Source organism: Lissotriton helveticus, chromosome 5_2 (genome assembly GCF_964261635.1).
Source record: "Lissotriton helveticus chromosome 5_2, aLisHel1.1, whole genome shotgun sequence".
Classification (NCBI taxonomy): Eukaryota; Metazoa; Chordata; class Amphibia; order Caudata; family Salamandridae; genus Lissotriton; species Lissotriton helveticus.
Window position 1 is genome coordinate 13,979,000 of NC_136066.1, and position 144,179 is coordinate 14,123,178.

General features: G+C 50.0%; 1 protein-coding gene across 1 annotated transcript; it reads left to right on the forward strand.

Annotated features, from left to right (window-relative positions):
- Nucleotides 1-2,546: 2,546 nt before the first annotated feature.
- On the forward strand, nt 2,547-97,687 carry DPM2 (dolichyl-phosphate mannosyltransferase subunit 2, regulatory). The gene is made up of 4 exons (XM_078646673.1): nt 2,547-2,656; nt 68,857-68,946; nt 77,844-77,946; nt 97,081-97,687. The coding sequence occupies exons 1-4, from the start codon at nt 2,552-2,554 to the stop codon at nt 97,137-97,139; spliced, it is 357 nt and encodes a 118-aa protein (XP_078502799.1). The 5' UTR covers nt 2,547-2,551; the 3' UTR covers nt 97,140-97,687.
- Nucleotides 97,688-144,179: the final 46,492 nt, after the last annotated feature.

The window sequence follows — 144,179 nt, forward strand, 5'->3', positions numbered from 1 at the left end:
CCCCTCACTGGCATCACCAGTGAGGAGGCCTCTCTCCTGCACCCCTCACAGGCATCACCAGTGAGCAGGCCTCTCTCCTGCACCCCTCACAGGCATCACCAGTGAGCAGGCCTCTCTCCTGCACCCCTCACATGCAGCAGCCTCTCTCCTGCACCCCTCACAGGCATCACCAGTGAGCAGGCCTCTCTCCTGCACCCCTCACAGGCATCACCAGTGAGGAGGCCTCTCTCCTGCACCCCTCACAGGCATCACCAGTGAGCAGGCCTCTCTCCTGCACCCCTCACTGGCATCACCAGTGAGCAGGCCTCTCTCCTGCACCCCTCATAGGCATCACCAGTGAGCAGGCCTCTCTCCTGCACCCCTCACAGGCAGCAGCCTCTCTCCTGCACCCCTCACAGGCATCACCAGTGAGCAGGCCTCTCTCCTGCACCCCTCACTGGCATCACCAGTGAGCAGGCCTCTCCTGCACCCCTCACTGGCATCACCAGTGAGCAGGCCTCTCTCCTGCACCCCTCACAGGCATCACCAGTAAGCAGGCCTCTCTCCTGCACCCCTCACTGGCATCACCAGTGAGCAGGCCTCTCTCCTGCACCCCTCACTGGCATCACCAGTGAGCAGGCCTCCTCCTGCACCCCTCACAGGCATCACCAGTGAGCAGGCCTCTCTCCTGCACCCCTCACAGGCATCACCAGTGAGCAGGCCTCTCTCCTGCACCCCTCACAGGCATCACCAGTGAGCAGGCCTCTCTCTCCTGCACCCCTCACTGGCATCACCAGTGAGCAGGCCTCTCTCCTGCACCCCTCACAGGCATCACCAGTGAGCAAGCCTCTCTCCTGCACCCCTCACTGGCATCACCAGTGAGCAGGCCTCTCTCCTGCACCCCTCACAGGCATCACCAGTGAGCAGGCCTCTCTCCTGCACCCCTCACAGGCATCACCAGTGAGCAGGCCTCTCTCCTGCACCCCTCACAGGCATCACCAGTGAGGAGGCCTCTCTCCTGCACCCCTCACAGGCATCACCAGTGAGCAGGCCTCTCTCCTGCACCCCTCACAGGCATCACCAGTGAGCAGGCCTCTCTCCTGCACCCCTCACAGGCATCACCAGTGAGCAGGCCTCTCTCCTGCACCCCTCACTGGCATCACCAGTGAGCAGGCCTCTCTCTCCTGCACCCCTCACAGGCATCACCAGTGAGCAGGCCTCTCTCCTGCACCCCTCACTGCCATCACCAGTGAGGAGGCCTCTCTCCTGCACCCCTCACAGGCATCACCAGTGAGCAGGCCTCTCTCCTGCACCCCTCACTGGCATCACCAGTGAGCAGGCCTCCTCCTGCACCCCTCACTGGCATCACCAGTGAGCAGGCCTCTCTCCTGCACCCCTCACAGGCATCCCCGGTCAGCATTCCAGAATGCTCTTTCTTTGATGTCTGCTCGGATGTTGATGCCTTCGTGACATCATTCGCTGGAGGCCCCTTCATGAATGGTCCTGTGCAGCACACGGTAGGATTCACACCGCCTCATAATGTCAGATATTTATACTTTCCTCAGCTTCGTTCCTCGGGTTTTCTCGCCAGAAAGTGTCACTCACAGCCGTTGAAATGTCACTCATCGCCGTTGAAATGTCACTCATCGTCGTTGAAATGTCACTCGCAGCCATTGAAATGTCACTCGCAGCCGTTGAAATGTCACCCGTAGCCGTTGAAATGTCACTCGCAGCCATTGAAATGTCACTCGCAGCCGTTGAAATGTCACTCGCAGCCGTTATGTCACTCGCAGCCATTGAAATGTCACTTGCAGCCGTTGAAATGTCACTCGTAGCCATTGAAATGTCACTCGCAGCCGCTCGCAGCCATTGAAATGTCACTCATAGCCATTGAAATGTCACTCGCAGCCGCTCGCAGCCATTGAAATGTCACTCGCAGCCGTTGAAATGTCACTCGCAGCCGTTGAAATGTCACTCGTAGCCGTTGAAATGTCACTCGTCGCCGTTGAAATGTCACTCGCAAGCCGTTGAAATGTCACTCGTCGCCGTTATGTCACTCGCAGCTATTGAAATGTCACTCGCAGCCGTTGAAATGTCACTCGCAGCCGTTGAAATGTCACTCATATTTGCACTGAAATGATGACGTCACTCATTGAATCTGCAGCCTTGGCAGCTGTGGTGCAGTTTTCTGTTTTAATATATGAATCTTTTATGTCCAGGAAGGTGACAGCACTGCGCATGCGCAGCCGCACGCGCCGTCCGAGGGCAGAGGGAGCGTGAGGAGGGGGCGTGGTCTACAGAGGGGCGTGGCCTAAAGAGGGGCGTGGTCTTGAAAGCGAGTTTTGTCTGGAGAGGGTGTGGTTTGCGAGGGGTGTGGTCTTGAAAGAGGGTGTCCTCTCTAAGGCACCCCGGGGGCGCTTCCGAGTTGTGACCTCGGTTGCCCGGTGGACGGCATCACTCGTCCGTCGTTTGTGTTTACGGTCGAAGCGGCGCTTCTCTTCCCCTGTCGGCAGAAGACGCCAGCGAGTCCTTCCTCTCTTTCCACTCCTCCAATGAACAACTCACGCGCCGAATGGTTCCCCGGCTCGCGCCTCTCTCCTCTCGCACTCTGATTGGCTCCTGCGCTCGAGTCCGGAAGTGGAGCCGGCGCCATCAGCAGAGCTGTGGAGGAGACATGGTGAGTGGGGGTGAGGGGTGAGGGGCAGGAGAGGGAGGGAGGGGGGGGTAAGGGGCAGGAGAGGGAGGGAGGGGGGCGTGAGGGGCAGGAGAGGGAGGGAGGGGGGGCGTGGGGCAGGAGAGGGAGGGAGGGGGGGGCGTGGGGCAGGAAGAGGGAGGGAGGGGGGGCGTGGGGCAGGAGAGGGAGGGGGGGGGCGTGGGGCAGGAGAGGGAGGGAGGGGGGGCGTGGGGCAGGAGAGGGAGGGAGGGGGGGCGTGGGGCAGGAGAGGGAGGGAGGGAGGGAGGGAGGGGGGCAGGAGAGGGAGGGAGGGAGGGAGGGGGGGCGTGGGGCAGGAGAGGGAGGGGGGGGGCGTGGGGCAGGAGAGGGAGGGGGGGGGGGGAGGGGGGGCGTGGGGCAGGAGAGGGGGGGAGGGGGGGAGGGAGGGGGGGAGGGGGGGAGGGAGGGGGGGCGTGGGGCAGGAGAGGGAGGGAGGGGGGAGGGGGGGCGTGGGGCGGGGGAGGGGGGGCGTGGGGCAGGAGAGGGAGGGGGGGGGGCGTGGGGCAGGAGAGGGAGGGGGGGGGGCGTGGGGCAGGAGAGGGGAGGGGGGGGGGCGTGGGGCAGGAGAGGGAGGGGGGGGGGCGTGGGGCAGGAGAGGGAGGGAGGGGGGCGTGGGGCAGGAGAGGGAGGGAGGGGGGGGCGTGGGGCAGGAGAGGGAGGGAGGGGGGCGTGGGGCAGGAGAGGGAGGGGGGGGGGCGTGGGGCAGGAGAGGGAGGGAGGGTGGGGCAGGAGAGGGAGGGAGGGAGGGAGGGAGGGGGGGGCGTGGGGCAGGAGAGGGAGGGAGGGAGGGGGGGGCGTGGGGCAGGAGAGGGAGGGAGGGAGGGGGGGCGTGGGGCAGGAGAGGGAGGGAGGGGGCGTGGGGCAGGAGAGGGAGGGAGGGTGGGGCAGGAGAGGGAGGGAGGGGGGGAGGGGGGGCGTGGGGCAGGAGAGGGAGGGGGGGGGGCGTGGGGCAGGAGAGGGAGGGGGGGGGGCGTGGGGCAGGAGAGGGAGGGGGGGGGGCGTGGGGCAGGAGAGGGGGGGGGGGGCGTGGGGCAGGAGAGGGAGGGGGGGGGGCGTGGGCAGGAGAGGGAGGGGGGGGGGCGTGGGGCAGGAGAGGGAGGGGGGGGGGCGTGGGGCAGGAGAGGGAGGGGGGGGCGTGGGGCAGGAGAGGGAGGGAGGGGGGGGCGTGGGGCAGGAGAGGGAGGGAGGGGGGCGTGGGGCAGGAGAGGGAGGGAGGGGGGGCGTGGGGCAGGAGAGGGAGGGGGGGGGCGTGGGGCAGGAGAGGGAGGGGGGGGCGTGGGGCAGGAGAGGGAGGGGGGGGGCGTGGGGCAGGAGAGGGGGGGGGGGGCGTGGGGCAGGAGAGGGAGGGGGGGGGCGTGGGGCAGGAGAGGGAGGGGGGGGGCGTGGGGCAGGAAGAGGGAGGGGGGGGGGCGTGGGGCAGGAGAGGGAGGGGGGGGCGTGGGCAGGAGAGGGAGGGAGGGGGGGGCGTGGGGCAGGAGAGGGAGGGAGGGGGGGCGTGGGCAGGAGAGGGAGGGAGGGGGGCGTGGGGCAGGAGAGGGAGGGAGGGGGGCGTGGGGCAGGAGAGGGAGGGAGGGGGGCGTGGGGCAGGAGAGGGAGGGAGGGTGGGGCAGGAGAGGGAGGGAGGGGGGGAGGGGGGGCGTGGGGCAGGGGAGGGGGGGGGGCGTGGGGCAGGAGAGGAGGGAGGGGGGCGTGGGGCAGGAGAGGGAGGGGGGGGGCGTGGGGCAGGAGAGGGAGGGAGGGTGGGGCAGGAGAGGGAGGGAGGGGGGGCGTGGGGCAGGAGAGGGAGGGAGGGGGGGAGGGGGGGGCGTGGGGCAGGAGAGGGAGGGAGGGTGGGGCAGGAGAGGGAGGGGGGGGCGTGGGGCAGGAGAGGGAGGGGGGGGCGTGGGGCAGGAGAGGGGAGGAGGGGGGCGTGGGGCAGGAGAGGGAGGGAGGGGGGCGTGGGGCAGGAGAGGGAGGGAGGGGGGGCGTGGGGCAGGAGAGGGAGGGGGGGGGCGTGTGGGGCAGGAGAGGGAGGGGGGGGCGTGGGGCAGGAGAGGGAGGGGGGGCGTGGGGCAGGAGAGGGAGGGGGCGTGGGGCAGGAGAGGGAGGGGGGCGTGGGGCAGGAGAGGGAGGGAGGGGGGGGCGTGGGGCAGGAGAGGGAGGGGGGGGCGTGGGGCAGGAGAGGGAGGGAGGGGGCGTGGGGCAGGAGAGGGAGGGAGGGAGGGGGGGCGTGGGGCAGGAGAGGGAGGGAGGGGGCGTGGGGCAGGAGAGGGAGGGGGGGGGCGTGGGGCAGGAGAGGGAGGGAGGGGGGCGTGGGGCAGGAGAGGGAGGGAGGGGGGCGTGGGGCAGGAGAGGGAGGGAGGGTGGGGCAGGAGAGGGAGGGGGGGAGGGGGGGCGTGGGGCAGGAGAGGGAGGGGGGGGGCGTGGGGCAGGAGAGGGAGGGAGGGTGGGGCAGGAGAGGGAGGGAGGGAGGGGGGCGTGGGGCAGGAGAGGGAGGGAGGGGGGGCGTGGGGCAGGAGAGGGAGGGAGGGGGGCGTGGGGCAGGAGAGGGAGGGAGGGTGGGGCAGGAGAGGGGGGGAGGGGGGCGTGGGGCAGGAGAGGGAAGGGGGGGGGCGTGGGGCAGGAGAGGGAGGGGGGGGCGTGGGGCAGGAGAGGGAGGGAGGGTGGGGCAGGAGAGGGAGGAGGGGGGGCGTGGGGCAGGAGAGGGAGGGGGGGAGGGGGGGCGTGGGGCAGGAGAGGGAGGGAGGGTGGGGCAGGAGAGGGAGGGGGGGGGCGTGGGGCAGGAGAGGGAGGGGGGGGGCGTGGGGCAGGAGAGGGAGGGAGGGGGGCGTGGGGCAGGAGAGGGAGGGGGGGGCGTGGGGCAGGAGAGGGAGGGGGGGGGCGTGGGGCAGGAGAGGGAGGGGGGCGTGGGGCAGGAGAGGGAGGGGGGGGCGTGGGGCAGGAGAGGGAGGGGGGGGCGTGGGGCAGGAGAGGGAGGGAGGGGGGCGTGGGCAGGAGAGGGAGGGGGGCGTGGGGCAGGAGAGGGAGGGAGGGTGGGGCAGGAGAGGGAGGGAGGGGGGGCGTGGGGCAGGAGAGGGAGGGAGGGGGGGCGTGGGGCAGGAGAGGGAGGGGGGGCGTGGGGCAGGAGAGGGAGGGAGGGGGGGCGTGGGGCAGGAGAGGGAGGGAGGGGGGGCGTGGGGCAGGAGAGGGAGGGAGGGGGCGTGGGGCAGGAGCGGGAGGGAGGGGGGGCGTGGGGCAGGAGCGGGAGGGAGGGGGGGCATGGGGCAGGAGCGGGAGGGGGGGCGTGGGGCAGGAGAGGGAGGGAGGGGGGCGTGGGGCAGGAGCGGGAGGGAGGGGGGGCGTGGGGCAAGGGAGGGAGGGGGGCGTGGGGCAGGAGAGGGAGGGAGGGGGGGCGTGGGGCAGGAGAGGGAGGAGGGGGGGCGTGGGGCAGGAGAGGGAGGGAGGGGGGGCGTGGGGCAGGAGCGGGAGGGAGGGGGGGCGTGGGGCAGGAGAGGGAGGGAGGGGGGCGTGGGGCAGGAGAGGGAGGGAGGGGGGGCGTGGGGCAGGAGAGGGAGGGAGGGGGGGCGTGGGGCAGGAGCGGGAGGGAGGGGGGCGTGGGGCAGGAGAGGGAGGGGGGGCATGGGGCAGGAGAGGGAGGGGGCAGGAGAGGGAGGGAGGGGGGGCGTGGGGCAGAGAGAGGGGGGCATGGGGGAGGAGGGGGTATCGTGAGGTGCAGATTAGAAAGGGACAGCAGTGAGGGGGCAGGAGAGAGGGGGGCAGGAGAGAGGGGACAGCAGTGAGGGGGCAGGAGAGAGAGGGGCAGGGGAGAGGGGGCAGGAGTGAGGGGGCAGGAGAGAGGGGGCAGGAGAGAGGGGGGCAGGAGAGAGGGGACAGCAGTGAGGGGGCAGGAGAGAGGGCAGGAGAGAGAGGGGCAGGAGAGAGGGGGCAGGAGAGAGGGGGCAGGAGAGAGGGGGCAGGAGGGAGGGGGCAGGAGAGAGGGGGCAGGAGAGAGGGGGCAGGAGGGAGGGGGCATGGTTTTATTTATGTGTCGGATGCTTCACAATAGGAACAGAACGGATACATGAGAACAAAATACAAAAGCAAACGTTACATTGAATGAAGCAATAATGACAATCGTGAGCAAACAAAATACAAGAGGAGCAAACGGTGCATTACAGGAGGAGAAAGTGACAAGTGTGCAGGTTACAAAAGAAAACAAAGTACAAGTAGAGGTAAAATACTGCAATATATGGAGGACACTCAGGTACAAGAACAAACGTTACGTAGGCAGTGGTGGCACTTGTGCAAGTATCGAAAATAAACAAATGTAAGAGGTAGAAAACAGTGTGTTACAAGAGAAAGTGACGGATGCAAGTTACACATGAGTACCAAACACAGGAAGAAAGATAATACCGCAATAAATGACAGACTCTCAAACCACAAGAACACACTGGAAAGACACTTCCATAGTCATGTAAAGTGGATTATTCTATAATGGGTGGTCTTCCTTCAGATAATAGAGAGGGCGTGAATTAACTTTGGAAGTGTCTTTGAAGGAGGAGAACTTTGAGGTCCCTTTTGAAGGCCTGGGGGGAGGTGGTGGTCCGGAGCTTTGAGGTCAGTTTTGAAGGCCTGTGGGGAGGTGGTGGTCCGGAGCTTTGAGGTCAGTTTTGAAGGTCTGGGAGGAGGCGGTGGTCCGGAGCTTTGAGGTCCGTTTTGAAGGCCTGGGAGGAGGTGGTGGTCCGGAGCTTTGAGGTCAGTTTTGAAGGTCTGGGAGGAGGTGGTGGTCCGGAGCTTTGAGGTCAGTTTTGAAGGCCTGGGAGGAGGCGGTGGTCCGGAGCTTTGAGGTCAGTTTTGAAGGCCTGGGAGGAGGCGGTGGTCCGGAGCTTTGAGGTCAGTTTTGAAGGCCTGGGGGGAGGCGGTGGTCCGGAGCTGTGAGGTCAGTTTTGAAGGCCTGGGGGGAGGAGGTGGTCCGGAGCTTTGAGGTCAGTTTTGAAGGCCTGGGAGGAGGCGGTGGTCCGGAGCTTTGAGGTCAGTTTTGAAGGCCTGGGGGGAGGAGGTGGTCCGGAGCTTTGAGGTCAGTTTTGAAGGCCTGGGGGGAGGAGGTGGTCCGGAGCTTTGAGGTCAGTTTTGAAGGCCTGGGAGGAGGCGGTGGTCCGGAGCTCTGAGGTCAGTTTTGAAGGCCTGGGAGGAGGTGGTGGTCTGGAGCTTTGAGGTCAGTTTTGAAGGCCTGGGGGGAGGAGGTGGTCCGGAGCTTTGAGGTCCGTTTTGAAGGCCTGGGAGGAGGTGGTGGTCCGGAGCTTTGAGGTCCGCTTTGAAGGCCTGGGAGGAGGTGGTGGTCCGGAGCTTTGAGGTCAGTTTTGAAGGCCTGGGGGGGAGGAGGTGGTCCGGAGCTTTGAGGTCCGTTTTGAAGGCCTGGGAGGAGGTGGTGGTCCAGAGCTTTGAGGTCAGTTTTGAAGGCCCGGGAGGAGGTGGTGGTCCGGAGCTTTGAGGTCTGTTTTGAAGGCCTGGAAGGAGGTGGTGGTCCGGAGCTTTGAGGTCCGTTTTGAAGGCCTGGGAGGAGGTGGTGGTCCGGAGCTGAGGCGGAAGTGAGTTCCAGATTCTCACCGCGTTGCCTGAAAAGGATCGGGCCATCGTTCTTTCCTTCTTGAAAGTGGGAGTTCGAAGCAGAAGATTTTCCGCATTACGTGATGGTCTAGAGCCTCCAAAGAGTTTCAGTTTATTTGCCAGGTAGCGAGGAGAGGAGGAGTGCAAGGCTTTGTGGTTGATACAGGCAGTCTTGTAGATAGCTCTAGCCCCGATTGGAAGCCAGCGGAGTGTGGATAACATCGGTGTGATGTGGTCGCTTCTTTTGGCCCCATAAATGAAACGAGCTGCTGAATGGAAAACAGATTTAAGGGGGGACAGGTGGGATTTGGGGAGGCCAGTAAGAAGAGAATTGCCGTAGTCAAGTCTGGAGAGGACCAGCGATTGCACCAGGGTTATAAGGTCCTGCTCTGGGAAGAAGCGACGGATCCCCCAAAGAAGGCGCAGATGGTATCGAGCAGACTTTGCAATGGAATGGTAGAGGGAGGAGAGAGCAGGTGAGGAGGAGGGGGAGGGAGAGTGGCATGGTAAGATGAGGACGAGAGGAGGGGGTCAGGAGAGAGAGGATGAGACCTGGTGAGGTTCGGAGTAGATGAGAGGAGGGAGTGAGCAGGCGAGAGGGGTCAGGAGAGGGGTAGGAGGTGGAGGGGTTCAGGATAGGCAGGAGGGGGCATGGTGTAGTGTGGTACAGGAGAGGGAGGAGGGGGAAGGAAAGAGGCATGGTAAGGGGTGGGTGAGGGAGAAGGGTGATCAGGAGAGAGGAGAAGAGGGGCAGGTGGGAGGAGGGTGGGTAGGAGCACGAGGAGGGAGGCACAGTAAGGGGCAGGAGAGGGAGGAGGGACTCGGGAGATGGAGGAGTGGGGCAGGAGAGAGAGGAGGATTATTTATTTATTTATGCATTTTTATATAGCGCTGACTTTACCCGAAGGTGTCAGAGCGCTTCACAATAGGAACAGAAAATTACAAGTGAACAAATTACAAAAGCAAACGTTACATTACATGAGGCAAAAGTGACAAAGTGACAATCGTGAGCCAACAAAATACAAGAGGTAGCAAACGGTGCATTACAGGAGAAAAAGTGACATGTGTGCAGGTTAAAAAAGCGTCAATAAATGGAGGACACTCAAACACAAAAACAAACATTACGTAGGCAATGGTGGCAAGAGAAAAGTGACGTGTGCATGTTATAAACGAGTGCCAAACATAGGGCGAAGGATAATACTGCAATAAATGGCAGACTCTCACACCACAAGAACACACTGGGAAGGCACTTCCATAGTCCTGGAAAGAAGAATTTTCTATAATGGAAGGTCTTCCTTCAGGTAAAAGAGAGGGCATGAATTAAGTTTGGAGGTGTCTTTCAAGGAGGAGAACTTTGAGGTCCGTTTTGAAGGCCTGGGAGGAGGTGGTGGTCCGGAGCTGGGGCGGAAGTGAGTTCCAGATTCTCACTGCGCTGCCTGAAAAGGATTGGGCCATCGATCTTTCCTTCTTGAAAGTGGGCGGTTCAAGAAGTAGATTTTCCGCATTTCGTGATGGTCTAGAGCCTCCCGAGAGTTTCAGTTTATTCGCCAGGTAGCGAGGAGAGGAGGAGTGCAAGGCTTTGTGGGTAATGCAGGCAGTCTTGTAGATAGATCTCGCCTCGATGGGAAGCCAGCGGAGGGTGGATAACATGGGTGTGATGTGGTCGCTTCTTTTGGCCCTATAAATAAAACAAGCTGCTGAATGGAGAACAGACTTGATGGGGGACAGGTGGGATTTGGGGAGGTCAGTAAGAAGAGAAAATCAATAGTCCAGCCTGGAGAGGACCAGCGATTGGACCAGAGTTTTAAGGTCATGTTCCGGGAAGAAGCGACGAATCCCCCAAAGAAGGCGCAGTTGGTATCAAGCAGACTTTGCAATTGAATTAATGTGGGAGAGTAGATTGAGTTTTGTGTCGAGGATGACACCAAGGGATTTTGCGCTGTCGACTATGATGGGTTTATTGTTCAGTAGATTCATCTGGTCCATCCATGATTGAACCAGGGGAGGAGAAAGTGAGGAGGAGAGGAGGAGGAATTCAGTTTTGGAGGGATTTAGAATCAGTTGATGTATAGACATCCAGTTTTGAATGGAGTCCAAAGTAGAGCTTAGGACGGAGAGATCATGAGAGGAGGCAACCTTGAGGTAGATTGGAGTGTCGTCTGCGTAGAGATGATAGTGTACCCTAGATTTACTTAGAAGATTTCCCAGTGGTTCCAAATAAAGATTGAACAATGTGGGTGCAAGTATAGAGCCTTGAGGAACACCTTGACCCACCGCCAAAGGAGATGAAGGACTGTCCGCTATTTTGATTATTTGGGATCTATCAGAGAGGAAGGAAGCAAACCATTTGAGCACAGTGCCCTCCATTCCCATTCTCTGTTGAAGAGTGTTGAGGAGGGTGTTGTGATTGACAGTGTCAGAGGCTGCAGAGAGGTCAAGGAGAATTAGAAGACAAGACCCCTCCCCCCGCGAATCGAGTATCCGCAGCGCGTCATCAATCACTTGCAGCAGGGCGGTTTCAGTGCTGCAGTTTTGGATGAAGCCAGACAGAAAATTGTCAAGAAGATCATTGTCCTTGATATGACGAGAGAGTTGTTTCGCAACACATCTTTCTGTGATCTTTGCAAGAAAGGGTAGGTTAGTGATGGGGCGGAAGTTGTTGAGGTCATTCGCATAAGCAGTGGGTTTTTTAAGCAGAGGGGTGACCTGCCCAGTTTTGAAGGGAACATGAAGGGAGCCTTGACAGAGGGAGAGGTTGACCAGAGTGGTCCAATAGGGAAGAGAATGGGTATAGATGGCAATGGCACTAGGGATGGGGTCAAGAGAATGGTTGGAGGGCTTTGTTTCGAGGATGCACTTGAGGAGGTCATCTTCAGAGATGGGGTTGAAGTTCTGCCAAATGGCTAGTGATTTGCGCTCCTCTGGAGGGGTAGGATGAATGACCTGATCCACAAGTGATTTCACTTTTTCGTCAAAGAATACAGCGAAATCCGCAGCTTTCTTTGTAGAATCCTCCAACTTGAAGGTTGGGCTAGAGCAGTTAGTATTCTTGATGAGATGAAATAGTTTTTTGGGTCTATTTTTGGCTGAGTCAAGGAGGGTTCTGAAGTGTGATGCTTTCCCAAGGAAGATGTGCTTGTGGTACTTGGATCTTGCTGAACGAAGCATGGCCAAGTTATCGGTGGAGGGTGCTTGCCTCCATTGTTTCTCCAGGCGTCTTAGGTGCTTCCTTTCTTCATATAGGGATTTGCTGAACCAAGGTGCTGAGGGAATGGGCCTTTTCTTTTTGCTTTGGAGAGGAGCGACGTTATTGATTTCGACTGCAAGGACTGAGAGGCATTGGGAGTTGAGATCGTCAACATCTAGGTTCGGGTCTAGCCTTGGAAGTGACAGCAAAGCGGATTCACAGAGGGAAACTGTGTCATTATTGTTAGTGTCATGGAACCAGGAGGTAGCCCTCTTAGGTTGGCCAAGAGTTATAGAGTGAGCTAGGTGAAGAGAGAATGGGATGAGGAGGTGGTCAGACCAGTCTACGTGAATAGGTATAGGGATAGAAAGCATGCCTGCTTTAGAAATAACAAGGTCCAGGATTGATCCCTTAGAGTGTGTTGATTCTGTGCAGTGTTGGATAAGATCGTTTGTAGAGAGGAAGGTGGCCAGCAAGTTTGCGGAAGAGTCTTGCAGAGAGCCCCAGTGGAGATTGAAGTCACCCACGAAGGTTTGATTGTCACTTTGCGAGTATTGGTCGCAGATGAAGTCAGTGAGTTACTCCATAAACGAAGGGCCGCTGCCAGGTGGGTGGTAAATGACATGGAATCTGAGGGGTGAGCGGTGGTGTAGTTGAAGCTCAAGAGATAGACATTCAAAAGTGCGGAAGGCGGTGATGGGAGATGCCTTAAGTTGAAGGGAGTTTCTAAAGATGACTGCAACACCTCCCCCAACTTTGATAGATCTTTCATTCCTAAAAATAGAATAGCCTGTGGGTAATAGGAGATCAAACATAGAGTGAGAGGTATCTTTGAACCAGGTCTCTGTTAGGCAGAACATGTCAATATTGTGAAGGGTGATGGTATCAGAGATATCGAGTTTGTGTTTTATTGCAGATCTGCAGTTGTGGAGCAGACAGCGCAGCTCTGTCGAGACTGTTTTGGTGACGGGGGCACTTGGGCTAAGAAGGGTGATAAGGATATTGTACCTATACGGGGGTGCACGTGAGGGTTTAGGTGGATGCTTGGTTCTGACAGAAGAGATGGTCGGAATAGTGTAGACAGTTAGGTTACTCGGAGATGCAAGTTGAAGAAAGGTGGCGTTCAAGGGCTTGTGTGAGTGAACGATGTTTGCAGACGACAGATTATGCTCGGCTATGATGGGGTGAGGGGGCGAGGTGCATCTCGAGGGAAGGTGAGAGTTTTCCAAAGGAGTTGAGGTGAGTGGGAAAGTGGAAATCTTTGAGCTTAAAAGTGAAATGGAAGCTACAAGCTGGGAGATGGAGGTGATAAGAGAGTCTAGCTTATTTTCAAGAGAGAGTAGGGCAGAGCACGGAAGGTTGGGTGTCTCGATGGCAAAAGGAGAGGGTGAAATTGGTGGTGGAAGGCAGGGAGTGGTCGGGGGACAGGAGGAGAGTTTGGGTATAGGGTTCATAGGTGGGGAAATGTGGAGGTTGAGAGCGGGGGTTGGTGCATCAGAGGTGAAGGGAGAGTTGTCTTTGTTGGCGTTGCACGAAGGAATTAAGGACATATTTAGGGGGAGATGGGTGCGGATAAAGGCGGTGGGGTAGAAGGAGAGGGGAGGACTGTGAGGTGTCATTGGAGTGTAGGAGGTTTGGGAGGAAAAGAGGGGAGGTGGTTGGAGAGGTCCTGTTGGCTAGGAGAGGTGGCTGTGAGGGAACGTGCATCTGGCAGAATGAGGGGGGTTGGGAGAAGGGCAAGTTGAAGAAAGGAAATGGTTCTGCTGGGCCAGATGGAGGGAGATGGAAAAGGTTACCAAGGGGGAAAAGGGGGCAGCACAGCATTGCTGGCAGAGTGGGGGGATGGAGAGAGATGCAATGGGATTGTGGAGAAATCGGGGTAAGTAGCGAGGGGACGAGGGGGTAGAGAAGAGGGGGAGAGGGAGGAATGAGGGGAGCATACGGAAAGTTAGCTGGGAGAGGAGGTTGGAGGAGGGGTGGACTAAAAAAGGGAGTAGCAGGTAGGAATAGGGGGGAGGAGATGAGATTGGAGTACCGGGACGGTGCAGATTGGACGAGGAGCGTATTAGCTAATGGTAAGGTGTTGGGTTAAGGAATAGCCAAACTCCACAGGGGCGAAGATAAATACCCCTAACTTCCAAAATGCGGCACCCAGAGTGGGCTGTGAAACACACACTCTTAGGAACTGCTCTCCAAAAGTATGGGGGAATTAAAACCAAGGAGTGTCCACCACTCTCCCCATGGTTTGCAGCCATTATCCCGCATTTTTTATCCCGCGGACTTTCAGTCCGCATACCATTTTCCGGCAAGGTCATTGACCTCGCATACCATCATCCCTCTTTTTTTCAAAACACATGTGCATTTATCACGCATGCCTTTACAACGAATTACTTTGTAAAGGCATGTATGGTAAATGCATTTGCGTTGTGAAAACCACGATGACGAGAGAGGTGAGTGGGTTTGGGTTAATTTTTTCGTCGTGCTGGGTTAGTGATTGTGTAGTGTAGTGTTGTGTTAGTGTAGTGTAGAGTTGTGGTGGTTGTTTAGTGTAGGGTCGTGCTGGGGGTAGTGTGTTAGGGTTTAGGGTAGTGTTGTAGTGTTTGCGTAGTGTAGGGTCATGCTGGGGGTAGTGTGTTAGGGTTTAGGGTAGTGTTGTAGTGTTTGCGTAGTGTAGGGTCATGCTGGGGTGTATTGTTTTAGGGTTTAGGGTAATATTGTAGTGTTTGTGTAGGGTCATGCTGGGGGTAGTGTATTAAGGTAGTGTTGTAGTGTTTGTTTAGGGAAGTAAAGTGCTTTGTGGTAGTGGGGGGTCGTGCTGGGTAGTGTAAATGTTGGAAAAGGACTGTGTGTTAAAGGTGGGTGGTGCAGGGGTACTGCATTAGAGTGTAGTGTAGGGTAGGGTACTCTTACTTACCTTTAGAACTTTTACAACAAGTATATCTTTAACATGCATGCATTTTCGTTGTAATGGCATGTGTGCTAAAGGCATATTCGTTTTAAAAGTTTTCGTTCTCTTATTTTGCGGACTAATAGTACTTGCGGTATTATATTTGCGGGATGATGGTATGTGGGCTGTTTGTCTGCGGTCTGACATCATATATTCCTCCCCATACGTGGTAGAATGGTGATGATGAAAATTAGGTCAGCCAGGAACAGGTGCTGTAAGGAAAAGACAATAACAACACAACGTTCTATATATACTCTAACTCTTTTTTAGGTCGAGCTGACGTTAGCATTCATGCGAAGCATGAATGCTGTCAGCTCGACAACTAATGTGATCCGTTTTTAGGAGAGTGGACACCAAAGTGTTACGAGCGTTTTCAGTGCCGGATTTCACCTCGGGAGCGCGCAGCATTGTCTGCAGTGGCAGTGTCAGTTTCGCTTTTTTATTACTTTCGTTTTTCCCGAGGCTGGCTGAGGCTGGCTTGGAATGAACAGGCTTGCCCCCGCGCATGCGCAGAGTAACTCACAGCCCTTGTTTATATTTGTTTTAGTTCCGTGATGCTCCGATCTTTGCCCCTTCCGAGTGGAGCTTCCGAGTGGAGCTTCCGAGTGGAGCTTCAGAGTGGAGCTTCAGAGTGGAGCTTCAGAGTGCAGAGTGGAGCTTCAGAGTGGAGCTTCAGAGTGCAGAGTGGAGCTTCAGAGTGGAGCTTCAGAGTGGAGCTTCAGAGTGGAGCTTCAGAGTGGAGCTTCAGAGTGGAGCTTCAGAGTGGAGCTTCAGAGTGGAGCTTCAGAGTGCAGAGTGGAGCTTCAGAGTGGAGCTTCAGAGTGGAGCTTCAGAGTGGAGCTTCAGAGTGGAGCTTCAGAGTGGAGCTTCAGAGTGGAGCTTCAGAGTGGAGCTTCAGAGTGGAGCTTCAGAGTGGAGCTTCAGAGTGCAGAGTGGAGCTTCAGAGTGCAGAGTGGAGCTTCAGAGTGGAGCTTCAGAGTGGAGCTTCAGAGTGGAGCTTCAGAGTGGAGCTTCAGAGTGGAGCTTCAGAGTGGAGCTTCAGAGTGCAGAGTGGAGCTTCAGAGTGGAGCTTCAGAGTGGAGCTTCAGAGTGGAGCTTCAGAGTGGAGCTTCAGAGTGCAGAGTGGAGCTTCAGAGTGGAGCTTCAGAGTGGAGCTTCAGAGTGGAGCTTCAGAGTGGAGCTTCAGAGTGGAGCTTCAGAGTGGAGCTTCAGAGTGGAGCTTCAGAGTGGAGCTTCAGAGTGCAGAGTGGAGCTTCAGAGTGGAGCTTCAGAGTGGAGCTTCAGAGTGGAGCTTCAGAGTGGAGCTTCAGAGTGGAGCTTCAGAGTGCAGAGTGGAGCTTCAGAGTGGAGCTTCAGAGTGGAGCTTCAGAGTGGAGCTTCAGAGTGGAGCTTCAGAGTGGAGCTTCAGAGTGGAGCTTCAGAGTGGAGCTTCAGAGTGGAGCTTCAGAGTGCAGAGTGGAGCTTCAGAGTGGAGCTTCAGAGTGGAGCTTCAGAGTGGAGCTTCAGAGTGGAGCTTCAGAGTGGAGCTTCAGAGTGGAGCTTCAGAGTGCAGAGTGGAGCTTCAGAGTGGAGCTTCAGAGTGCAGAGTGGAGCTTCAGAGTGGAGCTTCAGAGTGCAGAGTGGAGCTTCAGAGTGGAGCTTCAGAGTGGAGCTTCAGAGTGGAGCTTCAGAGTGGAGCTTCAGAGTGGAGCTTCAGAGTGGAGCTTCAGAGTGGAGCTTCAGAGTGGAGCTTCAGAGTGGAGCTTCAGAGTGGAGCTTCAGAGTGGAGCTTCAGAGTGGAGCTTCGGAGTGCAGAGTGCAGATTCGGAGTGGAGCTTCAGAGTGGAGTGGAGCTTCAGAGTGGAGCTTCAGAGTGGAGCTTCAGAGTGGAGAGTGGAGATTCAGAGTGGAGAGTGGAGCTTCAGAGTGGAGCTTCAGAGTGGAGCTTCAGAGTGGAGCTTCAGAGTGGAGCTTCAGAGTGGAGCTTCAGAGTGGAGCTTCAGAGTGGAGATTCAGAGTGCAGATTCAGAGTGCAGATTCAGAGTGCAGATTCGGAGTGGAGCTTCGGAGTGGAGCTTCGGAGTGGAGCTGAGCTTCAGAGTGGAGCTTCAGAGTGCAGAGTGGAGCTTCAGAGTGGAGCTTCAGAGTGCAGAGTGGAGCTTCAGAGTGGAGCTTCAGAGTGCAGAGTGGAGCTTCAGAGTGGAGCTTCAGAGTGCAGAGTGGAGCTTCAGAGTGGAGCTTCAGAGTGGAGCTTCAGAGTGGAGCTTCAGAGTGGAGCTTCAGAGTGGAGCTTCAGAGCGGAGCTTCAGAGTGCAGAGTGGAGCTTCAGAGTGGAGCTTCAGAGTGGAGCTTCAGAGTGGAGCTTCAGAGTGGAGCTTCAGAGTGGAGCTTCAGAGTGGAGCTTCAGAGTGCAGATTCAGAGTGCAGATTCAGAGTGGAGCTTCAGAGTGGAGCTTCGGAGTGGAGCTTCGGAGTGGAGCTTCAGAGTGGAGTGGAGCTTCAGAGTGGAGCTTCAGAGTGCAGAGTGGAGCTTCAGAGTGGAGCTTCAGAGTGCAGAGTGGAGCTTCAGAGTGGAGCTTCAGAGTGCAGAGTGGAGCTTCAGAGTGGAGCTTCAGAGTGGAGCTTCAGAGTGGAGCTTCAGAGTGGAGCTTCAGAGTGGAGCTTCAGAGTGGAGCTTCAGAGTGCAGAGTGGAGCTTCAGAGTGGAGCTTCAGAGTGCAGAGTGGAGCTTCAGAGTGGAGCTTCAGAGTGCAGAGTGGAGCTTCAGAGTGGAGCTTCAGAGTGCAGAGTGGAGCTTCAGAGTGGAGCTTCAGAGTGCAGAGTGGAGCTTCAGAGTGGAGCTTCAGAGTGGAGCTTCAGAGTGGAGCTTCAGAGTGGAGCTTCAGAGTGGAGCTTCGGAGTGCAGAGTGGAGCTTCAGAGTGGAGCTTCAGAGTGGAGCTTCAGAGTGGAGCTTCAGAGTGGAGCTTCAGAGTGGAGCTTCAGAGTGGAGCTTCAGAGTGGAGCTTCGGAGTGCAGAGTGCAGATTCGGAGTGGAGCTTCAGAGTGGAGTGGAGCTTCAGAGTGGAGCTTCAGAGTGGAGCTTCAGAGTGGAGAGTGGAGATTCAGAGTGGAGATTCAGAGTGGAGAGTGGAGCTTCAGAGTGGAGCTTCAGAGTGGAGCTTCAGAGTGGAGCTTCAGAGTGGAGCTTCAGAGTGGAGCTTCAGAGTGGAGCTTCAGAGTGGAGCTTCAGAGTGGAGCTTCAGAGTGGAGCTTCAGAGTGGAGCTTCAGAGTGGAGCTTCAGAGTGCAGATTCAGAGTGCAGATTCAGAGTGCAGATTCAGAGCGCAGATTCGGAGTGGAGCTTCGGAGTGGAGCTGAGCTTCAGAGTGGAGCTTCAGAGTGGAGTGGAGCTTCAGAGTGGAGCTTCAGAGTGGAGCTTCAGAGTGGAGAGTGGAGATTCAGAGTGGAGATTCAGAGTGGAGAGTGGAGCTTCAGAGTGGAGCTTCAGAGTGGAGCTTCAGAGTGGAGCTTCAGAGTGGAGCTTCAGAGTGGAGCTTCAGAGTGGAGCTTCAGAGTGGAGCTTCAGAGTGGAGATTCAGAGTGGAGATTCAGAGTGCAGATTCAGAGTGCAGATTCAGAGTGCAGATTCAGAGTGCAGCTTCGGAGTGGAGCTGAGCTTCAGAGTGGAGCTTCAGAGTGGAGCTTCAGAGTGGAGTGGAGCTTCAGAGTGGAGCTTCAGAGTGGAGCTTCAGAGTGGAGAGTGGAGCTTCAGAGTGGAGCTTCAGAGTGGAGCTTCAGAGTGGAGCTTCAGAGTGGAGCTTCAGAGTGGAGCTTCAGAGTGGAGCTTCAGAGTGGAGCTTCGGAGTGCAGAGTGCAGATTCGGAGTGGAGCTTCAGAGTGGAGTGGAGCTTCAGAGTGGAGCTTCAGAGTGGAGCTTCAGAGTGGAGAGTGGAGATTCAGAGTGGAGATTCAGAGTGGAGAGTGGAGCTTCAGAGTGGAGCTTCAGAGTGGAGCTTCAGAGTGGAGCTTCAGAGTGGAGCTTCAGAGTGGAGCTTCAGAGTGGAGCTTCAGAGTGGAGCTTCAGAGTGGAGCTTCAGAGTGGAGCTTCAGAGTGGAGCTTCAGAGTGGAGCTTCAGAGTGGAGCTTCAGAGTGCAGATTCAGAGTGCAGATTCAGAGTGCAGATTCAGAGTGCAGATTCAGAGTGCAGATTCGGAGTGGAGCTTCGGAGTGGAGCTGAGCTTCAGAGTGGAGCTTCAGAGTGGAGTGGAGCTTCAGAGTGGAGCTTCAGAGTGGAGCTTCAGAGTGGAGAGTGGAGATTCAGAGTGGAGATTCAGAGTGGAGAGTGGAGCTTCAGAGTGGAGCTTCAGAGTGGAGCTTCAGAGTGGAGCTTCAGAGTGGAGCTTCAGAGTGGAGCTTCAGAGTGGAGCTTCAGAGTGGAGATTCAGAGTGGAGATTCAGAGTGCAGATTCAGAGTGCAGATTCAGAGTGCAGCTTCGGAGTGGAGCTGAGCTTCAGAGTGGAGCTTCAGAGTGCAGAGTGGAGCACTCTACAGCACCCCGCACTCTACAGCGCCCCGCGCTCTACAGCGCCCCACGCACTACAGCGCCCCGCAGCGCCCTGCACTCTACAGCGCCCCGGGCTCGACAGCGCCCCGCGCTCTACAACGCCCCGTGCTCTACAGCGCCCCACACTCTACAGCGCCCCGCACTCTACAGCGCCCCGCACTCTACAGCGCCCCGCACTCTACAGCGCCCCGCATTCTACAGCGCCCCGCATTCTACAGCGCCCCGCATTCTACAGCGCCCCGCACTCGACAGCGCTCTACAGCGCCCCGCACTCTACAGCGCCCCGCACTCTACAGCGCCCCGCACTCTACAGCGCTCCGCACTCTACACCGCGCTCTACAGCGCACTGCACTCTACAGCGCCCGCACCGCAGCCTACAGCGCACCACAGCGCCCCATACTCTACAGCGCCCCGCACTCTACAGGGCAACGCGCTCTACAGCGCAACACACTCTACAGCGCAACGCACTCTACAGCACTCTACAGCGCCCCGCACTCTACATCGCCCTGCACTCTACAGCGCCCCGCAGCGCCCCGCATTCTACAGCGCCCCGCACTCTACAGCGCCCCGCACTCTACAGCGCCCCGCACTCTACAGCGCCCCGCACTCTACAGCGCCCCGCACTCTACAGCGCCCCGCAGCGCCCTGCACTCTACAGCGCCCCGGGCTCGACAGCGCCCCGCACTCTACAGCGCCCCGCAGCGCCCCGCAGCGCCCCGCACTCTACAGCGCCCCGCACTCTACAGCGCCCCGCACTCTACAGCGCCCCGCACTCTACAGCGCCCCGCACTCTACAGCGCCTCGCACTCGACAGCGCCCCGCATTCTACAGCGCCCCGCACTCGACAGCGCTCTACAGCGCCCCGCACTCTACAGCGCCCCGCACTCTACAGCGCCCCGCACTCTACAGCACCCCGCACTCTACAGCACCCCGCACTCTACAGCGCTCCGCACTCTACACCGTGCTCTACAGCGCACTGCACTCTACAGCGCCCGCAGCGCACCGCAGCGCACTCTACAGCGCACCGCAGCGCCCCATACTCTACAGCGCCCCGCACTCTACAGCGCAACGCGCTCTACAGCGCAACGCGCTCTACAGCGCAATGCACTCTACAGCACTCTACAGCGCCCCGCACTCTACAGCGCCCCACGCTCTGCAGCGCCCTGCACTCTACAGCGCCCTGCACTCTACAGCGCCCCACAGCGCCCGCACTCTACAGCGCCCCGCACTCTACAGCGCACCGCACTCTACAGCGCACCGCACTCTACAGCGCACTCTACAGCGCACCGCACTCTACAGCGCACTCTACAGCGCCCCGCACTCTACAGCGCCCCGCACTCTACAGCGCCCCACACTCTACAGCGCCCCACACTCTACAGCGCCCCACACTCTACAGCGCCCCACACTCTACAGCGCCCCGCACTCTACAGCGCCCCGCACTCTACAGCGCCCCGCACTCTACAGCGCCCCGCACTCTACAGCGCCCGCACTCTACAGCGCCCCGCACTCTACAGCGCCCCGCACTCTACAGCGCCACGCACTCTACAGCGCCACGCACTCTACAGCGCCCCGCACTCTACAGCGCCACGCACTCCACAGCGCCACGCACTGCGCCCCGCACTCTACAGCGCCCCGCACTCTACAGCGCCCGCACTCTACAGCGCCCCGCATTCTACAGCGCCACGCACTCCACAGCGCCACGCAGCGCCCTGCACTCTACAGCGCCCCGCAGCGCCCTGCACTCTACAGCGCCCCGCAGCGCCCTGCACTCTACAGCGCCCCGCACTCTACAGCGCCCCGCACTCTACAGCGCCCCGCACTCTACAGCGCCCCGCAGCTCACCGCACTCTACAGCGCACCGCAGCGCCCCATACTCTACAGCGCCCCGCACTCTACAGCGCCCTGCGCTCTACAGCGCACGCACTCTACAGCGCACCACGCTCTCAGCGCCCCGCAGCGCCATGCACTCTACAGCGCCCCGCGCTCTACAGCGCCCCGCAGCGCCCCGCACTCTACAGCGCCACGCACTCTACAGCGCCACGCACTCTACAGCGCCACGCACTCTACAGCGCCCCGCACTCTACAGCGCCCCGCACTCTACAGCGCCCCGCACTCTACAGCGCACTCTACAGCGCCCTGCACTCTACAGCGCCCCGCACTCTACAGCGCCCCGCAGTGCCCCGCACTCTACAGCGCCCCGCACTCTACAGCGCACCGCAGCGTCCCGCACTCTACAGTGCAACGCAGCGCCCCGCACTCTACAGCGCCCCGCACTCTACAGCGCCCCGCGCGCAGAAACTTTTACAAATAATAGAAATCCCACCATCGACAGTAGTCAATTTATCCACGAAAGTATTGACAAGGGATGAGGAATCTGTCCTCAATCTAGGTTTAAAATGTGTTCCCAGTCAGCAAACATACAAGGCAGCTCCAATAATATCGGCGAGCTAGTCCTGACAATAGTGAAGAACGAAATTAGCAGTATTTCACTATCATGACATGTAATACATACCTACACATGTCCCACCTTTAACATACACTGCACCCTGCCCCTGGGAGTGTCTTGGGCCTACCTTAGGGGTGTCCAACATGTAGTAAAAGGGAGGCTTAGGGCCTGGCAAGAGACTGCACTTGCCAGGTCGACTTGGCAGTTTAAAACTGTACTCAAAGGCACTGCAATGGTAGGCTGGAGACACGTTTACAGGGGTGCTTATATGGTTGGCACAATCACTGCTGCAGGCGCACTAGATGCATTTGATTTACAGGCCTTGGGCACACACAGTGCACTTTACTAGGGACTTACCAGTAAATCAAATATGCAAATTATGGAGAACCCAGCAGAATTAAAAATGACAGAGGTAGCATTTGCACTTGAGCACTGATTAGCAGTGGTAAAGTGTACGGAGTACATAAAACAGCAAAAAAGAAGTCCAGCATAACATCAAAAATACAGGTGGTAGAGCAAAAAGACAGAGGAAAACACGTCAAGGATGCCAGGTCTTGCAACTGCTTAGAGATCTTTGAGTGATGACAGGTCACATTGCCTCTCTCTCATCGTCTCATGACCCCAAAAGACAGAGGTCAGTCGCAGGTGTCTAGGGATAATTGGTGCACCTGAGCCCACTACAAGAGAGCGCTTCGATCCACGAGAATCCACTGCAATAATCAATCTAAATTACACCGCGCTGTGTTTGTTTACACTTCCTCTCTCGGGTGGGTTCTTTTCAGATGTGATCCCATTTGTAGCTCAGCAGACAGCAGCTTACCCTGACAGAGCAAGAGAAGGATGATCCGCACTCTGCTGCTTTTGGTCCAGCTCTCTCATTTATGTGTATTTTGTTGCCTGCGAGTGTTGTTTTTGTTATCACAGGAGAGGGGCTTGGCCTGATTCTACTCCCCACTACGAGCAAGGAGCCACGTGAATATCACCTGTGTATGTCCATTACGAAGTGATGCTAGAACACGTTTTATTTTAAAAATGGATTAGGCCCCAGAAGGTGTTCAAACAATTTCGAGGCATGGTGCTCATCTTCTCAGCATGAGAAGGATGAAATGCTGAGCCGAACTTGCTTTGATTCCAAACTAGTGGCCATTAGGTTGCAGTTGCATCATTGTAACAGGTGCATCAACCAACTGAGCTAGCTTGAAAAATTCCGGAGTGCAAACATACTAGATTAATAATGTAAGGTTCCTTTTGTAACACCTGCTTAGGACAGCTGCTAATCACCAAACATCTGATGCAGAGACACGCATTTTTTCCTTGACTGAAGCAACTATAACGATGATGCATATGTCATAAGTACATAGAAAGCTCACGAAAGTAAGCATGTGATGCTGAACATTTAAAAACATGATGGAATAACAATCTAGTATTTTAGCTATTCATCTTAACAAGACCAATGCATTGAACACCGTTACGTTGGCTGATAAAAGCGCATTTTATTTACAGTAGTCTAAAAGAGCAAAACTGCAGGAAAATGACCACTATACAAAATAAAAATAGCACTACTCTGCGCGCCGCCACTCCCGTGCACCATTTTAATTATGAAGACCCGGCCCGGCTCCAGTGCGTACCACTACCAACTATTTAATTAATTTTAAAAAGGCTCAGGCCAGGCCGGTAGGGCGTGCGCACCACGGCACCATAATTAATGTTTATAGGCCGGGGCCCGTTACCATCCGTCCCTGGCGTGCGTTGCGCACTGTAACTATTATAATATAGGCTTGCCTGCTTGCTTGCTTCAGCAGCAGCCGAGGGCAAATGGAGCAGGCGAGGAAGCAACAGGGGTTGGGGGGCTGGTTGAGTGGAAGGGCGAACCCAATATGGAGGGAAGCGGCACACAGGCAAGAACAGAGAGCAACACTGAGTGCGGCCCCGGGAGCAAAGAAGTACAGAAGCGAGAAAGCATGTTCTATAGGAGGGACAAACACGAGTGACAAGTTGGGACATAAATAAGAAGCAGGCAAATGCGCGACAGGAAAGCAACTAATTAGTGCACGCAGCAGGCCTGGAGGCAGGCAGCCAGCAGCAGCCCTGCCCCGCCGGTCGGTGACGGAGACGGAGTGACAGACTCTGAGTGACTTACTTTGGTCTTCGGACTCGGATTCGGAAATCGGACAGGGCAGCTCAGCGTGGGCGGGCCTGGCCGCCTGGCTGCTTTGTCTTGGACTTGGAAGGCAGTTAAGTTCGTAGTTTTCGTTGTTCTTCTCTTGTCTTCTTCTTTGGCTATGCGCGCCGCCTGCCGCGCCCCATATGCCACGCACAGGGGCTTACTGCTTATTGGCCCGCATAATGTTGTGCGTGCCCTGGGGCTGCCTGGCATTGCTCACCACCACTCAGCAGCAGCCAGCCCTGCTGCCCACGCCCCCCACGCACGCGGCACGCGCATACGCGGCGGCGGAAGTGCGGAACGGAAAGTGAAAGAAAAGGATAAAGGCCTGTCCCGCGTCCCGCCGCCATTTCATAGAATCAGGCGGGCTTAGACTAAGATAACAAAAAGTGCCTTACACACTGTGTAAGGCACGGTTTGTTATCATTGTCACTTTTGCCTCATGTAATGTAACGTTTGCCTTTGTATTTTGTTCACTAGTAATGTTCTCATGTATCAGTTCTGTTTCTATTGTGAATTCGCTCTGACACCTTCGGGTGAAGTCCGCACATCCCTTCTTACTCGGCTTGCTTAGCTGGCAGAATGGTGTTGCAGCGTTGGCTAGGAGTTTATTATAGTTGAGCTTTTTTCTTTCAGTCAAACAATAAAGTAACATTCATACAACCTAAATTCAGGATGCTGCCTCCCTGCCAATGTTTTAGTCATCTCTCTTTTTAAAGTCGGGAACATTCTGTTAAAACAGCTGTTTAGGATGTAAGGTATTACTTCTCACGAAACAGACTGATTTTTGATAATGTCCTGAATGCAGCAAGGACCGTCTGAATCAATGTAAAGAATTGCAGTGTTCCTAATGTTCTATATGCGATTTGCCTTCAACTAGTAATTACCATTGGATCATTGTGTGCTGTCTCACTCTTAATGCCTGTTTAAAAAGAGTGCTCTATATGCTGGACCCAAGTATGTTGCTATTTAAACAACACCAGCGATCAATGCACGCTTCCACCACACGCACACAGAACCAGACGTCGGTGCACGCTTTCACCAGGCGCACACACACACCACCAACCGTCAGTGCACACTTTCACCAGGCACACCCCATCAGCCATCAGTGCACGCTTTCACCGGGCACACACGCCACCAGCTGGCAGTGCACACTTCCACCAGGCACACACACCATTAGCCATCAGTGCACATTTTCTACAAGCACACACACACCACCAGCCATCAGTGCACACTTTCACCAGGCACACCCCATCAGCCGTCAATGCACGCTTTCACCGGGCACACACGCCACTAGCTGGCAGTGCACACTTCCACCAGGCACACACACCATTAGCCATCAGTGCACATTTTCTACAAGCACACACACACCACCAGCCATCAGTGCACGCATCAATGGTTAGCACATCCACAATTAACTATTGTAGCAATCGCAGTATGGCGCACTTTACTTCTAAACATGTCAGTGCACGCTTTTCCACCATGCACACACACCATCAGCCATCAGTGCACACTTTCAACAGGCACACACACACCACTAGCCATCAGTACATGGTTTCATCAGGCATACCCACCACCGGCCGTCAGTACACACTTTCAACAGGCACAGACACCATAAGTCATCAGTGCACGCTTTCACCAGGCACAAACACCACCAGCCGTCAGTGCACGCTTTCACCGGGCACAAACACCAACAGCCGCCAGTGCACCCTTTCACCAGGCACAAACACCAACAGCCGTCAGTGCACGCTTTCACCGGGCACAAACACCACCAGCCACCAGTGCACCCTTTCACCAGGCACAAACACCACCAGCCGTCAGTGCACACTTTCACCAGGCACAGACGCCATAAGTTGTTCGTGCACGCTTTCACCGGGCACAAACACCACCATCCGTCAGTGCACGCTTTCACCGGGCACAAACACCACCAGCCAATACAGAGTTTGGAAAAGAATTCATGCAACACATTGTCATATACAATGCCAATAACTCAAACTTGAATGCTGCGAGACCTATTGCATTGCAAATGCTTGTTTATACATTGATATGCGTTCAGAGCCGTTCCACTTACCCCACGTCTTTCAGATGCCAAAATATACATGAGTCTCAGCAGCAGATCCACAGTAGTGACTTGATAGTGGACAATGTGATTACCGGGAAATACAGTATCACAAACTAAATGTACTGCTTTTTGGGGCACTCATACATCATTCATACCAAAAGAACTGTGGTGGGAGATAATCAACAAAGAAGGAGTGCCACAAGTAGTAGAGGACTTCCTGATGGTACTAAATGGATATTAAAGGAAAGGAAATAATGGCTGCCAATAGACCAGGGGTATGAATTTAGGTGTTCCGACCGGCTTTACCGACGGGTTAGAGTGGAGCAGACACACACTCAAGAGGTGTGCCGTCCGGCTCCGGAATGTCCAACGGAGCGGAACAGCAACATACTCAGGTAAGGGTTAAGAGGAGAGATGTCCGGCTCTAGAGGGAAGGATAGAGCGGAACAGCTCTAGCTCTCGAGACTAGTCAAGAACAAGGACTCAAGCAAGGATTGATAACACTCGCTACGAACATATAAAGCAGCCCAAACAGGAAAAGGTTGCAGCGAGGGAGAAGCGCTGCCAAACACAAATACCGAACACCAGACCGGGAAAGCTTCAGGGTTCGGTGAAAGCTAAAATCAGAATTGAGCAAGAGGCACAGGCGAGGAGATGCTGAACGCCACTCGGGAAACACGGAAGTAAGGGGGGCATGGTCACGGACTGGGTCAGTAAGCCAAGCGTCGGCTTACGCGAGAGGCATCTATTTACAGGATTAGGGAGTGTCTGCAAAGTGCCGACACCTTGTGAGCGATCAGGCGCTGAACGCAGCTCAATGTCTCCTACTTCCCCCCCTGAGCCCTAACATAAGGCTGACGTGATGAAGGTGGAGGGGGGGCATACTGTGAAGTGGGAGGAAAGGGAATAGGAGGGAGGGGGAGGGAAGAGGGCCGACCTGGTCCTCCCGAGGGTGCAGCCTATTGGAGTGTAGGGGGGTCAGGGGAGGAGAAAGGGAGTAATGGGTGGAGCTAGATGGAGAGTCAGGGGAAAACCCGGCCACAGAGGAGGGGCGTAGGGAGGGGAAGAGGTGGTCAAAGAGAGAGAGAGAGGTGTCTTTGCCTTGGATCATGACAGTACCGTTGTTATAGAGTGAGTTAGTGAGGGAGCCGTTGAAACGCGCAGAGGGGGAAATCTTTAGTTGCTTCCCATGAGGGATAGAGGAGGAGGAGGTGACGTTAAGGGAATTATATAAGCTGGTGGACCAAGAGGGGGTGTCATGAGTGAAGAAAATGAAATCTTTTTTGCACCTCCCAAAACGACCATTGTAAAATTGGTCAACAAAAAGGGAATCCGGGAAACGTTCAATAGTGTTATGCTTCAATCGTTTTACTGAGGCTTTAGTCTGGCCGAGAGGATAAATGATTTTGAAGCAGTTAATTCCAGCAAGGAACGAGGAATGTGGAGCAGGAGAGGGGAGGCAGGAGACGGTTAGGAGAGGGAGGGGGCCGCCGGTGCTGGGATTGAACAACTCGGACACAAACAGGTCACAAAGGTAACGTTTAGCCGTGAGGGAGCCCAGCAGGCGCAGACTTTGTGGTCAACCGAAGAAAGAGCTTTCTTGAGTACTACAGAGGGGGGCTTCGTCTCCCCTCGCATGCTGGTGGGCGTACATGTTTTCATTGGGAAGATGTGTGCTTCCACAAAATTGTGATCATTTTGCTTATCCAGCTACCTGAGCCAAGAGCAGTGTTGTTTTCTTAAGGGTTCCACACATGGCAGTGTGATGATGTTAAAGTGTCTTAGATAAGTATATTATTTACTGTGCTGATGTTTTCTAGTCCCAGCACTCTCCCTTCCCACCATTAACTTTGGACTCGAGAGTGCAGGGGTGTGTTTGAGAGCAGTATGGAATGCCCAGAGCTACACTAATCTACATGGATTTTTAGCTCTGGTGTAACCGCACAACAGTGGTTGTGTGGACTTATGTTATCAATAAAAAAGAGGATCTAGAGTACTAATGAGGGAGAGGCTTAGACTTGACTCACTTGTTGGTTTTCCTGAGTACAGGTTTGTGCGCTTCCACTAAACAGAGCGCTTGTGTGGCACTTTGTGACTTGTGTTAAAGCATTTACTAGATACAGCAGGTTTTAGTTGGCTATGATAAAGGCAATAGGCTTGACATATTGATTGTGAAAAGCATGTCTTAAAGTTGATAGGCAATTCAGGGTGGATTATAATTTCTCCATATCAAAGCACGAGTATAGGTATTTAGTTACCTGAATTAACAACGTTTACCTTTGTAGGGAAAACATTTGGTGTTGGTTACCGCCTCTGACAAATGTTACTGGTAGAAGATTTGCACTATAAAAAATTCTGCTAGAATCTCTTCAGAAGTCATTACACGCTTAGCTGTCTGCCTGGATCGTGTAAAAAAAGTTATATATACATTTTTTAACTGAGAAAAACCAAAGGTTACAGGGACGTTATAGTTAGGAAATGGCATAAAAAACCTTGGAAATTCACTGAAAAAACAAAGTTTAAAGGGACTTTACAGTTGGTCAGACATTTCCCTCGTACAAACCCCGAGAAATTCAGCAGTTATAGTTACCGGATGCACTGCTTATGACCTCAAATATTACATCACTCATGAAGCGGTCAGTGACATCACTTATGACATCTGAAATGACGCTGTCCGGGAGCCCAGGGAAACACCGCTGGTGTAGGCTTCCTCTGCTCCATTGGCCTGGTCAAGTCCCCAAGCTCCATCACCGCGTAGGGGGGCTGCCGCGGACACCTCCTGCAAAGTGGAGCAGCAACAGGCAGCTCCCGCTTCTACCACTGCCTACACTCCCCACCAGAAGCTGAGCGGCATCTGGGCATTGGGCATGAAAGACAGCTAAAGGTAGGGGAGTGAGCGAGGGCATGAGCACGGCAGCCTCAGTGGCCTGATGCGGAGTGTGAGCTGCAGAAGCGGCCCAGCTAGGTCTGGGTGCAGCATGCAGGGGGCCTGGTGAGCTCCCGCTCGGGCACTGCTTTACGTCCTGGCCACTTCGCTCTACACATAGTACCCTCATTCCCTGGGAGCTCAGATCCTGATTTCAGGGGAAAACTTGTGTAAGCAGAGGAAGTGGTGTCAGGGGGTTGGGTGGTGCGGCACCCAGGCAGCAGGTCCAACCCTGCCCCCGCCCCTCCCTAGTACCTGTTGTCTATCCAGAGTGGGTCGGTCCTAAAACCACTGCCAGGTCTTGGACGGCGCGCTTGTTGTAAGTGGGCTGCCACTGGAGTTGGACCACAGGCCCGCCTTCCACTGGAGTTCCAGAGAGGGTGGAGTCTGGTGACCCCGAGCTGCGAGCAGTGTGTTGGGGAGCGCTGGGCACCAGGTGCTACGAGGCCTAAAACCTGCGGCATCTTCTCCTTGTGCGCTCTCCTCTCCACCCCGCCCACCCCACATTGCCAAAGCAATCCAAGCGGAGCGTATGGCAGCGCGAGGTGATAGTGGCCTCCCCAGGCGGCCAGCTCACTGAATTGTCCGGTCTTAAAGGGATGAGCCCCAAAAAAAAGGATATTGGCTGCCCAAATATGACCCCAGTGGAACAGATTAGTTCGCAATTGCAAACAAAAAGGTTCACAAGGAGTACCACCCACCTCTGAGCCTGAACAAAACCCCCCAGCCCACCCCACAAAGAGGCTCAAAACGCATTTCTTCACAAAATAGCTAACTCCAGCAGCTTCAGTACCTCCCAGGGTGACCAAAAGGACTGCTCTCAAGAGGAAGCCTCTCCTGGCTTGGACACGTCTACCCCACAGGCAACTACCAACACAAGTGCGGGAGGAGAGACCTCCCAGCGCCCACAAACTCCCAAAAGGAGGTCGCTGTTAAGCACAGCAAGCCGGAGAGAACAGGAAGGCGACTCATAACAGGCTTTTTCTGGGACGCTCACTGGCGACATCACATCTACTATGAAAGAAATGGCGCTCGGCCCTTTTACCATTAGGAACAAAGGGGCTGCACTACCAAACAAGCATTTGCAATGCAATAGGTCTCGCATTTACGCAAGTTTGAGCTATTGACATTGCAAATGACAATGCCTTTTATTTTTGTTTTTTGAACATCAATAAAAGGCATTGTCATTTACAATGGCAATAGGTTAGCGGGGTTCTCGCTAATCCAACTGATGCATCAAACTGACGATCATACTCAGAACATATAATTTATTTATTTGAAGAGTTTTATAGAGCACTAGCAGGACCAGGGGGTATCGGAGCGCTTTACATCAGTGCATGATTACATATAGATAACAAGGTATGGCAACTCGGTGAATGTTTAAACAACAAAGTAACTAGATACATCAGTTCAAGTAGGTCAGATCAAGTCAAGGCTGTGGATATGTATAGGATAGGGGAAGTTGCGGGGGAGTTTCGAGTGGCGCTGAAGGTGGAGATGGTGTCTTGTTCCACCATTGGTGATTCAGATGCCGGTGCAGGTGTTAGGGTAGGCTACCTTATACACACATTCGAGGGTAGGCTACCTTATACACACATTCGAGGGTAGGCTACCTTATACTCACATTCGAGGGTAGGCTACCTTATACACACATTCGAGGGTAGGCTACCTTATACACACATTCGAGGGTAGGCTACCTTATACACACATTCGAGGGTAGGCTACCTTATACACACATTCGAGGGTAGGCTACCTTATACACACATTCGAGGGTAGGCTACCTTATACACACATTCGAGGGTAGGCTACCTTATACACACATTCGAGGGGAGGCTACCTTATACACACATTCGAGGGGAGGCTACCTTATACACACATTCGAGGGGAGGCTACCTTATACACACATTCGAGGGTAGGCTACCTTATACTCACATTCGAGGGTAGGCTACCTTATACACACATTCGAGGGTAGGCTACCTTATACACACATTCGAGGGTAGGCTACCTTATACACACATTCGAGGGTAGGCTACCTTATACACACATTCGAGGGTAGGCTACCTTATACACACATTCGAGGGGAGGCTACCTTATACACACATTCGAGGGTAGGCTACCTTATACTCACATTCGAGGGTAGGCTACCTTATACTCACATTCGAGGGTAGGCTACCTTATACACACATTCGAGGGGAGGCTACCTTATACACACATTCGAGGGGAGGCTACCTTATACACACATTCGAGGGTAGGCTACCTTATACACACATTCGAGGGTAGGCTACCTTATACTCACATTCGAGGGTAGGCTACCTTATACTCACATTCGAGGGTAGGCTACCTTATACTCACATTCGAGGGGAGGCTACCTTATACACACATTCGAGGGGAGGCTACCTTATACACACATTCGAGGGTAGGCTACCTTATACTCACATTCGAGGGTAGGCTACCTTATACTCACATTCGAGGGTAGGCTACCTTATACTCACATTCGAGGGTAGGCTACCTTATACTCACATTCGAGGGGAGGCTACCTTATACACACATTCGATGGGAAGTGCGGAAGGGGCATGTTTTTACCTCATTCCTTGGGTTATTCCCTCCAATGCAGTACTTCGGGTACAAAGTAATCCATAGAATACATAATGTAGGAGCCCCACTGAGTGCATGGTCTTCTACTGATGGCGATATGGAATGTTCTAGAGTATAAGCCGGGCCAGTGGAAGTATGAGATTCTGTGGCCCTGCAATTTCCACATCTCATGGATTTGCCACACTTGCCACAATCTATGATCTGCGGCATAATCTGCAGATTTTAACTACAAAAATTATTTCTAACCTCCAATGGATCAAACGTTATTAAACTCGTGGCTATCTGTGTTGCCACACAGTGAAAGACCCTATGCAACGGCTGGCTGGCCATCTTTTAGCTTTTTACTGTGCCTTGGTGTCAGACTGGTACTAATGATGTGCCACCTTTGCCCAGACAGTATTAATGTGAAAATATTTTAACAAGTAATACCATCACAAAATGTGCTGCATTAGGTCGCATAATTTGCCTTTTACTGGCACATAATTTAGTCAGGCCGGCCACATAATTAGGACCTCAACTGCTGCATAATTACAGCGGCCATGATTAGAACAAGTTTAAAAAAAAAAATACGGTGGATGTTTTTTTTAGCAGTAGCCGGACGAAATATAGCTCCAAGATGGGGTAGCTCAGAGGGCCCAACCATGGAGGAATGATGCTGGGATCTACACTAGCTTACAGGGGCAGAAATAGTGACATGTAAAAGCAGCGGATGTCCGAGGAAATTTGATAATGTGTGGGGTGCGTGGTGAAGCCTTTCCAATGTTCACTTGTTAATAAGGAAGAACCTGTCCGATCCAGAAATGTACTGGCTGGACCCACGAAGTTTGAGAATTCTATGAATATTCCAGGCTGTGAAAACTGTAATATCAAGATATGTGATTTCTGAAGATAAAACAAGTGGCAAAACCATTGTAAACACGAATATGATGGAGCTAATGTTTTGATGCGCGCCAATAAAGAATTTAAACAGAATCGATGCAATTTCTGGTTCTCGCTCCAGGTCACCGCAACGGTTGGTGATGTAAAAAAAAAAAGCATTTACAATACAATGGTCTCGCCTTTGCAAAAGTTAGAGCTATTGGCATTGTAAATGACAATTTCTTTATTTATGTATTGGTTTTGAAAACAGATAAATAAATGGCATGGTCATTTACAATGCCAATAGCTTAATCTCTCGCAAATGCGATACCTATTGCATTTGCACCCACACACACACACACACACACACACACAGTGAGCCACACACACACACACACACATAGATGTGGTGATGTGGTGGTAGTGGATCTGGTGGATGTGGTGGTGGATGTGGTGGTGGTGGTGGATGTGGTTGTGGTGGTGGTGGATGTGGTTGTGGTGGTGGTGGATGTGGTGGTGGTGGATGTGGTGGTGCTGGATGTGGTGGTGCTGGATGTGGTGGTGCTGGATGTGGTGGTGGTGGATGTGGTGGTGGTGGATGTGGTGGTGGTGGTGGTGGATGTGGTGGTGGTGGTGGTGGATGTGGTGGTGGTGGTGGATGTGGTGGTGGTGGTGGATGTGGTGGTGGTGGTGGAGGTGGATGTGGTGGTGGTGGATGTGGTGGTGGTGCCTGCTCACTCACTTATAATCATTCTTACTTTAATTCACTAATTTTCGCTTATTCTCACTCACTTTGACACATTCATTCTCACTCAGTTACGTTCATCACTGCCACTCACTCAATCATTTTTTTGATATTCATTCTCGTTCACACTAATTCTCTCTAACACGCTTCACACTCCTCATTCACACACAAACATGCTTTCACATAAAAACAGACTCCCTCTTGCCCTTACACACGCTATCACACACGCATACTTGCACACATGAACACAACATACATTTAAAAGCATTTTATTTAACTTACCTCAGCGGCTAGAACATGTCCAGTTACAGCTCCTAGGACTCGATTCTTTTACACTAATATTGAGTAATAGACTATTATTCATTATTGGCATAATAAGAAATGGGCCATAACAGGAAGGGAGGAGACCGAACGCCCACACATGCAGCTCCCACCGTGTAATTGCCACTGATTTTGTCACATCAGATGTCATGAGAGAGCAAAAGCACTGCGAGGATTTTCAAAGAACAATCCAGGAGCCACAACTGCGACCCATTGCAACCCCTAATCGATATCCATTCCCCCATCTCTCAGCAAATCTTTCTATCATGTTTGTCTCATTGGTCCTCTCTCTTTCACATGAATCCCTATTTTTCTGCCCCTCTGAGTTCCCTCACAACATTGTTTCTTGTACTCCAGTCCCTTACTCTTCCGCTCTGTAGGTCTGACCCGTCTTTCTCAGCTGTCTCTCTCCCTTCTCTGATGTCTTTTTATCACCTTGTCAGTCCTGTCACAACCCTCTATTTTGGTCTCTCTAAGAAGAGTCTTTCTTGTCTATCTGCCAGATATCTGTCACAAGTTCTCTTTTTCTCTCCTTCTCTCAAACCAATATATATTTATCCCTCCAACATCTCCACAAACACACGTATTTTTCGCTCTTTATTTCACATGTCTGTCTTCTTCCTTTCTTCTAAGTTGTCTGTTGCTCACGGTCATCAACTCTTCCTTTTCTGTTTCTTCTGCTGAGCCCTAGTTCAATTACTATTTTCTGTTTGAGCACACCACTTTCCCAGCACACTACAAAGGCAGCTCAGGCCAGATTCCCCAGTTCAGGAATGGTGGAAACATTTTGTGGGAAGTCGAATAAACAATAACTTCTTGACAATATATCAGTGCACGAGATCTGAGGTTCAGCGACCAGTCTCACTTTCATTCTGTATTCCAAATGTATAAAGCAGGCATGTATTGAGAGTGAAAGAAAAGAAATGGTTTCCATATGAACCTCACACAAATGTTTTCTCAGTTCAAAGTTAGCACAATATGAACTCGTGCTCCTGCAACTCCACAGACTACTTTTGAATTGGCAACAGTTCAGACATGTTATATCTCTGTTGAAGCTCCGTGAGGGGCGGGAGGTTCTTTTTAATGGCTTCCTTCTCTGCGTACGACCAACAGTTGTAAACTGGGGGGTCTTTGGCTCTTTTGTATAAAAGTGGCATCTGGCGGGTAATTCCTGCACCTTGATGCTTTGGTCTGGTTGGGTCGTATTGTCTGGTATACTTCTGCCAAATTTTGAGACTGGCCCGCATGTAGGCATAGTCCCAATCCTCATCCCCTACACCCTGCAGGATACAGTCTACTGCAGTGGCCATGTGCTGAGGTTCGAAAGACCCTTCTCTTGGCCAGGGGAGCATCTGCGGGCCAAAGACTCTGTCCATCCGGCCAGATCGTCTGTGAAAGGGTTGACAGCATAATTTGACTCCTCACCTAGTGTCACTATTTCGTTGGGGGTTAGGCCATCGTCTCACAGGGCACAGGTCTGCTGAGGAACACGCCATTACCCTTGTTTGCTCGAATTTTGCGCATAGAAGCGGTGCCAGTGACATCATACTTGATGTCCACTGGGCGTCCTTTGTTCCCCACCGTGGGCTCCAGTAAACTATTTCAACAGCCCCGCAGGACCATATACAAAGCTCATCCACCTCTAATTTTATAGGGACTCCCAGGTGCCGGCACACATTTACTAATGGTGCATACGATGAAGAAGTACAATGATGCATGCATCCCTAGCCTGGATTGCCACGGTCTAACTACACACGCTATCCAGTACTGTGGCAGGCAGTGGTGCCCAGTACTTCGGTCAATTTACATGGGAGGACATTCTCCTGATTGGTTTTAGTGTTCCCCAGACATGACACATAGTCCTTTTGTTTTCAATTGCAACCGCATGGTAAGTATAATGTCCCCCAGACATGACACATAGTTCATATAGTCCTTTTTTTTTTCAATTGCAACAGCATGGTAAGTATAATGCTTATGTTTTAATTACAAAACACTAAACTGCATGTCCCTGAATGAACACAGAAGAGACTTACAAGCTCAGAATTGGACTACATTTCTGCTTGCAATACAGCGTAACTCAAACGGGCAAATATAAGACACAAACAATAATGTCATACTTCTTCAGCAGAAAACTTTGCAGGGATGCTTCGATCACGTTACTTCCACCAGATCTAACAAGAAGGTGTCCGTATGTTACGAGCGAGGCCTGGAACGCAGGCGAGAGAGGCGGGCTCTGCTTTGATAGGCAGGAAAGTTCCTTGGAGCCTGCAAGTTTCCGGGAGATGCCCCGCCTTTGTGCCAGGCTCGCGGTGATGTAGCTCGTCCAGAGCGCGGCACCTTGGAGGCAGAGGGGTGTGGATAGTGGAGAGCCCAGAAGAAAGCAGGGATTCCGGGAGTGCTGGGGTTCCCAGGAGAGAGCAGGCAAGGCATAACGGTGCAAGCGAGGAAGGTCCTCCAACTCCCAGAACATCCCGTGGACAGGGTCGCGACGTAAGAGCCCGGTGAGTGGGAGAGTGGGGGGTGTGTGCGTGTGTGTGGGTGTAGCCGTGTGTGTGTGTGTGTGTAGCTGTGCGTGTGTGTAGCTGTGCGTGTGTGTAGCTGTGCGTGTGTGTAGCTGTGCGTCTGTGTAGCTGTGCGTCTGTGTAGCTGTGCGTCTGTGTTAAGCTGTGCGTGTGTATGTGTGGCTGTGTGTCTGTGCGTGTGTGTAGCTGTGTGTGTGTGTGTGTGTGTGTGTGTGTGTGTCTCTCTGTGTGCGCGATTTCGAGAGGCTGACTTGCTGTGGAACTGGGGCAGGAGATGTGCACGGCGCGTGGCTGTACGTGCGCGTACAGTCAATGAAATCGCCGACGGCCCTGCGCGTGCCCATCCCCTGTCCAACATTCCTGGCAAGTTGACAACATAAGGTCTTTCGCTGGATGCAGCGCTTCGCGCTGCTAACACCGTGAGACCTAAAAAGGAACACATCAATCAATCAATCAATCAGTGGCACTTATAGAGCGCGCTACATACCCGTAGGGTCTCAAGGCGCTGGGGGGGGGGGGTGCCGCTACTGCTCGAACAGCCAGGTCTTCAGCTTCTTCCTGAAGGAGAGGTGGTCTTGGGTCAGGCGCAGGTCGGTCGGGAGGGAGTTCCAGGTCTTGGCGGCCAGGTAGGAGAAGGACCTTCCTCCTGTCGTCGCTCTTCGGATGCGGGGGACGGCGGCGAGGGCGTGGTTGGCTGATCGGAGGTGGCGTTTCGGAGCGTAGAAGTTGACTCGACTGTTGAGGTAGCTCGGGCCTTGGTCGTGTAGGGCTTTGTGTGCGTGGGTGAGGAGGCGGAAGGTGATTCTTTTGTTGACGGGGAGCCAGTGAAGGTCTCTCAGATGTCCGGAGATGTGGCTGGTTCGTGGGATGTCGAGGATGAGTCTGGCTGAGGCGTTCTGGATCCGCTGGAGTCTCTTCTGGAGCTTGGCGGTGGTACCGGCGTAGAGGGCGTTGCCGTAGTCCAGTCGGCTGGTGACGAGGGCCTGGGTGACGGTCTTCCTGGTCTCGGTGGGGATCCACCAGAAGATCTTCCGTAGCATGCGTAGGATGTTGAAGCACGCCGAGGAGACGTTGTTGACTTGCCTGGTCATGGAGAGGGAGGAGTCCAGGATGAAGCCCAGGTTTCGTGCATGGTCTGTCGGTTTGGGTGCGGTGCCCAGGGCGGGAGGCCACCAGGAGTCGTCCCAGGCGGAGGGTGAGGAGCCCAGGATGAGGACCTCCGTCTTGTCCGAGTTCAGCTTCAGGCGGCTGGTCGTCATCCACTCGGCTACCTCTTTCATCCCTTCGTGCAGGTTGGCTCTGGCGGCGGCGGGGTCGTGGGTCAGGGAGAGGATCAGCTGGGTGTCGTCGGCGTAGGAGATTATGCTGAGGTTGTGTTTGCGTACGATGGCCGCGAGGGGGCTCATGTAGACGTTGAAGAGGGTGGGGCTTAGAGATGATCCTTGGGGGACGCCGCAGATGACGTCGGAGGCCTCTGACTTGTACGGTGGTAGGCGGACTCTCTGTGTTCTTCCGTCGAGGAAGGAGATGATCCATTCCAGCGCCTTGTCCTGGATTCCGATGTTGCTGAGGCGCCATACTAGGGTGCGGTGGCAGACCGTGTCGAATGCCGCGGAGAGGTCTAGGAGGATGAGGGCCGCTGTTTCTCCATTGTCCATCAGGGCTCGGATGTCATCGGTGGCGGCGATGAGGGCGGTCTCGGTGCTGTGGTTGGCTCGGAAGCCGGACTGTGAGGGGTCGAGGGATCCGTTCGTCTCGAGGAAGGCGGCCATCTGTTTGTTGACGGTCTTCTCGATGACTTTGGCTGGAAACGGGAGGAGCGAGATGGGGCGGTAATTCTTGAGGTCGGTGGGGTCCACTGTTGGTTTCTTGAGTAGAGCGCTGAGTTCGGCGTGTTTCCAGCTCTCCGGGAAGATGGTGGTGTCGAAGGATGTGTTGATGATGTCTCGCAGGTGGGGTGCGATGACGGCGTCGGCCTTGTTGAAGACGTGGTGAGGGCAGGGGTCGGTCGGTGACCCGGAGTGGATGGAGTTCATCGTGCGGATGGTGTCTTCGGTGCTGATCGGGGTCCAGGCGTGGAGGGTGGTGGTGGGGGGTGGTTGATCGGTCATGGTGTGCGTTGGTTGGTTGTTGAAGCTGTTGTGTATGTCCGTGATCTTGTTGTGGAAGTATGAAGCGAGGGAGTTGCAGAGGTCTTGCGATGGGGTGATGTCGTTGTTTCCTGCGCTGGGGTTGGAAAGCTCTTTCACGATGTTGAAGAGTTCCTTGCAGTTGTGTGCGTTGTTGTCCAACCGGTCCTTGAATGCTGTTTTCTTGGCGGCGCGGATCAGCTGGTGGTGTTTCCGGGTGGCAATTTTGAAGGAGGTCCTGTTGTCCGGTGTCGGTTCCCTTCTCCAGACTTTCTCGAGGGCTCGGCAGTTCTTCTTGGAGCTCTTGAGTTCATCGGTGAACCATGGGGCCTTCTTGCTGCCGGGTCTGCTAGGCGGGGTCCTCAGTGGGGCGAGTTCGTCCGCGCAGTTGCTGATCCACGTCGTGAGGTTGTCGGCGGCCTGGCTGGGGTTCGCTGAGCTGGCAGGAGGGTGCTGGCCCAGGGAGGTGGCGAGCTGGTGTGCTGTGATCTTGTTCCAGCTTCTGCGGGCCGCCTGTTGCTGGTGGTGGGGAGTCGTCGTTCTCTTGAAGGTGAAGTGGACGCAGCTGTGGTCCGTCCATTGAAGCTCAGTGGCGTGGCTGAAGTCGATGTCTGTGCTGGACGAGAAGACTGCGTCGAGTGTGTGTCCGGCGAGATGGGTGGGGGTGGACACCAGTTGCTTGAGTCCCAGGTTGGCGAGGTTGTCGAGCAGGGTGCTGGTGTTGCGGTCGTTGTTGTTCTCCAGGTGGAAGTTGAGGTCCCCCAGGAGGATGTAGTCGGCGGAGGGGAGGGCGTGCGGGCTGACGAAGTCGGCGATGTCCTCGCTGAATTGTGTGCGTGGTCCAGGGGGTCGGTAGATCAGGGTGCCTCTGAGGGTGGTGTTCGGGTTGGTGTGGATCTGGAAATGCAGGTGTTCGGCGCTGGTCAGGGTGTTGTCGGTGCTGGTCGTGAGGCGGATGGTGCTCCTGTGGACGATGGCGATGCCTCCTCCCATCTGGTTGGCGTTTCGGTCCCTCCGGACGATCTTGTAGCCCTCTGGGATAGCGATGGCGATGTCTGGAGCTGAGGAGGTGTTCATCCAGGTCTCCGTGAGGAAGGCAACGTCAGGGGCTGTGGCGTCTAGGAGGTTCCAGAGTTCGATGGCGTGTCTGTGGACGGAGCGGGTGTTGAGCAGGATGCACTTGAGGTGGGTGCTGTTGGAGTTCGACTTGGCGGGTGTTGGTGCGAGGCAGGTCCGGATGCAGGAGAACTTGCAGGCGTGGCAGCTGAAGGGTCCCTGGGTGCGTCGTGGTGTGGCTTGGTGGCACTCTGGGCGTCGGCCGGTGTTGAGTGCGCTGAGGGTGGCGGCTGAGTACGTCCTGCGGGTCGGTCGGGATCTTTGAGGTCCAGGGGTCCTGGCGCTGGTCGCGATCCGGTCGCGGACGGGCGCAGACGGGCTTACCTTTGGCGCGCCTTCGGCGCACAATCGGCGCGCCCGCTGCGCGTGACCGCTGCGCGTTCGCACGGTCGCCATTTAAGGCGAAGTGCGCGGGTGGGCGGAGCAGCTGGGAGGCGGGAGCGGGGAGGGTTACAGTAGAGAAAAAAGGGGCGGGGACAAGCGGCGGTGGCGGGAAGGGAGGGCGGAGGGCGGCGGACAACAAGGAAGGAGAGCCAGAAACACGGGCAAAATGTGATTTAAACAAAACAGGCACAAATCTACGACAAAACAAGGGAAAAAAGGGGAAAAGAAGAAGTTACACGGAGTTAGACAAAACAGGCACAACTACTTGACAAAACAAGGGAAAAAAAGAAGATACACGAAGTTTAGCAAAACAGGCACAAATGCTCGACAAAACCAGGCAAAACAATCCCCGCAGCGGAGGCAGCCGGCAACCGGCAAACGAGGCAGCAGCGAGGCAGAGGGCAGGCAGGGGGCACACGCAGCAGCTGGTGGCCGTGCGGCGCGGGGGTGTCCCACAAGTGGGTCACACTCACCTGCGTCGCACGGTCGCCATTTAAGGCCAAGTGCGCGGGTGGGCGGAGCAGCTGGGAGGCGGGAGCGGGGAGGGTTACAGAAGAGAAAAAAGGGGCGGGGACAAGCGGCGGTGGCGGGAAGGGAGGGCGGAGGGCGGCGGACAACAAGGAAGGAGAGCCAGAAACACGGGCAAAATGTGATTTAAACAAAACAGGCACAAATCTACGACAAAACAAGGGAAAAAAGGGGAAAAGAAGAAGTTACACGGAGTTAGACAAAACAGGCACAACTACTTGACAAAACAAGGGAAAAAAAGAAGATACACGAAGTTTAGCAAAACAGGCACAAATGCTCGACAAAACCAGGCAAAACAATCCCCGCAGCGGAGGCAGCCGGCAACCGGCAAACGAGGCAGCAGCGAGGCAGAGGGCAGGCAGGGGGCACACGCAGCAGCTGGTGGCCGTGCGGCGCGGGGGTGTCCCACAAGTCCATGAGACTGTGGCACAAATCCACTGGACTGACACCATGGAAGCACCAATGATTCAAAGTGCAAGCGTGCAGCAGCTGTAGATAGACAGGAGTCAGTCCTGTGATAACCAAGTAGGTTAGTTCACTAGTGGGCCCTGAGAGATCCAAATAAACGGCAAGTGAAAAAAGATAGACGTAGCCAGGTACAGCAAATAGAACAATAAATGAGCGTTCTGCCACTCTTAATGGAGTCCAACAGGATTGTCAATCCAGGATAGCATAAAGGTTGAAGGGAGGGTAAGCCTTCACCTTGCAGCCTGGCCCGGTGAGGTTTATACTGAAGTTAGAGACTTTCACAGGCACATGGAAGTTTAGGGTGTGAAGTCGTACTCCAGAGCAAGATGTGGGACTTCAGAAAGTCCGAAGGTCAGTGGTGTAGGTGCAAATGAATGAAGTACCGAAAAATAATAACCACCCAATAGAGCTATACTTACAAATAGCCCCAATACCAATTTACCAATAATCAGTCAGTTGGCAGTGTAGAAGGTTCAATCGTTTATTATACAAACAATTCTGCCAGAGGAGCCTCTTGCGACTCAACCCCTTCAGGTCTGCCGAGAAGACTGCTGGCACATTATCAACCCATCACATATATACTGTTACGTTTCGAAACCGTTACCTAAGAAGGAAAAATACAAGTTGGTACAGGTTGGTGCAAAGGAAAGACCACATATGGAACACAAAGCCTTTCTCAGTTTAGCTCAGCTCGTTATAGCAAGGTCGAGGGGTTGACTCCCTTCTGCCAGTCCTGGGTGAGTCCCCACAGTACCTTGTGGAATGTGCTTATCCAGTCTACCCCCACCTACAACCTTGGCTGGCCTAACAGGCAGAAGCAGCAGTTTGTAACATTTGTCAGACCATTTCTCGAGAGAATGGCTCACACTATATGCGATGGTATATTTCCACTAACATTGCAAGCAGACTGGGCCGCAAAATGGCGCCAGTCATGTTAATCTAAAGTGTGCGTGAGCGGACAAATAACTACATAAAACTTACATCAAACTCGATTCAACTACTGGTGTGAGTTTGCCGGTGTTCTACTGCCTTTTACCAAACTAATAGGTGCATCACGCTAATTACTAATAGCTACTTTGGGTTTTACTAGGCCCGATTTGATTCTGGTTCCTCAAACCCTCCTTTTAGCGTGATGTAGCTAACTAAGAGAAATACTAATCTCGTAAAACTTCATCATCAATAGCCATTAACTCTCCAATCTCCTGTTGGAGCATCTAAGACTTGGTAGGGGTAGAGGAAGGAACCATCATAGCAGTTAATTTGGTAGCACAGTAGGAGCAGCAGGCGGGACCACATTGCATACAAAGACAGCAAGTAAAGAGACTGCCCGCAGCTCCGGCAAGTATCATCAATAATTTCCAACCCCACGTGGATAACAGACCCCAAAACCAGCTGGAGAGTGACCAGGACCCATTTTCAGTGTGCATTTCCGCAGCTATGCGATGTAGCTTCTGAATGGCTAAATGAACCGTGGGGGCGGAGTCTGGAATGTAAACACAACAGGAGCTGCCGATCAGCCAAGATAACATCCAAAACCATTCGATTTTGGAGTTAAACGAGTCTCGTCGCCTGAAGCTCCTCAGTTATGTTTGTCATAATCTCAGTAGTAATATTGATGACATTCTCTACCACCCTGGACAATTGTCTGATCTCTCTACTATTGAAGATCGGTCCCCAGAAAGGGACCAACCCTTTAGTAAAATCCGTAAACTGTTGTAAGGAAGTGTCAGTTTGATCTACCTCAGTCAGTCCGAGCTGCCTTCTCTGTCTATTGGAAACCACTGTTGTCTTGTGTAGCTGATGGGTTTTATGGTAGTCTGAAGGTGCTATGTATACAGGTGGATACAGAAAGGACAAATAGCATTTTCCTGCCCATCCTCGAGGCAACCAAGTGTAAGCATTTTCCCTGCATACAAAATACACATTCGGTGGTGTCAATAGCGGAGGGCTACTAAATATTTTCATTCTATATGTATATTTCAAATACTATTTCCTACTTGTACATGTCCAAGACCCTGTACACAGAAATCAGAGGAAGTATTCAGAATAGGGATGGGCATAATACGTTCACTAGTGACATTTCGGGTAACAAACTGCTGAAAATATTGCGAATGATTAAAATTGGCAAAGTCATAAAGTTCATCCCTCTACCAAGTACTATTTTCATTAGCAGTATATAAATTCATGCAAGCATCTGGGTCCAATGAATCCTCCCCCCCGTTCCCTGCTGGATCAAATCCCTGATGGGTTTCAATATAGGCTAAAATCATACTATAGTCTTTTCTCCGAGTACTGTTTGGGGTTTTCCACAAAATGATTATACATAGCTGAAAACATTTGGAACCAGGCTTCACAGCTCCCCAAGTGTGATAAGGGCAAGGAAATAAATAAATCATGTTTATGCATAACTGATGGCAGGAGTCCACAAACCCAGCAGTCCGTCATATTGGTGGTACTATGGGTTTGGTGGAGCATTTCTACAAATACATTCTTAGCATAAGTCTGGCGGTGTCTTTCCTTGTGTGGGGCTAAAGTAAACATCAGGTGCTCAGGTGGGGCAACGGTAGAGGGCAACATTGCTTGCATGGGATGTTTATACTCCAAATGCACAAATATACTCATGAAAATGGCTAATATAACTGCTATCACTAGCACAAAAGCTATTTTAACACGCATGGTCCAAGCAGAAAACATTGGCTCATAAAACGGCAAATATCGTGGCGCAAAAAGGCGTTCTTATTTGAGTATAATACGACCAAAAGGGTACATTCCTAACTAAAAGTCCAAAACTAAACTCGGGCAAAAGCAGTCCGTCCTGCCAGAGGTTTCTTCTTCCTGTGTTCGTCTAGAGTCTCACAGGCAGGCTCCTATCGTTCATCTCAAGAAAGCAAAACGTCGTCATTGAAGTCCGATGTACAACCTGGCCTTTTAACAGTGATAGTCTTTCTTTCTGAACAGAGCACAGTACCAATAGTTCCAGCTCGCAACGAGTTCAGTCCAGTGTCTCGCTCAGTACCTCAGACACAAATCTAGCAAACCCTATTTACTCAAGTCTTTCCTTATCTCCTAACTGTGGTGTCTGGGGTACCGTGATGTTTTCTTGGCCGAAGGTTGTAACGCACATGACCCGGAACTCCCTGATCAGAAAATAGCACTGGGGAAGGTACGTTTCCTTCATCAGAACCCCTACTCGCTGGGGTATCGGTGACAGAATTAGGGGCAATTGCAGATTCAACTGGGGTCGCTCCGCCCAATCCTGTCACTCCTTCTTCTTGCCTTTGCTCTATTTCACAGGTGCTGGAAAAAGGAACAAATGCAGTAGCTCTCTCGCTCTTCTGGGTCAGAATTCCCTCGGGGTGCTGCCGATCATAGGGAAGCGGGAGTGGCAGCCGCTTCAGATGGGAGACATGAATCCAATGCTTTATCCCATCCACTTTTACGGCTGTCCGTGTGGCCAGAAGGATTTGGAAAGGTTTCGACCACCTCGGGGCCAGGCTGGTGTCTCATTCGTATTTATTGACCAATACCCACTGGCCGGGTTCCAGTCGATGTCCGGGGCCCTCTGGCAGGGGCTGCAATACAGCTGCTACCTGCTGATGAATAAAACGCAGATCTTTAGTCAAAGCATATAGGTAATCGATCAACATAGGATATTCAACATCAGTAAATGACCTTGGTCTCGGCACTCCCCATACATTAGCAGGACGCCCAAAAATTACTTCATAGGGGGAGAGTCCCGAACGTGAGTGGCGGGTAACCCGCAATGACATGAGGGCAAGAGGTAAAGTGTCTGGCCATTTTAAGCCAGTACTCTCCTGTATTGTAGCCATTTTCAATTTTAAGATCCCATTGTATTTTTCCACTAATCCTGCTGACTGAGGGTGTCGAGCTGCATGAAATTTTTGTCGTATCTGCAGTCCATTACAAATGTGCTTAACAAGGGCCCCATGGAAATGCCCCCCGTTGTCCGTCCAAATCAAACGGGGCAATCCAAATCCATGGATAAACTCCTTGATAAGAGCTTTGGCTGTAGCCAGGGCAGTGTTATCTTTGGTTGGGTATGCCTCAACCCATTTGCTAAAGGCACAAACCACTACCAAAACATATTTTAGGTTGTTGACACGCTCCATGTGGATGTAATCCATCTGTAGTACTTCAAATGGCAAAGTTGGGGGTGCGAAATTTCCACTCAAAACACTTTCTCCCTTCCCTGGATTGTGTTGTAAACAGACCATACAATATTGGACTAGATGAACATCCGTCCTTTGAATGTTGGGGTTATTCCATACCGGGTCCAACAGAGCACAAATACCCTTAGCCCCAATATGAGCTGGACCGTGGGCCATAGTTACAACTGCCTGTACCAGAGCATTAGGCAACAACCATCTTTGTTTTTCCGTCAAATCAACCCAACAATTGTTTTCGTCCAACCTCCCCACTTCCTGCTCCCATCGCTCTAATTCCACTGGAGTGGCCTCATTCTGTATTTCCTTTACGCTTTCTATAGTATTATTGAACAAATCAGATTCCTCCACCCACCTTGCAGAAGACGTTACAAACATGGTTGATAGTGTTGACTGAGCTGTCTGTTTAGCAACTTGGTCAGCAAAGGCATTCCCCTCCCCCACTTCATCCACTACTGTCTTATGAGCACTGCATTTTATTTTGGCTAGTTTCTTGGGTAAGGTTAGGGCAGCAAGTAATCGTAACACCAAAGGGCCATTCTGTATTTTCTGACCATGAGAGGTAAGGAAACCTCTTTCGCTCCACAGCCGCCCAAAACTATGGGCCAAGCCAAAGGCGTATTGGCTGTCTGTGTAAATGTTGACCTCGAGCCCCAAACTTAATTCACAGGCTCGTAATAATGCCACTAGTTCAGCAGCTTGAGCTGATCGATAGGGAACTCGAGAAGTTTCAACTACCGTTTTCAGTGTGGTGATTGCCTATGCAGCTGTCGTTGTACCATCTGTTAACCTAAAACAAGACCCACCCACGTACAATTCCCCTTGGGGGTCAGATAGAGGAATGTCAGTGAGGTCAATCCTTCCCTTCGTTTCTTCTTCGGTTCTAAATATACAATCATGTACATTGTTTGCAGTTTCACTCGAAGGGAGAGGTAACAATGTGGCAGGATTTAACGTGGCACATCGCATAATCGTAACATGTGGAGCAAACAATGTCAATTCGTAACCGGTGAGGCGAGCACTGGTGAGATGCTGTGTTTTTGTTTTGTTTAGCAATGCATCCACAGCATGTGGCACCATCACCGTTAAACTGGAATTTAGGACGAGCCCCACCGACTGCCGGATGGCCACCGCAACAGCTGCAGTGGCCCTCAGACAGCTAGGAAGCGCTCTGGCCACATTATCATATGTGGCCGAAAAGTAAGCGCAAGGTCTGTCTACCACCAAATCCTTGCGTTAACACTGAAAGCGAGCAACCGTCGACCTCATGCACATATAGTACAAAAGGTTTACGGTAGTCAGGAGTACCCAAGACGGGTGCAGAACAAAGAGCAGTTTTCAAAGAATCAAAAGAATGCTGACATTTATCAGTCCAAGGAAGAGGTTCATGCACCTCTTTAGTGGCTAAATGTAACAAAGGTTTAGCAAGAAGAGAAAAATTAGGTATCCATTGGCGACATTAGGAAGTGATGCCAAGAAAAGCACGAACTTCACGCTGGGTGCAAGGGACAGACATGGTAGAAATAGTAGTAATTCGTTCAGGAGTCAAACGCCTACCCTCCTTCGACAGTAGATGACCTAAGTAGGTCACCTCCTGTCGATAATATTGAAATTTAGACAGGGACACTTTATTTCCTTTCATCGCTAGATGGTGCAATAATTTAACAGTGGCATCCTTACAACCCTCTTCGGTTTCGGATGCTATCAACAAATCATCTACATATTGAAAAGCACATTACCTTCTGGTAGAACAAAATCATCTAAAATGGCCTTGAGGGCCTGGCTATAAATACTCGGACTTTCAGTATAGCCTTGAGGTGCACGACAGAATCTAAATCTTCGGCCAGATAACGAGAAGCCGAAGATCTGCCTGCTATCCGGGTGGATCGGGATGCTGAAGAAAGCATTCTTCACAGCGATAACCGAAAAATATTGTGCAGTCGGAGGGATCATTGTAAGTATAGTAGTGATGTCAGTCGCCACAGGGTACTGAGGCACCACTATCTTGTTAACCTCCCGCAAGTCTATTACAAAATGATATGCATCAATATTCTCGGAGGATCCTGAATCAGAAGATTTCTTTAAAATCGGGAGAATAGGACTATTACAAACATTGGCAGCTGTTTCTTCGACCACCCCTTTATCAATTAAATCCTGAGTAATTGAAAGTAAAGCTCGCTCGCCAGCCAGCAAGATTTTATACTGAGGTATACGCGGCAATCTCGCACCAGGTTTCAGCGTAATATGGACGGGAGGGATGTCCAATTTACCGACATCCGCATCCCCTGCTGCCCATAATGTAGTGGGGATGCCACCAAATTCAGGGGGAAGAGGTTCATTTTTAGCAAAAGATTGTTTCATACTGTCAGTGTGGGGTTGTATTGTTAAATAGACACCATCGGGGGAACAATAGATTTTTGCATTCAATCTCTTCAGCATATCCAAACCTAACAAATTTTCACCACAATTAGAAGTCAACAAAAAGGGAGAGTCAATGGTAGCAGGACCAATAGTGAACGAGAGGGGTTTAGAGATGGGGCTCACCACCGGAACTCCTGAAAATCCCACTGATACATTATTTTGCCCAGACAGAGCTGCCCCTGGGACCAATGATCGAGCAACAGAACTGTTCATCGCTCCAGTGTCAATTAAAAAATTCTCTGAAGTTCCCATCAATTCCCCTTTCACATAAGGTCCTTGTTGATTGACTGGGATCGACACTTGGCCCCTACTCTGTCCTTGGCTGTCCTATGGGTGAGCATACCCATCCTGATTCCCGAATGCATAATCCTCATTATAATATTGCCTACCCTGAGGGTTATCGAAATGGTTCCGTTCAGACTTACTGTGAGCAACTTCCTCCCTACGCATATCACTCCGATCTGGGCCACCTCGACCACGTCCCCTCCCGCGGACCGCTCAGTTTTGGGAAAGCAACAACAGACACTGAGCCTTCCAATGTCCTTCCGGTTTACAATAAGCACTCTGATTTAGTCCTAATGACGGGGCTGGGCCTGCACTTCTTCCTGTCCCTGCCCCTCTCGACACTGGCCCTCGGACTCCTCTTGCTCCTCCTTGTCCTCGAATAACTTGCTGTAACAATACCCGTGTCTTAAGATCCTTAGCCCTTTTCTCTACTTTATCTTTACTCTCATTTTCCCTATGTTCATAATACTGGGCCATACTCAGAATCACGGAAGGAGTAGAGGTGGTCCAGGTACTTTCCGCGGCTTGTAGCCGAGCAGAGATTTCAGGTATCAAATTTGTTACAAAGCGGTTTACGAACAATCGGACCCCACCTTCTGTGGCAAGGTCCTGTCCGCTGAAATCGATGAAAATACCCTCAAACCTGGTAAAGAAATCAGAAACCCTTTCATCTTTCTTTTGTTTGCAGGCAGTCAATTTATCCCAGTCTACTTTCCGTGGGGGAATTAGCGTATGCATGTAGGCAATGATTTTTGCTGGGAGGGAAGTAATTTCATCTCTGGGCTTGTCTCCAGGCTTGCGGTTCCGATCCCAGTCTTTTAACTGATTCCAGGTTCCCCCTAATTCTGCTCCGTGATCGGTGTCATGAACCTGTCGCCATATATCTACAGGGACCAACAGCCCGAAAAACAACTCGACATCAGCTAAAGTCATTACAGCTGACGCTGCAGCTTCAGTTAACTCTTTATAGTAAGCGGTGGGATTTTTACGAGGGTCAGGCAGCTGCGATTTGAGCGCAAGGACCGCGCTTCGCTTCCATGGCGTATATACCCACTACTCCTGAAACCGTGCATCATCTCGGGCTCTCGTAATTTGGTAAGCATTATCACGTATTTCAGGTACCCCAGGATGGAAAATAGGATGCACTTCCCTCATGGGATATTGAAAATTCCAGTTGGGACTTTTCACAAACATTCTACCTCTGTATTTCACCAGGGTTTCTACTTTTTTATACACTTCTACTGGACTTAGGTCAAACTTATGCGTTCAATCCAAGAAATCATACAATATTTGAGGGGCTTGTCCATCTTGGAAACATTGATCCCATGCATCAATAAGATATCGAGGCATTTGATGCAACGCATGTTGCTGCATGACCGGCTCGAAGTCTCTTATGGTGCTCCACAAATCAGCCACTGTGTACACATCTTTCCTCATCCACTTCACCGCCTGCTCTGCTATAGCCTCTTTCTCACCATAGCCTAGTGAAGCCCTCGTAAATAGTCTTCTAGCATTCATCCCACTCAGATCCCCCAATGGAATATGATTCCTATCCTCAGGGGGTCGTACCGGCTGATTGAGATGTCCATATGGGACTTGGTGTTGCTAGAACAACTCGAGAAGTACCCGAGGGCTGCCGTGTATCGGGGATAAGGGTAGCCGTGTCTCTCATTGAGGTAGTCGTGGCGGCTACGGCGCCCCCCGCGTCCGCTTCCGGAGCGGAGGCGGGGGGCGCCGTAGCTGTGTGTAAAGGTACAGTGGGATATATGCGTTGCGGCGCATATGGCGGAGGAGGTCGAACATCCAATAAATCCTCTATTTCATCTTCTGCTTCATTTCGACTCACATATCTTTTGTCCACCTGTAGTCTAAATTGCCTATCTAAACATTCAATATTTTGTTCAGTCTGATGTTTATCATGAGCAATGGCTTTCTGAGTTATAGTCTGTCCTTGTTTTATCTTTACTAATTTCTCAGCTCTGATACGTCTCCTTTTCGCCTCTTTCTGCCATTTATTGAGGGTGTCAAACATGGCCTGTCTGCTGCGTTTAGCAAACAGACGGTCTTGCAGACACTGGATCTTTTTCTCATAAAAGGAGCCCGTTAACGGCCATTGTAACTCTACGTTGTCTTTGGTGTATTCATGCCATAAGGTATTGAATAGGAGCGGGCCAATCCCATGCTTACAATACATGTCATGACTGGGACTTCCCTCCGGAGGGGCTGGTTGGCTTTCATCCAACCTTGTACCCCTCCGGCAAATACAGCCGAAGCACAACTTACTAAAACACGGCATTGCCCCCTTTTCTATAATCTAACTACTTCTTGCTGAAAAAGAAGAAAAATATTATTCACAGTACTTTCACACGCATGGCCATGTTCACAATCAAGTACATATACACACACACAAATTGACAGCAACCTTGTACATCAACATAAAGGACAAACAAACCTATTTCAAACAAAAAGGCGGAGCCCGTCGACTCCCGCCTATGGAGAACTCCGTATTTTCCAAAATTCCCGACAGATCCAAAATCAAAACACCAGAACCAAACAGTCTCGTCCTTAGACTGCCTAGAGATAGCCACACAGGTTTTTCAAACCACAGACCGACCTACGGACCATCCGACAGCCTTCCTGGTTCACCTCCCAGACTATGCTTGCTTAGCCCGCTCTTTCGAGCGCCGCTCCAGGTCTGCCCGAGTGCTACCCAATCTCAGCTGTCAGCATTTCCGAGAGCAGTCCGGCCGGGTGTAAACTTCATCCACAAGTTACACCAAGGCGTCTGGTCCCTATCTCTATTATTCCCCAAATCAAGTCAAACAGGAGCGTCCGCCCGTGCAGTCTCAATACTGCCCCGTCAGACCTCCTTTCTGAGTTCTCCGTGGTACAAACCACCAAATCCTAAATCCAAATCCAAAGGATATCCAACACAAGACAGACAAATCACTCAACTGGTGCACTCAGGTTTGATTGCAAGCTTCTCCACTGCCAACTCCTGCAGACCAACGTGGTCTGTATCCGGGTTACACCCGTAGGACTCCGGCGTGAGGTCACTAGCAGCTGGGGCTCTCTCGATTGGGAGAGCGGAGCAACCCTTACACTTTCGGTCGGTCCTTCACCCCCCCCCCCCGAACAAGAGCACCCCTCCCAATGTCCCGTTCCTTTCTGATTACAGAGGGACGACCCCAACGCGGAGTCGCCAACTGAAGTACCGAAAAATAATTACCACCCAATAGAGCTATACTTACAAATAGCCCCAATACCACTTTACCAATAATCAGTCAGTTGGCAGTGTAGATGGTTCAATCGTTTATTATACAAACAACTCTGCCAGAGGAGCCTCTCGTGACCCAACCCCTTCAGGTCTGCCGAGAAGACTGCTGGCACATTATCAACAGATCACATATATACTGTTACGTTTCGAAACCGTTACCTAAGAAGGAAAAATACAAGTTGGTACAGGTTGCTGCAAAGGAAAGACCATATATGGAACACAAAGCCTTTCTCAGTTTAGCTCAGCTCGTTATAGCAAGGTCGAGGGGTTGACTCCCTTCTGCCAGTCCTGGGTGAGTCCGCACAGTACCTTGAGGAATGTGCTTATCCAGTCTACCCCCACCTACAACCTTGGCTGGCCTAACAGGCAGAAGCAGCAGTTTGTAACATTTGTCAGACCATTTCTCGAGAGAATGGCTCACGCTATATGCAATGGTATATTTCCACTAACATTGCAAGCAGACTGGGCCGCAAAATGGCGCCAGTCATGGTAATCTAAAGTGTGCGTGAGCGGACAAATAACTACATAAAACTTACATCAAACTCGATTCAACTACGGGTGTGAGTTTGCCGGTGTTCTACTGCCTTTTACCAAACTAATAGGTGCATCACGCTAATTACTAATAGCTACTTTGGGTTTTACTAGGCCCGATTTGATTCTGGTTCCTCATGAAGTTATGACCGCCCCAATGTTAGACAATATGGTCACTGGGCCGCAATACAGTGATCTATTTGCTTAGATCGTTTTTGTTGAAAATCGTTTAAAAATGTAATGAAGCAACAGGATGTTTCGGGGCCACCTGGCCCTACACAAAATATCCCAGCCTGCCTACATGTGCGGATTTCTTTGCTTAGAAATAGGAGCTTGAGAAGGCGCTTCCTCTCTGGAGCCAGCTCAGGGCAAATGCAGGTTAAGTGGAAAAGATTCTCGAAAGTGGCCCCACATAGGCTGCACCCTCTATTCCCTCAGGGCACTAGTAATAGTTTCTTGAGATATCTATACAAAACAAGCATTTGCAATGCAATAGGTCTCGCATCTGCGAGAGTTGGAGCTATTGGTGTTGTAAATTGTCTTTTATTCATGTGTTTTTGTTTGGAGTGGATGTATGTGGTGTGGAGTGGAATTATGTGGGTTGGATTAGAATTGTTAGACATTATGATGAACACGGGGAAGGCTTGTGTGACGTCAGATGCATTCCTCAGGCAATCTGAATCCCATGTGAAAACTTGTTAGAAAATTGTCTGGAGTCCATTTCACCTCGAGGATGTCAATAGATCTCACCCTATGCTATTACAGTAAACCAGGCTCAAGCAATGTGCCGGGACAATAGAAGAGTCTGCGCTGTACAAAAGATTTGTTGATCGTTTGTTAACATCAGGGTACTTCGACTGCAGTGAACTTATGGATCAGAAAACGTGATGTGAGCCACTGACTCCAAGTACTAGAAACTGAATCACAGTAAGAGCTGCTCACTGGACCCCATCGCTGAGTGAGGGAAAAGGGATAAAGAGGGGTCCCAGAAGTACACTTTCAGAATAAAAAGCGGTAAATATGACGTGCATTTGTTCTAATTTAGTCCCCTTTCACCGCTTCATTTAGCCCCAAACAACTGACCCTGACATGCGACTGGTGGGTGAGTACATTTGGCTGCCAGAGACCATATAACTTACATAAAGGCTCAAAAGAAGGCCAGCTGCAGAGAACGGGCTAAACAGCTTCACGTCGTACAAGGAAGAGAAAATATAATTGATGCATACCGTATTTTGAAGTTTAAATTAAAATGGGCACCGAAGTGTTGTGTCCAAACAATAAAGGTAACGAGAATCAGAGCTCTGGGCGTTGTAAACGACCGTCTGTTTTACCCATATGTTTTGACAGCAAGGAGACAGTTACTGTGAGCAATGGCTAAAGTGGAGGCAGGCAGATATGAAAAGAACAAGTTCCCAATTACAACTTCATAGCGTAGGGTGGTATGCAGTGGCAGACAGATGGTGGGGGCGCAGTATGCAGGCATAACTGTTTGTTAGGCAGACAGCAGGCAGAGACTGAGGGGCCAAGGAAAGCAGGCGCTATGCCATGCACTGTTGACATTTCTAAAGTTGGAATAGAGGCCAAAGCATTCTGTGATGGGAACCCTTGTCATTAGGGCTGGCTTTAAGGCGATGCGCCTGGAGCAGCGGCACCAGGCGCTAACCTTGGAGGGTGTTATGCCTGCTGCAAAGAAACGTGTACCTTGCAGAGCACAGAAATGTATTTTATGTGGATAGCTCAGTTAGTTTAAAATTTTATTACAGAAATAATTTTGTTACTTGCGGGTCATACATTTAAATCCCAGTTTAACACAGAGACCTATGAACTGTCATAAGGAAATACATGCAAATTGCATTGTATAGATTAGAACATTTTGCTTTTCCCCAGTCTTTCATTATCCTAATGTTGCTAAAAAAAGATTTGTTTACAATAGATAGAAATTCATTCTTATTAGTGAAGCGATCCCCAACCACTGAGGTACTGTAGTAAATGAAGATACACCGGTAATTTCTAGTATGATGGTTCTTTATTAAAACCCCCAGTACAGGAGAATCAATATTACAGCTTACAGCAAACAGAGCTTCCAAAGAATGTACCACATTACACATCAAAACAATTCTAGATTGCATTCAAGGTTCTACATATTCCATCAACCTTAAAAGCGATATACTACACAATCCCCCTTTTTAAAAGAACAACAAAAAAATGATGCAAAATAAATAAATAAATAAATAAAATGGTCAAGTGCAATCAAACATTTCTAAACCTTTAGGTTTTTTCACAATCCTACCACTAGAAGTTTTAAAAACATCAGGAACGATGTTGGATGAATTAGGTAACAAATGTAAATTTTCCTCAACCAGAGAACTACTTTCCATAACAGGATTATAATCCTGAACTATAGAGTTTGGTGAATCATCAGGTGGTGAACTACAGTTAGCAACCTCACTTTCTTGTGATCCTACTACTGTATCCCACCACCATGATGCGGAATTTTTGCACACCTCCTTCTGTTCATCTGTATCACTATAGGACACAGGTGCAAGACGACTGAAATGCCATACTTCCCCATTTTGTAATAAAGCCGTGTTATTCATAACTTTAACAACCATTCTAGGTTCCCTGTATTTACTCTCACCTTTAGTAATTTTCTTAGCACTCTTTACTCGTACCCACTGACCCTTACAAAGGTTGACTTCTTTAGCTCCATATTTGGAGTCATAGTAGATTTTATTCTTTGTTTGTGACTTCTTAATGCTCTCTCTGACTTCTGATAAATCACAATTAGTCAAGCCACTTTTGTTCTTCCAACCTGGATTAATTTTTGAATGAGGAATTCTACCTCTCATTAACTAGAAAGGACTTTGATTTGTAGAGCCATGAACAATACTTCTATAGGCCCAAAGTAATTTTTTTAGTTCAAAATCCCATGATAAATTACTTTTATTCGCCAACTGCAACACACCCTTAATACTACGGTTGGCCCTTTCCACAATACCATTTCCACTCGGATGATAAAGAGCAGTAAATCTTTGTTGAACTCCAGAAGAGATCAAATAATTTTTCATCTCTTGGGATTTGAACTGCACTCCATTATCCGACAAAATATATTTAGGAAAACCTTCCCTCAAGAAAATTTCATCCAAAAAGTTGATAACAGTTTTAGTGTTGATAACATTCACCACACTGATTTCTAACCACCTTGAAAATGTATCAATTAAAACTAAAATGTACTTCTGTACATTATCTTGCCAAGTGACAGGACCCATGAAATCAATAGCTACAACCTCCCATGGAAACTCTGGACACTTGGGTGATGCTAATGGTGGATTAAAGGTTTTAAAGGTTTTGTCAGATACCTCACATTTTACGCAAGACCTAACACACCTCTCAACTTCAATATCCATCTTTGGCCACCAATACAGTTCTTTTACACGAAGCTTAGTGCGAGTAATCCCTGAATGTCATTCATGACATAGATCAATAATTTTTCCTCTGTGATCCTTAGGTGAAACAATCCTGTTACCACGTACAACTAACATATCTGAGATACCAAGTTCATCCCGAACTTCCCAGAATCCTCTTAAGTCGTCATTAACAATTTTTTTGTCCATCCCCTTCCAACCTTTAATAATCAATTGTTTTACAACAAGCAAAATTTGGTCAGAATTTTCTGCATCTCACCACTCTTCCTTGCTAAAACTACTCTGAGCACTGTCAAAAGACATGTGTGCAACAGAAAAGTAATTCCACTGATTTTTGTCTAATTCAATCAATGGCAGGGACATACGACTTAAAAAATCAGCAGTGAAATTTCTTGTGCCAGGAACATAGCGAATGTCATACGTGAAATCTTGAAGTCTCATAGATAATCTAGCTATTCTAGCTGTGGCATTGGTGAGACCATCCGTTGTTAGTAATTTAGTCAAAGGTTTGTGGTCACACGAACAGTGAATCTCCTTCCCTACAAAAATTTCCTAAAGTGTTCTAAAGCCCATACAACAGCAAGTGTTTCTCTCTCCACAACAGAATAACGTTCTTCTGTGGGGGTGAGAGAACGTGAACCAAACGCAATAATGACCTCTTCATTATTACAATTGTTCTGGGTAAGAACACTGCCTAAACCTTTGCTGCTAGCGTCAGTTGTGACAAATGTATTGGCAGAAGGATCAAAACCTTGTAAACTGGGTGCTTGAGAAATGCTTTTTTAATTTCTTCAAAAGATTTCTGACAAAGAGCACACCAATTAAATTGTGTTTTGTTCTTTAAAAGAGATCTCATGATATGAGTCTTTTCAGAAAATGTATCCACAAACTTCGCATAGAATTCTGCAAGACCTAAGGTGCGGGAGCATCTCGGATGGCACTTACCAAACTAGACTTTGGTCTTATTCCTGATGAGCTAACCTCGTGTCCAAGATAAGTGACACTTCTTTCTGCAAATTTACATTTTGATGGTTGTGCTGTAACACCTTTACTCTGTAAAATACACATCACTCTTCTCAAACGCTCATCATGTACACTTTTGTTTGACCCCATGATAAGGATGTCATCTTGAAAGAATATCACCCCTTGCATATCAACAAATGACTCATGCATAAGCCTCTGAAAAACTGCAGCCGCGGACGCAAGTCCGAAAGGCATGCAGCAAAATTGGAAACATCCAAAAGGGGTACAAAATGCAGTGAGCTGTTTACTCATGGGATGCAAGGAAATCTGATGATATATACAAGATAAATCTATGGTTGAGAAACATTTTGCCCCTCTGGTCAAAGTAAGCATCTCATCAATCCTGGGAAGAGGAAATTGATCAATTATGTTATCATTTAAATACCTTAAATCTATGCACATGCGGATCTTACCATTGGAACGTCTAGCAATTACGATTGGAGAAATCCAATCGGATGCTTCCACAGGTTCGATTATTCCAGCATTTAACAATTTATTAATTTCTAATTTTACTTCATCACATGCAATTAGAGGTATGTGACGCACTTTATGAATTTTTTAAACAGCATTAGGTTTGACTCTGATTTTGTGTGAAAAACCTTGGAGATTTCCAATACCTCCATTGAAAACTTCAGGAAATTCTTTCAAAACCCAATTCTTTGTGTTTTCAGATTCACACGTAATCAACACTTGTTCAGGGCTATTAGGGTTTAGAATTATATCAAGCGAGCGCTGATCCCGCCAGCCCAAAACAGGTCCATCTTTGTCTACATAGAGTTTACATACAGCCCTTCTACCCTTGAACTCAAACATCAAAGATCTGAAACCTAACATGACAATTTTCTGTCGAGTGTAACTTTCAGGAATCACATCTGTAGGTTGTAATTGTGGACCGATTTCACACACAAATTTCTTATCCCAAATAGATTTGGGTATAATAGTAAACGGAGATCCAGAATCAGCTGCTACTTGTAGATCTATATCACCAAAAGAAACCTTACATAATGGTTTGTTATTATCATCACACGTAATTTTCACAACTACATGTCTAGCTCTGTTGCTTGAAGTATCCAGATCCTCATCACGATAACTCATCGTCATCAGAGAAGTCAGTCGTTATTTGTTACACAAGTTACTCTTGTTTTCTTTTGAGATTTCCTTCGACACTGTTTAGTAAAATGACCAATCAGGCCGCAGGCTGCGCATTTTGATGATAAAGCAGGACATTTATCAAATCTAGCAGTGTGTGATGTACTGCCACATCTGTAACAGATGAAGAATTGAGCAGATTTATCTTCCCTCTTGTAATTTAAATTTTGGTGTGGTTTCCAATTTTGATATTGTTTGGACTGTCTAACATTAGGATTCTTGTCTCTCTTTGTATCCCTGATCTTATTAACATTCACTGGATCATTGACAATAGAGACTGCCTTAGCACACCTATCTGAAAGTTCTGCTTTCTTAACCAAAGTAATTATATCTTTAAGACCTGCATCTCCTTCTATCCACAATTTGTCTTGGACATTTTTATTCTTATTGCACATGACTACTTGGTCTCTTATCATATCATCATGTAATGATCCAAATTTGCATTTGATGGCTAGATTCTTTAAAGCAGAGACGTAATCTTCAATGGATTCATTTGTGTTCTGCTTAAGTTTGTAAAAAGGTGAAACTGCAACACATACAATAGGAGAATAGTGGTCATCTAGGTCTGCTATGGCGCATTTGAATACATCTAGGTCTCCACTTCTCTCAATCTTTTGCATTTGTTAGTAAACTCTTGAGACCTTCTGGCCCTAAACAGTGCATTAAAATTCTTTTTTTACTTTCTGGAGACATAATACTTCCATTATCTTCCAGAGTGGCAATATAATTTAAAAAGTATTCTTCCAATCCAACCATTTAATGTTTGGTTCACCTGGATTAACAAGAAACTCTTTGGATCACTTAAAGTAATGTTAGTATTACAATTTGAAGACGAAGCTGTGTTGTTGGATTCTCCATTCATTTTTTTTTTAAATATCAAATTAATAATCACAGGAAATAAATAATAAAGTCTCTAAGCTTACTTTATATGAAGTGTGGTAAATTAAATTTACTTATTACCTCATTTCTGAATTTCTATGCTTAATAAATCATAATTTCTTGTCAATGCAAAGCGAGGAGTCCGTGGTGCTCAAATGAAGGAGGAGAAGACCAATAACTCGAGTTAAGGGGAGCGCTTCCAGCACCAAGCGGGCACAGGAGCAATCTCTCAAGTCCCTCTCTTGAAGTGGGGGGTGTCTTTATTTTCAACAGCAGAATATTTATACAGTCTTGGTCACGAGGCAAAATAGAGGAACAAACAGGTCGTGGCAGATAGAGGAACAAAGATCAGCAAGAGGAGCAGAGTGTGAAGAAATGGGGGCGTGTCCTAGGCTTCGTGAGGGGACTTGCGATGTGAAATAGTCTGACAGTTGGAAGGGGGAGGCTTCCTCATTTGGGGTTTGTGCTCGTGCTTCATGTCAGAAACATGAACCATCTCTGCGGGGGTGGCAGGAACTCATGTACTGGTTTCCCGGACTTGGCACAAACCACAGAGACAGATGGTGAAAATGAGGAAGGTCAGGTACAGGGGTGTCATGCTCGTGCTCGGGGTCTTGGGACACCAAAGGGTGAATTAAAAACAAAATGGTGCCGGCTTTTAATGTGGGCAATTATTAATCGCGCAAAGGGGATCGCGCAAAGGGGCATGATTAGATCGCGCAGAGGGCAGCGAAGGGGCATAATTATAGATTTTATTTCCACAGAAGGATGAATTGTATGTCTAGGATAACAAGTTTAACCCCTTTCATGAGCTCGTCATGGCATATACCTCTCAGGTGCTCATGACGAGCTGAGCTCGTCATGACCACACCTGTTTTTACCAGCACAGCAGGGGAAACTCTCTAGCAGCGATGAGGTTAAAATTCCACAGATTCGTTTTGTTCACCTTGAATAAAGATAAAATAGAGAAAACAAGAGAAAAAAAAATGATTCAATATGGCCGCTACGTTGCGCGACCTTTGCGTGATCTGGATGACATCAGCACGCATATAGCAAGAAGACTTGTGGGAGAGAACCAGCGAAGTCAGAGCGTGCACCACCGCACGCGCTGCTCGTCTGAAAATCAACAACGAAGAAACGGTGATAGGCTCGTGACAGCAAAAGGAAGCTGGCGCGCACAGTTTGAAGGTAAACAACGCTGTCGATGCACATCCAACACGCGCCCAAGCTCGTAGTTCAAAGTAAAAGTTGTGGCCACAGATAAATCATCAAAACTGCTTTTAAAGTCAATGAGTAGCAGGCATCCAGTCGCGCATTAATTTTAGCAACGTTAAAACAGTAAAAATGTAACTGGCTTAAAATCGCCAGTAGGCAAAGTTATTTAAATAATGTTGAAAAGTAGAAAGTCAGATGAACTTCCATACGAAGTTTGATGAACTTTCACTCACGGATAGGAGGATAAGAAGTCTTCCGTCGTCCGTGGATTCCTGAATAGTAGCACTTCACGAACAAACGATTAGCTCCACAGATAATTCACTTGAACTTTCCTTTTGTTTTAAATTCATCAAAGTTTGTACTGAGGGCTCCAAGTCCTCGTCGCCAAATCACCGGTAATTTTAGTATGCTGGTTCTTTATTAAAACCCCCAGTACAGGAGAATCAATATTACAGCTTACAGCAAACAGAGCTTCTTTTAATAACAGCCTCCAAAGAATGTACCACATTACACATCAAAACAATTCTAGATTGCATTCAAGGTTCTACATATTACATCAACCGTAAAGCGATATACTACAGGTCTTGAGTTTGAGACCAAAGATTCTTAAATTATACTGACAACTGGATGACATGGGATTCCTACAGCTTGTAATATTCATTGTTTTATGTAAAATGTCTTTAGACTGATTTGCATACGTATGATGTATTGTCCCTTGTGACGTAAAGTGCTCTGACACTCTATACTCCTATAAGTAACGCTACAAAACAAAATATATTTAGTAATATTAATATGGTAATACTGATCACACGTAATATTGACTTGATGCCTATATTCTGCTACGTACGTGCCTCACACGGATGTCGAAATTGTTGATCTATGTTATGTAACTTCTACTATACCCTTTTGTCTTTAAAAGCCAGGGCACCTTGAGAGGGGGGATTTCTGACAGGGAGTGAAAATTCTGGGAAGAATGCCAACTGCGTCATTTAGAACTGACCAGGCACAGTGGCCCCCTCCCCCGTGTTTTGCTGAAAAGGAAGATAATTGATGCTAACCTTCTTAAAACACACTGGAACTGTCGATAATATTAGTAATAAAAGCAATAGTATAGCAGATCATTTTCATAGCGCCCAACATGAACTGAAAGACCACTTGGCGCTTATATACCTTATAAACCTCACCAGACGTCGCCTTCCTCACGGAAACCTGGATGAACGCCTCTTCAGCACCCGACATCGCCATCGCCATCCCAGACGGCTACAAGATCATCCGAAGGGACCGCATCAACCAGACCGGAGGAGGCATCGCCATCATCCACAGGAACACCATCCGCATCACGACCAACACCGACGACACCCTTGCACCCGCCGAGCACCTGCACTTCCAGGTCCACATCAACCCCAAGACCACCCTCAGAGGCACCCTCATCTACAGACCCCCGGGACCACGCACACAATTCAGCGAAGACATCGCCGACTTCATCAGCCCGCACGCCCTCCTCTCCGCCGACTACATCCTCCTCGGGGACCTCAACTTCCACCTGGAGAACAACAACGACCGCAACACCACCACCCTGCTGGACAACCTCGCCAACCTCGGACTCAAGCAACTGGTTAACACCCCCACCCACTACGCCGGACACACACTCGACCCCGTCTTCTCATCCTGCAAGGACATCGCCTTCAGCCACGCCACCGGACTCAACTGGACGGACCACAGCTGCGTCCACTTCAGCTTCAGAAGGACCACGATCCACCACCACCAGCAACAGGCTGCACGCAGAAGCTGGAACAGGATCACAGCCGACCAGCTCGCGACTTCCCTGAGCAAGAACCCACCCACCAGCGCAACGAACCCAAGCCAGGCGGCCACCAACCTCGCGAAGTGGATCAACAACTGCGCAGACGACCTCGCCCCTCTGAAGACCCCGCCTAGCAGACCCGGTAGCAAGAAAGCCCCATGGTTCACCGACGAACTCAAGAGCTCCAAGAAGAACTGCCGAGCCCTCGAGAGAACATGGCGCAGAGACCCTACACCGGACAACATGACTGCCCTCAAGCTCGCCACCCGAAAACACCACCAACTCATTCACGCCACCAAGAAAACCGCATTCAAGGAACGACTGGACAACAACGCACACAACAGCAAGGAACTCTTCAACATCGTTAAAGAGCTCTCCAACCCCAACGCCGGAAACAACGACATCACCCCTTCGCAAGACCTCTGCAACTCCCTCGCCTCCTACTTCCACAACAAGATCGCGGACATACACAACAGCTTCAGCACTCAACCGACGCACGCCACGACTGAACCACCGCCCTCCACCTCCACCCTCCGCGCCTGGACCCCGATCAGCACCGAAGACACCGTCCGCACGATGAACTCCATCCACTCCGGATCTCCTACCGACCCCTGCCCTCACCACATCTTCAACAAGGCCGACGCTGTCATCGCACCCCACCTGCGGGACATCATCAACACCTCCTTCGACACCGCTACCTTCCCGGAGAGCTGGAAGCACGCCGAACTCAGCTCTCTACTAAAGAAACCATCAGCCGACCCCACCGACCTCAAGAACTACCGCCCCATCTCGCTGCTCCCGTTCCCTGCTAAAGTCGCCGAGAAGACCGTCAACAAGCAGCTGGCCGCCTTCCTCGAGACGAACGGATCCCTCGACCCCTCGCAGTCCGGCTTCCGGGCCAACCACAGCACCGAGACCGCCCTGATCGCAGCCACCGATGACATCCGAGCACTGCTTGACAGCGGAGAAACAGCAGCCTTCATCCTCCTAGACCTCTCCGCGGCCTTCAACACTGTCTGCCACCGTACACTAGTGCAGCGACTCAGCAACGTCGGAATCCAGGAGAAGGCACTGGAGTGGATCATCTCCTTCCTCGCCGGAAGGACACAGAGAGTCCGCCTCCCCCCGTTCAGATCTGAAGCCAGCGAAGTCATCTGCGGCGTTCCTCAAGGCTCCTCGCTCAGTCCAACCTCTTCAACGTCTACATGAGCCCCCTCGCAGACATCGCACGCCAGCACAACCTCAACATCATCTCCTACGCCGACGACACCCAGCTGATTCTCTCCCTAACCAACGACCCCGCCACTGCCAGAGCCAACCTTCACGAAGGGATGAAAGAGGTATCCGAATGGATGAAGAACAGCCGCCTGAAACTGAACTCGGACAAGACGGAAGTCCTCATCCTGGGATCCTCACCCTCCGCCTGGGACGACTCCTGGTGGCCCCCCGCCCTAGGCAGCGCACCCAAACCAACAGACCACGCACGCAACCTAGGCTTCATCCTGGACTCCTCCCTCTCCATGACCAGACAAGTCAATGCCGTCTCCTCGTCGTGCTTCAACATCCTGCGCATGCTACGTAAGATCTTCCGGTGGATCCCACCGAGACCAGGAAGACGGTCACCCAGGCCCTCGTCACCAGCCGTCTGGACTACGGCAACTCCCTCTACGCCGGAACCACCGCCAAGCTCCAGAAGAAACTCCAGCGGATCCAGAACGCCTCAGCACGTCTCATCCTGGACATCCCCCGTCGCAGCCACATCTCCGGACACCTGAGAGACCTGCACTGGCTCCCGGTCAACAAGAGAATCACCTTCCGACTCCTCACCCATGCACACAAAGCCCTACACAACCAAGGCCCAGGATACCTCAACAGCCGCCTCAACTTCTACGCTCCCAAACGCCAGCTTCGATCGACCGGCCACGCCCTTGCCGCCGTCCCCCGCATCCGAAGAGCCACCACAGGGGGACGGTCCTTCTCCTACCTCGCCGCCAAGACATGGAACTCCCTCCCGACCCACCTCCGCCTGACCCAGGACCACCTCGCCTTCAGGAAGCAACTCAAGACCTGGCTGTTCGAGCAGTAGAGGACCCCCCTCCCCCAGCGCCTTGAGACCCTCCGGGTGAGTAGTGCGCTATATAAATGCTTTGATTGATTGATTGATATAGGAGCTTAGATTACACAATTTACGGTTTAACAAATTTCTACCAAACTTTAAGAGTGCTTAGAAACAGCCTAAACTCTGGTTTAAAAAATATAACTGCAAAACTCCCTTCCTCCCCCACCGCAGCACGTATGATGCGAAGATTTTCTTTAAGAACATTAAACATGCTGGGCTAGTGGCTGTAGTTTCATTTTCCATTGGTGTTGTCGCATGGCAATACAGAGCGGACTGAGAGTAACTGCCTCAACACAGGACCAGCTGAGGACTGTGCACAAACCATAATACATGTATGTTAAAATCTCGGTATGGCTTTCTCTGGCTTTCATTCTTGTAAGGTTAATATGAGTAAACGGATAAGCTGTTTATTGGTAATAGTTCCAAGGTGCTGAGTTAGTTACTTCTCAGTGTTGAATACCAATGTACTGCACACAACTATCATCGTATGGAGCACAACAAAGCAAATGTACTGCGCAGATTGACAAAAATTACTCAATGACTAGCACATAACATGATACGCGGTTGGTTCTTATCGAATACCATGCAGAACAGTGTCATAAAAAATGAACCACAGGACGTCGCATACAACAACAAAAAAAAGACTAACCTCAAGGCATGAAGCACCTAACACGGACGGTATCGGAAAAACATAACACGTCCTAGACCTCGCGAAACGTGACACTCCAAAGAGCGCGATAATACTGCGACCGTTGGGTACAGACAGGTTCACTACCTTTAGGGCTATCACAAGAGGTCGCTGCTCCCTAACCTTATGTGTACTGGTCCTCAGCCAAACGTTTGCTTTGTGGCGGCACTTCTGGTTGTGGCAGTGTGCAGCAGGTACACGGTTTTGGTTGCACAAAGATGGACTTGAAGAAACTGGGAAAGATTAGTCAGACAAACAACTCACCAGAAGCTATGTGAAAAGTTGAGTCGAAGTGAGGAAGCACTCAGGACAGCGCCTGGTGGAGAAAGGGGCACGTCTGGGGTTAAAGGCGAAACTGAAAAACATGTAGCGAGAGATTGGCAGAGGGTGATGCAATAGTTTAGACAGCAAATCAGGAAGGGCAATAAAAAGCCGCTCAATGCAGAGAGTATAGGGAGCGTGTTGCTTCCCGCGTGCTAATTAGTGAAAATATGGGGGGCCAGGCATAACGAAAGCCTAGCGGCCGCAAGGCGTACCACGCTGGTGTTAAAGCAGTAAAAGTTAAAGTGCTGCATGGTGCTGGGAGGCCGTGGGCCACATGATGTTTTCACAGCATACCTACCCGCCCTAGTGCGCTCATTGGTGTGGGGGGCACAGTTAAAGCGAGGAAACGAGCATGCAAGCCACAAATGCTAAAAAGTATAAATCCTTACCATAAGCTTATTGTTGGCCCTGCGTTTGTAAATGGAGGAAGTAGGAGGCAGCTGCAGCTGAAGAGAGGGAGCGAACAGAGAGCAGGAGGAATCGGCTGCAGCCCGGGAGAGGGAGCAAGTGTGGCGCGTGCAGTTTCTGAGCGAAACACATAAATAACATAACGAGTAACAGGACATGTAACAGTGGCAGTCCTTGTGAGAGGTTACAATAAGAGAAAAGGCTGTACTATGGATGGACTGCTAAGCGTGTTAACCAATAAAAAGCCACAGTTTACAAAGAACAGCAACAGGAGCCAATTAGAAAGATGTGTGGAAAGTGGGCAGAGCTAAATGCCCATATCCTGAATGCAGCATGTATCAATGAGACAGTGCAAGCACTGCCTAGGCGAGACCTAAAAAGGACAAGCTCCGAGGTCTTTTAGATTTGAACAAAAATTCTCAAAAATGGGGTGATGAGTGAATTGAAATAATAATTTTATTTTTTATATCCGCATATCAGGTGAACATCATAGGCCAGTACGTGTTTCACAACAACTAATCGCTTCATCAGGGCCAAAACGCATACACGATGTTGCATGCACTTAACGTGTACATGGTTATACATATGTGGATTTACAAATCACAAATAAATATTCAAAGAAAGATCAGACACAAGGGAAATGAAAAAAAAGAGAACAAATTGGAGAAAATGAGATGAGACAACTTTGATTAATATAATAACTTGTAATATAACATGGCCAACTAAAATCAGAAAAAGCAAGAATGCACTGGAGGCACACCAGAAATAAAGAAACAAAATTGTCATAGTTTGTAACCTAGTGGGTAAAAGGACAGTACAAAAATAAGACCGTGTGTATTTTGCATTTTTACTGTTGCTTTGAGAACAGTGATTTAGTCATCACATGGGTATGATCAGTTTTTTGTAAAATTATATTTCTCCTATTATCATATTTGTCACCACAAGAAACTGTTTTTACTGATCTTTCTCTTGTCCAGAGCTACAGGGTTACATTTACTTTTCTTGTTCTTTTTTGTCCCTTATTGTATTTTTTCCAAAATGTAAAAACTTTCTATGTATTCTTTAGAGTTTGTCTTGTTTCTTATTTTTGTACCCTCCATTTTACTACCATTTCCTTTACACCTTGCCAGTGTCAATTTTTTGGTGTTTTAGCTCTAGGTTTCAACCTATCACACTTTTGTTTGTTTCTTTCTGTGGTGCCTTCACTGCATTCTTGCATTTTCTGATTTTTAGTTGGCCAGGTTATAGGACAAGTTATTATATTAATCAGAGTTTTCTCATTTTAATTTCTCCAATTCTTTTCTCTCTTCTTTTTAATTTCTCTTGTGTGATGTTTCTTTGATTATTTCTTTCTGATTTGTCGTGCAACACGTGTTGGGCTATGATTTTCATGTGGATATAGAAAATAAAATTCCTATTTGAATTCATTCATCACCTCATTGTGGAGAATTTCTGTTGGAATCTAAAAGACCTCAGAACTCTGTCCTTTTTTTGCACAATTATTTATGGGGTTGGAGGGTTGTGTCCTATAAACATTTCTACGGTCAATGTGTCGGATCTTTGAAGAGCCCCTGTTCCCCTCCACCTCTCTTTATAACTGTAACTGCTGAATTTCTATGGTTTTGTGTCTGTAAAATCTAAACCTAACTATAACGTCCCTGTAACCTTTGTTTTGTTGGTGAATTTCTAAGGTTCAGTGAACCTCAACTTTTTTTAATGCTATTTCTTAGCTATAACGTCCCTTCAACCTGGGTATGTGAGTGGTGTGGTGTGTGTGTGAGAGACTGGCTGTATGGGTATTTGAGGGGACTGTATGGGTGTTTGAGTGGGTGTATGAATGCGAGTGTGTGCGTATGTTTTTTTAATTGTGATCTGGATCCGTCACAGATTCACACACAGGCGGTGTGTGAGTGTCTTTGTGGGTCTGTGAGTGAGTGTGTGAGTGGTTCTCTGGTGCTCTGAGTGAATGTATCAGTGACTGGGAGTGTGAGTGACTGGATGGGTGATGGGTGTATGGATATGTGAGTGAGTGTGTGAGTGGTTCTCTGGTGCTCTGAGTGAATGTATCAGTGACTGGGAGTGTGAGTGACTGGGTGTGTGATGGGTGTATGGATATGTGAGTGGGTGTATGGATATGTGAGTGGGTGCATGGATATGTGAGTGGGTGCATGGATATGTGAGTGGGTGTATGGATATGTGAGTGGGTGCATGGATATGTGAGTGGGTGCATGGATATGTGAGTGGGTGTATGGATTTGTGAGTGGGTGTATGGATATGTGAGTGGGTGTATGGATATGTGAGTGGGTGTATGGATATGTGAGTGGGTGTATGGATATGTGAGTGGGTGCATGGATATGTGAGTGGGTGTATGGATATGTGAGTGGGTGTATGGATATGTGAGTGGGTGTATGGATATGTGAGTGGGTGTATGGATATGTGAGTGGGTGCATGGATATGTGAGTGGGTGTATGGATATGTGAGTGGGTGTATGGATATGTGAGTGGGTGTATGGATATGTGAGTGGGTGTATGGATATGTGAGTGGGTGCATGGATATGTGAGTGGGTGTATGGATATGTGAGTGGGTGCATGGATATGTGAGTGGGTGTATGGATATGTGAGTGGGTGTATGGATATGTGAGTGGGTGTATGGATATGTGAGTGGGTGTATGGATATGTGAGTGGGTGTATGGATATGTGAGTGGGCGTGTGAGTGGTTCTGTGGGGGTCTGAGAGTGGGTCTGTGAGTGAGCGTATTTTTCTTATTGAGATCTGGATCTGTCGCAGATTCACCCCGGGGCAGTGTGTGTGTGTCTGTGTGAGTGCGTGTGTGGGTCTGTGAGTGGATGGATCAGTGACTGTATGGGAGTGTGAGCGGGTGTATGCATCTGTAAGGGTATGTGAGTGGTTGTGTGGGGGTGAGTGTGTGAGTTGGTGTATGATTTCTTTTTTATTTATCATTTTTTTAATTGAGGTCTGGCTCTGCAAATCCGTTGTGGATTTAAACGAGGTCCACGTAGAGCTCCTCAGTGGATCCGTGGATCCTCACACGCCACAAAAACCCAGTTTATGGGCTGTTTCTTCAACCACGAGAGGTCCTCACAGGCTCCTCCATTAGTTCCAAGGAGTCAGGAGACCTCTATCCTGACCCCTTATATCCTTCTTAGATTTTATTCCCCTTCCCCTGGAAACTGTATCTTGATTCACAAAATAGTAGCCGCAACTTTTCAATCATGGCATTGTTGTTGGCGCGTGGATCTGCAGATCCACGGTGGTGGATCCGCATCTCTAGATATACATAGATCTTTTATCTATAATGACTCCAAAACAACTTAACTTATTTACACCAAATTACAACAAGCATTGGCATAGCCAATAGGTCTCGCCTTTGGAACCTTATGAGTATTTAGTTATGCAGTATAATATCCTTGGTGCAACAACATCAACTGTTGCATGTCTAAACACTTACACGGTCCCAAAGGTGAGGCCTATTGGCTGTGCCAATGCTTGTCCTTCCTTTCAGCCGTCCTGAACAGCAGCTTCTCTGCAGTATAGAGCTAAAACACTGAAAAATCCAATCGATCTCGCATAGGCATTACCTATTGGCCTTGCCAGTGCTTGTTTTAACTTTACACTCTATTCAACTACAAACACACTGAAGAAAACCGGATCTGAACGGTGCACAGTAGCTACTTATCTTTAGCACGGCCTTGCCCCCTGCTGTTGTACATGTGTGTTCAGTGTCTGCACTCTCCGTGACCCAGCCTTGCTCCTGCTGTTGCACATGCGTGTTCAGTGTCTGCACTCTCCGTGACCCAGCCTGGCCCCTGCTGTTGTACATGCGTGTTCAGTGTCTGCACTCTCCGTGACCCAGCCTTGCTCCTGCTGTTGCACATGCGTGTTCAGTGTCTGCATTCTCAGTGACCCAGCCTTGCCCTTGCTGTTGAACATGCGTGTTCAGTGCCTGCACTCTCAGTGACCCAGCCATGCCGCCTGCTGTTGTACATGTGTGTTCAGTGTCTGCATTCTCAGTGACCCAGCCATGCCTCCTACTGTTGTACATGCGTGTTCAGTGTCTGCATTCTCAGTGACCCAGCCATGCCTCCTGCTGTTGTACATGCGTGTTCAGTGTCTGCACTCTCCGTGACCCAGCCATGCCTCCTGCTGTTGAACATGCGTGTTCAGTGTCTGCATTCTCAGTGACCCAGCCTTGCTCCTGCTGTTGTACATGTGTGTTCAGTGTCTGCACTCTCCGTGACCCAGCCTTGCCCCTGCTGTTGTACATGCGTGTTCAGTGTCTGCACTCTCAGTGACCCAGCCATGCCTCCTGCTGTTGTACATGCGTGTTCAGTGTCTGCATTCTCAGTGACCCAGCCATGCCTCCTGCTGTTGTACATGCGTGTTCAGTGTCTGCATTCTCAGTGACCCAGCCATGCCTCCTGCTGTTGAACATGTGTGTTCAGTGTCTGCATTCTCAGTGACCCAGCCATGCCTCCTGCTGTTGTACATGCGTGTTCAGTGTCTGCACTCTCCGTGACCCAGCCATGCCTCCTGCTGTTGTACATGCGTGTTCAGTGTCTGCACTCTCCGTGACCCAGCCATGCCTCCTGCTGTTGTACACGCGTGTTCAGTGTCTGCATTCTCAGTGACCCAGCCATGCCTCCTGCTGTTGTACATGCGTGTTCAGTGTCTGCACTCTCTGTGACCCAGCCATGCCTCCTGCTGTTTTACATGCGTGTTCAGTGTCTGCACTCTCCGTGACCCAGCCATGCCTCCTGCTGTTGTACATGCGTGTTCAGTGTCTGCACTATCCCTAACCCAGCCTTGCTCCTGCTGTTGTACACGCGTGTTCAGTGTCTGCATTCTCAGTGACCCAGCCATGCCTCCTGCTGTTGTACATGCGTGTTCAGTGTCGGCACTATCCCTAACCCAGCCTTCTCTTCCAGGCCACAGGCACCGACCTGCTAGTGGGAGCCGGCTTGGTGGCCCTCAGCTCTGTCCTGTTCATCTACTACACGCTGTGGATCATCGCTCTGGTACGTTCTCGACACACTGCTCACTCTCACAAGTATGTCTTCATAATATTCCTTCCTTTTTAGGTCTCGCCTGTCGATGCGCATGCGCATCGAGCAAGCGAGACTATAGGGGCTCATCCAGACTTTATCTAACTTGCAAGGAATCGTGGCGATTCCTTGCAGTGCCCGTGACTTTTAAGCTCAATGCGCATGTGCATTGAGCTTAAAAGCGCGTGCACATGCCCCCAGCCGCCTGCCTTGCCTACTCTCTCTCACAGCCTCCCCCAGCTCCGCCCCCTCACTACTTGATTGCACGGCCGCTAGGCCGTGCCTCCCCTACTCTCCTCCCCCCTCCTCCTCTCCTCCCCTGCCTGCCTGCCGCTAGGCCGTGCCTCCCCTACTCTCCTCCCCCCTCCTCCTCCTACTGCCGTGTCGCACCTCTCCCCTCTCCGCCCCCTCCCCTGCCAGCCGTGTTACGGTGAAAGGCTTGTTTTGTTACACGACATTCCTGGGGATTTACTTTTCAAAGTACAGGCTATCTTAGGACCGTGAAGAGGATACAGCGTGTACACATAACACTGCAGCAAGCATGCTGAAACGCCATGCACAAACGTTCAAAACAATAAAATAATAATGTATTTGCACTATTCAGAGCTGCAGGACTTGATTTGGATCCGGATTTATTATGTGAATGTTTTTGTTTTTCGAGGACTCATGTGATTCTCTCACTTGGAATGAACTGCCGAGAGTCGGGAACATGCCTAGCTCGTCGACGGAAGACACTCTTGGTGTCTCTGGCTAATTAAACTACTTCTTATGTACGTTGACCAGAATTTAAAAACGATATCGGGACATTCTGCAAGGATATAAGTAGGGCTACACATTTACATTGACAGAATAACTTAAGCACCACCCTTACCAACTTAGTGAGCTACTATGGGGAATGATGTGCAACGTTTAGCCACCGTGCCATCTAACTGAATCACCTAGTCGGAGATTTTAATCGCTTCTTGACTGTCAGTATTTCCATCAACTGGGGCTTGCATTTACAGTATTTCAGTTCTTACAACTGTATTGTCGCAGATACCATGAGCTGGGTTGCAACAATCATTTAAATGTTCAGAGAACATGTACAATTATCAGCTAGGAGGTTGAAGACTGTTAAATCTAAAACCCGCATTCTGGGGTAAGAGTCATTCTCCACGGCCGCCAAGCCACATCAAAGGCTTCCGCTGACCCGGCATCAATCACCCTCCCCCAGCGCTGCCCCGCCCCCTGCTTCACAGCCATCTGACTTATTCACGGCCGCAGGCCGTGACTCGACAGTCCTGCAGTGCTTAACTCCCTCCTCCTCCCTCGCCAAAGAGCACCCCGCCCCCGCAATGGATTGTATCCTGTGTGTCTTCTCAATATCAGGCTTCCTCTGTCGGTTAGGTATTTCGGTCACCAGGGTTACCGACTTGAAGAAAAGTAGGCTCTTGAATTCCCAGAGTGGCTCATGTCCACTGCTCAACATCGACTCTACTATCAGCAACCCATACAACCGGAAAGGATGACGGCCAAAAAACGGAGGTCAGGTCGTACATTAATCACCAGACAGTGTACCAAGCCAATCTGCTGAGGAATAGAGCTCTCCATCTAGCCTCCCCCCTCCCCTTCTCTGCCTTCCCTCCGTCTTGTTTTTTTACTGCCTCATTAGTTAACCGCCCCACCTCCACTTTGTTGTCTAGTTGGCAGACTCAGCTGAGAGGCCAACAACTGAATGGGTGCATGCAATAGGTCTCGGAGCATTTGAGTTAGAGCTTTTAGATTTGTTTATGGCTTTTTTTCTTTGTAATTCTTTAGCATTGCCTACAGGAAACAAAAATGCTAAAGATAAAAAAAAAAAACATAAACAATTCTAAAAGCACAAACTCTAATGCTGCGAGACCTATTGCATTTCCAATGCTTGTTCTGTATGTGTTCATTTAGTGAGTCGGGGCATTTTGTGCACGCTTTGTGTTACTTTTGATGTCTTGTGCACAGACAGCTTTCAGCGTCTGTTGTTGAGGACCTGTTCTGGACATTACTGATGCTTACGGTGGACTTTTGGGTCACTCTTTGCTTACCATTGGTTGATTTTCTTCTTACCCTTGCTTCTTATTTGATGATTTCCTTTCTCTTCTTCTATTGGTCCTTCCCCTTGAGCTTAGCGTCTACCATCCTTTTGATTGGATGACTTGCATCCTTCCACTACTCAAGCTCCTTTTTTGTTTGTGTTTTTATCTGTTTTCTTGCTCACTACCCTACGTGCTGCTTCTACCACCCCAAAGTCCAGTTTTTTGTTTGTTACTTGTTCAGCCTCTAAAGCTTCTCTTTTCTCCTTTGCGTAGTTTAAGATCTCCTCCCCTGCTCTGCGTCCTCTAAACACCACCTCCGAAGCTTCCTTTTTCCAGCTCAGTCGCTGCTCCTTCCTTGCATCCTTTCCCCCTCTGCATCTTTCTGCTGTGAATCCTTTCCCCCTCTGCATCTTTCTGCTGTGAATCCTTTCCCCCTCTGCATCTTTCTGCTGTGAATCCTTTCCCCCCTGCATCTTTCTGCTGTGAATCCTTTCCCCCTCTGCATCTTTCTGCTGTGAATCCTTTCCCCCTCTGCATCTTTCTGCTGTGAATCCTTTCCCCCTCTGCATCTTCCTGCTGTGAATCCTTTCCCCCTCTGCATCTTTCTGCATCACTCCACTCCCCTGATACCTTATGTATTTGTCTCCAGGCAGCCTTTCACTTTTGCTGAGCATGTGAATCCTTTCCCATCTGTATATTTCCGCTGTGAATCCTTTCCCCCTCTGCATCTTTCTGCTGTGAATCCTTTCCCGCTGTGAATCCTTTCCCCCTCTGCATCTTTCTGCTGTGAATCCTTCCCCCCTCTGCATCTTTCTGCTGTGAATCCTTTCCCCCTCTGCATCTTTCTGCTGTGAATCCTTTCCCCCTCTGCATCTTTCTGCTGTGAATCCTTTCCCGCTGTGAATCCTTTCCCCCTCTGCATCTTTCTGCTGTGAATCCTTCCCCCTCTGCATCTTTCTGCTGTGAATCCTTTCCCCCTCTGCATCTTTCTGCTGTGAATCCTTTCCCCCTCTGCATCTTTCTGCTGTGAATCCTTTCCCCCTCTGCATCTTTCTGCTGTGAATCCTTCCCCCCTCTGCATCTTTCTGCTGTGAATCCTTTCCCGCTGTGAATCCTTTCCCCCTCTGCATCTTTCTGCTGTGAATCCTTCCCCCCTCTGCATCTTTCTGCTGTGAATCCTTTCCCCCTCTGCATCTTTCTGCTGTGAATCCTTCCCCCCTCTGCATCTTTCTGCTGTGAATCCTTTCCCGCTGTGAATCCTTTCCCCCTCTGCATCTTTCTGCTGTGAATCCTTCCCCCTCTGCATCTTTCTGCTGTGAATCCTTTTCCCCCCTGCATCTTTCTACTGTGAATCCTTTCCCCCCTGCATCTTTCTGCTGTGAATCCTTTCCCCCTCTGCATCTTCCTGCTGTGAATCCTTTCCCCCTCTGCATCTTTCTGCATCACTCCACTCCCCTGATACCTTATGTATTTGTCTCCAGACAGCCTTTCACTTTTGCTGAGCATGTGAATCCTTTCCCATCTGTATCTTTCCGCTGTGAATCCTTTCCCCCTCTGCACCTTTCCGCTGTGAATCCTTTCCCCCTCTGCATCTTTCTGCTGTGAATCCTTTCCCATCTGTATCTTTCCGCTGTGAATCCTTTCCCCCTCTGCATCTTTCCACTTTGAATCCTTTCTCTCTCTGCATCTTTCTGCTGTGAATCCTTTCCCCTCTGCATCTTTCTGCTGTGAATCCTTCCCCCCTCTGCATCTTTCTGCTGTGAATCCTTTCCCGCTGTGAATCCTTTCCCCCTCTGCATCTTTCTGCTGTGAATCCTTCCCCCCTCTGCATCTTTCTGCTGTGAATCCTTCCCCCCTCTGCATCTTTCTGCTGTGAATCCTTCCCCCCTCTGCATCTTTCTGCTGTGAATCCTTTCCCCCTCTGCATCTTTCTGCTGTGAATCCTTTCCCCCTCTGCATCTTTCTGCTGTGAATCCTTCCCCCCTCTGCATCTTTCTGCTGTGAATCCTTTCCCGCTGTGAATCCTTTCCCCCTCTGCATCTTTCCACTTTGAATCCTTTCCCCCTCTGCATCTTTCTGCTGTGAATCCTTTCCCCCTCTGCATCTTTCTGCTGTGAATCCTTTCCCCCTCTGCATCTTTCTGCTGTGAATCATTTCCCCCTCTGCATCTTTCTGCTGTGAATCCTTTCCCCCTCTGCATCTTTCTGCTGTGAATCCTTCCTCCCTCTGCATCTTTCTGCTGTGAATCCTTCCCCCCTCTGCATCTTTCTGCTGTGAATCCTTTCCCGCTGTGAATCCTTTCCCCCTCTGCATCTTTCCACTTTGAATCCTTTCCCCCTCTGCATCTGTCTGCTGTGAATCCTTCCCCCCCTCTGCATCTTTCTGCTGTGAATCCTTTCCCCCTCTGCATCTTTCTGCTGTGAATCCTTTCCCCCTCTGCATCTTCCTGCTGTGAATCCTTTCCCCCTCTGCATCTTTCTGCTGTGAATCCTTTCCCCCTCTGCATATTCCTGCTGTGAATCCTTTCCCCCTCTGCATCTTTCTGCATCACTCCACTCCCCTGATACTTTATGTATTTGTCTCCAGGCAGCCTTTCACTTTTGCTGAGCATGTGAATCCTTTCCCATCTGTATCTTTCCGCTGTGAATCCTTTCCCCCTCTGCACCTTTCCGCTGTGAATCCTTTCCCCCTCTGCATCTTTCTGCTGTGAATCCTTTACCATCTGTATCTTTCCGCTGTGAATCCTTTCCCCCTCTGCATCTTTCTGCTGTGAATCCTTTCCCCCTCTGCATCTTTCTGCTGTGAATCCTTTCCCCCTCTGCATCTTCCTGCTGTGAATCCTTTCCCCCTCTGCATCTTTCTGCTGTGAATCCTTTCCCATCTGTATCTTTCTGCTGTGAATCCTTTCCCATCTGTATCTTTCCGCTGTGAATCCTTTGCCCCTCTGCACCTTTCTGCTGTGAAACCTTTCCCCCTCTGCACCTTTCTGCTGTGAATCCTTTCTCCCTCTGCATCTTCTGCTGTGAATCCTTTCCCCCTCTGCATCTTTCTGCTGTGAATCCTTTCCCATCTGTATCTTTCCGCTGTGAATCCTTTGCCCCCTCTGCATCTTTCCGCTGTGAATCCTTTGCCCCTGCATCTTTCCGCTTTGAATCCTTTGCCCCATTGTATCTTTCTGCTGTGAATCCTTTCCCCCTCTGTATATTTCCGCTGTGAATCCTTTGCCCCCCTGCGTCTTTCCGCTGTGGATCCTTTGCCCCCCTGCGTCTTTCCGCTGTGAATCCTTTTCCCCCCTGCGTCTTTACGCTGTGAATCCTTTGCCCCCCTGCGCCTTTACACTGTGAATCCTTTGCCCCCTGCGTCTTTCCGCTGTGAATCCTTTGCCCCCTGCGTCTTTTTGCTGTGAATCCTTTGCCCCCCTGCGTCTTTCCGCTGTGAATCCTTTGCCCCCTGCGTCTTTAAGCTGTGAATCCTTTGCCCCCTGCGTCTTTCCGCTGTGAATCCTTTGCCCCCTCTGCACCTTTCCGCTGTGAATCCTTTCCCCCCTGCGTCTTTCTGTTGTGAATCCTTTCTCCCTGCATCTTTCCGCTATGCATCCTTTGCCCCGTTGTATCTTTCCGCTGTGAATCCTTTCTCCCTCTGTATCTTTCCGCTGTGAATCCTTTCTCCCTCTGTATCTTTCTGCTGTGGATCCTTTGCCCCCCTGCATCTTTCTGCTGTGAATCCTTTGCCCCATCTGCATCTTTCTGCTGTGAATCCTTTGCCCCATCTGCATCTTTCTGCTTTGAATCCTTTGCCCCCTGCATCTTTCTGCTGTGAATCCTTTCCCCCTCTGCATCTTCCTGCTGTGAATCCTTTCCCCCTCTGCATCTTTCTGCTGTGAATCCTTTGCCCCATATGCATCTTCCTGCTGTGAATCCTTTCCCCCTCTGCATCTTTCTGCTGTGAATCCTTCCCCCTCTGCATCTTTCTGCTGTGAATCCTTCCCCCCTCTGCATCTTTCTGCTGTGAATCCTTCCCCCCCTCTGCATCTTTCTGCTTTGAATCCTTTGCCCCCTGCATCTTTCTGCTGTGAATCCTTTCCCCCTCTGCATCTTCCTGCTGTGAATCCTTCCCCCTCTGCATCTTCCTGCTGTGAATCCTTTGCCCCATCTGCATCTTCCTGCTGTGAATCCTTCCCCCTCTGCATCTTTCTGCTGTGAATCCTTCCCCCCTCTGCATCTTTCTGCTGTGAATCCTTCCCCCCTCTGCATCTTTCTGCTTTGAATCCTTTGCCCCCTGCATCTTTCTGCTGTGAATCCTTCCCCCTCTGCATCTTTCTGCTGTGAATCCTTCCCCCCTCTGCATCTTTCTGCTGTGAATCCTTCCCCCCTCTGCATCTTTCTGCTTTGAATCCTTTGCCCCCTGCATCTTTCTGCTGTGAATCTTTTCCCCCTCTGCATCTTTCTGCTGTGAATCATTTGCCTCTGCATCTTTCCGCTGTGAATCCTTTGCCCCCCTGCATCTTTCCGCTGTGAATCCTTTGCCCCCTGCATCTTCCTGCTGTGAATCCTTTCCCCCTCTGCATCTTTCTGCTGTGAATCCTTTCCCCCTCTGCATCTTTCTGCTGTGAATCCTTCCCCCCCTCTGCATCTTTCTGCTGTGAATCCTTCCCCCATCTGCATCTTTCTGCTTTGAATCCTTTGCCCCCTGCATCTTTCTGCTGTGAATCCTTTCCCCCTCTGCATCTTTCTGCTGTGAATCCTTCCCCCCTCTGCATCTTTCTACTGTGAATCCTTTCCCCCTCTGTATCTTTCTGCTGTGAATCCTTTCCCCCTCTGCATCTTTCTGCTGTGAATCCATTCCCCCTCTGCATCTTTCTGCTGTGAATCCTTTCCCCCTCTGCATCTTTCTGCTGTGAATCCTTCCCCCATCTGTATCTTTCCGCTGTGAATCCTTTGCCCCTCTGCACCTTCCTGCTGTGAATCCTTTCCCCCTCTGCATCTTTCTGCTGTGAATCCTTCCCCCCTCTGCATCTTTCTGCTGTGAATCCTTTCCCATCTGTATCTTTCTGCTGTGAATCCTTTCCCATCTGTATCTTTCCGCTGTGAATCCTTTGCCCCTCTGCACCTTTCTGCTGTGAAACCTTTCCCCCTCTGCACCTTTCTGCTGTGAATCCTTTCTCCCGCTGCATCTTCTGCTGTGAATCCTTTCCCCCTCTGCATCTTTCTGCTGTGAATCCTTTCTCCCTCTGCATCTTTCTGCTGTGAATCCTTTCCCCCTCTGCATCTTTCTGCTGTGAATCCTTTCCCCCTCTGCATCTTTCTGCTGTGAATCCTTTCCCATCTGTATCTTTCCGCTGTGAATCCTTTGCCCCCTCTGCATCTTTCCGCTGTGAATCCTTTGCCCCTGCATCTTTCCGCTTTGAATCCTTTGCCCCATTGTATCTTTCTGCTGTGAATCCTTTCCCCCTCTGTATATTTCCGCTGTGAATCCTTTGCCCCCCTGCGTCTTTCCGCTGTGAATCCTTTGCCCCCTGCGTCTTTCCGCTGTGAATCCTTTTCCCCCCTGCGTCTTTACGCTGTGAATCCTTTGCCCCCCTGCGCCTTTACACTGTGAATCCTTTGCCCCCTGCGTCTTTCCGCTGTGAATCCTTTGCCCCCTGCGACTTTTCGCTGTGAATCCTTTGCCCCCTGCGTCTTTCCGCTGTGAATCCTTTGCCCCCTGCGTCTTTAAGCTGTGAATCCTTTGCCCCCTGCGTCTTTCCGCTGTGAATCCTTTGCCCCCTCTGCACCTTTCCGCTGTGAATCCTTTCCCCCCTGCGTCTTTCTGTTGTGAATCCTTTCTCCCTGCATCTTTCCGCTGTGAATCCTTTGCCCCATTGTATCTTTCCGCTGTGAATCCTTTCTCCCTCTGCATCTTTCCGCTGTGAATCCTTTGCCCCCCTGCATCTTTCTGCTGTGGATCCTTTGCCCCCCTGCATCTTTCTGCTGTGAATCCTTTGCCCCATCTGCATCTTTCTGCTGTGAATCCTTTGCCCCATCTGCATCTTTCTGCTTTGAATCCTTTGCCCCCTGCATCTTTCCGCTGTGAATCCTTTGCCCCCCTGCATCTTTCCTGCTGTGAATCCTTCCCCCCTCTGCATCTTTCTGCTGTGAATCCTTTGCCCCATCTGCATCTTTCCGCTGTGAATCCTTTGCCCCATCTGCATCTTTCCGCTGTGAATCCTTTGCCCCATCTGCATCTTTCCGCTGTGAATCCTTTGCCCCATCTGCATCTTTCTGCTTTGAATCCTTTCCCCCTCTGTATCTTTCTGCTGTGAATCCTTTCCCCCTCTGCATCTTTCTGCTGTGAATCCTTCCCCCCTCTGCATCTTTCCGCTGTGAATCCTTTGCCCCCCTGCATCTTTCCGCTGTGAATCCTTTCCCCCTCTGCATCTTTCCGCTGTGAATCCTTTCCCCCTCTGCATCTTTCCGCTGTGAATCCTTTCCCCCTCTGTATCTTTCTGCTTTGAATCCTTTCCCCCTCTGTATCTTTCTGCTTTGAATCCTTTCCCCCCTCTGCATCTTTCCGCTGTGAATCCTTTGCCCCCCTGCATCTTTCCGCTGTGAATTCTTTCCCCCTCTGCATCTTTCCGCTGTGAATCCTTTCCCCCTCTGCATCTTTCCGCTGTGAATCCTTTCCCCCTCTGTATCTTTCTGCTTTGAATCCTTTCCCCCTCTGTATCTTTCTGCTTTGAATCCTTTCCCCCCTCTGCATCTTTCTGCTTTGAATCCTTTCCCATCTGCATCTTTCCGCTTCACTCCACTCCATTGATACCTACAATTTGTCTCTCTGCAGCCTTTCATTGATGCTGAGCATGTGATCCACAAGTATTTCCTGCCACGAGAGTATTCTGTGATTATTCCTTTGGTGGCCGGCCTCGTCCTTGTGTTCTGTGTAGGTGAGTATGTATGATGGGTGCCAGGTGTCTCCTATAGTTGTAATAGCAGCAGCAGCAACATGTTCTTCGAAAGCCTCATGGCAGCACAGAATCTAAACTGTAGCAGCCCACAGGGCATGCACCAAACATGATGTGTGTTACTCAGAGCAGCAGCACTTACCAGGTACCCTTCTAAACCTAAAATGCACAACACCACACTGTGCTCCAATACTCAGTTGGTGACACGGGCTGCACTACACTCTTCTGCAGGCACAACACCCGGATGAACTACACGTGGGCCTAGCTTACAGATAACTACCAACATCTGACAACACCTGGTGGATTCCTTGCATACCTGAGAGCCATCTCAGACAAGTACTGCACTCACAAGACCACTCTTTAGCTACACTACCCTGTGTGTGCAGTGGCACACCGTGCACTACGCGCACCCATCCCTCTCCAGGCTAGACTCCACTGTGTAAAGCCCAGTGTGTGCAGTGGCACACCGTGTACTATGCACACCGATCCCTCTCGAAGCTAGACTCCACTCGGTGTACAGCCCAGTGTGTACAGTGGCACACCGTGCACTGCGCGCACCCATCCCTCTCCAGGCTAGACTCCACTCTGTGTACAGTGGCACACCGTGCACTGCGCGCACCCATCCCTCTCCAGGCTAGACTCCCCTCTGTACAGTAGCACACCGTGCACTGCGCGCACCCATCCCTCTCCAGGCTAGACTCCACTCTGTGTACAGTGGCACACCGTGCACTGCGCGAACCCATCCCTCTCCAGGCTAGACTCCACTCTGTGTAAAGCCCTGTGTGTGCAGTGGCACACCGTGCACTGCACGCACCCATCCCTCTCCAAGCTAGACTCCACTCTGTGTACAGTAGCACACCGTGCACTGCGCGCACCCATCCCTCTCCAGGCTAGACTCCACTCTGTGTACAGTGGCACACCGTGCACTGCGCGCACCCATCCCTCTCCAGGCTAGACTCCACTCTGTGTACAGTGGCACACCGTGCACTGCGCGCACCTATCCCTCTCCAGGCTAGACTCCACTCTGTGTACAGTGGCACACCGTGCACTGCGCGCACCCATCCCTCTCCAGGCTAGACTCCACTCTGTGTGCAGTGGCACACCGTGCACTGCGCGAACCCATCCCTCTCGAAGCTAGACTCCACTCTAGGTACAGTGGCACACCGTGCACTGCGCGCACCATCCCTCTCCAAGCTAGACTTCACTCTGTACAGTGGCACACCGTGCACTGCGCGCACCCATCCCTCCCGAAGCCAGACTCCACTCTGTGTGCAGTGGCACACCGTGCACTGCGCGCACCCATCCCTCTCCAGGCTAGACTCCACTCTGTGTACAGTGGCACACCGTGCACTGCGCGCACCCATCCCTCTCGAAGCTAGACTCCACTCTGTACAGTAGCACACCGTGCACTGCGCGCACCCATCCCTCTCGAAGCTAGACTCTACTCTGTGTACAGTAGCACACCGTGCACTGCGTGCACCCATCCCTCTCCAGGCTAGACTCCACTCTGTGTACAGTGGCACACCGTGCACTGCGCGCACCCATCCCTCTCCAGGCTAGACTCCACTCTGTGTACAGTGGCACACCGTGCACTGCGCGCACCCATCCCTCTCCAGGCTAGACTCCACTCTGTGTACAGTGGCACACCGTGTACTGCGCGCACCCATCCCTCTCCAGGCTAGACTCCACTCTGTGTACAGTGGCACACCGTACACTGCGCGCACCCATCCCTCTCCAGGCTAGACTCCACTCTGTGTACAGTGGCACACCGTGCACTGCGCGCACCCATCCCTCTCCAGGCTAGACTCCCCTCTGTACAGTAGCACACCGTGCACTGCGCGCACCCATCCCTCTCCAGGCTAGACTCCACTCTGTGTACAGTGGCACACCGTGCACTGCGCGAACCCATCCCTCTCCAGGCTAGACTCCACTCTGTGTAAAGCCCTGTGTGTGCAGTGGCACACCGTGCACTGCACGCACCCATCCCTCTCCAAGCTAGACTCCACTCTGTGTACAGTAGCACACCGTGCACTGCGCGCACCCATCCCTCTCCAGGCTAGACTCCACTCTGTGTACAGTGGCACACCGTGCACTGCGCGCACCCATCCCTCTCCAGGCTAGACTCCACTCTGTGTACAGTGGCACACCGTGCACTGCGCGCACCTATCCCTCTCCAGGCTAGACTCCACTCTGTGTACAGTGGCACACCGTGCACTGCGCGCACCCATCCCTCTCCAGGCTAGACTCCACTCTGTGTGCAGTGGCACACCGTGCACTGCGCGAACCCATCCCTCTCGAAGCTAGACTCCACTCTAGGTACAGTGGCACACCGTGCACTGCGCGCACCATCCCTCTCCAAGCTAGACTTCACTCTGTACAGTGGCACACCGTGCACTGCGCGCACCCATCCCTCCCGAAGCCAGACTCCACTCTGTGTGCAGTGGCACACCGTGCACTGCGCGCACCCATCCCTCTCCAGGCTAGACTCCACTCTGTGTACAGTGGCACACCGTGCACTGCGCGCACCCATCCCTCTCGAAGCTAGACTCCACTCTGTACAGTAGCACACCGTGCACTGCGCGCACCCATCCCTCTCGAAGCTAGACTCTACTCTGTGTACAGTAGCACACCGTGCACTGAGTGCACCCATCCCTCTCCAGGCTAGACTCCACTCTGTGTACAGTGGCACACCGTGCACTGCGCGCACCCATCCCTCTCCAGGCTAGACTCCACTCTGTGTACAGTGGCACACCGTGCACTGCGCGCACCCATCCCTCTCCAGGCTAGACTCCACTCTGTGTACAGTGGCACACCGTGTACTGCGCGCACCCATCCCTCTCCAGGCTAGACTCCACTCTGTGTACAGTGGCACACCGTACACTGCGCGCACCCATCCCTCTCCAGGCTAGACTCCACTCTGTGTACAGTGGCACACCGTGCACTGCGCGCACCCATCCCTCTCCAGGCTAGACTCCCCTCTGTACAGTAGCACACCGTGCACTGCGCGCACCCATCCCTCTCCAGGCTAGACTCCACTCTGTGTACAGTGGCACACCGTGCACTGCGCACACCCATCCCTCTCCAGGCTAGACTCCACTCTGTGTACAGTGGCACACCGTGCACTGCGTGCACCCATCCCTCTCCAGGCTAGACTCCACTCTGTGTACAGTGGCACACCGTGCACTGCGCCCACCTATCCCTCTCGAAGCTAGACTCTACTCTGTGTACAGTAGCACACCGTGCACTGCGCGCACCCATCCCGCTTGAAGCTAGACTCCACTCTAGGTACAGTGGCACACCGTGCACTGCGCGCACCATCCCTCTCCAAGCTAGACTCCACTCTGTACAGTGGCACACCGTGCACTGCGCGCACCATCCCTCTCCAGGCTCGACTCCAGTCTGTGTACAGTGGCACACCGTGCACTGCGCGCACCCATCCCTCTCCAGGCTAGACTCCACTCTGTGTACAGTGGCACACCGTGCACTGTGCGCACCCATCCCTCTCCAGGCTAGACTCCACTCTGTGTACAGTGGCACACCGTGCACTGCGCGCACCCATCCCTCTCCAGGCTAGACTCCACTCTGTGTACAGTGGCACACCATGCACTGCGCGCACCTATCCCTCTCGAAGCTAGACTCCACTCTGTGTACAGTAGCACACCGTGCACTGCGCGCACCCATCCCGCTCGAAGCTAGACTCCACTCTAGGTACAGTGGCACACCGTGCACTGCGCGCACCCATCCCTCTCCAGGCTAGACTCCACTCTGTGTACAGTGGCACACCGTGCACTGCGCGCACCCATCCCTCTCGAAGCTAGACTCAACTCTGTACAGTAGCACACCGTGCACTGCGCGCACCCATTCCTCTCCAAGCTAGACTTCACTCTGTGTAGAGTAGCACACCGTGCACTGCGCGCACCCATCCCTCTCGAAGCTAGACTCCACTCTGTACAGTAGCACACCATGCACTGCGCGCACCCATCCCTCTCGAAGCTAGACTCCACTCTGTACAGTAGCACACCGTGCACTGCGCGCACCCATCCCTCTCCAGGCTAGACTCCACTCTGTGTACAGTAGCACACCGTGCACTGCGCGCACCATCCCTCTCCAAGCTAGACTCCACTCTGTACAGTGGCACACCGTGCACTGCGCGCACCATCCCTCTCCAGGCTAGACTCCACTCTGTGTACAGTGGCACACCGTGCACTGCGCGCACCCATCCCTCTCCAGGCTAGACTCCCCTCTGTACAGTAGCACACCGTGCACTGCGCGCACCCATCCCTCTCCAGGCTAGACTCCACTCTGTGTACAGTGGCACACCGTGCACTGCGCGCACCCATCCCTCTCCAGGCTAGACTCCACTCTGTGTACAGTGGCACACCGTGCACTGCGTGCACCCATCCCTCTCCAGGCTAGACTCCACTCTGTGTACAGTGGCACACCGTGCACTGCGCGCACCTATCCCTCTCGAAGCTAGACTCTACTCTGTGTACAGTAGCACACCGTGCACTGCGCGCACCCATCCCGCTCGAAGCTAGACTCCACTCTAGGTACAGTGGCACACCGTGCACTGCTCGCACCCATCCCTCTCCAGGCTAGACTCCCCTCTGTACAGTAGCACACCGTGCACTGCGTGCACCCATCCCTCTCCAGGCTAGACTCCACTCTGTGTACAGTGGCACACCGTGCACTGCGCGCACCCATCCCTCTCCAGGCTAGACTCCACTCTGTGTACAGTGGCACACCGTGCACTGCGCGCACCCATCCCTCTCCAGGCTAGACTCCACTCTGTGTACAGTGGCACACCGTGCACTGCGCGCACCTATCCCTCTCGAAGCTAGACTCTACTCTGTGTACAGTAGCACACCGTGCACTGCGCGCACCCATCCCGCTCGAAGCTAGACTCCACTCTAGGTACAGTGGCACACCGTGCACTGCGCGCACCCATCCCTCTCCAGGCTAGACTCCAGTCTGTGTACAGTGGCACACCGTGCACTGCGCGCACCCATCCCTCTCCAGGCTAGACTCCCCTCTGTACAGTAGCACACCGTGCACTGCGCGCACCCATCCCTCTCCAGGCTAGACTCCACTCTGTGTACAGTGGCACACCGTGCACTGCGCGCACCCATCCCTCTCCAGGCTAGACTCCACTCTGTGTACAGTGGCACACCGTGCACTGCGCGCACCCATCCCTCTCCAGGCTAGACTCCACTCTGTATAAAGCCCCTGAAGCTTGTTGAATTTGTGTATGAAGTGACGCACAACGTACACAGCCATAGTAATAACAAATGTGCGCTACTCCAATGCCACTTACATGACCTGGCACCCTAGCAGTGGTTCATCTGTTCTGTAAGCCCCAGGTTGTGCCTCGCCTGTATTCTGAACCACCAGGCGTGACTTGTTTTTTCTGTGAAGTGCCCAGAGGTGCCTTGTTTGATGTGAACACTAGCAGTGCCCAATCTATGCTTTATTACCCCGGCAGCTCCCTAGGGCTCTGCCGTAAGACCCCAGCAGCACACTAGCTCTCTGCTGTAAGACCCCAGCAGCTCCCTAGCTCTCTGCTGTAAGACCCCAGCAGCTCCCTAGCTCTCTGCTGTAAGACCCCAGCAGCACCCTAGTTCTCTGCCGTAAGACCCCAGCAGCACCCTAGCTCTCTGCTGTAAGACCCCAGCAGCTCCCTAACTCTCTGCTGTAAGACCTCAGCATCACACTAACTCTCTGCTGTAAGACCCCAGCAGCACACTAGCTCTCTGCTGTAAGACCCCAGCAGCTCCCTAGCTCTCTGCTGTAAGACCCCAGCAGCTCCCTAGCTCTCTGCTGTAAGACCCCAGCAGCACCCTAGTTCTCTGCCGTAAGACCCCAGCAGCACCCTAGCTCTCTGCTGTAAGACCCCAGCAGCTCCCTAGCTCTCTGCTGTAAGACCCCAGCAGCACCCTAGCTCTCTGCTGTAAGACCCCAGCAGCTCCCTAACTCTCTGCTGTAAGACCCCAGCAGCACACTAGCTCTCTGCCGTAAGACCCCAGCAGCTCCCTAACTCTCTGCTGTAAGACCCCAGCAGCTCCCTAGCTCTCTGCCGTAAGACCCCGGCAGCTCCCTAGCTCTCTGCCGTAAGACCCCAGCAGCTCCCTAGCTCTCTGCCGTAAGACCCCAGCAGCTCCCTAGCTCTCTGCCGTAAGACCCCAGCAGCTCCCTAGCTCTCTGCCGTAAGACCCCAGCAGCTCCCTAGCTCTCTGCTGTAAGACCCCAGCAGCTCTCTAGCTCTCTGCTGTAAGACCCCAGCAGCACACTAGCTCTCTGCTGTAAGACCCCAGCAGCACCCTAGCTCTCTGCTGTAAGACCCCAGCAGCACCCTAGTTCTCTGCCGTAAGACCCCAGCAGCTCCCTAGCTCTCTGCTGTAAGACCCCAGCAGCTCCCTAGCTCTCTGCTGTAAGACCCCAGCAGCACCCTAGCTCTCTGCTGTAAGACCCCAGCAGCACACTAGCTCTCTGCTGTAAGACCCCAGCAGCACCCTAGCTCTCTGCTGTAAGACCCCAGCAGCACCCTAGGGCTCTGCCGTAAGACCCCAGCAGCTCCCTAACTCTCTGCCGTAAGACCCCAGCAGCACCCTAGTTCTCTGCCGTAAGACCCCAGCAGCTCCCTAACTCTCTGCTGTAAGACCCCAGCAGCTCCCTAGCTCTCTGCTGTAAGACCCCAGCAGCTCCCTAGCTCTCTGCTGTAAGACCCCAGCAGCTCCCTAGCTCTCTGCTGTAAGACCCCAGCAGCTCCCTAGCTCTCTGCTGTAAGACCCCAGCAGCTCCCTAGGGCTCTGCTGTAAGACCCCAGCAGCACCCTAGGGCTCTGCCGTAAGACCCCAGCAGCTCCCTAACTCTCTGCTGTAAGACCCCAGCAGCACCCTAGGGCTCTGCTGTAAGACCCCAGCAGCTCCCTAGGGCTCTGCTGTAAGACCCCAGCAGCTCCCTAACTCTCTGCTGTAAGACCCCAGCAGCACCCTAGTTCTCTGCCGTAAGACCCCAGCAGCTCCCTAACTCTCTGCTGTAAGACCCCAGCAGCTCCCTAGCTCTCTGCTGTAAGACCCCAGCAGCTCCCTAGCTCTCTGCCGTAAGACCCCGGCAGCTCCCTAGCTCTCTGCTGTAAGACCCCAGCAGCTCCCTAGCTCTCTGCTGTAAGACCCCAGCAGCTCCCTAGCTCTCTGCTGTAAGACCCCAGCAGCTCCCTAGCTCTCTGCCGTAAGACCCCAGCAGCACCCTAGGGCTCTGCTGTAAGACCCCAGCAGCTCCCTAGGGCTCTGCTGTAAGACCCCAGCAGCTCCCTAACTCTCTGCTGTAAGACCCCAGCAGCTCCCTAGGGCTCTGCTGTAAGACCCCAGCAGCTCCCTAGGGCTCTGCTGTAAGACCCCAGCAGCTCCCTAACTCTCTGCTGTAAGACCCCAGCAGCACCCTAGTTCTCTGCCGTAAGACCCCAGCAGCTCCCTAACTCTCTGCTGTAAGACCCCAGCAGCTCCCTAGCTCTCTGCTGTAAGACCCCAGCAGCTCCCTAGCTCTCTGCTGTAAGACCCCAGCAGCTCCCTAGCTCTCTGCTGTAAGACCCCAGCAGCTCCCTAGCTCTCTGCCGTAAGACCCCGGCAGCTCCCTAGCTCTCTGCTGTAAGACCCCAGCAGCTCCCTAGCTCTCTGCTGTAAGACCCCAGCAGCTCCCTAGCTCTCTGCTGTAAGACCCCAGCAGCTCCCTAGCTCTCTGCCGTAAGACCCCGGCAGCTCCCTAGCTCTCTGCTGTAAGACCCCAGCAGCTCCCTAGCTCTCTGCCGTAAGACCCCGGCAGCTCCCTAGCTCTCTGCTGTAAGACCCCAGCAGCTCCCTAGCTCTCTGCTGTAAGACCCCAGCAGCTCCCTAGTTCTCTGCCGTAAGACCCCAGCAGCTCCCTAGCTCTCTGCTGTAAGACCCCAGCAGCTCCCTAGCTCTCTGCTGAAAGACCCCAGCAGCTCCCTAGCTCTCTGCTGTAAGACCCCAGCAGCTCCCTAGCTCTCTGCCGTAAGACCCCAGCAGCTCCCTAGCTCTCTGCTGTAAGACCCCAGCAGCTCCCTCGCTCTCTGCCGTAAGACCCCGGCAGCTCCCTAGCTCTCTGCTGTAAGACCCCAGCAGCACCCTAGTTCTCTGCCGTAAGACCCCAGCAGCTCCCTCGCTCTCTGCTGTAAGACCCCAGCAGCACCCTAGCTCTCTGCTGTAAGACCCCAGCAGCTCCCTCGCTCTCTGCTGTAAGACCCCAGCAGCTCCCTAGCTCTCTGCTGTAAGACCCCAGCAGCTCCCTAGCTCTCTGCTGTAAGACCCCAGCAGCTCCCTAGCTCTCTGCTGTAAGACCCCAGCAGCACCCTAGTTCTCTGCCGTAAGACCCCAGCAGCACACTAGCTCTCTGCTGTAAGACCCCAGCAGCTCCCTAACTCTCTGCTGTAAGACCCCAGCAGCTCCCTAGCTCTCTGCTGTAAGACCCCAGCAGCTCCCTAGCTCTCTGCTGTAAGACCCCAGCAGCTCCCTAGCTCTCTGCTGTAAGACCCCAGCAGCACCCTAGTTCTCTGCCGTAAGACCCCAGCAGCTCCCTCGCTCTCTGCTGTAAGACCCCAGCAGCACCCTAGCTCTCTGCTGTAAGACCCCAGCAGCTCCCTCGCTCTCTGCTGTAAGACCCCAGCAGCACCCTAGTTGTGCAGTAAGGTCCCTTTAGTTCTGTCTGTGCCTCCACATCCTTGGGGCGCCTCTCTCTGCTGCAAGAACTGTGACTTGGTGTATGAAAGTGCCTCTTTTGACCTGGTTAGCCCCCACTTTTTGCACGATATATGATGAGATTTAGAACTGTAAGTGCACAGGGTCCCTGCAAACCAGGTTCCCAGTGCCAGATCTCCTCCTTCCCAAAAACTGCACCATAATTGGCACCACTTCGGATACCCCTGAAGGTACCTAGTGAAGGGTAATTGTTCCACCCCAGGGGCCCCTTACCAAGGCTCTGCACTCTGCCAGGCTGCGTGTCTTGGTGCAGAGACAAATGAAGAGTCGACATGGCCCACAGCCCTGTGTGCCATGCTCCTCCCCTCCCCCTTCACTGTATGGGATATAGGGACGGCACTCCTACTGCATGGCCTTTAGCCCTAAGGCAGGTGCACTATATCCTATGTGTGGACTCGTCCGCATGAGCAGATCGGCCCCTACAATGTCCAGTCCATTCTGCAATGCTGTGAGTGAACAGGGAAGCCTTGAAGAGTGCATGGGCTGGACACTTGTCAACACGAGTTTCCAAGCTCCACGATGGCTCCATTGATTTCTAAAGTGTTTGGAACCAAACATCTTGTCTTAATGAATCCTCACTGATGCCAGTGATGGATTGAGTGATGTATTCACACCGCAGACCCTTTTAGAGGGTCCCCTGAAAACCTACCAAACCCAGGTGGGGTCCCTGACTTATTTTCAACAGTCTGCCACCACCAGACATGTTTCTGACCTCATGGGATGAGACCCAGTGCTCTCAGAGGACCACGGCAAAGCCTGATCAGGGTGGCTCCTTACATGGACCTGAGCCGTGCTCAGTGTAGGGCCGTTTGTAAGGACTATGGTTTCAAACCAGCCAAACGTCCAAGGAAGGCCTATCTCAGACAACTGATCGCTCGGTTTGAGAAAGATAACCCAGAACTGGTAGCTCAGTCTAAGGATGATGACCTTACGAATGATGATGAGTCTGGATGAGAATCAGTCCACTTGGAATCTGGTAATAGTCCCTCGAGGAGGACCTCCTGCTAGAAAGAATGACCAGGCGAGTGAACTTAGAGGCTCAGCTACGGACATAGAAAGGGAAAGAGATGAGCCTAGAGCCCATCTCTGGTGGCGGCACACAAACAAATAGGGAGAGGGAAGGTTCTCATGACTCTAAACTCCCCAAAGGGATTGCCCCTAACTGCTCCGATGGTGATGGCATCACCAAATAGTTCACTGCATTTGAGAGGGCCTTCATAGCAAGAAAAGAAGCTCGAAAAAATTTAGTTCCTCTCTTGTGGGAACTATTCTCAGGGAAATGCAAGGATAGAGTCCGGACATTGGCTGAAAAAGATGAGTATTATGACCTCATGAAGGGTACCCTGATTTAGGGCTATGGACTCCCCACTGAACAATGCAGAATAAGATTCAGGGAGACTCGAAAACCCCAGTCAGTCCTGGGTGCAATTTGTTGACTTTTTAGTGAAAACACTAGGTGGTTGGTTAACAGGTAACACTCTGAATTACTCTGAAGGGATTTACAATTGAATAATGAAGGAACATCTTTTAAGTAATTGTTACAATGAGAAGTTATAGCAGCAATTAGAGGACCTAGGTCCACTTTCTCCTCTATAGTTGGGGAAGAAGGCAGACCACAGAGTCAAACCAAGGGTGACTAAATCTACCACAAACACCCCCCAAGAAAAAGATGGTGACCCAAAAGAGAAATACAAAAATGAGTCTTCCTCAGGCCACCAAAAATCTGTTCAGCAAGGTGGGCCTAGAAACTCATCACAGCCCAAGGGTAAGAACTGGGATCCAAAAAAGGCTTGGTGTCATTACTGTAGGTCACTGGGATACTGAATTGGAGACCCTGGTTGTAAAAACACAAAAAATGCCTTTAGTCCACCTGCAGTAAATGTAGCGGCTAATCTCCAGATTGGATCTCGGGAGACCACTGGCCATATCGGAGAGCTCACGGAGGTGACTTTGGTAGGGGATGAGGATGTTGCCACCTTAGCTGTCTGGCCCACTAACATGCAAAAATACTGACCGCATCCTGTTATTGATGGGGTTAGGGTGGAGGCATCGAGAGGGACTGGTGCTGTTGTTACCGTGGAGACCAAGCACCTGCTGGCCTCTTCACTATATCTGTCTGGAAGGACCTATCCAGTCACCAATGCAGACAATGTAACAACAAACCATCCAATGGCAATAGTGTCCTTTGACTGGAGAGGGCTCGCTGGCCAACAAGAGGTGGCAGTATCTTCATCCAGTCCAGTTGATTGCTTGGAAATAATTTGGAGTCCTCAGCCTGGGCTGAGGCAGAACTGAGAATCCATGCAGAAATGCTTGGAATACCACACTGGGGGTGTGTTAAAGTAGAGCACAGAGCAGAGCCCAGTGTGAAAAAAGGTGCTGGAGTCTGGATGAATGACCCAACCCTCCAAGAAAAAAGGCAAGCAGACTCGGGAGCCAACTGCAAATCAGACACCAGGCCCTTCTCACGGGAAAGAGTCCGCCCCAGTGGGAACTGAGCCTCAGGAGTTAAAGCCTTACCAGGCTGAGCTCTTGGGCCCATGGGACTCTCTAGGGAAGATCTATGCCAGGGTTAGAGGACCTGTCCCACTCTTGAAAGTCTGTGACAGCAAGCTGCTGCGAAAGAAGGAGGTGGTCTCAGTGGTTCCCACAGGACTATTGGGAGGAGGGGATCCTTTACACTGAGGTCGGAGACCCCAATCCTGCTGTCCCTTAGAGAGTGTAGTGTCTCAGGCGTTTAGGGAATTCCTCCTCATTTTGGCCCACAACATCCCCCTATCTGGACACATTGGCCAGATCAAAACTTAAAGTAGGGTATTTAGCTACTTCCACTGGCCAACAATGCACCAGAACGTGAAGGAGTTTTGTAACTACAGTGCCACCTGTCAAGCCAGTGGCAGGACAAGTGGCTACCCAAAGACCCCCTTAATTCCACTCCCAGTGGTTGGGGTTCCCTTTTGAAGGGGTAGGGATCAACATTGTCGGTCCCCTTCACCCTCCTACATCATCGGGAAACAGATATATTCTGGTGGTAGTGGATCATACCACTAGGTATCCTGGGGCCATTCTTCTTAGGACTACCACTGCCCCTGCAATGGTTAGGGCCCTGATTGGTATCTATACCAGGATGGGCTTCTCTAAGGAGGCGTTATCAGACAGAGGTACAAACTTCATGTCTGGCTCCCTTAAAGACATGTGGAAGGAGTATGGAGTGACCTACAGGTTCACTACTCCCTACCATCCGCAGTGTAATGGCCTTGTTGAAAGATTCCTCAAGACCATGAAAGATATGATTGGTGGACTCTCTGAAAAACTCAGAGGGAGATGGGATATCGCACTTCATGCCTGCTTTTTGCCGACTAGGGGAGTGCCAAAGGAGTAGTGGGGTTCTCTACATTTGAACTTCTGTTTGATCATCCTGTTAAGGAACCATTGTGCCTTGTGAAGGCACAATGGATGCCATATGAATACACAGGGGGGGGGAAACACACATATATTTATAGTCGAGTCCCAAATGCTAACATAACCCTCGGACAGGGATTATAATTTCCTGTTTGATTCAGGGGGATTGTGTGGACTTAACCACATCGCTGCTTGACATATTCTGCTCCTGTGCTGGGCCATAATAGAACTGGGTGTGGTCATGACGAGCTCAGCTCGTCATGAGCACACGAGCACCGTGCCTCATGACGAGCTGAGCTCGTCATGAGCATCGAAGGGGTTAATGATGACTGTAACATCAACGTTTCCCGCCCCTGTGTATTCAAATGTCCTCCGTGTCACCCTTGTACAGCACTATTGTCTCATCACAATTAGTCACTTACTGTACACTTGAATCTTATGTAGTTATTGATGTTTGTGTATTTTGTCACACAACAGCCAACCCAATATACATTGAATAGTAAAGAATAACATTTACTGGGCAATGAAACATTTTCTCTTGGTGTATTCTCAAGATTTTTCTTTATGGAAATTTGTTCTTTTAAAATACCCGTTGTGTATTGAATACTATGTACAAATAATCTGTCGTACCCGACAGAACCACGTTTGTTTATAGTGTATACCTACCCAGGTACTGAGGGACACAGGGTCACCCCATTATCGTTAATCACTATCAAGGCAATCAAGTGCCAGATAGGGCAGAGAAAAGTTGTATACTTGGGCTACCTTGGTGGAGGCCAGGTTCAACCCTTACAACCCAAGATACAGATAATTCTGGGCTGGGTTGTTCCAACAACCCAGACTCAAGTCAGGGCCTTCCTTGGCTTGACTGGATACTACAGGTGACTTATGAAGTAAAATGGCACAAGTGTGACGCCTCTCGCAGAACTGAATGCCCCAAAATGTGAACTAGACAGTGATCTGTCAAAAGGCTTTAGACACTCTGAAGGAAGCGTTGTGCTCTGCACCGGCTCTGAAAGCTCCAGATTATGGCAAGCAATTCATTGTTGTGATAAGCTGGCTTGGTATTTGGCGTACACTTATGTATGCACCAATCCAGCCAGCCCTTATGGTGATTTTAGTAGTCTCAAACAACCTTAGAAAACTCTCTAAGTGGTAGCTGTGGAGAGCAGCCTTCGGGCTTGGTCCAGAAGGAGTGTAAAGCAGCTTGTTTTATGTTATGTTATGGGGTATTTGTAGAGCGCGCAGCTACTCCAGGGAGTGTCCCGGCGCTGAGAACGTAATCTTATAGGTATAGATTAAGTGAAAAAGAACCACACAGTATATTTATTAAAATATGTATTTATTACAATATACTCACTAACACATTCAGCTATATTTCCTAGCCAGAGATATACACAATGCACACAATACTTTTCAATAGAAACAGGTGGTAAGTAATACACAGTGGTCACCAGGGTGGGACCAAACCAGACACTAAAATAGTGGTTTGCGAACCACGACTCGAGACAAGACTATACCCAGAAGATGTAGAAGTGCCGGGGACCCAAGGAACCACCCAAGGTGAGTAACCAGAAGCCCCACGGAGGCAGTGTGCAGAGTGGGAACACAACCGCAGGATAAATGAAAGTCAACGGGTAACTCGCGATTGCAATTTTAAAGAAGAAGGACCCTTCCCAGTGGACCCTGAAGAAACCCTGTGGAAGACAGAACGTTGGAGAGCCACCCCACCCGTGGATGCCTTAGGAACCAGGATACATGCACCAGGGAAGCCAAGTGCATAGGTGTGAAGTGGCGTTGGAGACCGCCATCAAACTCAATGGAGGACTTCAGGAAAAAGGCGCTGCTGGGGAAGGTGAAAGTGTCCGGTGGAACTCAAAGGTGGATTCAAGATGTGAAGAACCTGCAAGCAGAGGGGACAGACTCTATGCCACTCAGGAGTGACCAGGGGCACGGAAGACAAATGCCCAACGATGTCGAGTGATGCAGGAGAGCTGACGGTGATCTTGAAACTGCAGCTGTGTGGACCAGGCAAAGCTGTGGAAGACCAGGAGCCATTCACAAGCTGTCCCACGTCGGATGTCGTGAGTTGAAGGGTTGGTGTCCGGCGGGAACACCAACAAGTCTTGGCAACTGCAACCAATGTGGAAGTTGAAGAAGGTTCAATGTTGGGACCAGCGAGGTCCGGGAGACTCGCCACAAGCAGGGGAGTCAGGGCAGACCCTGAGCAATCAGGGGAGCTCAAAGAATTCAAAGAGGACCCTCAAGAGGAGACACAGGCCGGAGGCACTGGAGTTGCAAGAGGACCTCGAGCAGCTCACTAAAGATGCAAGCCCACAGTGCAAGCAATGCGGTGAGGACGAAGATCTTGGTCACTGGAGATGCCTGAGGCTGGGGCTCCTAGGAGCCCGAAGATCTTGGTGGAAGGAAGCCAACAAGCCTTTGCAACTGCAAGTCAACGCTGTGCACAGGGGTTCAATTCCTCCGGCTCCGACGAGGGATACTGGCCTCAAACTTGGTGAGAGGACAGGGCAGGCCTTGAGGGATGTGAAGAACCACCACCTGTGTTGCTGAGCCTTTCCGTAGTCCGTGAGAGCCCAGGATCAGCCGACCGGTCAGCTTAGTTGCAGTGCCTGCAGATGCAGGAAAGTGACTCCTTCACTTCAAGGGAGATTCCTTCAGGTGCTTTGGATGCCCACAGGCCTTGGAATGTTCCTATATGGTGCAAAGGCACAGACGATGCCGCAGACGAGCAGAGCGGTGAGATCAGGAGCAGCAGGAGGCTTCTCAATTGTAGCCTTGACGCCCAAAGAGAAGTCCAGCGAAATCCAGAGTGCCCAGACATTTGAAGAAGAAGTGATGTCTGAAATTAATCTTGTCCCACAACGAAACTAGGGACCCACCCTCCGGTAGGCCCTTAATTACCCTAAGGAAAGGGTTGGGATGATTCAGGGGTCCCTCGCTAAGGAGGGGCTGGACAAGGGTGAGGATACTCCCCTGTCCTTTGTCCAGTTTTGCACCAGCGCAGGAGCCAATGGCTCCCTGAACTGGTTTGAGCTGGACTATGCATGGAGGGCACCAAGTGTGCCCTGCACGCAGGCTATGTGGCGCTGGCAAGCGCTCCCACCCTGCCCCAATACACTAAACCCTGTCTGGGAGGGGTTCACACCTCCCTGTGACAGGATACCTATTGTTCTGCCTTCCCCTGTCCGAGCTTGGCTCAGCAGCAGGAGGGCAGAAACCTGTCTCAGGTCGGCAGCAGCCCTAGCTTGCTGTTCGGGTCTCGAAGACTGGTACCGGGAGCACAGAGGGCCTCTCAAAGGAGCTTTATAGTGCATGGAATCATTCCAACATGTTTGATACCAAACATGATAGGATTTGTTACAGGCAGTTTCGAGATGGTCATCGCATGATGACGCAGTGCCCCTCTATATGTCATACGGCTGTCTCGCTTCCAACCTGGGAGAATGGACTCCACAGGCTGTAGGGGTGGCCTGCTCATACTGGGGCACCCTTACACTTAGAAGCGAGCACCCTGTCTTCAGGATTGAAAGTCCTGCCTTAGGGGTGACACAGGTTTTAAGTACATAAGCCTTAGATATAGGGAAACCTATATCTTTCGTGAGTGGTGCTAGCACCAGCTCACACAGGCTGCAGTGGCAGGCCTGTAGTTACACATGGAGGGGTCTCCCATGGGTGACATAATACATGCTTCAGCCCGTGGGGGATTCCTGGTGTACCTATGCCCTGGGTATCTGGGTACCATATGCTAGGGGCTGATAAGTGTACACCAGTGTCCAATCTGGAATGTACTTGCCTTACTCATTTAGGGAAGAAAACATAGTGCCTGGGGTCCTGGTTAGCAGGATCCTAGTCAGAAACCGCATTACATCAAGCAAAAAGTGGGGGTAACCATAAAAGCAGATCCTACTTTCCTACAATTGTGCAAACTGATGCTTCTGAGCATGAGATGGGAGCGGTCGTGGCCCAAATAAATGGCCGCGGTCAAGACCAGCTTATGGCTTTCATCAGTAGAAGGCTACTCCCCAGGGAACCGCGCTGGAGTGTCATTGAGTGAGATGCCTTTGCTGTAGTCTGGTCCCTCAGGAAGCTGAGACCACACCTGTTTGGTTCTCACTTCATTGTTCAAACTGACTACAGGCCTGAGATGGTTCATGCAAATGAAAGGGAAAAATCTCAAACTGCTAAGGTGGTCCATATCCCTACAAGGAATGTCCTTTGAAGTGGAACACAGACCTGCCCATGCCTATGCAGATGGCCTTTCCTGGTTCTTCCACTTAGAAGATGAAGATTCTTTAGGGGAAGGTTATTCTCGTCCTTTCATTTGGGGTGCCTCTCTCTCTGCTGCAAGGACTGACTTGGTGTAGGAAAGTCCCTCTTTTGACATGGTTAGCCCCCACTTTTTGCCTGCTGCATGATATGACTTCGATCTCTTTACCAAAACATGGTACCATAATTGGCACAACTAGAATTACCCCTGACAGTCCCTCGTAAGTGGTACCCCTGGTACCTCGTGCAGGGGCACTGAAGAGGGCCCTCTGGGGCTGCAGCAGTGGTTGTGCCACCCCAGGGACCCCTCACCAAGGCCACGCCCTCTGCCATTGCAGGCTGCGTGTCTTGGTGAAGAGAAATCCGAAAGTCAACCTGGCCCACAGCCCTGTGTGCCATGCACCCCACACACTACATAAGGTAAAGGTAAGTCCGCTCTACTGCAGGCATTAGCCCTAAGGCAGAGTGCACTATGTGTGGACATATCTGCATGAGCAGAGATGCCCCTACAATGTCCAGTCCATTCTGAGATGTTGTAAGTGCACAGGGAAGCCAATAGGAGTACATGGGCTGGATACCTGTCAACACGAGTTTCATAGCTCCATGATGGCTTCACTGATTTCTAAGTTGTTTGGTATCACTCTTCTTATCTTAATAACTCCTCACAGATGTCAGTGTGGGGATTTATTAATAAATGGAAACAGGAAACCCTTTTAGAGGGTCCCCTGAATCCCTACAAGCACTGGTTTGCTCTCTGACTTGTTTTCACCAGTCTGCCACCCCCAGACCTGTTTCTGACCTCATGGGGTGAGAGCCAGCGCTCTGAGGACGGAGACAAAGCCTGCTCTGGGCGGAGGCGCTTCACACCTCCCCAGGACAGGATGGCCTTCCTGGACGGAAGCTTCAGAGGCAATGCTGCCTTTGAAATACAATCAAGGAAACTCCAGATAGTGGGGGAGGCCAGGCCCCCTTTCCTGCTCCACTTTTGGCAGGAGGAAAGGTGGGAAAAATAGTTAGATCAGGAGGAGGGTCCAGACTTAGCCTAAATTACCTTTAGGGCTGGCAGGCGAGGTGAACTCTCCTGAAATTCTTCCTTCTTGGGATGGTGCAAAAAGAACCTTTCAGGGCTTTAGTAGTGCCCCTTCCCACACGAGGTGATCACTAGAGGGTGTAGACACCCCAAAGGTAGGTAGCACATTGGCTACTACCTGTCTCTGCTTGTAACACCCCTAAATTCAATATTTAGATGGCTGCCCAAGACCTGAACATCATTTTCAACTTAGAAAAGAGAAAACCAGGAAAAAGAAGACTTGCGGCTTGAGAACTGAAGCCCTGTGGCAGAAGAAAAAGTCCCCCCCACCCGCCTGATGCTCCAAAGACTAGACAGCCACTACTGCTATATTGTCCTGAAACCCGTAAGGACTCAAAGAACCCTGGAGCACCTCCAGCCTTCAAGAAATCGCCAAGAAGCTCCCCTGGAGTATAGATATCACTCCCCAGCACTCTGCAAGCACCGATCCTGTGAAATCCGTTTTTTTCTCAACTTGCTGCTCCCCGGCGACCTCGACGCAGCAACGGAGCAAGGAAAGGTACAACCTCTACGGAGAATCAGATATGCCTCTCCACCAAGATAGGAGGCACCAGGACCTACCGGAGCTGTGGCGTACTAGTACCCGGGGTACCAGATCCCCAGCTGTAAACACAGAGAAGAAGAGTCCACACCGGACTCCTGAAGAACCAGAAGCAAGCAGACTTCGAAACACCCGAAACCCACCTCCTAAGTGGCCCAGCTATTGCAAGATCACCTCCCCCAAGTTACCTGCTCCTGATCGTGAGGCCCTCAAGTTGCACAACACACAGCTGACCTGTTCGCTCTGCACCCAGCCCCACGGGGCCGGCATCGACTAACCTGCTGCGCTCCCATGGCCCCCATGCCCTTGTGAAATCCTCCCTCCAAGAAGAATCACCGAACTTACCTGTAAGTCCTCCTGTGCAGTGTACTTTCAAGTGGCCCCCTTCTGCTTTGCGCGCCAGTTTCAGAGACCCTCAGCACTCTGCTCCCAGACAGTCAGGAACGTTCCTGAACTTATGCTTAACTTTGGACCTAGTCCCAACATCGACCTTCAACGAGAAAGTGACCTTTGTGAAAGCATTGCCTGATTTTACATGCATTTTTCTACTTTTTCCCCATTACTTTCAACGGTGCGTGATTGCGCACTAAAGTGATATATTCTCCGAACTTTGAAAAATCGTAACTCTGAAATTACTTACCTTAGAACTGTGTTCATGGTCTTAAAAATGACATAAAAATCGATATTATTTTTATAAATTGGGTGTCGGATTTATTTTTGTATGTTTGTCATCATTGCATCTGTGAGTACAACAAATGCTTACCACTACTCTCTGATGAGCCTAACTGCTCTCCCACACTACCACAAAAAGAGTTAGTATTATCTACTTATACCTCTGTATACCATTTGGGGATTCTCTGAGCTCTCTTCTTAGTGTACTTCATTTTAGTGCCCTGTACAGAGAGCCTGCTTCCTACACGTGGTCAGAGTCATGACAGCAGATTGTTTCCACTGTTTCACTCTTGTCTGCAGATGCATTTCGGATGTTAGATGTTTTGATGACACACTCTTTTCATGTTTAGGACTCTTTGTAGTGTTCGTGATGTGGAAGAGCAGAAATCCTAAGAAGAAGACGGATTAATGGAGGACCAGACTTGAAATGCCATCTGACCTGGCGGAGAGTTCCAGCAGAGAGGCCTCCTTGGATGTGCCCGAGCTGCAGTGAGATGAGACCTCCTTTGACATTCTAGTCTTGCTCTGAGGCAGAGTGCCTGTTTCACTGACCCATCCCTTCTTCCATCCTGCCTGCTTGGATGCACCGCCCTGGGCCTGCACTGTGGTGGGTGGGACTGGTTCCCTGGGGCTGTGCAGGAGCAGCTTGTGCACAGGTCGGATGATGGCGGATCACAGACGATATAGGATGCAATGGATACCTGCTGTCCTCCTTTCAATGGTGCTCAGGAGACCTGTTGTGTAGGCCCATCACCTTCTAGCTTGATTGATTGCACTCAGTGCTATAGAGGTAATGACATTCACTCACTGGCACCTGCTCAGTGCTCGGCCTCCTCTCGTGAAATCTTTTCAGCCTAAAAAAAACACCTGCCTGTCATCTTCCCTTAAGACGTGCAGGCCCCCAGAGAAACTTTTTTAGAGAACTTGTGGTAAATAAATAAAATAATCCTAAATGTCTGTCTTTGTTCACCCCTCAGTCAGTGTTCAGTGAAGATCTTTGCCCAGATTTCTGTGCCTCGTGAAGTAAGAGTCTGAGTTCCCTGAGGTGGGAGGCACAGAGGAGGGGGTTTCATGCGGATTGTCTTATGGAGTGTGAGGCAGAGGACAGACATTTCCAGGTGAGGTGGGGGGGACAGGCTTGGTGGGAAGGGATGGGGCTTCTGTTGTGAGGTAGGAGGTGGAGAGGCTGGTGGAGATTTGAGGTGTTTATGAAGCATTGCACCTAAGAAGGATTTCTTGACAGTCCCACATTGATCAGCCAGAACATGGTCAAGAGCGGCCAGGGCCAAGTAACTTCCTAAATCCTAGATGATGATGTCACATTGAGGGTGAGATGGGTGTCAAGGGAAGCCTTTTCCATCAACTGACACCCTCCACCGCAGAAGCATGGCCATCTTTGAGGTCCCACGGACTCAAGAAAGATAAACCGATTTCATTCATCCCAGCCGAGTGAGTACCTTTAGTGATGATGCAGCAGTGGGTGAACCAGAGATTTAAAATAGGCCCATCCTTTGGAGGACAGGGAGCCAGTCAGACCTGAGAGGAGTACCATGCCCAACTTATGAGCATCAGGTGCCTGCCACACTACAGACCATCCACAACATGAGCATCAGGTGCCTGCCACACTACAGACCATCCACAACATGAGCATCAGGTGCCTGCCACACTACAGACCATCCACAACATGAGCATCTGGTGCCTGACACACTACAGACCATCCAGGACATGAGCATCTGGTGCCTGCCCCACTACAGACCATCCAGAACATGAGCATCAGGTGCCTGCCACACTACAGACCATCCAGAACATGAGCATCAGGTGCCTGCCACACTACAGACCATCCAGAGCATGAGCATCTGGTGCCTGACACACTACAGACCATCCAGAACATGAGCATCAGGTGCCTGCCACACTACAGACCATCCAGAACATGAGACTTCCTGTGGGCAGCAAGCAGGAAACGACCCGAAAGTGACACAACGACAGGGAGAGGCTACAGAAGACACACGTAGTACTCTATGATCTGGGAGCTGTCGGACTGCGGGGCTGGGGAAGAAAACTCCTGCCATGTTTCTTGTCGCCAGTAAAGCAAAGAGTGCCAATTTAGGCACCTCAACAATGGAGGAGGATGCTCTGTTACTGCAATGTGAAGAGGTGAGCGGCGAAAACATTGGGGGCACTAGCAATGATAGTGTGCCAGAAACAGGAATAAATGAGGGGAGCTCTGCTGATGATTTTGCTATAGCTACCCATGGGGTCGCTAGTGGGCCAAATAACCAACATGTCTTAACTCATGCGATAGGGGGAACAAAACTCTGTCTTAATATAGCGAAAACTACTTCAGGAGACATTGGGCTAGACAAAAGCATCAGTATCCGCGGTGTAGCATCAGCAGATGCTAGCGGTCTAGCATCTTCAGTGAGAGGACAAGTCGGAGATCTAACTCCACAAGTTGAACAAGTGGATTATAACAAGGCACAGGCCCCGATTGAAGGGGACTTGGTTGAACACTTCTCTATGTCTTATCAATCGAATTCATCAGGAGATGAATCTGTCCAACTGTCTCACGGTCCAACTAGCTCGCCGAGCGGTCAATGGAGCGAACTATTATGTCACACAGAGAGGCGACCCAGGCAGAGAGCCAGAAAACGCAGGGGGCCTGCCGTAAATTACAAAACACACTCTGTTGTGTTGTCAAACCCTGCTCCGAATTTACTGAGCGGATAACGGAGGCTGAGAATCGTATTTCTAATTTAGAGGATGTAACGACTGCTCAGAAGACGGTGATAGACGACCTGTTGTCTGCGTTGTTGTCTATGCGGTCCATTTGGCGGATCTGATGAGTTGATGGTGTTGGCGAGTGGCGTTCCTGAGGAACTTTTCTGTGTTCTTTTGCGGTTCCAGTTTTTTTCTAGTTTTCAGCAGGTTTGTTTGGAGGCCTGGAGGTCTTCAGTGAACCAGCTGGCTCCCTTGCTGGTGTGAGTGTTGGGGTGCTTCTTGAGCGGGGCGAGGGTGTTGGCGCAGTCGTTGATCCATTGTCTGAGGCTGTGGTGTCTGGGTCGGTTGGGTCAGCGGATGGGCTCTGGGAGAAGATGGCGGTTAGCTGGTCCTCGGTGATCTTGCCCCAGCTGCGACGAGGCATCTGCTGGGTGTGATGGTGTGTGGTGGGTTTCCGGAAGGTGAAGTGGATGCATCAGTGGTCGGTCCAGTGGAGTTTGGTGGTGCGGTCGAAGAAGACTTAAGTGCTCGCTGAGAAGATGGGGTCAAGCGTGTGGCCGGCGGAGTGAGTGAGTGGGTGTTGTGACGAGTTGTCTGAGTCCGAGGTTGCGGAGGTTGTCGATCAGGGTGGACGAGTTGGCGTCGTTGTTGTTCTCGAGGTGAAAGTTCAGGTCCTTGAGGAGGATGTAGTCTGTGTAGGCGAGGGCATGTGTGCTGATGAAGTCGGTGATGGTGTCACTGAACTGCGGTCGGGGTCCGGGGGGTCTGTAGATGAGGGTGCCTCTGAGGGTGGTGTTGGGGCAGATGTGGATCTGGAAGTGCAGGGGTTCAGCGGTATTGAGGGTGTCGACGGCATGTCGTGATTTATAGAGTGTTCCTTTGGACGATGGCAATTCCTCCTCCTATTCCATTGGTGCGGTCCTTGCGGGTGATCTTGTAGCCTTCCGGGATGGCTATGGCGATGTCAGGTGCCGAGGAGAGGGTCAGCCAGGTCTCCGTCAGGAAGGCGACGTCTGGGGCGTTGGTGTCGAGTAGGTCCCAGAGGTTAACAGCATGTTTGCGGGGGAGCGGGTGTTGAGCAGGATACATCTGAGGAAGTTGGGTCCTTCGGTGGGTGGGTTGGTGGGCCGGATGCTGGTGAAGATGGAGTTTCGGCAGGTGAAGGGTCCTTGGGTGCGCTTCGGGGCGGCCAGGCAGCAGGTGCGTGATCGTCCGATGTTGAGTGTGTGGAGGGTGCTGGAGTCGTAGCCGAGGCGGGCATCGTGGTGTGTGCGGGGGTCAGGGGTTCTGGCACTGGGTGCGGTCCAGGCGCAGACGGGCTTGACTTTGGTGCGCCTGCTGCGTGCATCACCTGTACGGCCTCCATATGAGGGAGGGAGGAGCAGCAAGGAGGCGAATGGGAATGCAGGGGGGGGACGCAGCAGCGGCAACACTGAAAGGGGAGTGGGCGGGGGTCACAAGAGGCAAGGGGGCACAAGAGAGAATGGGGGCACAAGGGTGTAAGAGAAAACATAAGAGGCACAGTATTTACAAAGAGCAAGAAGCTGGCAGTATTAGCGGGGCACAAACCAGTTATGAGCAGCAGCAACAGGGTAAGTATTTAGTTATGAAGCACAATATCCTTGGTGCAATAACATCAACTGTTGCATGGCTAAAAACTTAGAAGGTCCCAAAGGCAAGACCTATTGGCTATGCCAATGCTTGTTTTTAGAGGCCTGGCTTGCAGTTTTAAATGTAGGCTACTAAGAAAGGTGCCAACCCAAGGTGCAAGTTCTAGAGAGAAATAAGATAGGAAGAGAAGTGAGTTATAATGAGAAAGCACAAATGGAAAGGTGAAGCACAGAACGGCAGGTCAGGTAACCAAAGTAGCGAGGCAGGTAGAGCCGGTGGGATAAAAATACAAAAAGATATGAGAAGTAGAGAGTAAAGCGGTGCAGATGAGGTAGAGAGATGAGGCTAATACAGAGGAAGGGCTAGGGAGAAGTAGAGAATGGTGAAATAGGGAGAGAGAGGTAAGACCGATGTATTAAATGTGCGAGACATTGGAAGCAGAGAGTGTGAACGGAAACAGTGAAGGAGATAGAAAGAGAGATGAAAGCAAAGGGAGTGATAGATGGAGTGGAAGAGGTAGAGAGAGCATTGTAGAGAAAGAAAGAAAATAATGGGAAAGGTGAGGGAAAGAGGACATCAATAAAAAGAAAGACAGAAGGCCAATAGGTGAGGTAAATTGGGAGGCTAGATAGTGTATGAGAGGTGGGGAAGAGAGAGATGAGGTAGTGAGTTGTGAGGCAGAAATGAAAGCGAGAATGGGAGGGAGAAAGAGGCTTGCGAGAGGTAGAGAAAGGTAAGGTATGGACGGCAAAAATGATAAAGGGTAAGATAAAGAGATGAAATTAAGAGGGAGGTGAAGTAAATGGAAGAGAAATGAAGGGGGATGAGATGCAAACAGAGCAGGACGATGCAGAAAGAAAAGAAAGTAGAGAGAGAGGGGCACTTGAGGAGAAGAGAGGGGCAGAGAGCTGACCGAGAGCTAGAGATCTAGAGGTAGGATCCGAGAGAGGTGGGAAGTTGAGGTCATGAAGGGTAAGTGCTGTGGGGCACTGAGGTTTATTGAAGGAGAGGTTTGACGTACAGAGAGAGTTTAAAGGTAGAGAAATAGTGTGGTAGTTACATAGCCATGTGTTAGAAATGGGATTCCTGGTTGGCCAAGGCCAGGCAGAAATCACCACTTCTAGTTAGGGTAGGGAAGTCACCCGCCAAGACAACCCCTGCTCACCCCCTTGGTAGCTTGGCACGAGCAGTCAGGCCTATCTCGGAGGTCATGTGTAAAGCATTTGCGCACGCACCCCCAGCAACAACCTTCCGGGCCCCCCACAAAAGGACTCCACACAAGATATATATGAAAATAGCTTTTGTATTAAAAGGGACACATAGGAACACATACCTTACAGGGTGCCAGAGGCACGGGCAGGATTTACAAGGGACAATATACAGGACAGGGCCATGGGACCACTGCCAGGGATATGCACATGATGGAGTCGGCATTTAGAACATATACCAACTGGGAGTTTCCTCGAACTAGGACTAGAACACATAATCACCAGGAGCTTAGCATTAGAATACGTCACGCCCCGGGGTTTCATAGGACTAGCACTAGAACTCACTCTAACCAGGATCAACACACATGAAGCAAGGTTATACAGGAGGGAAGGAATGGCACGGCACATAACACCACAGACGTACCTGTAGGAAGGAAACACAGAATAACTCTTAAGGAGTACAGTTACATTTAGCTAGTACTTTCAACAGGCCAACGGACCTTCCGGGGCTAGGACGCCCAGAGTCTCAATGTTCAGGACAGGCTGTAAGCAGCCCAGCGCACACCTACACGTAGCAGCTGCCCACGAAGTGCTGGGCAGCTGAGGGGCCAGGATGGGGCCAACACGTGGGAGCCTCACAGACTCGGAACAGTGGACTAGGGTGGAGCCTCTCAGGCTCAGGAGGAAAGCGCCAAATGGGGGAGCCTCTCTGGGCTCGAGAAGCCAGGGCCACGTGGGAGCCATCTCGGGGCTCGAGGACAAAATGGTGGGCGGAGCCTTCCCGGCTCATAGGGACAGGGGCCAAAGGTGGAGCCTCTCGGGGCTCGAGGACCATGGTGGAGCCTCTCGGGGCTCATGCAGCAGGATGGGGGGTTTTGGAGCCTCTCAGGGCTCAGGGGCGAAGACACAGATGGAGCCTCTCGGGGCTCGAGGGGTTAAAAGGCTGGTGGAGCCTCACGGGGCTCTGGGGGGTAAAATACGGACAGAGCCTCTCGGGGCTCAGGCAAGGTATGGGCAAGCGGCAAGGTATGGGCAAGCGGGGTCCCCCTCGGGGGGCCCGGCATCACTGGGGGCCCCACGAGGCCACCAGCACAACAGACGGGTCGTTGGAGGGGAGGGCTGGGCACCGGCAATGTGCCCCGACGGCCCCTCCCCTTCGAGGCACTCACCGGGTCTGCGCGGGATTCTCCTCGCTCTCCGGGGCTCCCTCCAGCTCCTGGGGGCCCCGGGGAGGAAGCGGCAGCACTCGTGGGGGGGCGCGGAGTAGGCTCCCGCCAACCCCTGCACTCTCGGCCTTCTCTCCTCCGCCTCTGCAGCTCCCCGGGCCGCCGGCCAATCAGAGCGCGGCCCGGGGAGACGTCATCAGCCCAGCCCGGGCCGGCAGCCAATCAGAGCGCGGCCGGGCCTCGCCAAGAATCCCGGGCGGCGGCGGTGAACTCAGGGGGGAGATTACGAGGAGTAGGCTCCCTCGATAAGAGTTACAACAACGGGGCAAGCGAGGTAGGCACTCGCTGGGGGCTCGGGTCCCTCCCACGAACGGGGCACATGCCGGGTGGGCTCCGGCTGGTAGAGGATAGCGCTCCCAGCACTGGAAACACGCATGAGCGCCCCAAGGCGCTAGGACAGCCAAGAAGCGCTCCGCAGCGCTAGAAGTGTGAAGGAAGCGCCCCGAGGCGCGAGGACAGCAGGAAAGCGCTCCCAGGCGCTAGGACCACAGAAAGCAGGGTCCATGGGAAGTCCAGGAATTCAGGGGGAGCACAGCAGTTCCCAGAAGGGGAAGAGGGCCAACAGCAGTTCAGGAGCAGGGCAGGGCCCAGGGAGGCCAGCCAACCCTGAGCCCACGCAGCAGCACGCCCCTGGCAGGGTTCCAGTCAGGACAAGCAAGAAAAGAGAGAGAAGAGGGCACACCCTCCTTTTATACAGGAGATCCCTTTGTCTAAAAAGGGGCAGGCAGGATGAGAACCAGCTAGAACTGGTTATCAGGAATTTCTTCTTACTGGCCAGGTTAGGACACCAGACGCACCCCAGGTGGGTGGAGCCAGCATTGTGGGAGGACAGCCCAGACCCATACAGGATACAGGCACAGCCCCTCCCTCACTTCAGCCAATCACGCGCCAGCATACTTACTGCACACACACACCGATGTCTAGAAGTGGCACTTCTCTTCTAGACACACACAAGCCGCATACATCATCTTGAAGCATTCAATCACACGAATCCATACATACCAGACTCGGGCCTGTACTCCCCACGCCCCAGGAACTATCGGGGACACACACATGCCCCATGCATTCCTATGGGAGGGCAGGCTTCTCTCATGTACACGCACTCAGAGCGGGAATCCCCATTCCCAGGTCACATATAACAAGCCGAACTTCAGGGGTGGACCTGCCAGAAGGGCCCGGTCCAACACAGCCCCCTTCCAGCCCAAAACGCAGGGTAGGCCAATCACCACACTGATGGACTTCCCTGCTTTGGGCGAAAAAAAACATGGACGCCGGCCCACATTGCTGGGACCCTCTTCAGTTCTATGCCACGTTGATCTTATCCATTCAACAACCAAAGAGAAAACAAAAAAAATAGAATAAAAACATAGGCCCAACTAGGCTACCCCACTGGTACTCCTCAGTTGACCACGGCTAGGACCAGGCCCTAGGCCACCCAGATAGCCCTGGTCCATGCCAACCCGGAGTGGGGGGTGGTAACCCCTGGCCCACGACAGCCATACTCCACTCCCTTTCTTTGTGTAGTACCACTTTACCACTTTCGCTTTCACCTAGGGTCCGCACCCTCAGGCTGGCCAGAGGTCACGGGCAAGCTCGCCCCACCCTACCTCTACTTCTGCGGTTCCGTGCTCTCCCAGGAGAAGCACCCTCCAGAACACCGTCTCTCACCAGTCTCGGAACTCTCTCCCTCCACTGGTCTCCCACCTGGGAACTAACTTCACCGGATCATCTAGAAGACAAAACCGGCCAGGACACTGGCTACAGTCGCCCCGACGTCCAGATCCGGAAACACCGACTACTGGCTCCCCAACCGCGGGCAGTACCCTACCGGCCAGATGCCTGGCGCACCAGGACTTTTTACAAGAAAAAAAATGGAATCTAACACTTCCTCTCCTCCCTCCGCAGGCAGGAGTTCCCTCTTGTACTAGGATGAGCCGCGTCAGCGCCAGCAGGTCTCCGTGTTCAGCTCTCCCCAAGGCAAGCCGCGGCAGCGCCAGCAGGTCTTCCTTGTCTGGGATACAACTAAACATACATTCAACAAAAAAAATGAGCCGCGGCAGCGCCAGCAGGTCTCAGTGTTCAGCTCTCCCCAAGGCAAGCCGCGGCCGAGCCAGCAGGTCTTCCTTGTCCGGGATACAACTACACATAAATTCAACAAAAATGAGCCGCGGCAGCGCCGGCAGGCCTCAGTGTTCAGCTCTCCCCAAGGCAAGCCGCGGCAGCGCCAGCAGGTCTTCCTTGTCCGGGATACAACTACACATACATACAAACAAGATGAGCCGCGGCAGCGCCAACAGGTCTCAGTGTTCCGCTCTCCCCAAGGCAAGCCGCGGCCGAGCCAGCAGGTCTTCCTTGTCCGGGATACAACTTCACACACATTCAACAAGGGGGACACCTGGCGCATAAAACACATTCAGCGGTGTACGGAACACATGATGCATCCAACGCTTTCAGTGGGGTAGGTAAGACACAATTATCGTTGATTCAGCAAGCTCCCCATCCCAGAGAACTTACACTCCATTATTCAGCAAGCTCAACATTCATCCACACACCCTCCCCTGGACTGGTAAGACAGTTTCCACCGCCCCTGATTCCTCAACCTGACCCATGTGGCACAGGTACCATTACTCTAGGGAAGGGACAAGGACCGCACATATTGGACACAATTTCGCTGCCACCACTGGATCCCACCCTTCTGGTGAAACCAGAAACACATTGCACTTAGGGGGATGGTCTACCCTCCCGAGCTAGGGACACCTAACTCACAGTGCACCAGAACCACATTTTTCACAACAATGGAAATTTTTAGCAAAAAGCACCAGAACCACATTTTTCACAGAACAAAATATTTTTAGCAACGTGCACCAATAGTTTCTTTTCTTTGCGACAATCTAAAACGGCAGAGTGTTGTAGTGGGGCCGGCTATCACTGAGGTACTGCGCAAACACAAGTCCAAATCCCACCGCTAGCCAACAATGTTAGAAATGGGATCCCTGGTTGGCCGAGGCTTGGGCCAAGGCCAGGCAGAAATCACCACTTCTAGTTAGGGTAGGGAAGTCACCCGCCAAGACAACCCCTGCTCACCCCCTTGGTAGCTTGGCACGAGCAGTCAGGCCTATCTCGGAGGTCATGTGTAAAGCATTTGCGCACGCACCCCCAGCAACAACCTTCCGGGCCCCCCACAAAAGGACTCCACACAAGATATATATGAAAATAGCTTTTGTATTAAAAGGGACACATAGGAACACATACCTTACAGGGTGCCAGAGGCACGGGCAGGATTTACAAGGGACAATATACAGGACAGGGCCATGGGACCACTGCCAGGGATATGCACATGATGGAGTCGGCATTTAGAACATATACCAACTGGGAGTTTCCTCGAACTAGGACTAGAACACATAATCACCAGGAGCTTAGCATTAGAATACGTCACGCCTCGGGGTTTCATAGGACTAGCACTAGAACTCACTCTAACCAGGATCAACACACATGAAGCAAGGTTATACAGGAGGGAAGGAATGGCACGGCACATAACACCACAGACGTACCTGTAGGAAGGAAACACAGAATAACTCTTAAGGAGTACAGTTACATTTAGCTAGTACTTTCAACAGGCCAACGGACCTTCCGGGGCTAGGACGCCCAGAGTCTCAATGTTCAGGACAGGCTGTAAGCAGCCCAGCGCACACCTACACGTAGCAGCTGCCCACGAAGTGCTGGGCAGCTGAGGGGCCAGGATGGGGCCAACACGTGGGAGCCTCACAGACTCGGAACAGTGGACTAGGGTGGAGCCTCTCAGGCTCAGGAGGAAAGCGCCAAATGGGGGAGCCTCTCTGGGCTCGAGAAGCCAGGGCCACGTGGGAGCCATCTCGGGGCTCGAGGACAAAATGGTGGGCGGAGCCTTCCCGGCTCATAGGGACAGGGGCCAAAGGTGGAGCCTCTCGGGGCTCGAGGACCATGGTGGAGCCTCTCGGGGCTCATGCAGCAGGATGGGGGGTTTTGGAGCCTCTCAGGGCTCAGGGGCGAAGACACAGATGGAGCCTCTCGGGGCTCGAGGGGTTAAAAGGCTGGTGGAGCCTCACGGGGCTCTGGGGGGTAAAATACGGACAGAGCCTCTCGGGGCTCAGGCAAGGTATGGGCAAGCGGCAAGGTATGGGCAAGCGGGGTCCCCCTCGGGGGGCCCGGCATCACTGGGGGCCCCACGAGGCCACCAGCACAACAGACGGGTCGTTGGAGGGGAGGGCTGGGCACCGGCAATGTGCCCCGACGGCCCCTCCCCTTCGAGGCACTCACCGGGTCTGCGCGGGATTCTCCTCGCTCTCCGGGGCTCCCTCCAGCTCCTGGGGGCCCCGGGGAGGAAGCGGCAGCACTCGTGGGGGGGCGCGGAGTAGGCTCCCGCCAACCCCTGCACTCTCGGCCTTCTCTCCTCCGCCTCTGCAGCTCCCCGGGCCGCCGGCCAATCAGAGCGCGGCCCGGGGAGACGTCATCAGCCCAGCCCGGGCCGGCAGCCAATCAGAGCGCGGCCGGGCCTCGCCAAGAATCCCGGGCGGCGGCGGTGAACTCAGGGGGGAGATTACGAGGAGTAGGCTCCCTCGATAAGAGTTACAACAACGGGGCAAGCGAGGTAGGCACTCGCTGGGGGCTCGGGCCCCCTCCCACGAACGGGGCACATGCCGGGTGGGCTCCGGCTGGTAGAGGATAGCGCTCCCAGCACTGGAAACACGCATGAGCGCCCCAAGGCGCTAGGACAGCCAAGAAGCGCTCCGCAGCGCTAGAAGTGTGAAGGAAGCGCCCCGAGGCGCGAGGACAGCAGGAAAGCGCTCCCAGGCGCTAGGACCACAGAAATCAGGGTCCATGGGAAGTCCAGGAATTCAGGGGGAGCACAGCAGTTCCCAGAAGGGGAAGAGGGCCAACAGCAGTTCAGGAGCAGGGCAGGGCCCAGGGAGGCCAGCCAACCCTGAGCCCACGCAGCAGCACGCCCCTGGCAGGGTTCCAGTCAGGACAAGCAAGAAAAGAGAGAGAAGAGGGCACACCCTCCTTTTATACAGGAGATCCCTTTGTCTAAAAAGGGGCAGGCAGGATGAGAACCAGCTAGAACTGGTTATCAGGAATTTCTTCTTACTGGCCAGGTTAGGACACCAGACGCACCCCAGGTGGGTGGAGCCAGCATTGTGGGAGGACAGCCCAGACCCATACAGGATACAGGCACAGCCCCTCCCTCACTTCAGCCAATCACGCGCCAGCATACTTACTGCACACACACACCGATGTCTAGAAGTGGCACTTCTCTTCTAGACACACACAAGCCGCATACATCATCTTGAAGCATTCAATCACACGAATCCATACATACCAGACTCGGGCCTGTACTCCCCACGCCCCAGGAACTATCGGGGACACACACATGCCCCATGCATTCCTATGGGAGGGCAGGCTTCTCTCATGTACACGCACTCAGAGCGGGAATCCCCATTCCCAGGTCACATATAACAAGCCAAACTTCAGGGGTGGACCTGCCAGAAGGGCCCGGTCCAACACCATGTATAAATAGACAGGTAAAAAGGGAGTGTTTAGGTAAAGGAATGAGACGTCAGACAGGAAGGTGCGGCAGAGAAAGAAATGTATTGGGTGGTATAGAGAAGTGACAGCTATTCACAGAGTGTGGTATGTAGAGACATACTTTACATCACACTGTACAGTCTAATGCCGGAGAAGAATTGAAGACCGATTGCAAACATACTGTGTTTGACTCTTAGTCTTAGATTCTGGATTTCCCAAACATGTGTTCTACTTGCTCCCCATCTACTGGGGATCACTTCCCTTTTGTGATATCTTCCCCAGGTGTGAATATTTTAGCATTCAGCAAGAGCATTTTTATTTTCAGGTTTTCCAAAAAAAGGTGAGTGTCATTCTGCAATTTTGTATGGTTCATGATGTCTTTAGAGATGCTTCCCTTCAGATCTGCCCACCACACACATTGCACAGGAGATGACGCAAAGAGCTTAAATGTCGAAAAAAGGGATAGAAATGCGAACGGTCTGCCATTATCAGGGTGGCGCGTATGTCACGTGTTGCCCATATTGACTCCTTTAAGGGCAATCCTCTGGATGCTCCATACCTCTGTAATACAGGAGGACTGTTGTCTCCAGCAGACCTTCATCTCTGAATGAGAGTAGCCAAAGAGTATATCTTGACTTTGGCATATTCCTACGAAGTGAGATGTGCAAAGATGCACACAATAGCAGTCTCCCAGAAATATGCAAGCCATTCTATTGAAAGATAGGCTTGCACATTTGTTGAAGCTGGTGCAAAGTTTCAGAACATATCATTATGCATCACTTCTTTGCACAAGGGTTAAAGGAGCTGAATAATCATCTGTTATTCAGCGCCAAGACCCTACGGTTGAACATGCGGAGGCACACACTGCTGAATCTAATTACAACCTGAATAAGGAGGTGCTCGTTACTGGACTAGAGAGCTCCATCTGCTTCTGTAATCACCTCCGCCTGTCTGCTATGGGGCAGATGGCCCTGAATAAGATCGTGTTGCTCCTGCATTGCCTGTATGCCTTCCAGAATTCCTTCTGTTGTATCCCTCGTGCCCCTTTCACCACCCTGAATAGTTTGCTGATATTTCTGATGTGGGCTGGTAAGCAGAGCAGGGTGAAACTAGAGGTGTTGAAACTGGATACGGACACTGGTGTCACCCGGTATAGTGTCGAACCACATTTTGATGTAAAAGTGACATTTTGGGAACTCACAAAAATTCATTAAACAAATTTCTCAAACCCTTATATTTTCTGCAGTAAACACGGATGCTTCTATGAATCGGCCCCACAGAGTTTTACAGGTAGAGATACAAAAGTAATAGACAGACCGATGTTACGGTGCAGAAAATGGAGAAAAATGCAAAAAGTGGAAGAGAGAGAGAGATAGTAAGAAGAGATAGAAGGAGGCAGAGAGAAAATGATACGAAAGTACGCGGAAGCAGGAACAGTAGGGTAAAAAGACGAGCCTAGAGAAAAGTAGAGACAGACAGAGGCTCAGATAGAGATTGAGCGGGCGGTGGGAGGAAAGTAAGGGCTGGGAGAGCAGGCAGAGATCGGCGAAGACTGCGCTAGATAAAGTGATAGAAATATAAAGAGTGAAGCTCAGCCAAGGGCAGAGGAGGTAACGAGCGATGGCATGAAAGGGTGCCCGGAGAGAGGCGCTTAATTACCCATGACAACAAAGGAAAGGCAGATGGCGGCTGCGCGCGTGCACGCGCACTCAAGCTTGTGGCCAGCAAACGCATGGGTAGCACTTTGTAAATCCCCTTCACTAAAAGTCGAGCAAGAGCGCATGCGCTGTTCTAGGCTCGACCTAAAAAGCAGTGTCTGTTCAAGGACATTTTCAATTCACTGGAGGGAAATAAAGGTAAAAGGTACGACTTTGTACTGGTGGCCAGTGCTACAAAGAGTGAAAAAGAGCTCTTTCTTACTAAAACTGCGTTCTTCAACACCGGAGCAGCCGTTTGCCTTAAAGTGACAGTGCCCATAGCTTTACTTGTATCCTAACACTGCCATTTGTCTAGTTTCAAGAAAGAATTCAAGTGATCTTTGCAGCCTAGTTGTTTCAGAAGCTTTATTTGTCATTCTAATATCTACATCACCATAAAAAACAACTTCATGTTGCTCATTCGCGCCAAGTCAAGACCGTTGTCAGAGGAGTCAACATACAGCAGCTTTCCACTCTTCGGGAAACCATCTACTGGGCGGGGCTCACAAGAGCACTTGTCTCAGCAAATTATCACTACTGCAGCATCGTCTACACAGGGTAAAAGGTCATGCCGCGATTACTGCAGCGGTACAAAAGGGGGTGGTGATGGATGGAGCATCTGAACCAATCAAACACTCACACCCAGTCAAAAGATCTGGGTTTGATCCATCACCGTTCTTTAGCCCACTCTGCCACCCCAGTTCAGACATGGCCATATGCAAATCAGTCTGACCCTGTGCCTCATGGGAACAGTCCAGCCCGAACTGTCAAGCCATGCCTTCCCTGGACCGGAAACAAGCTTCCGAGGACCGGTTTCTGGCATTTCAGCCGTCTTCAGCCCGGCTTGCTTGAATCCAGTGGCAAAGTGAGCAAGGGACTCACGTCTGAGCATACCCTGCCACACTTATGGCGGCCAATATTACTGCAGCGGCACCTTCACAGGAATCACTGGTCATGCCACGATTACTGCTGTGTCATCTATACAGGGTTCGCTCACCATGCCGCGATTACTGCAGCGTCATATATACAGGGTTCGCTCTCCATGCCGCGATTACTGCAGCGTCATCTATACAGGGTTCACTCTCCATGTCGTGATTACTGCTGTGTCATCTATACAGGGTTCGCTCACCATGCCGCGATTACTGCAGCTTCATCTATACAGGGTTCGCTCTCCATGCCACGATTACTGCAGCGTCATCTATACAGGGTTCGCTCACCATGCCGCGATTACTGCTGCGTCATCAATACAGGGTTCGCTCTCCATGTCGTGATTACTGCTGCGTCATCTATACAGGGTTCGCTCTCCAATTTCGTGATTACTGCTGTGTCATCTATACAGGGTTCGCTCTCCATGTCGTGATTACTGCTGTGTCATCTATACAGGGTTCGCTCACCATGCCGCGATTACTGCAGCATCATCTATACAGGGTTCGCTCACCATGTCATGATTACTGCAGCATCATCTATACAGGGTTCGCTCACCATGCCGCGATTACTGCAGTGTCATCTATACAGGGTTCGCTCTCCATGTCGTGATTACTGCTGTGTCATCTATACAGGATTCGCTCACCATGCCGCGATTACTGCAGCGTCATCTATACAAGGTTCGCTCACCATGCCGCGATTACTGCAGCGTCATCTATACAGGGTTTGCGCACCATGCCACGATTACTGCAGCCTCATCTATACAGGGTTCGCTCTCCATGCCGCGATTACTGCAGCGTCATCTATACAGGGTTCACTCACCATGCCGCGATTACTGCTGCGTCATCTATACAGGGTTCGCTCACCATGTCGCGATTACTGCTGTGTCATCTATACAGGGTTCGCTCTCCATGTCGTGATTACTGCAGCGTCATCTATACAGGGTTCGCTCTCCATGCCGCGATTACTGCAGCGTCATCTATACAGGGTTCGCTCTCCATGCCTCGATTACTGCAGCGTCATCTATACAAGGTTCGCTCTCCATGCCGCGATTACTGCAGCGTCATCTATACAGGGTTCGCTCTCCATGCCGCGATTACTGCAGCGTCATCTATACAGGGTTCGCTCACCATGCCGCGATTACTGCAGCGTCATCTATACAGGGTTCGCTCTCCATGCCGCGATTACTGCAGCGTCCTCTATACAGGGTTCGCTCACCATGCCGCGATTACTACAGCGTCATCTATACAGGGTTCGCTCACCATGCCGCGATTACTGCAGCGTCATCTATACAGGGTTCGCTCTCCATGTTGTGATTACTGCAGCGTCATCTATAGAGGGTTCGCTCTCCATGCCGCGATTACTGCAGCGTCATCTATACAGGGTTCGCGCTCCATGTTGTGATTACTGCTGTGTCATCTATACAGGGTTCGCTCTCCATGTTGTGATTACTGCAGCGTCATCTATACAGGGTTCGCTCTCCATGTTGTGATTACTGCTGTGTCATCTATACAGGGTTCGCTCTCCATGTTGTGATTACTGCAGCGTCATCTATACAGGGTTCGCTCTCCATGCCGCGATTACTGCAGGGTCATCTATACAGGGTTCGCTCTCCAGACAGATTACCCCAAGAGACTGACTGAACGATAGGCAGCTCTTGCTCCGTTTTAAATATTTGTGTGTTTTGGTAATATTACTTGGGCTTTAAACTGCTTTTAAAATCTAAGAGACTGCCTGATATTGAGAGACAGCTCTTGCTCTGAGTGTTAACTGTGTTGCGCCTTCACCTGCAATTGTATTATGTGCACTGTGAATAGCGCCTTCTAACAACTATTGCAGCTTGAAAGTGTTTTTAAAGTCGTACCTGCTTGGTCACCCGATCCGTCACGGCTTGTGCCGCTAGAACGGCGGGGTCCGACCGTGAACAAACAACACTTCCGGTAGCCCACACAGGTTAGCGCTCTAGATTCCCCACTGATTGCAATCCCGCCCACTGAAGCATAAAACACAGTGCGCTGAGCGGACTCGCGCAGCGACGCGCAGGCAGCGCGGCTAAGTCGCGCCAAAGTCAAGCCGCGCCTGTCCGCGCCACCTCCGGTTCTTATCGGACAGGTATAGACTTAGGGAGATGATCAGTTATACCCGCACTGAGCTCTTAGCACTCAATCTTGACTTACAGGTGAGGGAAAGTAAAATCGCTCAATACCTTCCCCCCCCACTCCCCCCCGCAAGCAACTGACCTGCTTATATGGAAATGTACGGTCTCTCCCCAAACATGCCCTAGAAATTTGGGCTCTGTTGGACCAGGAGGCACCCAACCTCTTTTTTATAACAGAGACCTGGCTGCAAGAAACAGCTCTTCCCGATATAGCAGTAGCCCTGCCCACAGACTATAAAATAGCCGGATTGGATAGAACTTCTAAAAAAGGGGGAGGAACGGCAATCATTCATAAAACAGAGATAGAAATTCGCATTATCGACACACTCCTAGCCACCTGCGGTGAGTTTCTAATTTTCTCTCTCATTCTCAATAGTAAGGAATCATGGAAAGGAGCTTTGGTATATAGACCCCCAGAAAGCAACGCCAATTTCGTCGCCCAGCTAGTGGACATATTAGCACCCCATGTACTAGCCTGCAAGAACTTTTTATTAATAGGAGATTTCAACCACATATTGAAAAGCATGAGGAGCCCTACTCGGCGGAATTGATAAATAGTATCCATTCCTTGGACCTAAGGCTGCTTGAAACTGGTCCCACTCATAGAGCGGGCCACACTTTAGATATTATATGCACCAACTCCCAGGAAATTGCTATATCTGCACTATCGTCTGTCTTATGGTCAGACCACAAGATAATAAACTTCACCATCAAAGCACATCTAACCATTCCTGACCATCTAAAGGTGAAAAAAATGAGCCGGCCCTGGAAAAAGATTAACCTGGACTCCTTTACTAAGGTCTTTGCACCACCCCAGCTAAACCAAGACGCAGAGATAGATAAGTCGGTGGCAGATCTAGACATAGCAATCGGCAGGGCGCTAGATCTTATAGCCCCCAAACCTCTAACTAAATGATCGAACAAGAAGTCTCCCTGGTTTACAGACGAGTTAAAATCTTCCAAACAGACTACTAGAGCTGCGGAGAGACAATGGCGGAAAACCAAAAACATAGAGGATAAACAACGCTATAAAATCGCGCACAAAGATTACATGAGTAAAATAGCTACAGCAAAGAAAAATTACTTGGGTGAAAAAATCAGACTAGCGTGAAATTCTCCCAAAGAACTCTATACTATTGTTAAAGAGTTCACTAACCCCCCTGCATGTCAAGGAGCAACACTTGAATCACAGGATTGGGCGGACAAGCTCGCCACCTACTTCAAAGATAACATAAATACAATACATCAATCCTTTCCTAAGAAGCAGAGGAAACTAATGACCCTAGTCACATGCACCTACCCCCCCCAGAGTCTCTGGCCGCACACAACGGCTTACTAGATTTCTGTACTATTTCAGAGGAGGAGGTTAACGACAAACTGAAGAAAGCCAAATCTGGCTCTCCTGATGATCCAGCCTCGGCTCAGGTACTTATAAAGATAGCCCCAGCCATAGTCCCAGTATTAACCTTAATCTTTAATAGATCTCTAGCACTTTCCATTTTCCCTACAGCTTGGAAAGAAGCCACTGTCAGGCCAATTCTAAAAAAAAATAATGCGGACCCTAACCAATTAATAAATTATCGCCCCATATCCTTGCTACCACTTTTTGGGAAAATTATGGAATCCATAATTAACACGCAGCTAGTAAAACACGTGGAAGAACACATGCTCTTGGATATCTCCCAGTCGGGGTTCAGAGCCTCCCATAGCACCGAGACCGCCCTGTTAGAGGTCATTGACAACATCCGGTTGGCTCTGGATGCAAAACAATCTGCCATCCTGATTCTTTTAGATCTCTCGGCGGCCTTCGACACCATATCCCATGGCGTCCTGTTAGAACGACTGGCTGGGATTGGTGTCGGAGGTCATGCCCTCAGATGGATTCAGAGCTATTTAGCAGGGAGATGCTCCAGGGTCAAAACAGGACCATTCTCTTCAGAGGTGATTGGGAATGACAAAGGTGTTCCCCAGGGCTCAATTTTGAGCCCTACCTTATTTAACATTTATCTGTCACCTCTAGCTAGGATAATCAGGGACTTCGGCTTTGACACGGTATCCTATGCCGATGATACCCAGATTCTGATCACCCTGGACTCAAACCCCTCAGATGCCAAAATGAGATTCCGTAAATGCATGTCCGCGATAAAGGAATGGATGACCAACAATTACTTAATGTTGAATGCAGGCAAAACTGAAACAATGCTTTTCGGCGCAGCCAATAAAATCTGGTCGGAGGAATGGTGGCCACAGGAATTGGGTCGATGCCCAACCCCGAAAAGCACGGTCCGGAATCTCGGCATCACCTTAGATGACAAATTGACCATGGCCCCTCATATAAATAAAGTGGTCCACATTAGTATTGGCATTATGAGAAGCCTAAGAAAGATCTTTAAATGGCTACCTATGATATATCGGAAGCCTCTGATTCAAGGCCTTATCATAAGCCGTTTGGATTACGGCAATGCATTATTCGCAGACATAAACGAAAACGCATTGACCAAGTTGCAAACGCTACAGAATTCAGCTGCAAGATTGACCTTGAACCTTCCTCCGCGTACCCCCTCAGCCCCTCCAATTAGGAAGCGCATTAAGTTTAAGATATGCTGCTTAGTGCACAAGTCAATCAACGGACTAGGGCCCAAATACCTGAAGAATAAATTGCATGGATACTGTCCAGATAGAACCTTACGTTCAGCCAACAAACACCTCCTAAAAATCCCTAAGGTTCGGACAGTGAGAAACGGGGATAGAAGTTTCTCTAAGATAGGCCCTGTCACATGGAATTCCCTACCACTGGCTCTAAGATCAAACCCCAACCACAAAACATTCCGTAAAAATCTCAAGACATGGTTATTTTGAATCAGGGACTTGGCTCCCATTCGTTCTGTTTTTCTTTTTGCTCTCTGTCAGCGCTATGAGACCGAATGGTGATTTAGGCGCTTTACAAGAATAAATACATACATACATACATGTTGTGATTACTGCTGTGTCATCTATACAGGGTTCGCTCTCCATGCCGCGATTACTGCAGCATCATCTATGCAGGGTTCGCTCTCCATGTCGTGATTACTGCAGCGTCATCTATACAGGGTTCGCTCTCCATGCCGCGATTACTGCAGCGTCATCTATACAGGGTTCGCTCACCATGCCGCGATTACTGCTGTGTCATCTATACAGGGTTCGCTCTCCATGCCGCGATTACTGCAGCGTCATCTATACAGGGTTCGCTCTCCATGCCGCGATTACTGCAGCGTCATCTATACAGGGTTCGCTCACCATGCCGCGATTACTGCAGCGTCATCTATACAGGGTTTGCTCTCCATGTCGTGATTACTGCTGTGTCATCTATACAGGGTTCGCTCACAATGCCGCGATTACTGCAGCGTCATCTATACAGGGTTCGCTCACCATGCCGCGATTACTGCAGCGTCATCTATACAGGGTTCGCTCACCATGCCGCGATTACTGCAGCGTCATCTATACAGGGTTCGCTCTCCATGCCGCGATTACTGCAGCGTCATCTATACAGGGTTTGCTCTCCATGTTGTGATTACTGCTGTGTCATCTATACAGGGATCACTGGTCATGCCATGATTACTGCAGCGTCATCTATACGGGGATCACTGGTCATGCCACGATTATGGCTGTATCGTCTATGCATGGCCCACTGATTATGCTACAGTTACTGAGGTGTAATCAATATCGGGCCCACTGATCATGCAGCGATTACCGCATCATTATCTAGACAGGGCTGCTGATCATTCCACAATTACTGCTGTATCGTCTATGCAGGGTTCCCTCTCCATGCCACGATTACTGCAGTGTCATCTATTCAGGGCCCACTGGTCATGCCACGCTTACCGCAGCATCCTCCAGACAGTGCCAGTGGTCAAGCCACAATTACTGCACCTTCACCTAGACAGCACCCACTGGTCATGCCAGGGATACTGTAGCCACTTGTAGGCAGGTTTCTAAAACCAGATGGTAAGTGAACAGCAATATATACCGCAAATCATGGAAATTGAAATGAATTAAGAAAAGCAAAGTGGCAGCCTCATCTGAAGAAACAATGCTAACAGGAGAAACACAGAAGACTCTTACTTCAGAGGAAAAGAAGAGGCAAAGAAGTTCAGACTTCCTCCAATGTGGGAACCTGGGACAGCTCGTTTGGAATAGGTTCACAACTGCTGGCAAACTGCTCAGCTCATTGGTTAATGATGTGTCTGTTGAAAAGAGAGCACTCGTCTTACTGCCAGCACTGCAAGTTATGTCCACAAACAGAGGACCACTTACAGTACCTGCCGTAGTATATTCAGACGCTTCTGGATGTTTCAAGAACAATACATTTCAAGCTAAAGTGGAGATTCGTATTTGAGACAAATCTCTAAAAGAGAACATTCTAAGAATGGCGCTGCTTGAACTTGCTGAGCAGTGTATAAGGGCACGCCAATGCCAGTGATGGCACTGCAAAGTGTCATGTTGAGGAACTCTGTTTAGACCCGTTTGATGCACCTTCTTTTCCAATCATACTTGGTAGCACGTGGCTGAGACTCCAAAATCTACCCAATCTTCACAATCCCCAAATTGAGTGGGATTGACAACAGATTAACTTTACTTCCACCCTTTGTGTGAAACACTGTTTTTCGGCCCAGATGAATCTAAGGACTCAGTTGTTAACCTGTTTCACCCTGCAACAATCCCTATCTGCTAACCATGAAGGAACCAAGATGGTTGAAAATTCTATTCTTGCACTATATAGAGTTCACCAATGCATTCAACAAGAAAGAAGCCGATTCCCTTCCTCCACACATAGAATATGACTGCCAAATCAACATGATTTCTAGAGAAGCAATTCCACATGGTCATATCTACTCCTCAACCCCAAAATATGACATTTTGTGACAATATCTGCAAGAGAATCTTGATAAAGGAATTATTTGGCACTCAATATCCGTGGCTGAAATACTGATTTTGTTCCTAAAGGCTGTGGGGAATTCAGACCCTATATCGATTACTGTGACCTGAATGCCATCAAAATTGATAATCGATACCCCCTCCCCTCGTTTTCATTTTTCTCGATCATATGTCAGCTAAGATCTTTAACAAAGTTGGATCTCAGGGGTGCTTACACCCTAGTATGTATTTGTGAGGGGGAGAAGTAGAAAAAGGGTTTCAACACTTGATATTGCCACCTGTACAGCTGGTTCGCCTTTGCAATGTTTCTGACACCTTACACCACTTTGTGAATGAAATATTCAGAGATCTGCTAGATAGACATATAGCTGGACGATATCTTAATTTAATCAGACTTTGGAAGAACGTCAAAGATAAGTCAAACCCAAAACCAAACTCAGGAAACATTTGCTTTTGCCAAAGCCAAAAACTGTTTATATGAGGTACTGAATATCATATTTCTAGGTTTTGAGATGTCAGAACCAGCATCAGTATGGGCCATTCATAGGTAAAAGTAGAGTTAGAATGGCATTCTCCATGAACACTGAACAAAAATACTGAGAATCATTGGATTTGCCAATGTCTACAGTTTAGTCAGAACTTTCCCACCATCATACACTCACAGCTCAGTTGACTCTAAAATAAGTGAAATTTTTTGGGGCAGAGGGGTAGGTGGGGGGGGATTGGAACACGACCAAGGATTTGCTTGACTTAGCAGCGTATTCACCTCCGCTCCTATTCTAAGACACCATGATGGGAGCATTGTAGCACTGAAACAGATGCCTCTTCCTTCACCACTGGAGCAGCATTCTCACAACATGCACCAGATACGAAAAAACTTCAACCTGTTGCTTATTATTTTGGGCCTTGACAGATTCCGGGATACCATGATCTACAACCGAGAACTACTAGACATTAAAAAAGCATTCTCACACAACAACACCATTATATTGGACGCTTAATACCACTCAAGAAATGCTCAACTGCTATTAAATTGGCGGGTTTCTTCATATTCACATTTTCCAACTTATTGGCTTTTCAGGAATCATCTTTACTGATAGACGTAGTTCACAGCACTTTTCTGGGAGGAACAAATCAAAAGACTAGGTACAATGAGTTTTATTTCAGTAGTCATCATCTACAGACTACATTCACTAGAACAATACTTACAATGCTTCCTCTTGAGCCAGCGAAATGCCTTGTACCAATTGCCGGTTTTATTAGAATTCGTCTACAACTCCTTGGATTTGTCTTTGCGATGATCACCCTTCTGCTCTTACAGATATCATCCACAGATGCAGCCAAGACACATACCTACTTCCTCCGTCCGCGCGTTGACTGACATTTTGCTTAAATTGCAGAACATGCAGGGAGTGTCCTACTAACATCTGGTGCAGGCAAAAAAAGAGAATAAACCTTTACCCGATAAACATAGGAGAAAGGCACCAGACTATCAGAAGGGGGCGACATTTTGGTTTCCAACAAATAGTTAACCATCCCTGGGTCAATCCTAATCTTGTTGGATAATACTATAACGATGAGGGTCAGACCCGTGCGCACTGGTGAGTGATTTCTTAAATGATAGCTGTACTCCTGCCTCCTACGCTCAACTCCTTGTGGCCCACCGTTAAACCACTACAATTACAATGAACAAACCATATGGAAGGAGCGCAATTTTATCACAAAATATCCACAATCAAATATTGAAGTCTATTAATAATCAAGTTCCACTACAAGCTTCCTTTTAGATCCAGTCTTTTATTAGTTTATGTTGTCTTTTATTTCTTTCTCAATCAATTCTTCAAGAAGACATTAACAGGATATATTATCATACGTACACTCCACAGCCTACGCATTTCGTCCCTCATGGGACATCATCAGGGCTGTAAAGAAAAAAACATCTGTGCCTTTCTGTGCCTTTACCTGGGATTGCTGTAGCAGTGGAGCGTGACATTTTGTCTCTTCCGGCCACTTCGCCACGCCACTTCGCCACGCCTCGCGGCTCCCGCTTCGCGGGCGCCGCTCGTGGCTGTTGAACTTTGCCGTGGGCATTGCCTCTGGGACCCGCCTGGCCGTCTGAGGACCTGTGGACTTTCCGGTGACCATCTGCCCCACACACACGGACAGAGGCGGGACTGCGAGGACCAGCTTGCACAGCGGCGCTGATCGGCCGCAGCTGGTCCTCTTCCCGCCCCCTCCAGCACCTCCCCCTTTTTAGAGAGTAACTGCCACGCGCGCGAGACTAAGGCCGGGGCGAAGCCAGGGCAAAGGGCGGGCCCTCTGTGGCCCTCCGAGGCCTGTAGAGTCTGGTCTGGGCCACAGCTCTTGGTTTTGCATATCGTCCTGAAACTTGCTTTCTGTTTAGTTGCCTTGGGCTCATATAGTGTGAGTAACTTTGTCAATTTTTTTTTTCTCTTATTACTGTTGGTTGCTTAGATGTGGTAATTGCTGTTGTATATTGTATCAGCTAGCCTCTGACCCTTGGGCATAGGGATGTGTACACGGGAAACCCTAAGCAAGGCTGCGGCTAGTGCTTCTAAGTTGACGGGCACATTGGACAATTTTATTGTGCGCACAAACACTCTTATCGATGAGGGGATCGCCCTCATGGAAAGAAGAGTGTCTCAGGATCTCGCTTCAGCGAGAAGATCATCTTTAGGCCTTATAGCCTCTGCGCGCACACCAAGCAGAGCTCAATGCATTCCCCATATAGATCCTATCCAGCCTATACCCGTAAGCCACCCTATTTCTACCAGTCAATCTGTACCCATGGATTCTGCTCCTTTGATGCCCCCCCAAGCAGCCCCTCCTACCTCTCTAATGGCTCTTCCGATAGCTATAAATGATCATGAGACAACACTTGTACAAAGAGGTTTGAGGGAGGGCGCTACTCCTAAGTGCTCCTTAACATCAAGCAAGGATAGTGCTGATCCAATAGTCATAGTTGACGGGGCAGGAATTTCCCAGTGATCCAACTAGTACTTCTTGTGGGCCAGAGATGGGGAGGGATATTGTGGTTACTTTAGAAAATAGTGAAGGAAAAGCTGAGGGGTGTCGTGTTTCACACCCCTAGCCATTGGGCATCCCTGATGATACAGCTTCAACCTCAAGCTTAGCAAATTTTCTTGAAGAGAGTAGCCTGGCTGAAGACAGGAACGGTATCTTTATGAGCTCTATAGCTGAGCTCATTAAATCCTTACTGTCTCCCTTGGAGTCTAGACTACAAGGCATCGAAGATCAATTGCAGGCCTTAAATCTGGAGTTAAAAGCCAGACCAAAAGTTCCTGCCAAAAAGGCAACCGGTGGACCAGCACTGGCTGGCGCCAAACCACCTCTGTCTAAAACACAAGTAGCAGGGAAAAACCTTACCCCTCAAGTGTGTACGTCCAAAATACCTCCAACCAAGGTTAATTTAAATAGTAGTAATAAACTACTCTCTACTGTGCCTAGTATACCTCAGAAAGTAAACGGCTTCATTACTGCTGCCCCCAAACCTCCCATAACCCTTGATCCCAAACCCCCTTTATCCCATCCAGCGAATATTAAAACTCGCCGGAATATTAATTTGCCCCCTGATGCCCATTCCTATGTAATTGTTCTAACAGGTGTCCCCGAGCTTCCCCCCTCATCAACAGAATCGTACTGGGTCTTAAAAACAAAGTCTGCCACTGGTTAGATAGAAACTACCCACTTCCGCCCAACATTCGTAGTAATCTACTTATGCTGGAGAGAGCACCATGGGTGGGTGAGAATCCAAAAAATCTCCAGGGTGACTGTATTGTTGTGACATTCGAGGACCCGCGTACGGTGGAGTATATCCATGCTAGACCCCCATGTGACAACAACTCCTCCATTCTAGTTAAATCCCTCTCCTATTTCTATATGCTCGCCGACCATCGCAGTAATAGGTGGAGCTGGTTAAGGGCTCCTACCTGTATAAGAAGGGGGTTGAGAGAAGAGCCTTTCCAGAATTATGATGTAAATCAATGGCGGGGCGAAGATGGAGGGTGGAGCACAGTACAAAGGAGAGCAGGTAGGCCCCCTTTAGGGTTTAATCAGTTTCAGGGGGAATGACAAGGTTACTAGCATATTCCCCCTCCATTACCCAGTTTTAATCGTTTCAGTGCCCTGGAAGCAGTCGATTGACATTCAATTTATGTCTCTGTACAAAAGGTTTTGAAGGAGGAGGCAGGGTCACCACAGGCTATATCTATATCTAGAGAAAAGATTGAAGTGTCTGCGGACAATGTGGCCACTAGAATGATTGAATTGGACTGTACCCCATTACCTATAACTATTGTAACAACTGCAGCTCTTTCTTCAATTAACATCATTTCTTGGAATATTGCAGGATTAAGGAAAAATCTTGAAAATCCGGATTGGAATGACTTTATTGATCCCTTCCATATGTGTATGTTTCAGGAAACTTGGTGTTTGTCCCCACAATATAAAAACGGGTACTCCACATATTTTGTTCCAGCAGTTTCTACAGGAAAAGGCCGCCCCTCAGGTGGCCTGCACATCTGGGTAAAGGTGAACCTGAATTGTACTGTTACTACACATAACATACAGTCCAATGACATCCTGCATATCTCTTTGAAAAGCCCATATGGGGGCATTGTCCATTTGTTCTGTGTTTACGCAAGAGGGGTACAGGGTGGTTTAATATCACAAACGATCGAGTTGTTAGATACAAAACTGTCAGAGCTCCCACCTAGGTCTAAAATCCTGCTGGGGGGCGATTTTAATTGTACATTTGAACCCCTAGATGATGAGGATGTTTTGGGTTTGAATTCTGAGGATTGGAGACAGGCCATACCTCCATTAGCGCTGGCCCCTATTAAGAAGTGGACTGCCAGAGCAATACAGTTGAATGCATTAGCCCTGGAGCATAATTTACGGGCACTAAACGGCCGGACTACTTCTGATCGTAATGGGGCAATGACCTATAATAGGATAGGCTGCCCATCGCGAATTGATTACATCTTTCTAGACGTTCATTCTTGGGCTAGTTTAAAAGATATGGAAGTCAGGCAGTCCTCAGACAGTGATCCTAACCCATTATGTATGGAAATTAATTGGGCACACAGGTTTAGTAACAACGGGGGACCAGAGATGGTCACGAAGGAAGTTTTCCCCTCCAATTGTAACCGGAAACTGAGGTGGGATGTGGTAAAATGTGAAGAGGAGAAAATTAACAGTATCAGGGATTTAGTTAAAGTAGAAACCTCCAGCCTTGCCGCGGTGGATCGGGGAGAGGTTTCTTCTGTGGGGCACAAATTATTGGGCCAGTATAAAACTTTCACAGATAAAATAGGAGAGTATTTCCTTAAAAACACCCAAAAGAACTTTGTGGTGGCTAATAGACCCCCGAAGGCGAACCCGTGGTATACAGCAGAATGTAGAGCCAAGAGGAAAGCCATTGGTTCAGCGATAAAATTAAAGGATCTGACGGCAGTAAAATTAGCTAGAAAGGAGTACCGTGGCTCAATTGCCTCAGCAAAGAAAAACTGGGAGGAAGAGCATTGGCAGCAGCTTAAAACTGCTGCCAGCGGGAAGAACTCTACCATTTTCTGGAAATTGATTAACGCGTTAGGCCGGAGGGGTGTTGACCCTATTTTAAATCACATTACTGAACAGCAATGGCACGCTCATTTCTTTAAATTGTATTGTGATGTTGCCGATCAAACTCCCCTGTTTCCGACAGTAGAGTGTAGTAACAGCATCCCCAGTTTGGAGTTGACTGGTAGTGAAATGATATTCTCCCAGCAAGAAGTTAAGGTCGCTATTTTAAACATACTCCCAGGCAAAGCGGCCGGCCCAGATGGTCTGCCCGGTGATCTTTTATTACATGATCCCTTAATCTGGGCAGAGTATATAGCAAGCTTAATGACTCTTATCCAGTTAGGCCACCCCGTCCCGGAATCATGGAAAGGGGCGGAGGTGATTACGATTTTCAAGAAAGGTAACAGAGAGGACCCTGCCAACTACAGACCAATTAGTTTAATTGATACTATTCAAAAGGTAGTTGGCAGGGTCATTATAAATCGAGTTGAGACATGGCTAATGGATAATGATATTCTTACCCATTTTCAGGCGGGTTTTAGGCGGAATGTTGGTGCAATGGACCAAGTCTTCCGGTTTTGTGCGGTCTATTGGAAGTCAGTATCAATTATTAAGGGCTGTTTGTATCTGGCTTTCATAGATCTGAAAACCGCGTTCGATGTTATCCCTCGCGCTAAGCTATGGGAGCTTTTACAAGCCATGGGGTTTCCTAGTTCCTTGCTGCAACTGGTTATTAAACTGCATGAGGACAACTATGCAAGGATACGATGGGGGCGACAGGGTCAAATGACAGGGAGGGTACCAGTCAGCAGGGGGGTACGGCAGGGATGCGTGATGGCGCCGACATTGTTCTCCATCTTTATAAATGGGGTGGTGGACCATTTGAGGGAGGACCCGGCGGATGCCCCCGTCCTTGCCGGGGAGAAAACCCCGACACTTCTCTTTGCGGACGACACCCTCCTGATGTCCAAGACCCCTAAGGGCCTCCAAAAATTGCTTGACCGCTTTTCCCTTTTTGTAATGATCGTGGGTTAACGGTCAACACTTTGAAGACAAAACTAATGGTCCTATCTCCAAACAGAAAGTTTAGGAAGGTTCATCTTACCCTGTGTGGATCCCCCTTAGAGGTGGTGAACGAATTTGATTACCTTGGGGCGAGGCTGTCCAACAATATGAGCTGGGATTCCCATATTTCAAAAATTGTACTAAATCTTAAAAGGGTGTCCGGTGCAATATTAAAAAAACAGCGCCTCTCTATCAGTAGACCGGTCGCCCCTGCTTTGGTAGTCTATGAAGGGAAGGCTTTAGCCTCTGCAGTCTATGGCTCCGAATTATGGGGTGCTCAAAATACTAAGGCACTGGTAACTGCGGAAAATAAGTTCATCAGAGATTTAGTCTCACTTCCAGTTTCTACCCCTTTGCTACCTTTATTTTTTGATATGGGTAAAAAATCGATCTCGGACAAAGTTCAACTAAGGCCGCTGCTATTCTGGGTGCGCCTTAGAAGAACCCAGGAACTAGCCGGGTACGCCCGAGTGTTGGACGAGCTAATAACCCTAAATGTTTCTCACCAAATAAAGTGGCTTAACAACCTTAAGAAATTAGTAATATCAATAGGCCTGGGGGAGTCCTGGGCGTCACACGTCCCTCCTGCAAAGCAAATTGTAAAAAAATTATATTGGGACTGGGTTGAGGCCAAGATTAATAACAACTCTAATCTGGGGACTTTAACGACGAACTTTCTTATCCATAAACCTTCCATGAAGTTGGAACCTTTTTTGGATTTTATCCAAGTAGCTAGAGATAGAACTTTGTTCTTGAAATTAAGATATGGCACACTGCCCCTTAAAAAATTCTTGGAAAGGTGGAAGACCAAGGGGGGGATTGAACTAAAATGCCCAGGTTGCCAATGGCCAGAGGAAAACCTCTGCCATTTTTTATTTGCCTGTTCAGCCTACAAATCTGTTAGGGCTAAATGGTTAAAACCTGTATGCAGGGAGCTGGGTGTAAAAGACCACAGGTCAGCCCTCCGTATCATTTTAACCAATACTGTTTCCATGTATATCATCTGTGGGGTGGCAAAATATCTCGGGGGTGCTTGGATAATACGTTCTAGACTATTGGGTAACGCATAAAAACCTTTTAATAAGCAAACATTGTTTTTATTCTGCTGTTTTTAATTTGCTATTTGCTGTTCTGGATGTAACTGTAGTACTTTGGATGGATTGTTTTTATGTATTTGTATGTTTGTACTTTTATGATAAATATCTATCGAATAAAGTATTACAACAACAATAAGAAAATACGCACTCCAAATCCTTGATTCTAAGAGTACATTCTTATAACTAACATCCTCCATCTGTTAAATAAGTATATATGTAAGTATTAAAACATCAGAAGCCTGCCTATAGAACACACTAAAAGCAACTCCTTTATATTGATATACCTGCCTATATTACACACGACTTCACAGATGTCCATTAATGTTCCAAGCATGGTTAGAAGTACAGTTCTTAATCTAGATTGAAACATATTCAATGAAGAGATCCCTCACAATGTGGAGTTCTAGAAAGGTGAAGTAGTGTGTAATATAGGCAGGTATATCAATGTAAAGGAGTTGCTTTTAGTGTCAAGTCAAGTCAAGTCAGATGCATTTGTATCGCGCACATATCACTCCAAGAGTTACATAGGCAGTCTTACGATGTTTTTATACTTGCATATATACCTATGTAACAGATGGAGGATGTTAGTTATAAGAATGCACTCTTAGAATCAAGGATTTATAGTGCGGATTTTCTCATCATGTTTTTTTCTTTACAACCCTGCTGATGTCCCATGTGGAGTGTATGTTTGATGATATATCCTGTTAATGTCTTCTTGAAGAATTGATTGAGAAATAAAGAGGAGAAAGAAATAAAGACAACGTAAATTAATGAAAGACTGGCTCTAAAAGGAAGCTTGCAGTGGAACTTGGGGGCCTATTAGCAACAACTTGCGATAATTATCGCAAACCTCGCTTAGTGTGAATTTTTTTATCGCCTCCTATCGCTGGATTTTTTCGCAGAGATAACGCAGTATTACCAACGTTTATCTCCAATGCAATATAAAATCCAGCGATAGCGATGAAACCCATGTTTAACGTGAGATTTCCAGCGATAAAAATCCTATCGCTAAGGAAAATCTCGTTAATAGGCAGGTGGGGACTTAGCCGTAGAATCCACCTCCCATTGACTAATATGGCTAAGTCAGGTTTTTCCGGGTGTAAAGTCCTGGCGCTAATCGCGTTTAGCGTGCGTTTTTTTATCTCGTCGCGGGTATTGCTAATAAGCGATAGCTGTGTTAGCGACTGCTTTCAATCGCTAACAGGTTGGGTACGCCCACTTTGCATGTCATTAGCGATAAATATCGCTGACATGCAAAGCGGGCCCCAAACCAGTCGCTATCGCCTAAAAGCTGTCGCTGACATCTTGCTGATAGGGCGATAAAACTATCGCCGCTTTAGCGGGAAAAAGTCCCGCTAAAGCAGCAATATTGCCCTTGCTAATATGCCCCCTGATTATTAATGGACTTCAATAGCCAATTTTGGTGGGCTTACCACAACTGAAAGCAAAGCTGGAAATTCAGTAGTACACCTAACACTTACTTCACATTAGCACATTCATCCCATCGTTCACATCTCCAGAGTCAATCCCCCCATGCCTGACAGAGCCGGTAGACCTCCACCTTTGGGTTATCAGTATATGAAGAAGAAAAGGTCATGGGCTCCTGTGTCCACCAGGACCAATTACAATAACGTGTGGCCTGGACAGGATACAATGTGCCGGAACGGTGTTGGGACCCCCCATACTTTCCCCATGCTACTAGATGAATCCGGAGGCTTCATAGAGGTCATGCTTTGAAACATGGACCCAAACTTCTTTTTCCAGAGGGGGGATTTTCAGGGGAGGAGGGCTAGTACTCACAGAATTCAGGGCAAACAGGCAGCTTATCATACTCAGACAGGGACGGCTGAAAGATAGCTCACCGGAACCGCATGAGATAGGGAACGCTAGACTGCTAATTGCATTAATTGACACACTCACTTCCTGGTGTGAAGATCAAATCCAAGTCAAGTGGCTGATCCCTAATTCAGAACATTCAGGGCTCAGAGTCTTTGCCTGGCAATGCTGCCGTGGCATTGGATCTCTCGGTTTACGCACCCGTTTATACTTGTGTTTGTCCCTCAGGTATGTTGTGTTTTCTATTTTCTGTTCCCCCAGTCCTTCCCTTTGTGTCTCTCCAGATGCTTTTGCCTGAATAGCTTTTACTTATGTGTTTTCCTCCTGTAGTTCTATTCTTACTCGTTTGATTAAAGCAGACTCCTAGGACTGATGGGTGGGTTTCTGGTCGACCCAAGACTCAACACGGCACCATCCGCGGCCAAAACTGATGTTTGTAACCCTATGTGGGTTCACATCGTCTCTCCGGCTCGTTGATATACTTAACCTGTCCTCTGATTTCCAGTTAGTGCAAGTAAACTACCTCAGTAACATCAAGATTGAACAGTGCATCCGGTGACTGAGACAATTCTACCTGGGAGCGAGCAGAGGTGCAGTGTTTCCCTCTCTCGCTCTCCCCAGACTCCTATCACTGCCAGCACGCCCATCTCTGCTTGCTGGAGTAGGTATTTGGGGGAAGCAGTGGTTTTCTGCAGGTCTGCATCCTTAGAACCTGAAAATGTGCCATTATTTGCCTTTCCTCGTGTGACAGTGGCACAGATACAATCTGGTGCACTCTTATCTTGAAACAAAGTACCTGGTACAAACATCAAGACTGGCCTACTAATAAGGTGCCTGCATTGTCTGAACGCCCCCTAAGGGAAGACCCAGTGCTCATAAAATGTAACCCCGGGCGGTAAACTCCACTCTGCTTGCGGAGTTTGGGGATTTCGGGAACTCTGCGCTCTGTGGAGGAACGTAGAATTCCTGAATTCCACCATTCGGGCACGAAGTAGAGGTTGTCTTTCTGTCTGTGCGCTCGAGTTTTCTTTGGTGCGCAACTGCGAGCGCCAAGACTCTCAGGACGCTTGCGAGCGCGCACACGACTTCTCATACTGCTAGCGAGCTCCCGCGAGACTTCACGCTCACTCGCACGACTTCTGGCCACAACGGCACCAATCTAGCATTCTTAGAGTCGATTGCAATAGCAAACAGAGCGGTCAAAACAGCTATTCTGCTTGAGAATGCAGCTGAGAGGCATTTGGAGGGGATTTTCTTTTGAAACTGGCCGTTAGTTGTTTTTTTGTGTGTGAGAAGCCATTTTTTCAAAGCTTTTTTTTCAAACCAGAAGGAAGTGCCCCAGAGACTCCAACTTCATGTTCCTGTCCAGCAGGCTCCTGCCAGTGCGTTGTCCCTCTCCTGGTCACTTTTCACTGGGATCTGGAGCTAGAAGGATCGCTTTCCTTGTCTGCTGCATATATACCATTGGATTTAAGGACTTTGTTTTTGAGATGTCACAGGTAAGTTGAACAACTGGTGTAAAAGGGTGTTGTTTGTTTGACTGGGGCATGCACCTGGATTTATTTGTACTTTTATAATTTATTGTGGTGAGTTGCCTGCAGTTTTAGTAGGGGCCTATGTTTTCTTGTGCATGAAATTTATCTTCTTTTGTAAAGGAAAAATGTTACACAGTTCCGTAAATTTTCTTTCTTCTTCTGCATGTTTTTTAATAAGTTTGCAATATTGATTGATTTAATTAATTGACTGTGTGGCCCTGTTTGCCAATGAGCCTTCCAGCCAGTAGGCCTTGTAATATTCGTGGGTGCATGAAACAACTGTTTCTGTGGTGTCTGTAGAATTGAAACATCATTTAGGCCATGGATGGCATTGGATTAAAATATGAAATGTGGATTTTTTGTGGTTCTGAAAATCTGGACCCTGTTGTTATCCCAATATCGAGGTCCAATACCCGTGTCACAAAATATCAACGTACCATGACGATTTTGGTGTCCATGAACCGATAATGATTAGGACATCATTCCTATGTATTTGCGTCACAATCGAGGGTTGCCAACACCCCTAAATCGTAGTTTCCGTCCCAATCCCTTAGACTCCATTTTGTGAACGGCATCCATCTTACGTCTTGCCCTCATGTTAAGTCAATTAAAGGTCGAGCTTGATCCAAAAGGACACGTCCACCTTCCCTGACTTCCCCCTGACCTGTCCCAACTGACTCCATGGCCTTAAGCCAAACCTGTTTGGGCAGCTCCTCGCCCAGTGGCCGAATACGATAGCATCAATGCATAACATTCCACAAACCATTCACTACATACAGACCATGCTTTCTGCAAACATGCACCTGTCCACGTTCCTTGTTTATGGGCAGTTTTATGACTAGGAGGTGCCCTTCTTTATTGAGGTTTCATCGATATCTGATGGGAGTCCCGGGCCTAACTGGGTAATCTATCACGAACTGGACATCTAAAATGTGGGCTTGCTTACATGACTCCGCACTTTGTATTATTGCAGAAATATGTTTATAGCCATATCATAAACTCAAGAATTCTTGCTCGAAGCCATTATATGTGTATATAAGGAGAAGGCTGGTTCTGTAAAAACGAACACGAACAGTCTCCTGAGAATACATGACCCGTGTTTGTCATGCTTCTAGGACACGTGTTACTTGGTAGCTACCAATAAAACCTGATCTCTGACTGCGACTAGAAGACTCATTGTTTCTGTGGTCCGGAACAAGGGAGAACTCAGAGGTCTTCGGGTGTTATCCCCTGGCACCACCGGGTTCCTAAAAACCCGGCACCTCAGTTGGCGCCCAACTCGGGGCGATATCAAGCGGCGACGGTCCAAGCCAGATGTTCGTGAGGAGCTTCGTGTGAAAATTCCGGAGGACGGCCAGCCACTTCAGCGACCCCTGTATGTCGACGTGGTTCCGAAGGTCTTTGCTGCGAGGTTCCCCGCGTCCCGACAGCTACGAAGGACTGCTGCCCTGACTATCGCCTTGTTTTGGACCCAGTGATCCTTGGTAGAGTGAAACGATAGACGAGTCTTCTAGCGACGTCACCGATCTTCAAATACTTCAGTTAAGTATAAGTGGAGCGTCTCCCAGTCCTTAGTTTGTCCTTAGTTTTTGGTATCCTTGAGATACGACTTGATTTGGTACTTGCAAGCCCCAAAGCCGAAGGACTCGTGTTTTCACGAGAAATATCGTAATAGATAAACCTTTGAAGTTTGAAGCTAGACTAGTGAGCGACGATGCCTGGTTTTAGCAGACTTGGAAACTTGTTTTGTCTTGGTTATAATAAGGACTCCCGATTAGAGGATTCTTGTCCGGTTCCTCCAATTGGAACTCCAACGTATGAGCTCTATGTAAAACATGGCGTAGGTCCTATCACATATAATGAAGTGTGGATAAAATACACCCGTAAGGATGGTGTTTTAAAATGGCCCCAATATGGTAGTTTCGACTCAGAAGTTTTAGATAACCTAGAGGTCAAACTGTTCAAGAAGAAAGCCCGACCGGCGATGTTTGACTCTTTCCGCTTATGGCGTAAAGAGGCCAAACAGAAGGAAATTAAATTAGAAAAGAAGAATAAGAGGGAAAGAGGTATTTCAGTAATGCAAGCCGCGATAAAATTTAAAGACAACGAAGAGGATCGAATAAGTGAGCAGTTGCACAGGCAACGTAAAATGGCAATAGATAAATGCTATCCTGTTTTACCATCTCTTCAGCAAGAGACAGTAATAGAGCGTGAAAAAGATCCATTAATGGCTCATTTGCTAAGTTCGCCACCACCCTATGCGCAAAATGCCACAGCACCTCCGCAACCTTTAGTTGCACCTCTGGTAGCTGTTATACCAGCTCCTCTAGAGCACTCACCAGCTACTCTTCAGCTGGCTCCTATTTCTCTAGTGCAGCCTCCTCAAGGCTCACCGATCACATCTACTTCTCCTACTGTTCCTTCTACAACTTCGCCTAGCGCACCTTCTGTTTCTTCTGATACTAGTTCTGCGAATGCTTCTGTTTCTGCTTTGCGTGACTCTGTTCTGTCACCAGTTATTCCTCCGCTTTCACCTTTCGTCTGCCATAAAATGGCCAGCATTGTTACTAACATTCCTTCACCACTGTTTCGGTTGCCTAAAACGACCCCTAATACGGGACAAAGACAGTTACGAAGCCAAATGCCTGATTATCAAGAGAGGGAATCCCTGAATAAGTTAGCACGGAATTGGGCTCTGGATACAGCGAGATATGATGTAGAGTCCGTCATGAACGTTTTCCGTCAATGGGATGAACCGACGCAAAGATATGTTTTTGAACAGATGTGTGTTTTTCTGTGTGAGGATTTGGAAGATAATGGTCAAGAGAGCAACGCTCGAGAGTTGTGTAATGTACGATTTAAATTTGGGAAAGGCATGATTATAGGTCCCGATGTCGACAAAGCAGTTGAGGTATTATTATCATATCGAAGTACAGGTGGTAACTCTGGGTCATCATCTGAATGTGGTACGTCTAGTAGGAAAAGAGCGAGACAGTACCCCATGAGAGAGGTTCCTCCAGTTTGGAGGGAAGGTGATGCGAATGCTAATCCACCAATTCTGCCCCATTTCCAGCATGTATGGGTACATGTCCCATGGAAAAGATCGGAAGTATTAGCACTCAAGCAGTCACTACCTGACCCTCGTAAGAACCCAACTGGGTATTATAAGGAGTTATCGCAAACTGCAAGCTCATGTATAATGAATTTAGCGGATGTAGACATGTTATTTGGGAACGTTGTTCCACATCCTTTATGGAGCAAGATACGTCATACGGATCACGATTAGGAACTAGGTGACTCGTGGGCGAACATTGCGACCACAGATGCTAGACAAATCAGTGGTTTTAAACCTGAGCCGTTAATAGCCGAACTTCCCGGTAGAATTATAGCGTACATGAAGACAATAATGCCTGAAGTACGCGTAAATTGGGACAAGCTATCAGCGTGCAAGCAAAAGAAAGATGAGAATGTGTCTGACTTTTTCACGAGATTTGAGGAAACTTTCACCGACCACAGTGGTCAAGATATGGCTACCGAGGGTGGCCAAAGATTGTTTGTGGATAAGTTCGTACATAATTTGCTCCCTGAACTATGTAATAAACTAAAAGACTCTGAGAGTGCTTGGGCTGTCTCTACGTCAGCGCAGATTTTAGCTACGGCCCAGTACTATGAAAATAGGCGTAGGGACGAGCTAGACAAGGCAGATAAAAAGACGAAAGATTTGAAAACTAAGGTTCTCCTCCAGCAGGCCTATCCGCCTCGCACGGCTAGTCAGCCAGACTATCAACCACGACAGCAGTATTCGAGGAACGCGCAAGGTAACGAGTTTTCCCATCAGCGTCCTACATATGGCCCGAATCAATGTGCGTATTGCAAGGAAGAGCGTCATTTTAAAGGTAATTGTCCGGCTCTTGCGCGACGTTTAAACGGTGCTCAAGGTGTAAGGGGAAGAGGTGTTCAGCATGCCCCTAGAGGTAGAGGCCGTGGAAATTTCACTCAGAATACAACTTCTTTTCCGCCTCAGAAATCCATGAATAGCTTTGACCAACAGAATAATTCATCGCCTAAGTCAGCTCAGTACTATGCTGACGACTATTACGCCGAACACGAGAATGAGGGTAATGATTGCTAGGACAGCCATGGACAAAGAGAGGGAGTTGTTTCAGTTCCGGTAGATCAGAATGGACCTTATGTCGAGGTGATTACCTCAGGAGTGTCAGAGCTATTTCTGCTGGATACTGGTGCTACAAAAAGTTATATTATGCACTCGAAACTTCCTGGCGCACCTTTGTCTGGCGAAATGAATGTCTCAGTAGGTTTCTCTGGCGCCCCTGTTAGAAACCCGATCTCTAGTCCTATATCCCTTTCTGTTGGCCCATGCGAATTAGAAGCACCCCTCATTTTGACAACAGGTTGTGGTGAAAATTTGTTAGGTTTGGATTTACTAAAAAGGTTATATGCGACCTTGTACTGTTCTCCCTCGGGAGTACAAATTACTTTAGGTAAGAAGGTCATTTCTTCGATGTATTTGTCAAAGGAAAATATTCCAACTGAATTATTGTCACTTCCTGATATACTTTGGGCTAATGGTTCTAATGATGTAGGTCGTTTGGAGATAACACCATATGTCATAACTTTGAAAGCCGACGTTAGGTTGCCACGTATTCCCCAATACAAAATATCTAGCGAATGCGAAAAAGCATTGTTGAAAATTGTTTATGATTTGATTGATAAAGACGTCATCGAAGAAACGACAGGAAATGTCTGTAACAGTCCGGTTTTGCCCGTCTTAAAACGCACTGATCCTTTAAAACCGCCTACATACAGATTCGTGATCGACCTCAGAGAAGTGAACAAGGTAGTTATTCCACAGTTTCCAGTCGTCCCCGACATTACTGCTTTATTGACAATGATTCCAGCTTCAGCAAATTGGTTCTCGGTGATTGACCTGAAGAACGCTTTCTTCAGCATCCCGATTGCTGAGGAAAGTAGAGACATTTTCGGCTTCAATTTAGGAGGACGAAGCTTCCGCTTCAAGTGCGCTCCTCAAGGCTACTGCGAAAGCCCATCAATATTCAGTCAGGCCCTGAAAACACAACTGGACACGATTATTCTACCAGATGGTTCGACTCTGATTCAGTACGTAGACGATCTGCTGATCGCCGCAGACACTGAAGAAATTTGCAAAAGAGCTACGTTGTCATTATTGCATCACTTATGTGACATGAAGCACAAAGTATCCCTTTCCAAACTACAATTTTGCCGACAAGAAGTAACCTACTTAGGTCACATCTTGTCGAAGGAGGGAAGGAGACTGACACCAGAAAGAATACAGGCAATTGCAGAACTGAGTGCCCAAAGGACACAGAGAGAAGTTCGAGCCTTTTTGGGCATTACATCGTACTGTAGACAATGGATACCGAATTTCTCACTACTAGCTAAACCCTTGCTGGCACTACTCCGTAAAGATACGCCCAATCCTATGCCCTGGCCTGAAGATTGTCAGACAAGTTTCCACAAGTTGCGTGATGCATTGTGTTCGGCTCCTGTGTTGGGAAACCCCAAATACAGTAAGCCTTTCACATTATATGTCCATGAGAAGGAAGGCTGTGCATTATCAGTCTTAACACAACACTTTGGGGACAAACAGCGCCCATGCGCGTATTTTTCGGCAACTCTAGATCATGTGGCTAAGGCACTACCAAGTTGTCTGAGAGCCACCGCCGCAGCAGCTGTCTGCATTCGACAGTCTGCTGGATTAGTCATGAATAATACTCTGATTGTTATGGTTCCACATGCAGTAGACATTTTACTAAACAGGACAAAGACACAACACCTTACTAGCGCTCGACTATCCAGTTACGAACTTACACTGCTAGCAAGTCACATACACATAAAGAGGTGTGATACACTCAACCCTGCTACACTATTACCCATCCCGACAGAAACAGACACAGACAAAATTGATAACCATGACTGCTGCTTCAGGACAGAAGAAGAGACAAAAGGGAGAGTAGACTTACAGGACACTCCCCTTCCTGAATGCAACGATACTTTATGGGTTGATGGTTCATGTTTCAAGTTACCGAATGGTGATACGACTGCCGCATATGCCGTAACAACATTACACACCATTATAGAGACCGCACGTATTTCCCACAACTCTGCACAAGCTGCGGAAATTATTGCACTTACCAGAGCATGCGTGTTAGCAAAAGGAAAGCGAGTGAATGTGTACACTGACAGCCAATACGCCTTTGGCGTGGCTCACAGTTTTGGGAGATTATGGCGTGAACGTGGGTTCCTTACATCACATGGTGAAAAGATACAACATGGTCAGCTAGTTAATGAGCTCCTTGAATCACTGACCATGCCACTACAAGTTGCCATTATAAAATGCAGTGCACACAAGAAAATTCAAGATGATGTTGGCCACGGGAATGCATTTGCAGACGAGGTGGCGAAAGAGACCGCAAGGAACTCGATGAGTCGAATGTATGTAGCGGGTCCCGCTAGATGTATTGCTGATGTGGGAATGTGTGAGGACACCATTGAAAGCGTGAAATCTATACAAGCTGAGGCAACTGAGAATGAGTTGAATGAGTGGAGAGAAAGTAAGGGTAGATTGGATGCGAATGGTTGTTGGGTCGAATTATCGGAACACCAGCGATGGCTACTACCTAATGCATACGTACGTGCAGTAGTAACAATGGCTCACGGCATGGCACACATCAGTTCGAAAGGAATATGTAAGCTATTGGCCCCAGTATGGCAGAACAGCAATATCCCAAAATATGCAGAAAATGTGGTCAGAAACTGTATGATATGCCTGAAACACAATCCCGGTAAAGGAACTCCAACTCCAGCTGGTCATTTTGCGCCTCCTACGTATCCGTTCGAGGTTTTGCAGCTCGATTTCATCCACATGGAGAGGTTGTGATGTATTCCTATAGGTTCTGTATCGATCCCCCTATTCCTGACCCTGTTCTGGTTAACAAGTTAACTAGCAGCCATCCCATGATGCAGAAACCGTTATCTGATTAAGCCACACCACGGCACAGGAACGTGTTATCTGATTAGGTCATAACGCTTGCCATCTAATTAGACAAGCAATATTCCTCCAGCCCCTGATAAGGCATACGGAGTTCTCAAAACAAATCAAACCTATGACAACCTGGGAAAAACCCTGCGGCCATTGTTTTGATTTCACCGAGAACTTCAGCAAAAGAATGTGCTAACGACCAGCTCGTATGACATCCTTATTGACGTATGTATGTCCATCCTTACGTCAATCTCGGCACCTTACAGGTATAAATATTACCGGTATTGCCTTAAGCAAACACACGCGGTGGTGACGAGATCGGAGCAGCCAGACTTGCCGAAGCCCAGAGCAGACCCCGCTGGCGCAGCCCCGCCTTCCTGACGCGCTGAGAACGAGACGCTGCTTTCTCCTGCCGAGAAATCCAGCTCCGGCGCTTCCGAGCAGCCCTCGCAGGCAGCTTGGAATATCGAGACCAGAGACGAGAGATACCATCCCTCATTCATTCTAAATTCCAGGTACAGAACTGAATAACCCCTTGCAGAGAATTCTTGAGTCAGTCACTTGGCAAAACAAACTTAACTTAAACTGCTACTTTCTATTCCCGCCCACGTATTAGGCTTAGGTCAGGTACACTGGGGTAGGCGTAGTTAGAAACACCAGTTGAGTACGATTAGTCAAATGTATATGTGTATGTATCTATTTTATCCATTTTAAACCACCTTATGGCTTAGAAACCATATAAATGTTTTTACAGTATTATTTTATACTTCTGCTTTTATTGTATGCACTTTACTTAACCATAAGTATTGCAATAATATCGATCCATTTCTCTTGTATGAGAAAAGAGACTGATCAATAAATACCATCTTTTATTGAACACGCCCGTCTCTTCCTTTTCTCTACAATCTGATGAAACTAAGAATGCACGTACTGACTGAGTAAAATAAGTTGTCTTTTGTTTTCACACGACTCTAGAGATACACTCTTGATTAGGGGAGAGCAAAGTTGTCATGTTCTATGGTTGTCAGAAACTAAATCCCTTCTTGTCTATCCAGGGAGGTTCAACTCCTCCTTGCCTAAGTTTCTAGTGAACTCTGAGCTAGCTGGCAAACCCAAAACTTTAAGTCTAATATCGACAATAGAAGACCTAGTTAACGTCTGGTCTAGGCCTATACTATTGAAGGTATTATTCCAATGCGCAGAGCCTATTGGGATAATAGGAACTACACTACATGGCGCCCAAACGTTTGGAAAGGCGATAAAACTAACGCAAGACATTAGAGTAACTCAGTCGTGCTTTTTCACTCAGACCCCTTTTTTCCCATAATACTCCAAAGACGTCTGGAGTGGGTGAAAGGTCATATCCGCCAAACCTCGCAGGAGGAAACTCCTATGTATGGTTCTTGGTTTAGTCAACGTTGAAGGATACACTGTTCCAAAATATTGTGCATCTAATCTTTGTTTCCATAAGAAACCTGATCTGCAAACAAACGGAATAACCTTCCTGACGGTAAAATGTCAGACAGCGAAGGAGAAAGAGAGGCAGTTAGAATAGCAGCTGAACTCGTAGCAGCTGATATTACTATGCAAGAAGCAGACCCGGAGATAATACTCATTCCGGTCAATATAAGAAAATCTATAACTTTAAAACTTATAGAAAATGGACTGACACCTAGAGGTGGCACAGTCATATTCGTAATAGAGGCACACGAATATCGGCAGACAGAGGTATTCTATTCATGGATACACTTTCCAGCAGCAAACGCTGTAACAAAGGTCTTCCACCATTACAAAACAGAGGAACCTCCTGAAGAGTACATTCCTTTCGAGGAGGTGGAAGTACCACTCAAATTCCAAGAGCACCTGCTCTTGTTTAATGGCGCCCTAAAACATAATAATCACATCACCAGGCTCGGTCCACTAGGTAGACCAGGAGCAACGTGGCCGGTCCTAGCCGGATACACACCACATTCAGACATCGAAAGAATGTCTGCAGCAGATCTTTTAATACAAATAAAACAATTAATAAAAGTACATAGACAATTAGTCCAATATGTAATGCGGACTTCAACAATTCAACCAGCAATTAAAATTCCACAGCTGACCCCTCATCAGGGGAACACAAATACAATTACACCACAGAACATACAGTCCTGCCTAGGTAAAGTACCAGCTAAATGGGAACAAATACCATTCTGGTTAGCACAAAAAATCACCCAAATAGAGGCGGTGTTTCCAGACACCACCCCGTTGGAAAAACACAGGATTCTGACTATCTGTCTTCCATTGGGAATCGCACCACACGTGGAGGACTGTGACACTTGGGGTACAGTCTTTGCTTCCATTTACACAAAAACGCATGGTGTTCCATCCATCTCGGTAATACCAGATGTGCTAAAACAAATTCAAGATGAATACGGTCCAGAACCCGCTTTAACTCTTGGTATGAAATTACTAAAAGACTTCAAGCAGGTCTCGGCAATACTATTAGCCAACATAAAGGGAGAAGCAGCAAACGTGGCGATCCGCCAAAGGTTAAAAGAAACAGATATAGCAGACCAACCAGCTGAAATTGCCAGAATTATAGAAAAATCCTATGAGGAACTAGGTAGAGATAGTTTAGGTGGAATACCAGTAAAACCCCGACTAATTGAAAGTCCTGAAAAAGTATTTTTTAATAATAATTTAACATCACAAAAAAAGAGCTGGGATGGAAACAAACAATCCAATCCTAAAGAAAAGAAATTCCAGTCCAGAGGAAGGTCTCCTCGGCGGAGAGAAAGATCTCCAAACCAAGGACACAGGTCTCCCCAAAGTGAACCCTCTGGGAAAAGATACAACCTTAGAAATAGGGATAATATTAAGAAGCCTGATAGATATCAAGAAATTGATACACGCCCCTCTCAATCTTTTCAGACTTCCTCGCAGAAATCGGAAAGAAGAGGACGATCAGAACAAAGAGAAGAGCACGCCAAGTCCAAAGACAAGGAACCTGCTCATCTAAAAAAGAAATTACAATTTCCAAAAAAGAAGGTAACCAGTATTAAAGTAGTTAACAATGCCGAGAATACTGAGGACACAACTGAAAAACGGAGAATGGGCTCAGACAATGCTAGACAGCGCAGCAGAAGTGAGCATAGCTCGCAAAGTCCTTATGAATCATCTGAAGACAGTGGACACAAATGAATATCTTCAAGTGGAAACTGCAGACACCAGAGTTAGCAAACCTCACAAAATATATGAAATAACTTTACGTATAGAAGGGGATAAGACTAGAAAAATAAGGGGACTATTTTGGGATAATCTCTCCAAGGGCTATGACATCCTTCTAGCTGAAAAAGACTGGCCACCAGAGTTTGTCAGGGACTGCCCTCATGGCGAAGAAATAATTATGCCTGCCTTCTCAAATCATATCCCAATTCATAAAAAATACACACTTGCCAGAAAGTGGGCAGTAGCTCAAGCTCCTGCTTTATATAAAAATCACGTAGGATGGGATGAGGACTCTCCTCCTCACAAAATCCAGTTAAAAACACAACCTACTGCACAAAGACAGTACCCAATTAAGCAAGAAGCTAAAAAACAGGTAAAAGAAATCCTAGATCAACTAGAATACCAGGGGGTGATTGAAACTTGCACCTCACAAATGAACAACCCTTTGTTTCCGGTTTCCAACCCTGACAATACATATCATCTAGTTTTGGATTACAGACACCTTAACTCATGTTGCAAAACTTTTGCAGTGGAAAACTCGCATAGTGCTGCACTAATGAATAACATAGTGCGCAAAAAATACAAAACAACATTAGACATCTCTAATGGATTCTTTTGTCAAAACATAGCACCAGAGAGCAGATATTTGTCCGCGTTCTCAATAAATGGCGCTCAAAAACAATTCTGTCGGTTACCCCAGGGGTTTAAGAACAGCCCAGGATTATTCTCAGCGAGAGTAACAGAGTTACTACAAACATATGATGACGAAGCATTATCTTATGTCGACGACATATACCTAACAGATGATGACTTGGATACTCACTTGAAGAGAGTGAACACCATAATACTTGGGTTCGCAGCAGAGGGTTACAAATTCAACTTTAAAAAATCTAGAATTGCCCATCTAACAGTCCTGTTCTTAGGATATGAATTATCAAGTGAAGGCAAAAGCCTGGCTGACAATTTCCTAGAGAAATGTGCCGTACTCCAAGCACCTAGAACACTAAAAAACTTACAGTCAATTCTAGGCTTCCTAAATTTCGGAAGAACATACATTGCAAATTACGCAGAAAGGGTCAAGCCCCTTTATGATCTAATAAAACCAGATTTTAAAAGAACCAATTGGACTCAAATACACACAGAAATTCTGAGATCCTTACAAACAGACATGTTAATAAAAACAAAATTAGAAACACGTGATAACACACGCAATCTTGTGATTCGAGTCATCCCAGGAAGATGCGGATTCACATACCTGACCTCTAATGAGGGAGAAAAGGTACCAATTGCATTCAACTCACACTTCTACACAGAGGCTGAAAAGAAGTTCAACATTAAAGAAAACATTGTTCATGCAGTTCAAACCGCAATAGCTAGAGAAAAAGATAAAGCTGACGGTAGACGTATTACAGTCAGAACAGCAGAATCAGCCTTTGAGGCATTAACAACACCGTGTAATTTACCAACAACAGCATTGAATCCGGAATGGATACAATGGGTGAATTCAATTACAACGGACAAAGTAAAATACTACTTTGATCCAGAATTAATAGAATTGAAAAATCTAGAATATGAAAAAACATTCCCTCTGCCAATCGACATTCTGCCCTTACGACAATACGCCTGTGTAATCTATACAGACGGACATGCTCAACCCTCCGTTTGGGGAGAACAAGCATACAACCCCACATGTGAGATTACAAAAGAAGTGTGGCGCGGAGGTAAACTAAGACCTCTATTAACAAAAACACACTCAGTAGAAACTAATTCAGAACAACAGACTGAAATAATAGCATTGAAAATGGCGCTAGATAATGCAGATCGCGAATTCCCGACACTTATAGTGTCCGATTCATATTACTGCGTCAAATCATATAACAACGATTTGCAGACATGGATTCAAAACGGTTACAAAGATGACACAGGTGCAACAATAAAGCAAAAACTGCTTTGGGAACAAATAGTTCTGTTACAAAAAGAACTACCAAAGACTCACGTGATACATACACTGAGTCATCAACGTGATGGCGTTCACGTTGCAGGGAATTCATTGGCTGAGACAGCCACAGCGGTAGCAACTAAATCGGCTTCCGTAGCTAGAAAAAAGCGTACAGTGAAATACATTGACGGTGAAACAGTGCTGGTGGTGAAAACGTCATCAAAAGGCGACTGCTCAGCGCTACCGATCAACTATCCACTCAATTATACATACATAATCGATGCAAACTCCGTCCCTTTTGCTCGAATCCCTGGAGTGGGGGATAGGGTAATTCCAAACAGGGACAGGAGAACGTTGTTAATAGCAGACGCACATATGGGCGAGGGTCTCAGACACCTCAAACTAAAAGATTCTCTGGAAGAATTACAATCAGTGTACTGGTGGCCAGGCATGAGCCTGCAGCATCACATTTTTGTAAAAAATTGCCCGAACTGCAACAGAAATCGCAGTGGCGAGAGAAACGGTATACTACCGTGGCGTTTCACTCCAGAAAGGATCAACAGTAAAAAGCCAAGCGTCCGATTAACATACACAGGCTAGTTTCCACTTATAATGTAGATCCCCAGCACTCGGCTGACGTCTGGACTGTTATACAAAGATTTGCGAGTCTAAATGGCATATACGCTAGGAGCATGCTACGTTTGACCAATGTTTTCACTTTAGCCCTCAAGCCTGTGGGGAAACATGGCTAAATGAGCATAGCACAGCGGGATTCTTCTCACTTCCTTCCTGAGGGATACGGGATGGTGTAAAGAAAAAACCAAGGCATAAAGCTATCTATAACGGAAAGGATATTAGGTTCGGGAGCTGGGTGGGTCAAACATCTAATAAGTGTCCAACGTAGTCTAAACAACCTGCCAAGAAATTCTCTGAAGGGATTCAGTCCGTACAAATTATTGTTTGGAACTAGGATGTTAGTCTTAGATCTTGACAGTCAGACTTCAGTGGTGAAGGAAAAATGCTTTGATATCAAAGATCGTTTGGCTATTTTGCAGGACTTAAACAAAACAAGAAAAGACCTGAGCAACATAAAGTTGAAACAGCAGCCAACAACCACTGAAGAACCACCACCTGTCCCAGCAAGACCTGTCTGGATTCCAAAAGTCGGGGATCTAGTCAGAGAAAAGATCGCGGTAAAGAAGGAATTTGGGCCTTCTTACAGAAAAGCAGTTCCTGTCTTGTCTATTAACGGGACAAGATCAGTTGTACTACCGCCGCTTGCTGGTAAAAAGGAGAACCGAGTTGTATCCATCGACCTGGTAAAACCACAATCATGTGGCCGATAACAAACAGTAGGCCAAGTGGACTCCCGATAAGTAGTAGAACACGAAGGTTTGCTACCAATACAGAGGTCCTAACTAAGAGGCTAATCACATTCGAGACGCCTACAGAAGAACAACAAGGACTGTGCAACAATGCAATGGAACTTAAACCTCTGACAACCCAAATAAAAACATTTAGTAAAGACACACCAACCTACAATGAAGTAACAAACGAATATGCAAGAAACAGTAATCCTGAAGCAATTGGAACAATTGACAGAACAGCATCCGGCTACTTCATAAACTTCGATGATTCCTCTGAAGACCTCAGTGAATCAAAGACACAGCCATCAACAAAAACCTTTAAAGATAAAGCTAAAGAACTTTTGAAACAACTGAAAGAAACCTATCTGATTTCTCCATGGATTGAATTTTGGGTGGGCTTTGGTGCATTTATCCTCATACTTTGGCTCATCATGGTACTAACTTTGGGACGCTTCATTGAGGGAAAATATGCTAAAATGGACACAGCAAGTCAGAAAATCAACTTGATCCTCAAACCACACACATCTTCACACGTCGAGAAAAGAGAACTTTCTTCAGTCAACTTCACAGCCAATCCTATACCAGGTGGGGTAGCATGGGACAAACTGACTACGAAATTTATGGTCCGGTCGAAATCCTGAAATATCCACACCAAATCAAGATCTCGTTGAGTGACTTTGTAAAACCAAGCTCATTTGCTGATGATTGGGACTTCGAAAGCATTAATAATATG

What these genes read in the sequence shown, in the direction of transcription:
- DPM2 (XM_078646673.1), top strand. Translation starts at nt 2,552, where the DNA reads ATGGTTCCCCGGCTCGCGCCTCTCTCCTCTCGCACTCTGATTGGCTCC. An exon ending in AGAGCTGTGGAGGAGACATG is followed by an intron (nt 2,657 to 68,856) that starts GTGAGTGGGGGT and finishes CTTCTCTTCCAG; the next exon opens with GCCACAGGCACCGACCTGCT. An exon ending in CGCTGTGGATCATCGCTCTG is followed by an intron (nt 68,947 to 77,843) that starts GTACGTTCTCGA and finishes GTCTCTCTGCAG; the next exon opens with CCTTTCATTGATGCTGAGCA.